The following is a 144179-nucleotide window of genomic DNA, read 5'->3' as shown; positions in this document are numbered from 1 at the left end:
CGATAATAAATATTTAAATATTGTTTGTATAAGTTTAATATTGTTTAAATATTTAATATTATTTGTGGTTACAAATTAATTCTATCTTGTCATTTTTTAGGCTAAGTATGAGCATGGAGGGAGAGAACTTAAAGAACATGCTCCCATAGGATCCTCCCCAACCAGAGCAACCTCCAATCCAAGAGGGCCCACAAGGTGCTTTTGTGCCTTAAAAGGCTAATTTAGCAGACCAACTAAATCACATCGAGGCTCAAGCTATCTTACAAGCACAAAGAGAGATGCTGGGTAGAGAGGGGCTAGGTATTTTTGCTGCTGGTCTAGTGGATGACGATACCATGTAAGGCAACCCGATCTCTCTTCGACAAGCACAAAGACTATGTCCATAAGAGTTCGTAAGAAACACCTTGTTTCTTTGTTCAAAAAGTGCTAGGAATAAATATGCACAGCCCAAGTTGTCAGACTTGCGGCATAAAACCCTAGCCCACATCCTTCTCCAACAATTCATAGAGGTGGAAGGAAGCATCCCCAACAACCAACAACAAATACCCATGTATTTCATTCAACATTTGTATGTCTACGATGTCTTGCATCGACGCATGGATTGGAATGACAAGCATCACTTGTCAGGAATAGGAAAGAGACGTCCTACAGAGCGCAAGCGAGCAAGGACAGAGAATAGAGAGCTCGTGTCTTAGAGACCTTGTGTTCTAAATCCCAGGCACACAGTGATCTTCTTAACTTGGCCACATCTGCCATACTTCTCCATCAACAAGGTGTTACTACTAAGGAGTTACAAGATCGTGTTGCATCACAAGCCAAAGAGCTTGAGGACCTGCAAGCACATGTACAGACATTGGAGTCTGAGCTTGCATGCTATAGACAATCCTTTGGAGATTTGGATGCAGCTGAGGATACCGATATTTTTTATTTTGAGGACCTCACTAATATAGATTCGCAGGGTGCAGGACCAAGCACTTAGGGAATGGTAGATGTGGATCCTACTGCATAATTATGTACATTGTAAACTTCATATATAACTTTATAATACTCTTCTTCTGCAGTGATGGTTCAAGTGATATAAGTTAAGTGATTCAAGTGGACTAAGTAATATAACTAACTTAAGTGATTTAAGTGGACTAAGTGATTTAAGTGGACTAAGTGACTTAAGTAGACTAGGTGATTTAAGAGGACTAAGTAATATAAGTAACTTAGGTGACTTAAGTGATTTAAGTGATCTAAGTGAACTAAGTGGTATACGTGATTTGACTTAAGTGATTTAAGTGGACTAAGTGATTTAAGTGATCTAAGTGAATTAAGTGGTATAAGTGATTTAAGTGGACTAAGTGATTTAAGTGGTATAAGTGATCTAAGTGGACTAGGTGATTTAAGTAACTTAAGTGATTTAAGTGGACTAAGTGATTTAAGTGAGCTAAGTGAATTAAGTGGTATAAGTGATTTAAGTGGACTCAGTGATTTAAGTGGTATAAGTGATCTAAGTGGACTAGGTGATTTAAGTGACTTAAGTGATTTAAGTGGACTAAGTGATTAAAGTGATCTAAGTGAACTAAGTGGTATAAGTGATTTAAGTGGTTTTCTATGGATCAGGTGGACTTGTAAAGTTAATGCAAAAATATTAAAATATATCAACGTGAATTAGTGCACATAATAGCTAGATCAACCCTTGAGACTTGAAAATATAAACTTCGATTGCGCATATTCAATTATTCTTTCCAACTTTCTGATGTTGCCTTGAAAGTATTTGCAAGTCACAAGGTTGTCTCTAACTATTATGTATACCAAAATCATCCACAATCTCAATAATTACAACACATCGCTTGTAGCCCACAAGGTTCTAGCTTTCAAGTACAAAAGGAGACGATATAGATACGAGCATATGCGCTCTTCCATCACTTGACATATTCTCCCATCCATCCCCTCGCATACAACATTATATCTGATATAATTAGAGCTTCATCCACTGCTTGTATTACCTATCATATTCTTCTATCACTCTATATTGCATTCAACACAGGTACAATATTGTCTATCTCTTCGACTTCACTGTTGTCACTGAGTAGCTCAAGCTCATCTTCCTCTTCGTTGAATGCACCCTCATCAACTAATTCTATAGACAATCATTGTCCAGCAATTCTCATTACAGTGGCTTCTCTTGTTGCCCTAGCTACCGCAACATTGAATCCTTTCAACAATCGTAGATTTCCAAAGCAAAATACCAAATCTATAGCTCTTGATGGCTTTAAGCGATTGCATCTCTTAGAATGAATAAAATCGTATGCAGTGCAATTTCGCTCACATGCACCCAATGATGCAACAATAGAGAGCACACGAGTTGCAACATGCTAAAACTCCAATGTCTCTCCACCATATTCCTTCCACCAAGTAGGTGCAATAGTTGTCTTAATAGCATCAAGATTCCAAGGATCTCCAAAAGAGCCTTTGCGATTCGTATACCTCACTCGTTGTTGCTGCTGGTAGGCCAGTTTTCCTTGATCTCCTGGAAGTAAGTTTTTACAAACCTCTCCAAAGTTACTTATGACTTCAGGATTCTGTGATTGAGCATGCATTTGATATTTTGGATGTACTGCAAATGCAGCTCCATGCAAAGGGGTGTGCATTTGCTTCCATCTCTTATTGGCTAAATATACCACTTGTTGCTGTTAGATATCAATGCTCCACTCTCGTGTAACTACGCGGGAACCAGCTAACTCTACTTGTAAGCCTCCATATGAGGAGAAGGCATTTGAGTAGCTCGGTTATCCGGTAGGTCCTGGTTTTGACACCAGATGGGGGCCATGTGTGGCCTGATGGCTGGACGGCTTCAGATAGAGTTGGCACACTACCAACTAGGCTACATGCAAGTGCAGGAAGGCATCCCTTGACTAATCGCACTGAGGGTAGACGGAGCATTTCTCGGGGCAGCCCACTCTCGGGTTTCGAGGCCCGTTTAGAGCCTTAGATGATGCCGGATGGCCGAACGGAAACGTAGGTCAGTTGCTCTATTTTGCACATCGGATCTATCATGTGGTCGGTGGCCTATTTCGGGACCGTTTTGGGCGGACTGGGTCGCGGTCAACCCCAGTCGACCGTTTTGGGTGGACTGGGTCGGTCACCCAATTGAGCCCATCTGACTATGACTGGTGGCTATATAAGAGCAAGCCTGTGAAGCCCATTTCATCACTGGCTATAGCAACCCTGATTCCTTAGCATCCAGCCTCTGCCCTCTACTGTTTCCAGCTTGCCATCGAAGCTTCTTTCACAGGAATGCACAGTTGGGAGGCAGCGCCATCTATTATATCAGTTCTACAGTAATCAAATTTTTGATTCTCCATACTATCTGTTTTCTCTCTTGTGTACGAGATCCTGTTATCTGTTGAGCACAGACATTGTATTATTTTCTTGCATGGTATTAGAGCTTGGACTCTAGCAAGAAGATTTGGTAGTGTGTTTCTGTTTGCAAGCAGATTGTAAGAGATGGCCCCGCCCACAAGGCTGCAAATCCCACCGTTCGGCAAAAGTGGAAAGTTGGATGGCTCTAACTATCCACTCTGGAAGTTCAAGATGAAGACCATCCTAAGCACATACGAGCTTTGGGATACTGCTACTAGGGTGGACGTGATGCCGGTTGCTAGACCGGATCCAGCCAATGCAGGACAACAGATAGTACCAACTGTGGATGAGATTCTCGTGTGGACAAGAAATGCAGATGCGCTGTGTTCTATTGTCTGCAGTGTAAGTGATTCCGTCATGGCGTTAATTCAGCATGTCACCACAGCGGAGGAGGCATCGACGGTGGTCTTGAAAAATCAATACGAGACCATGAATCAGACGGGATTCAAAATCTAGAGACTCAACTTGCGAACGAGAAGTTGTTTGAGTCTAAAGTGGCAGAGAAGTTTATCACCAGGGTGAAGAATCTGTGCAATCAGATGACTGCGATTGGCATCACCATCATCAGTGAGAATCTAGCACGAAGGTGCATACAGATTCTCCTACCAAAGTACGACGGTCTTGTTATGGTGCTAAATACGCAGAACAGAAATCCACCCCTCAACTTTGAGGATTTCAGTGTAATGCTTCTGGAGGAGGAGATGCGTCAAAAGATGAGGACTAGAGAAGATTTGGCTTTCTAGACCAGATCAAAGAAAGGTAAGGGTAAGGACTCTGGTAACCCATCTTCTTCTGATGATAAAAAGAGAAAGAAGAAGATCAAGTGCTTCTATTGCAACAAGGCAGGGCACAAGCAGAATGAGTGTCAAAAGAAGATTGCAGATGAGAAGAATGGAGTAAAGAAAGAGTCCAGCAACAGCACGCAGGCAGTACCAGTGGAGCTATTCATAGCAATTTAGGAGATTTGCACGAAGGCAATTCATGTACTTGTGGATGAATCGTGGATCATTGACAGTGGTGCATCACACCACATGACCAGTCGGAAGGATTGGAATACCTCTCTACAGCTGGTAGGGAATGACATCTTGGTAGCAGTCGACAATGATGCAAAATGTCCAGCAAAAGGAAAAGGTATGATTGCTCTCAAGTCAGATGGAGTTGTAAAACAGTTGTTCGATGTTCTTTATGTGCGAGATATCAAGAGGAACTTGTCCGTTTCTATGATCACGGATTGGGACCTCAAAGTTCACTTCGATAAGAATGGCGCACAGATTGTGGATCTTCAAGGGAAGGTCATTGGTAAAGGTACACATTGCAACAACATCTACGAACTCTCAACTTTCAGTGCTCGAGCTGATGTGAAGAACACTAAGCTATGGCATGAGAGGTTTGGTCATCTAAACCTTAGTTCTTTGAAGGAGATGCATAAAAGTGGAATGATTGCAGACCTACCGGAAATTTCAGATCCACCCGATGTATGTGAAGCTTGCATGATGGGCAAACAGCATCGGCATCCCTTTCCCAAAGAGGCTAGTAGGGCGAAGTCTCCTCTAGAGCTCGTTCACACGGACCTCTGCGGAAAGATGGAGATGGAAGCTTTGGGTGGTTCCTACTACTTCATGACGTTGATCGACGACTACAGTAGAAGGATATGGATATACTTCCTGAAGACTAAAGACGAGGCTTTTAGTAGGTTCAAGGAATGGCATGTAATGGTCGAGAAAGAATCGGGGAGGAAGGTGAAGAAGTTGAGATCAGATAGAGGTGGAGAGTTCACATCAACTGAATTCGAGAGTTACTGCGCAAGCCATGGAATCAAGAGGCAGAAACCCCCACCACATACATCATAGCAAAATGGAGTAGCAGAACGCAAGATGCGCGTCATCTGCGAAATGGGCCGAAGTATGATGAAAGGGAAAGATTTGCCAAAGACTTTCTAGGCTGAAGCATGTAACACAGAAATTTACATCTTGAATCCTAGCTACACGAGGCTGTGAATGGGATGACTCCACTGCAAGCCTTTTCTGGTAAGAAACCTTCAGCTGCACATTTCAGAGTTTTTGTATGTGATGGTTTTGTGCATGTCCCTGATGCTACCAAGACCAAATGGGAACCGAAGAGCCGGAAGTGTATTTTCTTGGGCTAAAGTGAAGAGGCAAAGGGTTACCGTCTCTATAACCCTGTTACCACAAAGGTAATTGTAAGTCGTGATGTGGTCTTCTCAGAAGAGCCACATCAATTAGAGGAGGATGCCTCCTTCCTAGACAACCAGGACCAGGATATCCATCTAGTACAACCACCAACAGCAGACCGAACTCCCCCAACGGTGCTTGGAAGGATTAAAGATAAAGAAGAGGAAGAAGAGCCTGCAAAACCACAACAGCAACGGCCATTCCCGAAGTGGGTAAAGTAGCTTTTGGATGGCAGAGAACCTCTAGCCATTCAGGAGGAACCATCCGAACACCACCGGTCCAAGAGATTAGAGGAGCAAAGAAGGGCGCAGGAACACTTGGTCAACTACGTGTTGATGACAAAGGTGATCCATGCTGAAGAACCCAAGTGTCTTGAAGAGGCACAGGGTGATGATAGGTGGATGGAGGCTATGCAGTCGGAATATGGCTCCATAATGAAGAACAACACTTGGGACCTTGTGGATCATCCACCAAAACGCAAGGTAATTGGCACCAAGTGGGTGTACAAGACCAAGTACAAGTCCGATGGCACGTTGGATAAGTACAAAGCTCAGCTCATGGCAAAAGGATTCGCACAAGTACATGGTTTTGATTATCAGGATACTTTTGCTCCCACAGCTCGACTAACCACAATTCGCAGTGTTTTGGCTTTAGCTGCCTAGGGAAGTTGGCCTGTGTTTCAGATGGATGTAAAATCTGCCTTTCTGAATAGGGATCTTAAGAAGGAGGTATACATGGAACAACCACTAGGTTTTGTGATCCCCGATTCAGAAGGTAAAGTCTGTAAACTGAAGAAGGCACTTTACGGGCTGAAACAAGCCCCACGAGCGTGGTTCCAGTGAATTGATGCCTACTTTCTACAAAACGGTTTCAGGAGGAGCCCATCAGATGCAAACTTGTATATCTTCAGAGAAGGAGGCAGGTGTATGATCGTGGTCCTTTGTGTGGACGACCTTGTCATAACAGGGAACCATGAAGAGAAGATCTTGCAGACGAAGCATTTGCTAGGAAGAGAGTTTGAAATGATAGACCTCAGACTGATGCATTTCTATTTAGGGATTGAATTTTGGCAGGAGCTGAAGATCTTCATTTCATAGCTGAAGTATGCTGGAGAGATACTGAAGGCATTTGGCATGGCTAAGTGCAAGACAGTTGGTACCCCTATGGAGGTTGACGTGAAGCTCTCAAACAAGGATTCATCACCATTGGTGGACGAAGTGAAGTACAGAAGACTTGTGAACAGTTTGATTTACTTGTGCAACACACGGCCGGACATCAGCTTTGCGACTGGTGTACTAAGCAGGTTTTCCAATAAGCCCCGAGAGAACCATTGGAGGGCAGGGATGCGGGTGCTGAAATACATCAAAGGCACACTTGATTATGGCATCACCTATACCAAGGGCAACATCTTGATCGGATTCTGACTCGGATTGGGCAGGCGACGTGGACAACAGGAGATTAGTGACAGGTTATTTTTTCTCACTTGGATTTGGAGTTGTCATGGGTCAGCAAGAAGCAACCCACAGTTGCTCTTTCTTCTACCGAAGCCGAGTACAAATCTGCATGCTTTGCTTCTTGCGAAGCAGTGTGGTTGAGGAGGATTTTGGGGGACATGGGTGTAGTGCAGAACAAGCCTATGCAGTTATCATGTGACAATCAGAGTTGCATGGCGATTGCAAAGAACCCATTGTTCCATGCTCGCACAAAACACATTGAGATTCAATATCACTTTGTACGCGAGCTCATCATGGATGGAGAGGTCAACTTGGTGTACTGTCCGACTATAGAGAATGTTGCGGACATCTTCACGAAGGCTCTTGGGAAGAGATTTGCTAGAGAGGCATCTTCATCGACTTGGCATTGAACCGAAAAAGTAAGTTCACTTGCAGGTGGACATTGAGGGGGGGTGTTAGATATCAATGCTCCACTCTCGTGTAACTACGCGGGAACTAGCTAACTCTACTTATAAGCCCCCCATATGAGGAGAAGGCATTTGAGTAGCTCGGTTATCTGATAGGTCCTGGTTTGGACACCAGATGGGGGCCATGTGTGGCCTGATGGCTGGACAGCTTCAGATAGAGTTGGCACACCGCCAACTAGGCTACATGCAAGTGCGGGAAGGCATCCCTTGACTGACCGCACTAAGGGTAGACGGAGCATTTCCCAAGGCAGCCCACTCTCGGGTTGCAGGGCCCGTTTGGAGCCTCAGATGATCCCGAATGGCCCTGTGCTGAATGGAGACCGTAGGATAGTTGCTCTATTTTACGCACCGGCTCTATCGTGTGGTCAGTGGCCTATTTTGAGACCGACCCCCAGTCGACCGTTTTGGGCAGACTGGGTCGGTCACCCAATTGAGCCCAATCGACTACGACTGGTGGCTATATAAGAGCAAGCCCGTGAAGCCCATTTCATCACTGGCTACAGCAACCCTAATTCCTTAGCATCCAGCCTCCACCCTCTACTGTTTCCAGCTTGCCATCGAAGCTTCTTTCACAGGACCGCACGGTTGGGAGGCAACGCCATCTATTGTATCAGTTCTACAGTAATCAAATTTTTGATTCTCCATACTATCTGTTTTCTCTCTTGTGTACGAGATCCTGTTATCTGTTGAGCATAGACGTTGTATTATTTTCTTACAGTTGCTTCTCCCTAGGGGCAAAGCGCACAAATTCTTTCACTTGTCGTATTGCTTCTGACATCTTCCAATATACTTTACCCATAACAAAGGCATCAGCATCAACCATCCTCAATACTATTACAAATGGCTCCACACCTTCTTTTATTCTTTCCACATATTCCCAGAATAGAGATGATTGTACAAGATGCACACATTTAGAGCATGGTATTGCATAATACGTCTTCTTGTCTAGCCAATTCGCCCATCGTCTATCAACAAGAGTCTCGACTAAAGCTTGATGCACTTCCAACAATCTAGCAAGGACTAGAAAAGAAGTGGCAAATCTAGTTTGACAAAATTGCCTGAGTTGCTTCACAGAGTGCTCTCTGAATATTGCATGCAAGTATTAATGACTCTTTATAAAACTCACTATGGCATTAGCATCTTACAATACTAGTTGCACAAATGGCAATTGTCCAATATACTTCAACAATAAGTTAAGAGTATGAGTGCCACATGGCACCCATGTTAGAGTGGGATACTTTGCTATGACCATCTCACCTGCGGTCTTGTAATTTGATGCATTATCTGTTACTAATGCAATAACATTCTCACTCCCACCAACTTTGCGAATTGATATTTCGTATATTTTTACAATATATGCCGAAGTCTTTTCTTTTAGAGACATATCAATACTCTCCAAAAACATAGTTCCCTTGGGAGAGTAATGCACATTACATTTATCAAGGGTCTAGCCTGCTTGCTAGTCCATCCATCAAACGCAAGAGTGCACCCATATGTAGGAATAAAGTCTAAAGCAATCTGCCACATGTTGTTTGACTCTATCAAGATGACTAAAATTATTTGAAAACTAATGAGAAACTAACACAATTTCACAACAATCTTACTGAATACATGTGCAACTCACTCACTTTGTCCTTCATCCTAAGAATAATATCTATCATTCATTTGTCAAACTATAAGATAAAAGAAAAAGATGACTCAAAGATGGACTCCAATAGCAAATAACGTTGAGTGATCGGAGAAGAGAGATTGAAAGATAACACTCAAAATTAAGCTAGGACAAGTATCATAGAGTCACTATACTTGTTACATCAAAGGTACTACAACTATTAGGATGAAAAAAACCCCAACAATACAATCATGCCCAAGGGAAAAAACACACGATTGGATGCATCATGCAATGATGCATCTTTAAAAAAACAAAATGCTCACAAAGTGAGAATCTTTTAAGATGAAATAACGAGTCATTGTAAACATCAAAAAGTGACATATCTAACCCTTAACAATGCATTTTTAATTTTAGATATGCATAAGTAGAGTCAACAAAATAGTGATCTATAGTATTGGATACTCTATGTTTATGCACAATATTTGATTTTTGTTCACTCTCTTGCAACAAAACTCTTATACATTGCTTTTACCAAATGTAAGTGTTATCTAACGCAATTCTTATTGCTCAAAAGAATTTAACTTTAACAATTTAACCAACCATATATTCTATCTTGCCTTGGGATAGCTTTCCAAAATTCAATAACATATCTTTCACCTTGTCAAAGTAAAGTCGTTACAAGTGCAATCTATAGTAGTGGGTATTTATGTTGTGCACACTATTTGATTTATTTTTTGGTCTTAGTCCTTAACCATAACATTTTAATACTTCTTCCTCTTGTGATAAAAACTCTTATATATTATTTTCTCTTAATGTGATTCACCTCTCTTGCTCAAAAGAATTTTGGAATCAATAATTTAACTAGTCGTATATTCTATCTTGCCTTGAGACATTTTTTCTAAAATTCCACAACACATCTTTCACCCATCATGTGCCACGTTCACTTTGCTTGCGACCACTGCCTTAGGTTTTGATAAATGCAAACGATCATCAAGACAAATGGATGATTGCTTTGTAGCACCTATGTGTGTTTTAGTGTTGTTTATTTCACTCAAAAAGATGTGTGTGCGCGTAAGTGCGTGTGTGGAGAGAGAGAGATCACTAAAAAAAGATGTGTGAGTGTGTGTGAGAGGGGGGGGGGACTAAAAACCGAAATAGGAGGAGGAATCCGACACTTTTGAAATGTAAGAATAAGAGCTGCCCTTGCAAGGCGGTGCTAAAAAAGATAATGCAAATCTAAAGTGTTGCCAATCAACAATAAGCAAAAAGTTTCACACTAAGATGCGAAAAGAGCATATGTATGAAAAACATTGGACGCTCCTCTGCTGTAGGTGAAAATTTTCACTCCATTCCCCTCTAGAGGGCAAGTAGTCTTGACCATGAGGAGAGTAGTAATCGAAAATCAAACGTGCCTTGATTTTTTGGAGCTGGCTACATATTTAGGACAAAAGGCATACGTTTCAGCTCTTCCAAGCATTCTAGTTCGCGCGATCCTTTATGACTTCGATATCAATTTCAGTGGGATCGGTGGCCTGCACCTCATAGTGAATTCCGTCAAGTTCTCTGCGGAATTTTTCCTTTGAGGTCGCATATAGAAACTTTGTGCGGATTCCAGACGTATCAGGAGACCTAACACATGCAGACAACATATTTAGATCGGTCGAAGACGATCACAAGCTGCTACCTTATTCGGAGGAGAGGAAGGTTCGGGCATACCAAGCAATGAAAAAGATTTTGCTCTTCTGGCAGTTATCCTCTGTGACGAAGTCGAAGTCATACACGGCATATCTGCACTCTTTTTCGGGAAGCGAGGCAGTGAAATCGTCGTAGCTTTCGGATGTCTCCCCAATCTTGTCCACTATAATCTGTTTTTTCTTTTCGTCAATCTTGAAAACTATATAGCGATGGCTCTTCTTCCTTTGGAGCTCCATGAAGGCCACCTTGCAGGCGTTGTCCACGCCCATCCCCGTCCTTGCGTTCGCCTAAGCAGAAACACGCAAAGCACAGCTCAATGGCAAGGCAATGAAAGGAGACTCTATCGCCCGCCCACAAAACAAGAGAACAGCTGACCCAACAGGGGATGAAGGATCAAAACCAAGCTACGGAATCGAGAAACAGCTCCAAATCGCTATTCACGAGCGCCCATGATCGTAAAACATCATAAAAAACCAGCGTTCGTCATCGGGAAAACCAGCGTAACAAAGCTGGCTGGTGTCGTGGAAACGATCTGATTTTGATGGGAAAAACAGCGTAACAAAGCTGGCATGATGCATGGAACCGATGGATGGATGAAGTGAAAGCAACGAGGGGAAGATGGAGGAGGAAGCTTACCATGAGGAAATGGAGAGGAAGGAGGGAGTGCAAGGGAGGCGAGAATTCGAGGGAAGTAGAGTTCACGAGTGGTGATACTACTTTTCCCGATGCCCACAACAACAGGCTGTCTATTCCGACCGCCCAGGTACGTTTTCCCGGTACCCCACGTTTCCCCCTTTACCTTTTCTTTTTTGAGCCCCTTTCATCAACAAAATTCGATCTCACCAACCTTAGCTTCTACGTCAATAATATTCTCCTCACACGATTCCCTCCAACACACCTCACCCGCTCCCCTCCTTCGCCTCCTCCTCTCCCTTCCCTATCGTACACCCTCCCCTTTCCGTTCAAATTTCGCACGCTCCCTCCACTACCGCACTCTCGCCATGATTCGATTCCTCAGTTGCATATCACGTACCTTTAATTTCACACCCATAGCTAACTCGATGGCCATTGCCTACTAGACTTGTAACACCTTCTTTCTTAGGCTTTTTCATTTCTATTCAATGGATTCTAGCACAAAGGCACACTGTTCAATCACACAAATTCCCATTACATTAAAGTGACAACTATTCCTCAATATATCCTCGCTTATCTTAACATGATGAACAAAAAAGTGCAAATCAATTCTACACTATTTACAACTCTTGTAAAGAATTCAAAGTCAATAATATATGATATTGAGAACCTTCCTCCTCTATACTTGATGTTCTCAATGTGCAACACTCAATAGCGCCAAGATTCTTTTTTGTATTTCCTTTCAAAGAAATGTATTTTTTAGATTACAAATCTTTCAACATAGCATATATTCTTTACATCTTTGGCATCATGGTTCATGAGATTGCCTCTCTTATAATGCTTCAAAAAATTCCATGGTATGCTTTACTCCATTGTTTGCTTGTAATGCAACATTATATTGTTCATTTTATGCATGACATGTATTGACTAGTCTGGTTATATAGCTTTATTAAGATCAGCTCTCAAAAGCATTTGATTAAATCATAGGATAGAATGGCGTTGAGCAAGAAGCACGGTCAATTTGCACAACCAAGAACAAGAAGATCTTAACATAAATTAATTGACTCTCTCTCTCTCTCTCTCTCTCTCTCTCTCTCTCTCACACACACACACACACACACACACGCATGCACGCACGCACGTGCATGCACACACAATAATATGCCAAAATACAATGAGTTGGCCAAATAAATTGGGTGTATGGAATGGTGTGTCTAATATTAAAAAGTGAGAGTGACTTAATGCCATGGATATAGTGGCATGTGCGCACACACACACACACATGCACGCGCATGCACACACTCAACATAATAGGCCACAAAACACAATTACATTTCCACTAAATAAATTATGTACACGATGGTGGGGTGTGTTTAATATTGAGTATTGAATGTGGATCAATGTCATGGACGATGTGATATAGACCTTGATTTGCATATCCCCAATCTATATACGAGAAAATAATTTAAGAAATCTAGCAAGCTATTTGATGTGATAAGGAGGTGAAAAGACTAGCAGTAATGGGCATAATATAAAATCAATATATACCATGGGATGCATTTTTTTTTAAAGAATTCACTCACCACACCTACCATCAAGGAATCGAATTAAGGGGCAATAAAGAGGGAGAATGGGGTGTATAGAGCGTTGACCCTTGGATCAACCTTTGCTTGGGTGTAGTCAATCACGAAACTATTTTTAGGGCCATTTTGGGACCATGACACGACACACTCCTCGGTGAGATTTTGAATTTTGTGTGGACCCGTGCTCTTACCAAAAATTTTCCCAACGTCATGATGTCGCATTGGCGAATAATGAGATGCAATCTATTGATTATCATGAATAGTGTAGAGCTCGACACACAGCAGCTCTGCATTATAGTGTGTGTGCATCTTTGCACTACTTTATGTAGCGTAGTCTTTGGCCTGACCACCTGTCATCAGGCAACCTTTTGCCATAGCTTTGCCATCTGTCACTGGGCAGCGTGCCCATGCAGATAATAAAAATTCAAGGTTGGCTTGGAGAGACCACCGCGGTGGTTCTTGGTGTAATAATGAGACACAATCTATCATTAAGAACACTGCTGCAGTGTGATCTCTGGCTTGATCACTTGTCATTGCCTAGCCTTTTGGAGCAACTTTGCCACCTACCACCGAGTAGCACGCCCATCCAGATCAGGAAAATTCAAGGTTTAACCACCGCACTAGTTCTTGGAGTTATGGATTCATTACCTATTTTTCTCGGGGGGGTCACTCATCATATATAACCCATCACGTGAGTTCAACAGAAGGATATTTTTAATTCCTAAATTTCTCAAAAATTAATATATATAAGGGAGCATTTAAAATTAAATGTAAAAAAATTTATAGATTTGTATAGAAAAAGGGTACGTTTTATTAAGGAAAAATTTACAGATAAGGGATTTTACAAATAGGCCTCGAACGCACGTGATATAGAGGGTTCATACATAGTGACCCCCCTGAGCTATTTTTACTTATTACAGGAGGAGATATATGACGACTACTGCACTAGCAAATAGAAGGAGATCTATGACAACCACCGCATTGGTTCTTGGAGTTATATATTAGTGCACCAAGGAAAATGTATTTCCTTGTGCAACCAAGGAAAATGCAATTGACAATATGGCCCTTGAGGGGTCCCCTTTAGGGACAAGGGCCATATCAGCATGCCATATCTATCCAATGGCATCCTAGAGATTATATAATGCATGTTGATATGGCCCTTGCAACTAGAGGGAACCCTTCAAGTGCCATATCATCAATTGCATTTTCTAAAAGTTTAATTGTATTTTTCTAGATGTGTCTCCATGCAACCACATTGGTGTGTTGTTAGAGCTATTTTAGCGCTATTTTGGTCCTAAACCAAGGAAATTTAGTCCTACTTCACTGATATTTTAGTCCTTGTTGCAATAAATCTTAAATGAGGGCAAAAGTATTATGAGCCACCGTGGTGATTGGAGGCCCAGTGGTGCCATCCAGATAATCAACTACAATTCATCGAGTAAAAATTGGGCAAAAGAGATTAATCTACATCTAATAGCAAGTTATATAAAAATTAACAACAACTTATACTGAGCAAACATTGAGCAGAAGATCTTACATTTATAAAAACTCAGCAATTGCTGAGAGTCTTAGAGGCCAAAACATTACATCTAGGAGACATCTAGCGACCATAACCACTGATCAGCAATGGCCATTGCTGAGTGGTTTATATAAAATTTAACAATAGTGCATAGTGAGAAGCTCAAATTGAACAGTGCGATCTTTGGCTTGACCACTTGTCATCGCCAAGTCTTTTGAAGCACCTTTGCACCTATCACCAGGTAGCACGCCCATCCAGATCAGGAAAATTCAAGGTTCGACCACCGCACTAGTTCTTGGAGTTATGGATCCATTACCTATTTTTACTTATTACAGCAGGAGATATATGATGACTACCGCATTGGCAAACAAAAGGAGATCTATGACAACCACCGCACTCGTTCTTGGAGTTATATATTAGTGCACCAAGGAAAATGTATTTCCTTGTGCAACCAAGGAAAATGCAATTAACGATATGGCCCTTGAGGGGTCCCCTTTAGGGACAAGGGCCATATCAACATGCCATATCTATCCAATGGCATCCTGGAGATTGTATAATGCATGCCGATATGGCCCTTGCAAATAGATGGGACCCTTCAAGGGCCATATCATCAATTGCATTTTCTGAAAGTTTAATTGTATTTTTCTATATGTGTCTCCATGCAACCACATTGTGTGTGGCCCACCCCCAACCCAGAATGTAAGACCTCATGGTGGGAAGTAAGCCCACCATGTGGAACTTACTCCCCACCTAGTAATTATAAGTGAATAAAAGTGGATCTGTATGATAAGTGTCAAAATGAAAAAATGGTGCCAATAGTAAATGCATAAACCACTTCTAAAAAATAGATATTAAAGTTAGTAAAAAACAAGGTAGATCACAAAAAGACTAGGGATCATCTATGCTACAAAATTATCCAATGGATGTAAATTAACTATATGGCACTAGCCCCCGAACAAAGACTAGTTTGGAAATCAAAGTGTGTGTTTAGATTAAAAAGTCCCATCAATAATTGGGCCATACAAGTAATTCCATCAATTGGATAAAAAGTTAAAAAAGAAAAACATAAGGAAAAAATATTTGAGACATCTAAGTTTAAAAATGCAACAACTAAAGTTTGTAAAATTTTTCACCAAAATTAATAATTTGTAATAATATTGAGTTTGACAAACACAATATTGAAAAAAGATGTCAAATCCTCAGGTAGTCCATGTTCCAAGGTCAGGGTCCACTTACCAACCACCATCCAAACAAACTAGGTGTTAGAACATCATAGTTATGTTTTGCATGGATAGGTAATGCACATTTTCTCCAGCTTGTTATCACTTTAACTAGGAATATAGACAACCATATGCATTCTTCAATAATTAAAAAACATTTAAGTCACAAGTGGAGTAAGGAGTGATTGAGTGCATGGGTTGAGAAGAGATTAGAGTAGATATGGGAGGATTAGTATACTTCATGTGTGGGGGTTTAAAAGAGTGTAAAGGGGAGATTTCATGGGGCATACATAAAAGAATAAGTCATAGTTGGGGAAGTGTGTGTGTGTGTGTGTGTGTGTGTGTGTAAAGAAATAAGTTCACCCAAAAAAAAAAAGTAAAGAAATAAGTGTCCGTGTATGAGATGCATTTACTAATCAAAATTATTACATGTGTGCATGCATGTGTGTGTGTGTATGTGTGTGTGTGTGTGAGAGAGAGAGAGAGAGGAGTGCTCAAAGGTATATTCCAAAACTATCATTCCAAAATGGTATTCAAGGACAAGTCAACCTAGCTTAATAGCTACATGCTACCTAAACCCAAAAGGGCTCCCCCAAGAAGCATGCCATCTTTTCTACTAATCATTGGAGCTATTATGTATCCCCCTTCCTATGAGTGCCTATCAAAGTTTTTGCCCTTTTTCTTAGGCTATACATAGGAAGGATCCTCCTTTGATTGATCCTCATTGTCCCCACTACCCCTACGATCACTGCTCTCCATGTTCAGAATAGTCATCTACATATGTGAAGGCCACCCTCAATTGTCTACAAATCACACAAAAGATATGTATTTAGAAGTTCTTATCTATCAAACATTGGTAGCTCTACCTCCAAAAGCTTTAGCACATTCTCAATGTGAATGCTTGGTTCAAGGATTTCTTACATCAAATATGATATTGGTGAATCTTCACCTCTCTCCCCTCTAACCTTTGCATGAGAGAAGTGGTACCATTGTCATAGCAAATTTTTTCTCCCCAAGGGTGCAATCTTAGCCTACCACATGCTTTTGTATACATAAAACATTAGATTCTAAGACACTAGAGATTGATATGTAAGGAAAAGAAAGTAGAGATAGATATGTAAGGAAAAAGAAGAAAATGTAAACTTTAAATAGGCCATGGATCTAACTTTTCCATCGAATCTAAAGTGGGATTGTCCCAACTTTTCTATGCAAGCCTTTACCTTCACTTTTGATTTGGTGCTTGTTGAGGGTTTTCTTCACTCATCCATGGCTATCTTTTAGTCAGTTCTTATAGCAATGAGTAGGCTTGACTACATGTGACTCTCCTGTTGCTTTAAATCAATTCCTTGGATGCTCAATGGAAAATCACACGTTGGAGGATACAATTCTTCTTTTCCCTTGGTGTATGACTTAGAATCCATCATGACTACTTTGAAATTAGCATAGCATAGTTCCCACATTCATGAAAGCACAACATTTCCATTTTTGTTCTTAATGATGTCTCCATCATTAATAGCTCATAGGGGTATCATCATCTTATGACGCCTGGCTAGTATTAAAACAATGTGAGCCAGAGGTGATAGTATGGTGATTGTGATGGCTCCTAAAGCCTAATTGCTATGATGCCTCGTGTGAGTATGATATTGAGACTTTATGGTCTCAAACTTCTCGTGCTCTAGCTCCATCATTCTCTTGCTCATGGAGATTGATCTTGTGAAGGAGTTTTCATATATAAAAAATGCTAGACCTTTTCTTTGCATGATTACTAGTCCACTAGATGAATGCTTACCAATGATCATTATTACTAGTATCGGTCCGACTAGCTGATGTCATATTGTATGTATTTTCTTCTAAAACAAAGACACTCCCATTGAGAAAAGTAGAGAAGTAACTTAAAAGCTAGAGGAGGGACTAAATTGTCTTCAGTTTCTTTTCATAGTATGAATAAAATTGGAGAGATGTAAGAGAGAAAGAGATATAATAGGGGAAAGAATGAGAAAGTGAGAAGGACATATTACACACACATACATACATACACACACACACAGATTAGAAAACAAATGGTAGGGGAGAGACTTAGAAGAAGAGGGAAAAAAGAGGAAAGGCAAGAGGAAGAGAGAAATAGAGGAAAAAATAGATTGGATTAGGGGTGATAAGAGGAGAATAAGATTTTAGAAAGAGAAACAGGGAGAGAAAGAGAGGAATAAAGAAGGAATAAAGAAGAGAAGGGGGAGAGACATTAGGGGAGAAATGGGGTCTCACAAGGGCCTCATAAGGAATGGATTAAGAAATAGATTAGTCCTAATGAAAGGGCCATGGTAGGGCCCAAAAAATCCTAACCCCCCCTCACCTAGGTGGGTTAAGCCCACAAGTGACCCCACCTCTTACACATCTTACACCTCTTACACAACTCTTACTCCTAGGTGGGAACCAGCAAATTCAAAATTCAAATTTTGAATTTTGAATCCCCCTCCCTCTCCTCACCCCCTCCTCCCTCCCTCCCTCCCTCCCCCTCCCCCCTCACTCCATCCTCCCCCTCCCTCCCTCTCCCTCCTCCATGCCTGCACCTCCTCCCCTCCCCCTTCATCCTCCCCCACGCCTGCTCCTCCTCCCTCTTGCTCCTTCCTCCTCCCTCCCTCCTCCTCCACACCTACTTCTCCTCACCCTCCACACTGGCTCTAAAACTCTAGAAATTACAGTGGTTGAAAAGGTACAAAATAGTGAAGGCCCAATCATGGAGCACAGTTCACCTAGTTACAGAGAGAAAAATTAGAAGGCACTAAGCTCGACCAACTAGCTTGGGTGCTGAGTTGACATACAGTAATAGATATGTTAGATAGAGATAACACACTTCTACTCAATTGTATAATTAGATGTAACTAGAGGATAAGTCCTAAGGAGTCTAGAAAAAGGTGGCTAGTCATAGAGATTCAAGCCTCAATTGAGGCTAAAGAAGGTGAGCTTGGAGAAAGTATGTTATGTGTGTGTGCAGCTACACCTTGTTGTACACAGATCTATCTTTCTATAATACAACATTGGTAGCTTATCAATCTAGCACTATGTTCTCTTTTTAATCAAGTATTCAATCACATGTCTTCATATAATCACACATCGTGTTGCCTAGCCTTGCTAGATTCTATGTTAGCATCTATCCCCAATCATCTCATCATACAAGCCTTGCACAGCAACCCAAGAACTACAAGAGGGAACATGTCAAGGAATGCAAGAGAGGGAAATTTTTGCACGAGATGGAATCTTCTGCAAGCCATGAACACACCAATCTAAGCTTAGGCACATGAGTTGTTAGTCAACTCGGGTGATAGGGGAAAAAAGTATCAACATTCTTGTTGCTAATGCCGAGTCGTTGCATAATGTTTGATTCAAAGAGCTAGTTGTAATGCATTGGGAAGAGCTTAACACAAAGAAATATTCTATCATTCACCTCTTGAGTACTGATTCCATTGTATCCTCCCTTTTCACTCCTTTCAAGCAATGCATTTACCTGCCTTGCATTCAATTCTGTGGCCCATTCTTTGCAACAAATAGCACTCGTTTCTATCGACTCTCACTTTACCTAGCCTTTCAAAGATTATATTCTACCTCACAACTCCTAGACTGAATGCGAAAAGCAATAACACACCCACTTTAAAAAAATATTAGCCTTAACCACAATTCAATGTTAAAAATGCATAAGTAATGTTTAAAGTAGAAGAAATTTCTTCATTAAGCATGCAATAAGTTTGACTGGAACGGAGATGTTGCCTAAAACAATCAATCCTCAATGGTAACTTCTCAAGCATTGGCTTTAGGTCTTGAGAAGTCCATTTTGTATTATTGTGATGTATGGCCTTGAGAGAAATGAGAAATTGAGGAAGATGACTTTATGGAAGCATAAAGGCATAAAATAATCTCACCAACACATTGCCCTCACAACTTCCCTTCAAGTATAGACAGCTCATGTGGTGGTTATGTAAGAGAATCTACTATAGACAAGGCCAAGAAGTACCTTCAAGGGATAGTAAACATCAAGAATGGGCAAAAGAACAAAGCACAAGAATAGAGAAGTAAGCCTAAAGCTGAGAATGGAGAAACATAAGCAAAAGGGAGTATTGATTCATAACCGAATTCAAAAAGGATATGGCTAAGAAGGGAAAAAAGAGAGCATTTATTCAAAAGGGAATTCAAAAAAGGCAAGAGGTCATAAATTGATAGAGTACCCCAAGATTTTGATTATGAATATACCTCAATTAGGGAAGGTACTAGAGCAAACCAATCTAAAGGGACACTATAGTCTCATATTACACCAAGCACTCTAAATGTTCCTCTTGTGCCAAGTAGAGAAAATATCCTGGTTCACCATGGAGTAGTTTCCCCCTCACCCAAGTGCAAAATGAGTGTTCAATTCAAGTTACAGACAACATCCCTTCAATGATTTTGTTGGATTATTTGCAACTATCATTAGATAATTACGTGGTACAATTTAAAGCCAACCAATACAAAAATGCCAAAAAATTTTGGCAAAATGCAAAGAGATAGCATTTACAAATTTAAATCAGTTGGGCAGTTTAGCACATCTTATTAGAGCCACAGTGCTAAACTATCTTTTAAATCAAGCTCATATGTTCTAGTGAAAATGGAGAATCTTAGGCTCAAAATCCGATGAGCTATGCATAATCTTATGCATTGTCTACTGTAAGCCATAAGCAAAATGGATAGAGAGCTATAGGACATAGAAAGATTGATAGTTAACATGTTCTCACCCCAATGTCCAACATGTGGTAGATTAATACAACAAAGAATGATGCATAATTAATTGTTAGCCATATGGTTCGCCATTTGGTCAATCCTTGACTCTCTTTATTAGTGTATACAATCTTCTCTTAGAATTACGCATCCATGTAGAAGCATTCACTATTCCAAATCACCCTTTAGTGTGAAAACACCCATTTAAGTAGAATCACTCATATAAATAGGCATACCCACTTGTGCAAAATCACCCATCTATGAAAAATTAGCTTCATTCTCATATGAGGTTCTGTGGATGCATTGGTCTATGTGGATGTACCATCTTGCACATAATTAGCCATGTGAGGAACATCAAACGTTATGGAAAATCATCCCCTTGTGTGGTATCCACATGTGCCATGAGAGTCACTATGAAAGCCTTTGATGGGGGACGACCATTTTTTGAGCAAAATCTTTCGAGCGTTTGAGCGAAGAAAAAAAAAAAGCTTCCAATGTCAAAATATGGCAAAAACGGATCGGAAGAAAACATAGTTTCACTTAGAAATATCCAAAGTATTATAGCAATGCCTATTTTATACACAAATCTTTACATGAATCTTTGGGAATGGTGAGTAACATAATGGGATGGCTTTTGAAGAAACCACATGCAGAGTAGACTTCTCTATGAAATACAAGTCTTTCTAGTGGTTTTTGGCTTCAGAGGCAATGAAGACTGCAATGCATGTGATCAATAGATCACCTAATAAGAGTTTGGACAGTGGCATTCCTAAAGAGGCATGGAGTGGCAAGAAGCCCTCTTACTCTTATTTTCATATATTTGGGTGTCAGGCATATGCACACTGTGCCAAAAGAGCTTCGGAAGAAGCTGGATCCTAAGTCTAGCAAATGCATCTTTCTAGGTTATGTTGAAAGTGGAGAGATGGGCTATCATCTTTGGGATGCAAATCATACGAAGCCATGATGTGGTCTTGAATGAGAAGAAGATGCATCCATGACGAATGTGAAAATGAGAAGAATCACTTTCCAGGATGTGAATCCACTTGCATATATTTATAGACAATAAGCTGTCCATGCGCCGAATGTGCAAGAAATGGTGCCACCAGGTACTCGCACAGGTACACAATCAAGGACAGATGATGGATCTTGGTGGAAATGATGAGCCAAATGTGGTTGATATGCAAGTGGGATAGCAAGTTGAAATGCCCTCAACTAGAATGTCTAGACCGTGTGATAGATAGGTTCCACGGGCAGACTATGTGATGCTTACTAATTACGGGGAGACTTCTTGCTACCTACAGAAAGGCTATGATGAGCGAGGATCAGCACAAGTGGGAGTATGCTATGTAATCAGAGATGAGTTCACTCATGAAGAATCTTGGGACTTGGTTTCTTTGCCACATGGAAAGAAAGCATTGCCATGTAAATGGGTCTACAAGATGAAGGTCACAGGTGATGATGTGACTAAGTACAAGGCTTGTTTGGTTGCTAAATGGTTCAAGTAAGAGAAGGGTATGGACTTTGATGAGATATTCTCTCCGATTGTGAAGATGACCACACTTAGATGTGTAATTAGACTTGTGGCAACATGGAATATGGAGCTTATGCAGATGGATAGTAAGACAGCTTTCTTGCATGGGAATCTACATGAGGAAATTTACATGGTGCAGCCGGAAGGCTTTGAAAAAAGGGCAAAGAACATTTGGTTTGCAAGCTGAAAAAAAAAGTCTCTATGGCCTTAAGCAAGCGCTTAGAGAATGGTATCAGAATTTTGATGCTGTCATTTGATCCCTGGGTTTCAGAAGAATTGAGATTGATCATTGCCTCTATACTAAAGGGCTAAGGATAATAGCCTGATACTCCTAGTACTTTATATGGATGATATGCTATTGGCTAACAAGAAAACTAATGAGCCGGATGTATTAAAGGCCAAGTTGCATGAGGCTTTGACATGAAGGATTTGGGAAGTGCAGGTCATATTCTTGGTATGCGCATCACGCTTGACTGAAGTAGAAAACTCCTTTGGCATTCACAAAAGGAGTATGTAACAAAAGTATTGCAGCGTTTCAATATGGAGGGGGAAGGCAGTAAGTACTTCATTGCCTCCATTGTTAAACTAAGTGAGGCAGATAGTCCCAAATCAGATGGGAGAGGGCCATGAAGGCCAAGGTTCCTTATGCATCAGCGGTTGAGAGTCTTATGTATGCTATGATAACTACTAGACCAAACATTGCATTTGCAATGGAAGTTATTAGCCGATATATGGCTAATCCAGAAAAGAGACATTAGGAGACAATAAAGTCATCATGAGGTGCATGAAGGGTACCAAGGAGATGTGTATTAAGAAGAGATGCATGCACTTGGGTACACAAATTCAAACTATGCAATTCATGTGGATAGCAGAAGATCCACTTTTGGTTGCGTTCACCTTTATAGGTGGTGCAGTGTCATGGATGTCTCACGCACAGAAGTGTGTTGCTTTGTCCACCACAAAGGCCGAGTATGTTGCAGCCACAAAGTGGTGCAAGGAGGCTATTTAGCTTGATCGGATAATTGGAGACTTGGGGATTCATGCAAGTGTACCGACATTGCATAGTGATTCCATGAGTGCTATTCAGTTGGCACGAAATCGGGTCTTTCATACAAACACCAAACACATTGAGATCAGGTACCATTTCATGAAGGAGGTACTTCAGGGCAAGCGCATAGAGCTTGTCAAGGTTCATACAGATGATAACCCTACAAATATGCTAACGAATAGTCTACCAAGTCCATAGTTTGAGTATTGTCGTATATTGATGGGCATTGGATAGTATGTCCACGAGTTGTTCTCCCTTAAAGGCACATTCGACTTCAAGTGGGAGATCGTGGGGGTTAAAGGCCACTGTGCCTTAACCCCGGTTATGTACAATACTCAAACATATATATCTATGGATGACATACAAGATTAGGGTGTTCTCCACCCACCAAAACTTGTGTGGCTCTCTTCTGACTCTCACTCTCTCGCTCACCCTCTTCCGTTCTGCTTCCATTGAGAGCACTCTCACCCCCTCCCTTAGCCATGCTACCATCCTCCATGTGAAGTCTCTCTACATCCAATGCACATAAGCCACAATCCTGAAGTCTACTATCCAAATCCTTTGTGAATCAATGGGGGATCATCTCTGATACTCCATCTACATAACAAAGGCATCTTCTATCTACTCGCATCTTCTCTAACCAAGGGACTGATGGGCAAACCCCCATGAGCCAGCAAGCAAAAGAAATAAGAAATCTTCCATGATCTCAAGCTAGTCTAGAGATGGGGCTCGAGGAACATCCTGCACCACCCAGTGGTGCTCCCTCAAGGGGTTCTAAGCTCCACTACCTCCAGCTGAATGCACCATCGACCGTATATGAGAAAAAGCGCAGTGCCCTACTCGAGCTAGCCAGAACCTTTCCCTAAGGCCCCACTAAATATTCCCGAGAGGCTTGGGCTCCTCGAGCTAGAGGCGCCAACTGCTCCCTCCGAAACTTAGAAGACTGTGTCTGGATCAATATGCCAATCCTTTTGGCACAAGCGGCCCACTATCATGATCTGCTGCCACTCAAAACCATACAAGGCAACCTCATCTCCATAGTCCCTCTTAGTCTCATCCTATAAGAGGGCTCTTGGCCCCACCCTATAGTAGAAGTTGCGATGGTAGGCGAAGGAACAGAATCTTACAAGCCATCCTATCCCACAAGAACTGACCAGATCAATAGCAAGGGGTCCATGGACCGTGCAACTTTCCCACCATGAAGTGGGAATTGTTACATCAATCTCTGCCAGCCAGATGCATTCCCCCCTCGGATGAGAGTGTGACTGCCTTTACATCTCGAGGGAGTTGTCTCCACCAAGCCCTGAAGGACTTGGCTAGACCACTATCCCAATGTGCCCAACCAATGTGCGTCCACTGCCCTAGCATATGCCCCTCCAAATCTCGGACATCAAGGTGCCACATGAGCGACTGCGACTCATACTCTTCCCCCAAGCCAAACACTAGCAAACCCTTAAAAGTCTGCTCATGAGGGGGAAGCCCTTCCTTGTGAGGGATGGCCTCTGAAAAAATCCGTCTGTCGGACTGCTCCTTTCACACTATCAACCTGTGCCAAGGGTGTTCCCAAGGGGCCCCCCGCTAGAGAAGAAGCTTCCAGGGCTCTGCATGTGGAGTGACACCTCGTATTACTAGCTTGCTTAAGAGGGCTCTACGTTGCATCTCCGAGTCAATGATACCTAATCATCCTCATGCATGTGACATGATTCACTGTCTTTCACACAACTCTGGCTTTGGTATTCCACGTGCCATGCAATTGTGCCATAAGAAAATTGTGAAGAAAGCGTTTAAGTAGCCCCATGCACTCCTAGAGAAAGCACCAGCAAGAGTGCTATGTACCAAGCTGTGGCAAGGATCTAGTTAACTTCCAGTGCTCTACCTATTAGGGAGAGTTTGGCCAAGCTTCAATATAGAAGCTTTCGTCGAACGCGCTCTCTACAGCCGAGACAATCTATTGCTCTGCCAAAATATCAAAGCCCACCTGGTAGCCAAAGGTATCTCGATGTATGCCCTCGCAGAATCCATCGAAAGCCAAAGGCAAACCCCCAATCAGGGACCCTTGGGCCTCCTCTATGCCTGTGAAGAAGCCAATAAAGGTGGTCCATTTGATCCAAGCCTTGGAGGCCTCACAATAAATGAACAAGGCCCTCCTGATCGTCTCAAGGTGGTTGTTGATCCCTCCACATACAAGGCCATATCATCTACAAACATTCCTCTCATTGAACCAAGAGCCGCATCCATGCGATGCCTATCGCCTGAGAGAGCAAAAAATAACCCAATGCCTTAAGCTATACAAGGAAGTGGGACTTCTCTCTGGCTCAATCCACTACCTCCCAAAAGGTTTAGATGTTGTCCAACATGCTGCGTTCCTCAAGAAAACATGTGTCATGAATGAAATCAAAAAGATGGGGCCTCAACTAAAATCTCAACACCTTGGCCAAGACCTTGTAAGCAGTATCCAGTAAAGTAAACGACCTCCATTAGTGAATGTCCAATCTATCCCCCCCCCGGGTGGGATCAAGCAAATCAAAACTTGACTTAAGGGCTAAGGAAGAGAGCCTGAGTCAAAAATCTCCTAGCAAACCATCCGAAGTGCGGTAACAATATGCTCCCCAAAACATCGAAACAAACTCATTAGCATGCTAGCATACAAACACCTTGATTGTGCATGTTATCTCAAAAAAAGCACATAAGAAAGAAGAAGACCAAAACCCAAGTACTTGACTTGCAAACATAGTCAAGTGAGAAATATCACCTCTACATGTCAGCCCGTCCAACCTACATCACTTGGTATCATCCATGGTGCTTACAAAGAACTAACCATGATGCTCACAATTAAAGTCAACATCTATCTATGCGCACAAAGGAGTTTAGGAAGATTTGCCCACCTTTGAGTCTACAAAGGCATGCTCAATGAAAGGGAGGGTGAAGTAAATTGATCAAGGAAGGACAAGGGATAGGTCATGATGAGACCATGCAATGGTCTTTCAATAGAACTTCCTACGTTATGCACATCTACAAATGAAGTCTTGCTAGATTCCCATCCCCTCCACCCTAACCACATCTTATAATTCACATAACCACCCCAAAATTATGATTCCCCTAATCCGCATAACTGGGATCTATTAAAAGTCTGAAACTTAAATTTTTGTTTAGCCCCCTTGATGCCCCAAAGACCACTTGAATTAAGGATTTGCTATAGTCTTCCTAGGTTTATAATGAAGCAAGCAAACTAAATTAGGTTTTAAGAAATAAATTTTAAATGAAGAAACTAGGAATGTGCAAGTCACTTCAAGTAGCACAATGAGCCCAAAAGGGAAAAGAAAAATATGATTTTTTTTGGCCTCATTCATTAGTTTAAAAAAGAGAGCACGATGAGATAAGGTTCAAGAGAACCTAATTCCCTTGCACATGGGATAGTATTAGGTTTCAATACAAAGAAATTCGAGGCTAAATAATCACATTTTCTTGACCAAATCTAAGGAATAAATCACATAAAGCTCTTCTGGAATGAGTGCATGAAAATTATTCTATCATTACAATAGCATGACGATTGATGTCATGTCCCATCACATTCATCTCAAGTTCCTTCTACTCAACCATGGTTAAGTACGTGAATCAAAAAAGACAAGTTAGTTGTGAAAATGCGCCCGCATGCACTTTTTTTTTGAAGTCAAAAAACTTTTCATTAAGAGAATAGTTGTCTCAAAGTGAGACACCTACCACTCATATGATTAAAAAGCTGAAAAGAAAACATATGATAGGTGCTCCCAATGAAGAATAGCTAGTATAGGAAAGATTAAAACAATGAAGTAACACTTCTAGCTAGGCCACAAGAAGATCTCCCATGAAATGCATGCCCTGAAGGGAGCAATGCTAGGACAGATGGAAGGAATTATAAATATCCTCAGTGGAATGTCCATAGATCTGAGTTACTAGAATGATACAAGGACCGCAGTGCCCAGTAACCACACTTTTTCATTTCGGTGAAGCTTCACACAGACAAGCACAAACTTACTTAATAAAGAGTAAAAACAAAAACCTTCCACGCACTCTCAATCTAAAGCTAAAATCAACATAAATAACCTTTGTTATCATTCTAATATTAACAAAATCTTAAAAATTAATAAATTTCATTGAATAGACTATAGGAATGATGTGGTACACCTTTCTCAAGCCACTTATGTTAAAACGCCAGTTCGTCTTGTCAATAGAAAAGGCCATATAATAGGACAACCAACTAAATTAAACTATCATGGAGCATTCATTATTTCTCCACCTCTAAAATTTCATTAACATAGGTTTCACATAACTTACACATTTCATTTTTGTAATCCTTGCAGGTATACAAGATTTGGGGTGGCATCATCGATGCTTGTCTTTGTATTTTGAAAGATAACTTTGATATACAATGGAAATGACCTTCAGTTGTTATTAAGGTCACCTGTCTCGCCATCATCACCCTGCTATCTATTTTATGTCCCATCTAAATATCCACATGGCATGGTGTGCTCCCCATAGGTCCTTAGGTTTGGCAAAGATGAGCAAGGATAGCGATGCACAATTGCAACACAGATGTACAAGAGAGAATCTCACATTGCTCATGGAGTTTGCCTACGACTCCAAAGGATCTGACTGTGCAATCCCAATCACCTCCCATTTGTAAGCCGGGGCGAAATTCAAAGCTGGAATACTAGTACATGCAATCTCAATACCTGCTTGAGGCATTGTAGAAGGAGAGCAAGTTGAAAGGGGGCAGGCTTTGTAGTTCCATGAGCATACAATTATTGCCAACTTGTTCTCCAAATCTCAGTAAGCTATAACAGTACAGTAGCATAACTATACCATACGTCGCTTCTATCCTCACACACTACTTTTTTCAGTATTACTACTGTGTCCCTACTAATCTCGCGCTTACTATGTTCAAATACTGGGGTGGATTGAATAACATATCTGCTTGAGTGAAGGTCTTTCTCAGAAAGCACCAAAAGGAACAATGAAGTCCTCTTGTTGAAAATATGGATCTGAGCTTAACCTTCCTACCTGGCGTAAAATTTTTCAAAATTATATATATTCTGACAAATGCCCCCAGAAGAGGGAAAAAGTATTCCTTTCCATACATTTCCGATTTGAAAATCTACAGACTTTATTAGCTGTGCAAACTCATGAATCGAGGCTTTACACGCCAGCCCAAGGAACTTATTTAAACAAATTTTAAAACCGCCCCAAAAAATTACCGATGTCTCTCTTCATCATCTGTAAAGGTATGGGCACCGACTGGATTCATGGGGAAAAACCCAATAGGTACACCTGGCCTGGGTGCAGGGAAGTCTGCTTGTCCATGCAAGGGGAAACCAAAATGTGCCCTTTCTAACAAATTTCTTCTACTCCAGTCATTTCGCCGATCAGATCCATCAGCAAGATTGAGACCCCAATCATCTCCACCCCATTTGTGTTTCCTATCAGCTTGCCCCCAGTTACCAATACCCGGCAAGGGCAAGCCTTCCCTAAAATCCTGACCTCGAATGCCATTTCCTGGTAAAAAACCAGTTTGTACCCTTTCTCTACCCACTCCAGCCAATCTATCCCTTCCATCCGAAGCTACAGCCTGAGCATCCCTTTTTCTACTGTACACATTGCTCTGGCTTGCTGCTTCTTCTACTCCTACAGTGTCTGTTCTTAGCCGTCGCTTCCACGCTTCTGCATCCCGACGACCCTTCTCAGAATCCCTAATTAATGCTTCTGCTCCAGTAGTATCAGAAAGTTTTGGCCTTCTGCCAGTGGCCCCATCATCCTGGTAGGATCCCCCAAGGTTGGAATCCGTGTCCCTTCCACTTGGCCCAGCCGCTCCGTTACTGTTCCATTCTGAAGAGGTTACCCCTCGATCTTGCTGCTCCTCTTCTTTCAACTTTTTATAAATGTCAGAAAGTCGTTCCCCAGACTGGGTTGAAAATTTCGCAACATAATTCCAGAGTCTGGTTTCTATCCCTGCAGCAGGCAAGTCAGGATTTTTAGGTAAGGTTAATTGATATGCACAAGGTATACAACTTAGACTGCATACAATTACACAGACTCCGGAAAGTATTCAATCCTTCACAGACAATACCATCAAAGAACACCACTAGCATATTACCATGGAAAGAATGCAAAAACTTTTCAACAACAATGAACATTTTCCAACTCACTAAATAGATTTTTGGCACCCTCATGATCATGCAGTATTAGCTCTATTTTCCTCCCCAGAAGTTTTAGGTACTTTTTCACCCGATAAAGCACCTGCACCAAACATATTCACCACACCATTAGCATAACAGTACCAGCAATACTACAGGTCGATTCTCTCTCTCTCTATCCATCCATCCATCCATCCATATATCAAACGCATGATTCCATGGTATCCTGCGTGCTACTGGCTGAGTTTGCAGCGAGGCTTACATACAGACATCTCATTCTAGATTATCACATACCTTCACATTGTTAAGATAAGAGCCCACACTAAGGGGGAGCTGCAGGACACGAGACCACATGAGAGTGTCCACATGGCCAACGAGCAGGCATCCCATCTAAGCTGCTATGCTTGCAACTTCAAAACACCACTTTGTCTCATGGCATCAGGAGCGCACACAAGTGACTAACTCTACACTAGTATTAGTTGAAAAGAACAAATATTTACAACCTCGTCATGACCATTTAGGTTCAGGGTTAAGGCATGAAACCCTCGTGCTTTTTTTGCGCTCTCAAGTGTCAGTGCATCTTAGCATTTGCACATAATGTTGAGATTGCTTCTCGACCACTTTCCTTAAGATTACTCTTGAAGTAAGCCTTCCCTAAGATGATGATTCTAGGGTTTCACGGACTGAGCAATACATTCCATTGCTCTCCTTTAATGCAAATGTCCTTTCTTTGAGTCAAACCAAGAGCTTGTCGGCTGAATTTGCAGCGAGGCTTACATACAAACATCTCATTCTAGATTATCACATACCTTCACATTGTTAAGATGAGGGCCAGAGACTTCTTTTCAAAGGAGAAGCCCACACTGAGGGGGAGCTGCAAGACACGAGACCTCCAAGCTGCTCTTCATATATGGCATCAGAAGCGCACACAAGTGACTAACTATACACTAGTATTAGTTGAAAAGAACAAATATTTACAACCTCCTCGTGACCATTTAGGTTGACCATTTAGGTTCAGGGTTAAGGCATGAAACCCTAAGTGCTTTTTTTGCTCTGAAGTGTTAGTGCATATTAACATTTGCACATAATGTTGAGATTGCTTCTCAACCACTTTCCTTAAGATTACTCTTGAAGTAAGCCTTCCCTAAGATGATGATTCTAGGGTTTCAAGGACTAATCATTACATTCCATTGCTCTCCTTTAATGCAAATGTCCTTTCTTTGAGTCAAACCAAGAGCCTGTCGGTGTTTCTCAAAAAGCTATTTGGCTTGGCCAGATATGAAATCAAAAATTTGCCAACTACACTTAATCCCTTGAAATTCCACCGAACAAGAAAAAGATATATACTTGGATTTTGAATTTTGCCTCAACAAGCGGTTCAAAAAGATGTTTCTTAGGGATTAATTTAACCAATCCTTTTTCCAACTAGCTCGCATTTGCTGAGATTGTCATGCAAAATTGACCAAATAAGGAGAAAGGACATCCCAATACTGGAGAAAAACTCTACAATGAGACCATCCCAGCTCGGAGACTTCCATTTGCCAATGACTTTAATGCATCTTTCAACTCGGCCGCTGAGAAAGGTGCCTCTATCTGCATGGCCTCCTTGTGATGGGAAATCAACATGCTGAGCTTCTTGTGATGGGACATAATTGGAAACACATGCTGAGCTTCTTGTGATGGGAAATCAACATGCTCAAACTGTCCAGCATAATGACTCTCACAGGCATGGGCTAGGTGTGCCTGAGATGTGGTCCAATTACCATTGGCATCTTTTACCCGACAAATATTTCCAGTTTCATTAATGATGCAAGATTTTGAAGAATTCTTAAGAGGAGCAGCCTTTATCCAAAATAGCTCTTTGCCTGTCCTTGGTTTCCCATTTCTGAATTTTCCTATGATCATTACATAAGAGATGCCTAGCCTAGCAAAGACGAGAATTCTTAGCAAAATATTTTATTTTTATTTTTGCAAAGAAGGAACCTTCTATTAATGCTTGAAAGACTTCATACAAAACAAGAGCCCCGAAGGTTCTAAATATGGAAAAAACTATGGAAAAAACTGGAAAAGGCTGAAAGGAGGAAAAAAACCGGCCTGTTCTAGAGAAACCCAGCTCACTGTCTAGGGGATCTCTGGGACTGAGGCTAAACAGCCAAGTGGAGGGACTATACAACCAACGAATCCCTCGCGGAGTGAATATGCAAAAACTCTTACAGGCCAAGCCTTGCAGAAACACTCCCACGCTCCCAGGTGAAGCGGAGGGTGTAGATGATGTCCTGCCAGATGGCGACCAAGGTAGTGGACGCTGGAACCCCATCACCAGACAACAGCGAGCAACCAAAATGTTCTACGTCGTGATACTGGCTACTACCACCCATACCATGTCCTCCGGAAAAGAATGAGGAGCGAGACTATCAGGAGGGACCGCCTCATGGAGCTCTATCCTCTAAATGCTCTAACCTTGTATCCGGTAAGCTGGGGAGACCTCATCAATCTAGAATGTGTGTCCTCCCTCAATCAACCAGGCCCCCATCCCCCAAGTATAGTCCCTCTGAAGGCTTTGCATCCGGATCATAATCTTGAGGACATCCATCCAAATCCTCGTTGCACTACGCTAGCTCCAGAGGCAGTGAGGGATCGTCTCCAAAAACCCAACAGAGCAACAATGATACTCCCCTCCACCCGCATCTGCTCCAACCATGGGTCAATGGGCAAGCCTCCATGGGAGGCCAGCCAGCAGAAGCAGGACATCTTCCTCGGCCACAAACTGGACCATAACCGTGTCCAAAACCTGGAACAGACCTCCTGGGGCACTCTCTAGGCCATCCAATGCCTCTCCCTCGAAGGGGTCCAAATCAAAGAGTCCATCTGAAGCCTCTTGCCAACCTGTGTGGTGTAGGAAAAAAAGGGCACCTCGTCCAACTGCTCGGTAAGGCCGCCCTTGGAGGACTAACTCTTTCGTATCCCACTAGACCTCTCTCACCCTCCTAAAGCCAGAGGCGCCATCTGGGGGCATCCTACTCTAGGATACTGAGAGGATCAATGTGCCACTCCTTCCCCAACCACTCTGATCATCTACCAGTGAATCCCATTCAAACTCCCCTCCATCTCGGAGTCTCTCTTAGTGAGTGCCTAGAGTAGGCATCTAGGTCCAACACGAAAAAAGCCGAGCTATTTGTTGCCTCGCTGCAACATCATCCTCAAGGGGACACCAATCCGAGAAAACTGACCCAACCATCTATTGTCCATCCACACGCAAAGTCCCTCCCACTAGGACTCAGGGATGGCTAGGTCAATCTCTCTCATCCGCTGCCCTGTCCCTCTTAAATGCGCTAAGGCGCCAAGCCTTCGCTTCTGCCTCCATGGATAATCTGCTCCATCTGTCAAAGGACCGGTCGGTCCACTGTCATCTTAGCAAGATATAAATCCCACCTTTCACTAGTCTCTATCAAAACCTAACAAATATCTTTAGCCTTCGCAACATCCTCCCTAAGATGATGCGAGTAATAAATGCAGCACATACCCATTCAATATTATTAGACTCTCTGACCGAATAGGTGCAATGCCGTTATAGGCCATGTGCTTGTACTCCTCACGCTACAAACAACCAGTATTTACAAGAAGCCGTTGATTGGGCAATATGCCGTGTTGTATTCATGAAAAGACAGCTTTGACCAAAGTGGAGAATGAACCAAGTGTGGATATGCATAATCCACCCACATATGCCAACTTTCGAGTAAAAGCATCATATCGATGCACATTAACCATATACCAACCATCAAAGTCTGCCCTATAAGATGACTATCCATTATGCCGAAAAGTATAACCACACATCAAAGAACGTCTTTCTTTCCATATATCTACAACATTCAAGTGCACTACTAGTTGAGTACATTGCTCATGCTAAGTGTGACAATCTCTCTCTCTCTCTCTCTCTCTCTCTCTCTCTCTCTCTAATCCATGTAACTTTATATTACAATAAGCTGTTCTTGAAAAAGGAACATGCAATTACATCAAAAATGCCATTATAAGACAAGCAAGCAGGAGAATCTATCTGACGAGCACACAGACAATCATAAAAGATTGTTGTAGTGAGATACGAAAAAAGTGAAACTTGGAGAAGGTGGGATCACTAAAGACTCGATGATTTCTGTCCTTGCATATAGTCAAAAGTCCCCAATAATGAACCCCCTCCCCCCCACACAGGACATTTAGTCGTAGTACATCTAGTTCACTTAGAACATTTTAGTCCTTACTCAACTAGTTGACTTTGGGACCATACTAGCCACTCTTGTATTTCTTCATTATCCATTTTGCAAGTACACTGAGTTGTTTGCTCCCTTGCATTCCAACTCAATTCCATTGCTTCCCGCACCCAACAGTGTTAGAAACATGGTGAAAAGGGGGGGGGGAGAGAGAGAGAGAGAGAGAGAGAGAGTAGGTTAGGGTGTGAGGAAATGATGCTCCATGAAAAAGACTTTCATTCATTCATCAAGTATATCATGACAAGTGAAGTACAAGCCTTCATATAGGCTACTCACACACTCTAGCACCTAGTGCATATGGGATAAGTCTCATGATGACACGTGGCACTCACACAAGACTCACACACATAACCTAGTACTAGATCACCTAGTACTACACACACATCAAATCACATCACCACACTCTTTGACTATGATATCTCCAACAAACAGTGGCATCAAAGCAAGATTTCTTACTCCTATCTGCCTCCTCCCGTGCTTCTTCTTCAATCCAACTCACTCCTCTCAAGGAGGTAAACGCCACGAGTGAAGACAAGAGCCAACCCAACCCATGCACAATGAAGCGGGGTAGGAGTTGTCATGTGCACGGATTGGTATCTGACGTGTACTGGTACACAGAACTAGCTCAGGTTAGCCTGGGAGGCTTAGAGCTAGGCAGGCTTGATTCTCGGGTTGAGTGGCAAGGGTACGAACTATTTATAGGTCTTCGCTATTTTTGGCGCCGGGGCCCGAGTCTATAAAAGAGGCCCAGGGGGTTCAATTCTCAGTGTGCAGTTGGGAGCAAGTCTCGTTCCCAGGTGCAAGGTCTGATCCTGGATTGTGTCGCGGACGCGCGCCTGCATCTTAGCGTAGCCCAAGGCCCAGTGGCAGATCCAGGGCTTCACAGCGCCACCTGGTGGTATGGGACACCAGGCTGGTTAGGATCTGATTGGGAGTTCGTGCCAGTAGCTCAGGTCGTGGCTCGGAGGGGACATCTTCTGATTCGGGATCACATCCCGTAGATGTCACGGTTGGGTGGTGAGCAGCCTGCTCAGTTCTGATGTTGTGTGTGGTTGTTTTGCAGATCAGGGGTTTCAGGAGTGCTGGGACGTGTCAGTTGGTATCAGAGCCAACTCCTGAGGTAGGAACTTCTGATGCGAGAATTTTGACGGATTTCTCTTCCAGGTATGCCCTAAATTTCGAAATTCCTTGCTGCGTTTTTGCTGGCTACCTGGGGTAGAAGGGGTGAAGAGATATCTGGAAAAGAAAGAAGAATAGGAGAGAGAGAGAATCGAGATTCCTGAAGGCCAGTGAGAGAAGTCTAGAGGAAGACGAGAAATAGAGCAGAAAAGTAGGAGAGATGTGCAGGAAAAAGACAGCAAGGGAGGCGGGGATGCAGAGCTTAGGAAGGGGCGGAGTAGACGAGGCAGTAGAGGCTTGACAGCCTGTGCAACAGGCTGTCCACAGCCAGCGCAATAGGCTGACTACATCCTGCGCAACAGGCTGCGAACAGCCTGCGCCTAGGGCTGCGTGCAGCCTGCGCAGGGGGAAGGTGCTTTCTTTCGAAAAAGCACCCCTCCAAAGCTGGAGGGGCTTGGCCTTTTTTGGAAGCTCAGCTTCCAAATAAGGCAGCCCTGCACCCTATATAGGTGGGGGCAGGGTGTTAGGCTACCCACAACCAGCCTCAGGTTTCGAGCCTCTACCTCGATTTCTGTGCCAGCCTTGTCCGTACGCTGCCTGCGTCAGCCTCGCCCTGCTCCGCGCAGACCCCTGCATCCGATCTTTGCTTGCGTCAGCCCTGCACAGTTTTCGAGGGCCCTGCAACAGCCGTACAACCTGTACGGACTGTTTCGCCAGCCCCTGTACCTGCTGCTAAGCCGAATTGTGACTGCGCCAGTACCTGCAGCAACCGTACGGCCTGCGTCAGCAGCCGTACAGGCCACGTCAGCAGCCGTACAGGCCACATCAGCAACCGTACAGGCCTGCGTCAGCAGACCGTACAGCTACTACTGCAGCACGCGCATCCGGCTTGCGGATTCGGGGAGGCTCCGGGACTCGTGGTCTTCCGATTGACCATATTTCAGCATCTCCTTCCGTCAGCTTCATTCGGGACGGTTTTCTTCTGCTCCATCCTCCTCTGTGCTTCGTTTCAGTCAGTTATTTCTCTCCGTTTGTAATCAAATCAGAATTCAGCCATGTCTGATGCTCAAAATCCCGAGTTCACCATGGGAGAGCAGGACTTAGATTACACTCCAGTGGGAGAGGATGATCAGGGTCTCTATGACGACCTGATAACTAAGAAAGCCTTCAGTGAGTTTACGACTGCTCTTGATGGCAAATTCGAGCAGGTCAATGCTAATCAATCGGGGTTGACACAGCAACTCCAGGGGATACAAGCAACTCTGACTCTTCTGGCTAGCACTGTACAGGCACTCACGCATGTGGATGCCATGGCTTCAGTGCTAGGCCCGAATATAACTCCGGATCCTTTTCCAGGTGACCAAAAATCAAGAACAAAGGAGGTAGTTGACACTTGGTTGCACAAGTGGCAGGTACACTTCCAATTTCACCCCTATCCAGATGAGAAAAAGATTCAGCTTGCAGCAGGGTTTATGTCAGGTAAAGCCTTGCTTTGGTGGAAAGAACTCCAGCCTAAGCCTGATACTTGGACAGATTTTGAGGGCATCTTCAGGAAGGAGTTCCTAAAGAAGGAAGATGACTACGATATCGTCGGCAAGCTCAAGGCCCTCGATATGTCAAAATTGAATTTGACCTTTGAAGTTTATCTTCAAAGATTTAGGGATCTGCAAACCAGGGCCACTAAAATGGATCCAGTAACCTTATTAGGTTTCTTCGTGGATGGTTTGCCAGACTCCTATAAGTTACAGATCAAGAACAACAAGTGCACAACGTTGCAGGAGGCCATGACATATGCGCGCATATATGATGATACCATGGCCGGTACCAAGGCAACCACAGTTACCGAAACGAGTGGAAAGAACAAACGCAAGTTCTTTCAGCATGCGACTGGTATTGGGGAGACGAAGTCTACAGACAACGCCTCCAGGAAAAGCTTAACTCCAGCAAAGAATGGTAAGGCCCGTTTCCTTCGCACTCTCAGGCTCAAGAAAGAAGGCCGATGTTTTTATTGCGAGGAGCAGGGCCACACAAAGAATGAGTGTCCTAAGCGGAAGAACCAAAAATTGGTGCTAGGACCGAAGCTCCAGGCGGGTCCACGTACCGCAGCCAAGGGAGCCAACCAAGTCACGATGACAAGTATTTCAGTAAATGTCATTACCTGCCCCCTTTCTTGTAATTGTACCTTTAATACTTCGTTGTTTGGTTCCCATGATCTTTTCCGAGTTTATGGAGAAGTTAGGGACCAACAGGTTCACATTCTCTTTGATCCGGGCAGCTCTCACAATTTTGTTAATTACAAATTTGTGCAGAAGATGGGGCTGTCCACAGTACCTAGCGACCACACCTACGAGGTGCAACTTTCAGCTGGGAAGCAGTTTTGGGATCGCAAGGTTGAAGCGCTTCCTATCCGGATTCAGGCCTACACGGGAGCTCTCACATGTTATGTTATGCATTTAGAGCATGTAGACTTGTTGATCGGGATAGAGTGGTTTAAAACCCACAATATTCAGATCGGATGGACGGAGCATACGCTTTCTTTTGTAGATAAGGACACCCAATTTTGTATTCAGTGTGATAAGATTCCCCCTTCTCAGGGACCTATTGTATCTGCGATGCAGCTTCGGAATATATTAAACGATTCTCATTATGATGTCTATCAGTGTGTTTTGATTCCACTTTCTTCATTTGTTGTTTCGGTAATTAACAAGAATGAATTAAGTGTGTTTGAACACCGGGAATTGAGAATGTTGTTAGATAATTTTTAGGACGTATTCCCAGCTCAACTGTCGGAAGGTTTACCTCCAGAACGGGGCAGTAGATCATCGCATAGACTTAGTCCCAGGGGCTCAACCTATCAGTGTACCACCTTATAGGATGAGCCAGGTAGAGGAGGATGAGTTAGCTATCCAGCTTCAGGATTACCTGAATATGGGCTATATCCGCCCAAGTAAATCGCCTTGGGGTGCACCTGTCCTCTTAAGAAAGAAGAAGGATTCTTCCTGGAGAATGTGTATAGATTATAAACGATTAAATAAAGTTACAATTAAGAACCGCTATCCTTTACCTCGTTCTGATGATTTGATAGACCGTTTGGCCGGAGCGAAGTATTTCACTAAGATTGATTTGCGTACGGGTTATCACCAAATCCGTATCTATGCTAAACACATAGATAGGACCGCATTCCGGACTAGGTATGGTCATTACGAGTTCCTCGTATTGCCTTTTGGTTTGACCAATGCTCCTGCTACTTTTCAGCAGATGATGAACGATTTGTTCAGGGATTTTCTGAGCAAATTTGTTGTAGTGTTCTTAGATGATATCTTGGTATATAGTAAAACGCTTGAGGATCATATAGGACACCTCCGGGTTGTCTTAAATGTTCTAAGACAGCATAAGCTTTATGCCAAGATGAGTAAATGTGACTTCTTTATGAAGGAGATCATTTACTTAGGACACAAGATTTCTTCTGAAGGTATTAGCATTGATCTGGATCGTATCCAGAAGGTTTTAGAATGGCCTATCCCTCAGACTCTGAAACAACTTCGTTCTTTCCTAGGATTTACGGTATTTCTTCGGAAGTCAGTGCGTGATTATTCACATATCACGGCACCCTTGACCAACATATTGAAAGGTCGTGGACGCAGGTCTACTCAGCCGATCCCTTGGAATGATGCAATGAACAAGGCTTTTGAAACCTTGAAGTTTTCTATCAAGGAAGCACCCGTCCTTGCATTACCCGATCCTACCCGGCCTTATGTTTTAGAGGCCGATGCGAGTGATTATGCGATTGGGGCAGCTCTATTCCAAGAGGGCAGACCTGTAGCTTTTGAGAGTAAGAAGCTAGACGACACCCAGTATCGTTGGCCCACACTTGAGAAGGAACTTTATGCTGTGGTGTATGCTCTCAAGGTTTGGAGACACTACTTGTATGGTTCAAAGTTCCTTGTATTGACGGATCACCAGTCAATTAAGTATGTGTGTGATAGATCCGAATTGAGAGGAAGGAAAGCTAGATGGGCAGAGCTAATGTAGGATTTTGATTTTGAAATACGTTATCGTAAGGGTTCGTTGAATAGTGTGACGAATGTCTTAAGTCGGGTTAAGTTTGTAAATGCTTTGTCATTTACGAAAATATCCTCAGACCTATTTCAATCCTTGAGAGGGCTATACGCAACTGATAGTCATTTCAGTTCTTATTGGCAGAGAGTCCAGGATGGGAGCTCCATGGTTGACCAGGACTCAGGGATTGTGCCACTTAGGATACAGGCGGCAGGAGGTCAGTGGATGATTAGGAACGGCTTGCTCTTCCAGAATGAAAAGATTTGTGTGCCTGATGTTCTGGACCTTAAATCCAAGATTCTCTGGGAGTGTCATGATGCTCCTAGTGCGGGACATCCAGGTATACATAGGACTCTGTCTCTTGTGAAGCATACCTTTTATTGGCCTAAGATGCGTGCATTTATTGAGAACTATGTAGTAGGTTGCCGGGTTTGTGAGGTTACTAAGGCTGAACGCCTTAGAAGCGCGGGCTTATTACAGCCATTACAGATTCCAGGTAATAAATGGGAAAGTATTTCCATGGATTTTATTACTGGTTTACCTCAAACGCGCAAGGGTCATGACTCTATTTGGGTCATAGTCGACCGTTTGACAAAAATGGCTAGATTCTTACCTACAAGAACAACTATTTCAGCTGTGCAGTTGGCTCACGAGTTTGTGGACCACTTGTTCAAGCTGTATGGTTTACCATCTGACATAGTCAGTGACAGGGACTCAAAGTTTACAAGTAACTTTTGGACACTTGTTTTTGAGAAGTTGGAAACTACTCTAAGTATGAGTTCCTCGGATCATGCACAATCCGATGGTAGTAAGAGAAGGTCAACCAGTTGGTTGAAGACATGCTTCGGGCATATGTATCTAAGAGACAGTCTTCATGGGAAGATTATCTACCCATGATTGAATTTGCTTACAACAGTGCAAAGCATTCTAGTACAGGTTACAGTCCTTTTATGCTTATGTACGGGTTTCAACCTAAGTCACCAGTCATGGTAGGATTAAAAGGGATTCAAAATGATGCTGCTAAGAACTTCTTGCAAGACATGCAGGAAATGTTGCAGTTTGCCAAGGAGTCTATTAGAAGTGCCCAAGATCGGGACAGATTTTATGCTAATAGACATCGTTCACCCAGAGAGTTCTCTGAAGGAACGATGGTATATTTGAGAATTCCTAAGGAATCCAAGAGCCTAAGTACTGGTTTGGTTCCGAAATTATCCCCCAGATACTGTGGCCCATTCAAGGTCATTAAAAGAATTGGACCAGTTGCATATCGACTAGAATTGCCTCCTGATGTTAAAATACATCCAGTCTTTCATGTCAGTAGACTGAAAGAAGTATTGGGTGCAGATGATCAACTTGTTTCTCCTCATGAGATTATAGAAGTTACAGATTTGACTTTTATTCCTCACGAACCTGAATCTATTCTTGAATTTCGTGACAGACAGATTCGAAATCGTACTATCACGAAATACAAGATCAAGTGGAAGGATCGTGTTGAGGAGGATGCAACATGGGAGACATTACAAAACCTCCAAAGAACATTTCCGGATTTCTTAGCGAACTCAGGAGTGAGTTCTTAGAAGAGGGGGAGTATGTCATGTGCACGGATTGGTATCTGACGTGTACTAGGTACACAGAACTAGCTCAGGTTAGCCTGGGGAGGCTTAGAGCTAGGCAGGCTTGATACTCGGGTTGAGTGGCAAGGGTACGAACTATTTATAGGTCTTCGCTATTTTTGGCACCGGGGCCCGAGTCTATAAAAGAGGCCCAGGGGGTTCAGTTCTCAGTGTGCAGTTGGGAACAAGTCTCGTTCCCAGGTGCAAGGTCTGATCCTGGATTGTGTCGCGGACGCGCGCCTGCATCTTAGCGTAGCCCAAGGCCCAGTGGCAGATCCAGGGCTTCACAGCGCCACCTGGTGGTATGGGACACCAGGCTGGTTAGGATCTGATTGGGAGTTCGTGCCAATAGCTCAGCTCGTGGCTCGGAGGGGACATCTTCTGATTCGGGATCACATCCCGTAGATGTCACGGTTGGGTGGTGAGCAGCCTGCTCAGTTCTGATGTTGTGTGTAGTTGTTTTGCAGATCAGGGGTTTCAGGAGTGCTGGGACGTGTCAGGAGTGGCTTCTGTTAGTATGCTTCAAGCATTAGTCTGAGGTTTGGGAGTTTTTGCAAAATAGCAATATAAGTACATTCTTGAGTTGAGCCGCCATTTCAAATGTGCAACTACTGTTCAAACTTTTGTTGGCTATGGCAAGCAATGGAAACCAGGTTTCCAGCAATAGTTACACCTCTTCTTCTTTTTGTTATCCCCTAAAGAGAGGGTTTACCACCTTGCCTTTCTTTGCCTTCGTTTTTATGCTAAGTAGCAAAGCTTGATCACTAGCCATAGAAGCATTGCGATTTGCACAACTTTGCTCCTCCTGAAGAAGAGCAGCAACCAGCTGGTCAAATGAGTAATGGTTGGCATTGCCACCTGCAACCAACCTCAATGCAGTAGCAAAGCCTTCATAAAAATCAGGCAACCCATCAAGGGTATTAGAAACAAGCTGAGAATCAGGCATAATCTCATCAATGTTGGGCAATTTCTCATTCAAATCCTTCACACTAGTGAGATAGGCATCCCATGTTACCACCTTCTTCAAGCTTCAAGTCTTTCAACTGCTTGTAGAGATGGGCAACCCTCGCCTCATTCCGCACTTGAAACAAAAACCTCAAAAACTGAGCAAATCAGCAAGAATGAGGGCACAAAAGGCTGCCAAACAACTTGTGAAAACTGTCAATGGCTGAGGGAATAGATTCCCAGCCTGTCTCTGATACCACTGTTGGCTATGGCAAGCAATGGAAACTCAAAAATGGAGGTGAGAAGGAGAAAAACGAGATGCTGTAACGAATTGCTGCAAAACTGAGAGTGGAGGCTCAAGAGAGAGCCAACATAACAAAACCCTAGGGCTAACTGTCCTAACTGGACTAAGTGTCTACTGACCTAGGTGGTACATGTACTAACTGTACCAATAGTCCTAACTGACTATAACTAGGCCTACAAGGCACATACCAAGGAATAAGTGACACCTATGGTTAGCCCATAGAATGGCCTACAACTTTCGCATGATGTTCCAACTCCCGCGAGCTCATCATTGTAGCTATTAACGGTCCTCTGTCTTTACCACCAACTATTACCGGCCCTCCGTATAGTTGCCCTACCATCTCCAGCTTGCATTCACAACCTGCACTTGGACCAGCACTCAAACTGTCTGTACTGCAACGGATTGCAATCCGTACAGCAGCACATTTGCAATCGATACATGCGTACAATAGCACATTTTTAGTCAGTAGATCAACGCATTTGCAGTCCATACAGCAACGGATTTACAGTCTGTACAACAATGCATTTGTCGTCCGTACATCTATACAACAGCTCATACGTGCATTCGTTCTCTCTAGCACTCAGGGCTATGCGATTTACCATCTTTGGGTAGATGCTCTCATGTGTGCAAACTATGTGCTGAATCAGGTGCCTACTCGGGCATTGAAGACAAGTACACCTTATGAAGCGTGGATAGGTCGTAACCCGGTGCTTTCTCACACGAGGGTGTTTGGATCTTTGGCATTTGCTCATCTTCCTTCTCAGCTGAGGCATAAATTGCAGGATACAGCTGTCAAATGCATCTTCCTAGCATACAACTCACAAAGCAAAAGTTTTAGGTTGTTCAGCCCCTAAAGGGAAGGTTATTGTCAGCATGTAGTGGGAGGTTATTGTCAGCAAGGATGTTAGTTTTGTTGAACAAGAGAGCCTAATGTGGATGCGTCATATATGCTTGATACCTTGATGCCACTCTTTCAATCTATTGCAGATTCAGAGCAGCTTTTGCAGGGTCAAACTCCACATGCTTCTAGCAGCTCTCAGTGCTCACCCTCCTCAGGTTCCACATGCTGAGTCTGATTTGCAGCCACATATTGATCAAGCAGTTGAAGAGAAAAGGGCTGTCATTAGACAGGAGAAAAGAGTTCCAAGATGGCTCTTGGATACTGTATGGCACAAAAAGTAAACTGAGCCCTTGGCTACCCATACCAAAGGTGGACAAAGACAAATGCACATGGGTTCGATATTGGGCACTCTCGACTCTAGAAAGACAGGAACCATACAGTCTTTGGAGAGTCTACTTCTTCCATGTTCTACTATTTCCGCATGTCACTCAGGCAATCACTTTATGATTGCCTGTCTACTCATCATATAGATTACACTGCTTACTTGCCTTATTGGGCACTCTCGACTCTGGAAAGATAGAAACCACAAAGTATTTGGAGAGCCTACTTCTTCCATGTTCTAATACTTCCACATGTCACTCAGGAAATCACTTTACGATTGCCTGTCTACTCGTCATATAGATTACACTGCTTACTTGCCTTATAAAGAAATCTTCAAATGGGCTCCACTTTGGGATCCAACTCTTGTAATATAAATACACAAAGATTTCACCCCAAAAAATGTGTGTGTGTGTGTGTGTGTGTTTGTGCGTGCGTGCGTGAGTAAGTGTGTGTGTGTTTAAGCTCAGGAAAAAGATTGAATATTGAAAACTAGCAATCTGACCATTGCATGTTCAACTTCGAATAGTGCAGTCCATCCTAGTGGCCTATATTCAATTCTATTTGCCTCTGCTCATGTTCACTAAAGCGGATCTGACCATTGCATGTTCAACTTCGAATAGTGCAGTCCATCCTAGTGGCCTATATTCAATTCTATTTGCCTCTGCTCATGTTCACTAAAGCGGATCTGGCTTCTTTCATGTCTGTAGTCATGGAAATCTTTTGGCGATTTAAGCATGGACGGAAAAGTCTAAGACTACTTTTCGTGCATCGACTATGTGCGAAGAGAGTGGGAGAGAGGGAAAGAGTCTCACTTGCGGCTTTCTCACATGCACAATGGGGAATACACACAAAGGTGGAGGCTGAAAACAGTTTTCCTCTTCTTAGTTGTGAAAGCCAAAAGAACTCAAGTACAAAGAAATAGAAGAACCCTATATGTGGGTCTCAAACCAAACTCAACTAACTAAGGTGGCATACTAACTGAGCCACAAACTAGAGTAGATAAGGATAGCTGTCATCCAGCTATTATTCGTAGGTGGTGTACCAACCGCATCTGTAGCTAACAAGTCGGTGACATAAATGCACAACGGTCACCCTGGCATATCGCGAGTGGAGATCGATATCTCAACACTCCCCCTCGAGCTCAATCCCAATTCCTGCACACCAAGCAGGTCTCTGAACTTGCGCAGCTTCTCTACACCCAATGCTTTTGTGAACATGTCAGCTACCTGATCCTCTGTGCTGACATAAACTAGATCAATAAGACCTAGTAAAATCTTCTCCCGCACATAGTGATAATGCACCTCAATGTGCTTTATTCTAGCATGATAGACTGAGTTATTTGCCAAGTGTATGCTGCTCATGTTGTCACAATAAATGACAACTGGCCCATCTGTAAACTGATGCATATCATGCAGTAGCTTATGCAACCAAGCCACCTCGCATGCAGCCATTGCTACACCCCTGTACTCAGCCTCTGTGCTCAACAAAGCAATTGTAGGCTGTTTCTTGCTGCTCCAAGTGACTGCAGCACTCCCAAAAGAGAACATATACCCACTGGTAGATCGTCTATCAGAAAGACTACCAGCCCAATCAGCATCAGTGTATCCATGAAACTGTATATGAACCCTAGCCTCATAAAATAGTCCATACTGCAATGTGAACTTCACATACCTGAGTATGCGTCTAGCCGCATCCAAATGTGGTTTCCTTGGAGCCTGCATAAACTGACTTACCAATCCAACAGCATAGCTTAAATCTGGCCTGGTAATAGTCATATAAATCAAACTTCCTACTATGCGTCTGTACATAGTAGGGTCTTCCAGAAGCTCACCTGCATCCTTGCTCAGCTTCACATTTTGCTCCAAAGAAGAAATAGGCTTACAGCCTGTCATCCCATATTTGGACAGCATGTCCAATCCATATTGCCTCTGCAAGAGCTGTATCCCACTTGGTAATCTAATCACCTCAATGCCCAAGAAATAACGCAGCTCTCCCAAATCCTTCATCTCAAACTTCTGCTTCAATAGCATTTTCACATGAAGGATATCTTCATCACTATCACCTGTGATGATCAAATCATCAACATAGATGACAAGCAGAATAATACCTTTATTTGTTTTTCTCACATAGAGTGAGAAATCTGCCTTGAAAATCTGAAAGCCAATAGTGACAAGATACTGTCCTATCTTGTCAGACCATGCTCTAGGTGCTTGCTTCAAGCCATACAAGGCTTTTCTCAACCTGCAAATAAACAGGATGAATAGCATGCACATAACCTACTGGTTGCTCCATAAAGACCTCTTCTTACAAATCACCATGCAAGAAGGCATTCTTTACATCCATCTGATGTAAAGACCATCCCTTTGATGCAACCATAGCAATGACTGCTCTTACAGTTGCCATCCTTGCAACCGGAGTGAATGTTTCTTCATAATCAATGCCGTATGTCTATGCATACCCCTTGATAACTAATATTGCCTTGTATCTGTTCACAGAACCATCTGCATTGTGCTTGATCTTATAAACCCACTTACAGCCAATTGCATTCTTATATTTAGGCAAAGGCACCAATTCCCATGTAGCATTTGCTTCCAAGGCCTCCATTTCTTCATCCATGGCTTTCTCCCATTTTTCATTTCCCATGGCTTGCTCAAAACAAGTGGATTCTGGTTCCTGTATCACTTTGACCATATAGGCATAGTGAATGACTGTAAATCCATCATATTTCAACCTATCCACAGGATACCTAACCCTGATAGACCTGCGCAAAATAGGCTCACTTTCAGGTGCTCTCAAAACATCCCTGGTCTTCCTTACTCCAGGTATAACAACAAAAAGAATACCCAACTCATCATCAATGCTCTGTTCTGAGCCACTGGATTCACCATCCACATAAGAGTGACCTGCATTCACATCAAACATGGGCTGATCTACCTTCTCTTTTTCTTTTCGTGATACCTGCGTACCACTATCTGCATTGCTGTGAGGAGATTCTCCTGATATCAATCTACCTGTCCATGGTGAAGTATGTGAATCACTGCTAGAGAACACTGCAGGTCCACTGATATTTTGTGATTGTTGCTGTGAATTTTGTGCAGCATTACCATTTTGTGCATCTACATCAATCATCACATTTACTGGTTTATACCAGCTGCTCATCTCATCAAAAACATCTTTGCTCACTGTGAACTTACGTGTAGAATAGTTATAGCATCTATACCCTTTTTACTGCAGAGAATAACCAATAAAGATGCACTTCTCAGCCTTTGGATCCAACTTAGACCTCAACTCATTTGGCACATAGACATAGGCAATGCAATCAAAAATTTTCAAATGAGAAATGTCTAGTTTCCTATCAGTATACATCTCCTTTGGCGTCATGCCATGTATTGCTGCAGTGGGAGTCCTGTTCATTATATAAACTGCTGTAGCAACTGCTTCAGCCCAATAATAATATGGTAGATCTTTTTCATTTAGCATGGCCCGAGATACCTCTCCAATATGCCTGTTTTTCCTTTCTGCAATTCCATTTTGCTGTGGGATATGACTGCATGAATATTGCTGCTTTATGCCATGCTCCTGCAGGAACCTTACAAACTCATTTGAGAGATACTCTCCCTCTCTATCTGACCTTAGGCATTTTATATGCAGGCCTGTTTCTTTTTCAACCATAGCTTTAAAAGCTTTGAAGTGCCCAAACACTTCACTTTTCTTTTTCATAAAATACACCCAAAGTTTTCTGCTGAAGTCATCAATAAATGTGACAAAATAGTGACACCCTCCAATGGATGCAGCTTTAGTAGTCCACACATCAGAGTGGATTAATTCCAATGGCTTTTTACTCTCTTGAACATGCCTAGGAAATGGTTTCCTTGCCTGTTTTCCAAATTGACAAGCTTCACAAACCTTATGCATTTCTGCAACCTTAAATTTAGACAATCCTACAACAATATTTTGAGCTTGCATTGATTTGAGTCGCTGTATATTAACATGACCAATGCGTTTATGCTAGATATCAATATCTGCAACGCCGGTCCCGTGTGAAACATTGTTGCACTCAATTCAGGCATGTCCGCATCCAATGTAAATATCCTGCCCTTCTTTCCTTTTGCTATCAAGCGACCGTTATTTTTCATATCCTCAGCAAAGCATCCATGAGGATTAAATCTGACCTGCAAGCCGTGCTCAACCATTTGACCAACAGAAACCAGGTTCTTGGTGATGTTCGGGACATAAAATACATGAGACAAGTATTTCTTTTTCCCATCCTGCATAGACAAAGGAATTTTACCAATCTACACAATAGGATGTGCAGTATCATCACCAGTCTCCACAAATCCTGATTTTTTTATTTTCCTTGCATCCTGTATCCACTCTGCATGACCTGTCATGTGGTTTGACGCACCTGAGTCAACATACCACACATCATTTCGATCTTCTGCACTTGTCATTCTGCTTTTTGTAGCAGTCTTTAGCCATATGTCCCATTTTTCCACAGTAGTAGCATTCAACATTGCTGTTTGCATTTTGGCATCTCTGCCATCCACCACGGCCTCTTTGGCTCCCCCTGCCTGTAGAGTTACCACGTCCTCCTGCATAAGACTGATTTTCTTGAGTTTGCTGCATATTCTGATTTCTATCACGGCATACAGATCGGCCTCCTCTACCTCGACCTCTGCCTCTACCTCTTCCAGCATTAGAGTAAAAGACAGTTTCTTTTGAAGTTCCGCTTGAAGAAGACGCACCCCCATTTCCCTGCTCTTCAAAAATTAGAAGAGCAAACAGCTCTTCAAAATCAGAAAATTTTTCACGGACGACAATGGATATCCGGAACTATGCATAATCCTTTCCTAGACCATTCAAGGTCACAGAAACTAGATCATCATCTTCCACTGGCGACCCAATGGAAGCAAGTGCATCTGCAATTTTCTTCACCTTCATGTGGTAGTCATTTATGCTCAAATTTTCTCTCTACACATTGTGCAACTCCTATTTGAGCTGCATTTTCCTGGGTTGCGTATTTGTGCTGTACATTTTTGCCAAAGTATCCCATGCCTCCTTTGACGTACTTGCATCCTGAATATGCACAATCAGAGTCCGAAATACTGATAGACAGCCAATACATAACTTTTCTGGCTCTCTCATGCCATCCTTTAAATGCCTGCATTTCCTGTTGATTGGGAACATTAGGAAGAACAGATTCTTCATTTTCTGTAATGAACTCCCAATAGCCTTTTCCCATAAGAAAATTCGTCATTCTAAACTTCCATGCCTGGAAGTTGTTCTTGTCAAGCTTTTCTGTGACAATCTGTGAGAGAGAATCAGATGCCATTACAGAACACTGCAAAATATTCTGTCACTGCAAAAAACACAGCTTTTGCCTCACACGGACAGATCTGCAAAACTGAAGAAAGTGGTATTTGACCACGCAGTCACTTCCTAGTGACAATTTTATATCCAACAAGCATGATTCTGCAACTCCCAATATCTCTGCACACAGGCATACGATGCAATTTCTGCGGCAACTTTTCACCGACCAACAGAGCAGTGGTCGCACAGCAAAAACATGACCTTTTTCCGAGTGCCTGCGAAGAACTTCTACCTTCAAAACGGGCTCCGAAATGGCCTCGAATCAGCATATACTGCGCTCTCGCCACACCGCAAAGGACGTCTCAATCTGAGACAGTGCACTCTTGCACTTCTGGCTGTGCTACCTGCAGAGATTTGCTCCCAAACTCGAAATAAGAAAGCAACACTGGTCCTCTTACCAGGACACCACAAACTTGGTTTACTTTCTTGAGCTCCTTACCACGAATAAGGCTCTGATACCATGTGAAGAGAGTGGGAGAGAGAGAAGGAGTCTCACTTGCGGCTTTCTCACATGCACAATGGGGGAATACACACAAAGGTGGAGGCTGAAAACAGTTTTCCTCTTCGTAGTTGTGAAAGCCAAAAGAACTCAAGTACAAAGAAATAGAAGAACCCTATATGTGGGTCTCAAACCAAACTCAACTAACTAAGGTGGCCTACTAATTGAGCCACAAACTAGAGTAGATAAGGATAGCTGTCATCCAGCTATTACTCGTGGGCAGTGTACCAACCGCATCTGTAGCTAACAAGTCGGTGACATAAATGCACAACGGTAACCCTGGCATATCGCGAGTGGAGCTCGATATCTCAACACTATGTTCACCAAAAATGCATGGAGGTCTTAATATCACTGATATCCGGGTGCACATCCTTGCTCAAAGGAAAAATGCTACTGCAATTTATGCGAGGTGATCAACCTTGGACTGTTAGGATTCGCTCTCTGTTACAACAAATCAATACTTCTGCCTTTGGTCACTGGCAACCCACGCAATGGGATTTCTTACTTGTTTGCTTTGGTGGTACATTGCATGGTTGCCCCTTGGTCTCTAGCTTGCTTCTTGATTGGAAGCACATCCTCTCCGACTTGAAATGACATGGCCGCGATTCTTTGATAGGAAATTCCTTTAGGACTGAAAGCATTCATTGGTCAAAAGTTGTTCACCTCCGCTAGCCTTCCAAGAACCTAGACGTTCCTACTTTATTACTTTCAAAGGAATTACTTATGTTGTGGATGTCATTCATAATGATGGAACAATTTTACATGTTTCTCTTGTAGCCACACGGTAATGGCTTGGGATCTCATTATCGTCCTCTCTGGCAAAAAAATACTTGTATGCTTTCACCTTTTGTCCCAATTCCTCCTTTGGATCTTCAAGATAGACTGGAGGATTGGATTTTGACTTCTCGCGAGTCCTCCTTGTTAGAATTATTATTATATTCTAGGCAATGGCCAATGTAATGTAATACGTACTTTTTTCTCATTGAGGTTTTTCCCCCTAACCACAGTCTAATCCCTAACTTTAGTTAGTGGATAAGATAGGGTTTTGTTGCTTAGCCAAAACCCCTCATCTCTCTTTTGTACTACACTTCCTTTCAATCCACATTTGAGTAGACTTACGTTCAGCTCACTCTCTTGCTCACTCTTGCTTTCTTTGTTCTCACATTTGGTATCAGAGCAGGTTCCTCCTGCTCTAGCTCCTGCTGCATATTGGCCTCCAGCTCTAGCCCATTCCGTACAGTCCGTTCGAATGTACAGATTCCATACCAGTTGCCTGCTCCATACCGCTGCACATGTGAACTGCATCAGCGTCAACCACTTCATTCCATACCTACGCGTCTGGCTGTACGTTTCGCCCGTACGCTCCCCCTCCCCGTTGTCCGTACAAGCGTACGGATCCGTACTCGCCAGTTTGCATCAGTCGTACTGTTTTTGTACGCCTAAGCCGTACTATTTTCGTACACCTGCGTCGCACTTTTCCATAGACCTACGCCATATAGTTTCGTACTTCGTACAGCAAGTCCCATGGGCCGTACAGTGTCCGTAACCTTGTACGGAATCCATACTGACAATTCCGTACTGTTGATTCTGTACAAGGTGAAAGCATCCGTCCTTTTTTGACAAGGTCCATTTGCAGATTCATTTGTGCATTGAGCCATTGTCTGGCATTTCCATGTAGCAGGTGAAAATTTGAGACTGTTTACAGGAGACTTGAAATTTGAGCGACATTTGCTCAATTTCACCCCAGAGTTTGGGGCTTGGTGGTTTTGCTTGCAATTTTTGCAGAGAAATTGAGGCTTTTGCAAGCAGAGTGCAAATTTTGCAACATTTGGGGCTTTCAGACTATTTGCCCTCTTTTGTATGCAATTTCTCACAAGAAATTAAAGCTTTTGCATTTGGGTTGCAATTTTGCAGTTGAAAGGTGGTTTGCAAGCAGTTTTGGACTCAGAGTGAGTCAATTTGCAGACTTTTGCCATTTTTTGCAGACTTTATTTGCAGATTTTTGGGCAATTAGCAGAGCATTGTGGTGCATTTCGAGCCTTTGATAGACTGTGACAGTATTTATCACTGTGGGCAGATTTTCTTTGGCAAATTTTACTTTATGCATTTTGCATCCCAGGAAGGGATTTTACTTGCTCAGTTTGCTGTATTTTTAAGTTTATCTGGCAAAAATGGCTTAGAATAACCCCAATGAGGTGTTTGGAGTCCTCACACAGGAGGATAAGTTGGATGGCACCAACTACTCCTTATGGTTCGCAACATCTTGGTTGGAAGACATCTTTGGGATTATGTCAATGGAGATGAAGCAAGGCCAGATTCTGTGGCTACACCTGTCACTCCTACAGCTGGAGACAAGGGTAGAGGTCAAAATGCAGCACAAGTAATTGGAGCTGCTGCTCTAGTGGCTCCCATAGCAGAGCAGAAAAGATGGGATTCTAGGGATGCACAAGCTCTATCAGTGATTTCTCTCTCTATCAAGAGGTTCATTATTCCTCACATTCGGTCATGCAAGACCTCAAAGGCAGCTTGGGAGATATTAAAGAGTATGTTTGCAGCAAGAAATGATGCCAAAGTTTCCTTCCTGAAGAGAGAGAGCTTTCTCATGCGCATATGGATGAGGGGGATTCCATGACTACTCGCCTCACAAAGCTTCGGGATTTGAGGGAGCAATTGCTGAATATTGAAGAAATTATTCCGGATTCAGAGATGATTACCACCACTCTGAATTCTCTTCTTGAGTCTTATCTTGGTTTCCACACCTTGCTGAATTTGTCATTGAGGGTGGGTAGCAATCCTCTATCTTTTCACGAGTTGGTAGGACTTCTATTGCAGGAAGAGCAGACACGAAGAAATATGGCAACACGGGCTGACGAGCATGCCATGCTTTCTAAGTTTAAGCCCAAGGAAAAAGGGATGCCAACGCAACATGGCAATCAGCCCGCACATCAGCATAAAGCTGATTTAGGATAGCCTTCTTATAAGGCTAAGGGTGATGTAGATAAACCTAAAAAGAAGGGCATTTGTCACTACTGCAAGAAGCCAAGTCATTATATTAGTGAATATAAGAAGCACATAGCTAAAGAAAAGAAAAGGGACTCATGTATGGTTGTGTCAGATGCATCAGCTCCTCATGCACATGATGGGAGAGATGTTACAGCCAACTTTGTGAAAGAGCACTATGCCTTTTTGTCTTGCATTTCAGATGTTTCAGTGGGTAGTTCAAATACTATAGCCACTATTGAGGATGATCCTTATGCTTTCTTGACTTGCAGTTATGATTCTTCAAATGATGCATGCTCTCTCAGTGTCAATGAGACACTGAATACTTGGTATTTTGATAGTGCTAGCGTTTTTGCATCTCTGCATCCTCCACCTACTAAAAAGAAGTGAGTTGTGCAAATAATTCTTCTTATTAAGTGTGTGGAGTGGGGAACATTATTCTCACATCCACTAAGGGCACAGATTTCAGAATTTTAGATGTTCTCTATGTGCCAGGTATAAAGAAGAATTTGCTTTCAGTGTCCTCTCTCAATAGAGGAGGATTTCAGGTTGTATTCGATGATGCTAAGTGTGCAGTCAAAGACAAAGAGAATGACTATGCTTTGATGTTGTCTAGCACTTTGTATCGAGGTCTTTTTCAGCTTGATATATATGAGAAAAGATCCTATTTTGCCCTTTCAGTGAGCACTCCCATTGCTGCGATGCAGAATGCGAAGTTATGGCATGCTAGGTATGGGCACATGAGCTATGGCAGCTTAATGACACTTCAGAAGCATGCTATGGTTGATGCATTGCCTCCTTTGGAATCACCTCCTCCTCATGCATGTGAAGTTGCATCCTTGGCAAAATGCACAGATTTCCTTTCAAGAAGCATGGTGCAGTGAGAGCTACACGAAAATTACAGCTCATTCACAATGATGTCTGCGGTCCCATGAGGACACCTACTTTTGGTGGCTATCTCTATTATGTAACATTCATAGATGACTATGCCAATTATACTTGAGTCTATGATCTGAAAAAAAAAATCAAATGTGTTTATGCATTTCAAACAGTTTGTGGCTATGATTGAGAATGACACAAGACTCAAGGTGCAGATACTTTGCACAGATAGAGGGGGGGAGTATATGTCTCATGAGTTTGAGGCATTTTTGAAGGAGAAAGGCATCACGCATCAGCGTACAATGAGGCTTACACCTCAACAAAATGGTAAAGCTGAGCGCAAGAATCGCACTCTTATGGAGGTGGATAGATGCATGCTTACCAGTAAAAAGTTGCCTCACAGGTTTTGGCTCGAAGGCCTCATGTGTGCAAACTATGTTTTGAATCGGGCTCCCACAAAGGCTTTGAAGACAATCACTCCCTATGAGGCATGGCATGGGAGAAAGCCTTCAGTGGATCACTTCAAAGTTTTTGGTTGTGTTGCATATGCCCACGTGCCTGTGGAGTTTCGACATAAGTTGTCAAATAAGGCACTTAATGCAATTTTGTTGGGTACAATGCACAAAGAAAAGACTATCATCTCTACAATCCTGCTTCTCGCAAGATTTTTGTGAGTACAGATGTTATATTATCAGAAAATTCAGCACATACACATGCTGAATTTACTATTCCAGCTTCTTCAAATGATGTTTTTGAAGGGATGCTTCCTATAGCATTTGGTACCCCACCTGAGGCTCATGCTGAAAATCAGAATTTACAGCAACCTCCTCCTCATCCACATGCCCCGATTCAGCCACCGGCTGATTTTGTACCTCTAGAGGCTGTGGATGAAATTGTCAAGCAAGATATTCAAAAGATACACGCAGCCAAAACAGTCCCGAATTCGTTGCTACAGACTCTCAAAGAGAGTGAGCTTGAGGCCCCATTACCTGGCAGAACTCGTAGTGCAGTAAGGCACACAGGGAGGACACTTCCAGTTGAGACAGCTTATGCAAGGACTCTTCTTGTTGACGAAGAACCTGACTCTTTTGAGAAGCAAAGGATAATGTGCATTGGATGCATGCCATGCACAATGAATTGCAGTCCATTGAGAAAAATCAGACTTGGGATGTTGTGGATTTGCCACCATGTAAGCATGCCATTGGTACCAAGTGGGTTTTCAAGGTGAAAAGGAAGCCAGATGGGTCCATTGACAGGTACAAGGCAAGGCTGGTTGCCAAAGGCTATGTACAGAAGAAGGGCATAGATTATGAGGAGACTTTTGCTCCTACATCCCGGATGACCACCATACGGTCAGTTATTGCTGCAAATTTTGCTTGGAATGTCCATCAGTTGGACATAAAAACAGCTTTCCTTAATGGGGACCTGCAGGAAGAGGTTTATGTCAAACAACCTCCTGGATTTGAACTTTCTGGCAATGCACTTCTGGTTTGCAAGCTTAACAAAGCTTTATATGGGCTGTAACAAGCCTCACGTGCATGGTATGCCAAGATTGTGTTGGGTGTTGAAAGCAATGGAAGCACAATGGAGAAAAACGAGATGCTATAATAGATTGCTGCAAAACTGAAGTGTGGAGGCTCAAGGGAGAGCCAACATAACAAAACCCTAGGGCTAACTGCCCTAACTGGACTAAGTGTCCTAACTGACCAAGATGGTATATAAACTAACTGTACCAATAGTCCTAACTGACTATAACTAGGCCTAGAAGGTAAACCTCAATGTGCTTTGTGCAAGCATGGAAAACTGGATTCCGTGTCACAGCCAAAGCACTCTGACTATCAGTGAAGATGATGCTAGGAGCAGTTTGACATGCACAAAGATCTGCCAAGTAGCTTCCAAATCCAAACACACTCCACTGTAGCTGTAAAAGCCGCTCTGTACTCAGCTTCACAGCTAGAAGTAGCAACTGTACTCTGCTTCTCGCTGAACCAAGAAACACATGAAGTACCAAGCATAAAACAGTTGCCACTATGTGACACGAGTGTCAGAACAACCGACCCAATCACTATCACTGAACCCATGCATGACAAGTGAAGTATCAGCCCCATAAAGAAGGCCTAAATGCTGAGTGCCTTAAAGGTATCTGAAAACACGCTTCACAGCATGCCAATGGTGCATAGATGGGCTGTGCATATATCTGCTCAACTGTGAGACAGCATACTATAGATCAGGTCTCATACGGCATAGGTAAATCAAACAACCAACTGCCTACTGATAGAGAATGACATCACATGTACCGCTGCCATCCTCAAAAGAGAAGTGAAAACCAGTTTCTAATGGTGTGGATACTGGCTTGCAATCCTCAAACTGAAAATGCCACAAAAGCTGTCCAATGTACTTGGATTGTGACATTAAAAAGCCCCCCTCACTGCTAGCAATTAAATGCCCAGATAGTAGTGCAGAAGACCAAGATCAGACATAGCAAATGTCTCCTGCAAATCAACTTTGAAATCTGCAATTTGTTGAGTGTGTGTCCCAATTACAAGCATGTCATCCACATAAAGGACTAAAATCAGCAAATCTATCCCACGCTTGCGGATGTAAAGGGTATCCTCTGTAGGGCTATTTTGAAAGCCAAGTGTGAGCAAATGAGAATAAATTCTCGAATACCAAGCCCGAGGTACCTGCTTCAATCCATAGAGGGCCTTTTTCAAGCGACATACCTTGCTTTCAAAACCTTCAACCTCAAAGCCAGGAGGTTGCAAACACCCATGAAGGAAACCCGTCTTAATATCAAGCTGATGTATCTGCCAATGAAAGTGGGCAGCAAAGGCAATAACAATGCGAATGGTAGTGATCCTGGAAGCGGGAGCAAAAGTCTTCTCAAAGTCAATGCCATGCTGCTGAGCATAGCCCTTAGCAACAAGACGGGCTTTGTAACGGTCCACTGAACCATTAGCTTTCCGTTTGATCTTGTAAACCCACTTAGTTCCAATGGCATTCTTGCCATAAGGCAAATCACACAACTCCCAAGTGTCATTCCGATGGATAGAATCCAATTCAGCTTGCATGGCCTTCATCCAACAATCATTCTAAGGCATCTTGATGACATAATGGCTCTTCATTTAAAAAAGTGGAAGCACTACTTATATGGTGCAAAATTTGAGATCATCTTTGATCACGAGAGCATTAAGTGGATTTGTAATCAGCCAGAGCTTAAAGGTAGAAAAACTAGATGGGCTGAGTTAATGCAAGAGTTTGATATACAATTGACATATAGGAAAGGGAAGTTCAATGTGGTAGCATACTCTCTTAGCCAAATGAAAATTGTTAATGAATTGAGTTTTACTCAATTTCAAAATGATTTCCTAGAGTCCTTATAGGGGAAATGTGAGCTTGATCCTCACTTCTCTGAAATATGGAAAGCAATTAAAAATAGGGATCCAACTAATCGAGAGGCTTTCACTGAGGAGTCGCATGGGAATAGCGACACACCACAGGTTGGTGATAAAGGACTCAAGTGGAAAAAATATACTATTGAAGATGGCTACCTACTCTACAAGGGTAGAGTATGTGTCCCGGATAATAATGACATTAGGCACCAAATCCTTTTTAAATGTCATGATAGTCCAAGACACTCGGGAATTCAAAAGACATATGTGCTTCTAAAAAGACAATTCTTTTGGCCTGAAATAGGTAAGGACGTCCAAGATTATGTATTGAAGTGCCAAAAATGCCAGGTCAATAAGGTTGAGCACCTTAAGGTAAGAGGTCTCCTACACCCATTGGAGATTCCATCTGGAAAATGGGAAAGCATCTCCATGGATTTTATTGTGGGATTACCTAGGACACAAAGGGGGCACAACTTTGTGTGGGTAATTGTGCTATAGCAACCAAAGCATAAGCAACAAAACTATCATGCTCTTTCCAGACAGCTACTCTCGTACGGGCTGGCAGAGGAGTGTCTTGTTTACTGTCTTTTAATGTGTCAAGGAGCCAAGGGGTTCCTTTTTAGGCTCCTGAATTTCTGCTCTTTCCTGGTCAAGAGCCCGGTGCAAATGATCCTGATCAATGATAGGCATAGCAGGCTGAATTTCGGCATGCACATGGGGCTGTAAATGATCAACAGATGAAGGAGGGACTACCTCAGATGGAACATCATTCCGAGCATTGGATGGAAACAAAGGCATCAAGCTGTCAAATATGTCTGGGGCATCAACAACCGGCTGTTTTTGACAGTCCAACAAAGGCATAGTGGAAGATTCATCAAACACATCCTGACTGACAAAAACACTTGCCCGTGCGGGGCTGATATAGCTTATAGCCCCTACTCTCTGAACTATACCCAAGAAAAATGCATTTAACAACTTTATCATCCAACTTAGTGCGTCTCTGTAAAGGCACATGAGCATAAGCTAAGCATCCAAAAGTCCTCAGGTAGGAAATGCGAGGCTTACGACCCATCCAAGCCTCATAAGGTGTGATAGTCTGCAATGCCTTTGTAGGACACCTATTCAAGATGTAATTTGCACACATGACCGCATCCAACCACAACTTATTAGGCAAATGTTTGCCTTTCAACATGCATCTGGCCATTTCCATCATCGATCTATTCTTCCGCTCAGCCACGGGATTCTGTTAAGGAGTATAAGGCACCGTGCATCGTTAATTAATGCCACGGGAAGCCAAAAAAACAGCTAACTCCTTCCACATGTATTCACCCCCCTATCTGTCTTAATGTGAGCAATGTGCAGCCCACTCTCATTCTCAGCCAAGGCAATAAAGTGCTTGAAGCATGAAGAAACATCAAACTTGGATTTCAATGCGAAAATCCAAGTGTACCTGGTGAAATCATCAATAAAAGTAACAAAATAGTGAAACCCCCCAAGAGCTGCAACCCTCATGGGTCCACAAACATCACTATGAACCAGATAAAGCTTACGTGAAGCACCAACTCTCCCATCCTTGGGAAACGCAGCACGGTGCATCTTACCAAGTAAGCATGGTTCACAAACATGTTTGGTAGGCATATGCATTTTGGGAAGATCCACAACCATATCTTTCTTATATACTCACCAGGGCTCCAAAATTTAGGTGTCCAAACCTCTCATGCCACAAATGGGTATTTGCCATGGTAGAATCAATAGCAAAGGCATGTGCATAGGCAAGTGCAGCATCATCATCTGAACATCTGTCATAAGCATTAAGTCTATAAGGACCGCTAGACAATGTGCCAATCAAAACCACGGTAGAGGCATGTGTAACATCATACACTGCACACCTCACACCATCAAAAATAACCTAAAAGCCACATGTAGCAATGGCTGAAATAGAAATGAGGTTCTTACGAATGCCTGGAACATAAAGCACATGCGCTAGGGTGACAATACCACCAGAGACAGAAGTAAGAGCAACTTGCCCAACACCTTTCACGGTATATGATGCATTTCGACACATGTGACACTGCCCCCCTTAGATGTAAGCTCCAATGAGCTGAATACCTTCCTGCATGAAGTGATGTGCTTGCTAGCACCACTATCAAAGAACTAGGCATCACGAACATCTGAAACTGCCATACAAGCATCATGAACATCAAGATTATACTGACATGTAACCAAGAAAGCCCAATGGTGGTCTTGTGCGAAATTAGCGGAATCATGTTGATCTTCTGCACTAGAAGAACCAAATACTGCAAGACTAGACTCTTTCTTTTTCTTTTCAGATGCTATGCGCTTCCTGCATTCAGAAATATCATACCCAAGTTTCCTGCAATAGTTACATCTCTTCTTGTTTTTGTGATCCCCTGAAGAAGAGGCACCATGTGAATGATCAGCATGGGAATGAGAGGGCTTTCTAGCTGAAACCTTGCCTTTACCTTTGTATTTATAATGGGCAGCAAATACTTGATCACTAGCCATAGTAGCATTGCCATTCACACGGCTTTGCTCCTCCTGAAGAAGAAGAGCAACAAGCTAGTCAAATGAGAAATGAGTGGCATCACTCCCTGCAACCAACCTCAATGTAGTAGCAAAGCCTTGATATGAATCAGGCAACCCGTCAAGGGTATTAGAAACCAATTGAGAATCAGGCATAATCTCATCAATGTTGGCCAACTGCTCTTTCAAATTCTTCACATTAGTGAGATAGGCATCCATGTTACCACCCTCATCAAGCTTTAGATCTTTCAACTACCTGCGGAGATAGGCAACCCTCGCCTCATTCCGCACCTGATACAAAGATGCAAGCTGATCCCATGCTTGCTTAGCTGTCTTGCAAGACTGAATATGAGGGATAATAACCCGTTTCTTTGAAAGAGCAATCAAGGTATGTACTTTGACATCACGACCATCCAACTGAATTTGCTCATGTTAAGGAGGCAAAACACCTGGAGCAGGGGGTGCAGGAGTCCTGGTTGTAGCAGTAGAACCATCACCTGAAGACCCATCATCTGAAGAAGCAGAGGCTGCAAGTGTACCACCAGTAACAGTGCGTGAAGGCCTGGCCTCAGAACCTCAAACAATATGCCATAGATTCTTGGCAACCAAAACATGTCCCATCATGTATGACCACATGGGGTAATTGGTTCCATCAAGCTTGTCATCGGCCCCAATCAACCCAAACAAATCATCTTTGCCACCAGACATGGTACTGAAATACAAGGCAAATGCACCAACTGGCAAAGCAAATGAGAGAAAGGCAACCTCTCAGAGTCAAGTGCCAAAAAACTGCCCAAGCTTCAAAGCTTATGTCTGCAAAAGACTCTGCTATCCCAAGGTGTACCTATTGCAAGAAAAATCCCCAAAGGCAACACGAGGCCTTCCAAGGCAACACGAGGCCTTTCCAAAATGCAAATGAAGCAAAAATTGGAAAAAGCCAATGCAACAACGGCTTACCTAATGATGAACAGCAATGACAAGCTCTGAAAGCGAGCAAATGAGGACTAGAAATGAGAATTACAGCAAAAGAAGTGCGCCCACGAGGAGGAGAGCACGTAGAAATGGAGAGAAAGAGATCCAATGGAGAGAAGCTCACAGCCCGAGGCAAAGGGATGCCAAATGAGGAGGGAAGGGCTCAAAGAGAAGTCTCTGGATCAACTCAGCAGCTCCAAATGGCTACAAACGACAACACGCAGCTCGAGGCAGTTCCAAAATGCTAACGCACAGCTAGAGGCAGCTCCGAAATGCTGGAAAATATGAGAAATGATTGGCGCGCACCCCGAGGCAGCCTGTACTGCAATGAATGTACTGACATTCTGACAAACCGGACAGAAGTATGGAATTTTCTTACAATAAAATTTCTAACAAATGTACGGATTTCCGTACAATTTCTGACACGTGTACGTATTTTTTTTAGTGGTTCGGAATTCGGTACAGATGCTGTAAATGCTCACGTATGGTCATTTTGTGCTGCAACAGGCTGGAAAATGCACCGAAAAATAGTTCCCTTCGCAATAGATGCTCCAAAGTGCGGTCTTCTCGCGACAAAATGAGGTTTTTCGTGACATAAGTACTTGGAAAGGTCTCAAACAACCAGCAAGACCAGCAAGAATGAGAGCTCCACAGGCTGCCAAACAGCTTGGGAAAGCTATCAATCGCTGAGGGAATGGATTCCCGACCTGCTCTGATACCACTGTTGGGTGTTGGAAGCAATGGAAGCTCAAAAATAGAAGCACAATGGAGAAAAACGAGATGCTATAATAGATTTCTGCAAAACTGAAGTGTGGAGGCTCAAGGGAGAGCCAACATAACAAAACCCTAGGGCTAACTCCCCTAACTGGACTAAGTGTCCTAACTAACCTAGATGGTACATAAACTAACTATACCAAGAAGTGCGCCCACGAGAAGGAGAGCACGTAGAAATGGAGAGAAAGAGATCCAATGGAGAGAAGCTCGCAGCCCGAGGCAAAGGGATGCCAAATGAGGAGGAAAGGGCTCAAAGAGAAGTCTCCGAATCAATTCAACAGCTCCAAATGGCTCCAAACGCCGGCACGCAGCTCGAGGCAGCTCCGAAATGCTGACACACAGCTCGCGACAGCTCTAAAATGCTGAAAAATCTGAGAAATTACTGGCGCACACCCCGAGGCAGCCCGTACTGCAGTGAATGTACTGAAATTCTGAAAACCGGACAGAAGTACGAAATTTTCTGACAGATGTATGGATTTTCATACAATTTTTGACAGATGTACGGATTTCCGTACAATTTCTGGTGCACGGTACAATTTCTCACGCGTGTACGGATTTCCGTACAATTTCTGACGCATATACAGGTTTTTTTTTAACAAGTTCGGAATTTCGTACAGATGCTGGAAATGCTCGCATGTGGTTTTTTGCTGCAGCAAGCTGGAAAATGCACCGAAAACCAGTTCCCTTCGCAAGAGTGCTCCAAAGTGCGGTCTTCTTGCGACAAAATGAGGTTTTTCGCGACAAAAGTCCTTGGAAAGGTCTCAGACACTCGTGGGAGTGTGAAAACCAGCAAGACCAACAAGAATGAGAGCTCCAGAGGCTGCCAAACTGCTTGGGAAAACTGTCAATGGCTGAGGGAATGGATTCCCGACCTGCTCTGATACCACTGTTGGGTGTTGGAAGCGATGGAAGCTCAAAAACGGAAGCACAATGGAGAAAAACGAGATGCTATAATAGATTGCTGCAAAACTGAAGTGTGGAGGCTCAAGGGAGAGCCAACATAACAAAACCCTAGGGCTAACTCCCCTAACTGGACAAAGTGTCCTTACTCACCTAGATGGTACATAAACTAACTGTACCAATAGTCCTAATTGACTATAACTAGGCCTACAAGGCTCATACCAAGGTATAATTGGCATCTATGAATAGCCCATGAGATAGCCTACAGATTGATGCATTCCTAGCAAGTAAGGGGTTACATAATAGTCCCACGGAAAGCACCCTCTACATCAAGAAGGATGGGGGGGGATATTTTGGTCATCATTCTTTATGTAGATGACATGCTGCTCACAAGGTCAAATGAGAAGATAATTGTAGATTTTAAAGCTGAGTTGAAAGCTGAATTTGACATTGACAGATATGGGCATGTTAAATTTTTATTTGGAGATCCAGTTTATACAAGACAAGCGTGGCATCGTTATGTCTCAATCCAAGTATGTGCAGAAGCTCTTGGATAGGCTCAACATGCATGATTGCCACTCCCATGGAGCTGGGGATGAAGCTTACTATGTATGATGCAAGTGAATCAGTGGATCACACTTTACAACCAAGCTATTGGATGCCTCATTTATTTGTGCAATACCAGGCCCGATATTCAGTATGCAGTATCTCAGGTGAGCAGATATATGTACAGCCCAAAGACAATACATTGGCAGGCTGTAAAACGCATCTTCCGTTATTTGCAAGGCACAGTGTCTTATGGCTTAATGTTTCCCAAGGGGGGTGACTTGCGGTCAGATTGGGCTGGAGACTATGATACTAGGCAGTCCACTAGTGGTAATTGTTTCTTTTTCGGCAAAGCTTGCATTTCTTGACTAAGCAAGAAGCGATCTACAACGGCTACTTCCTCATGTGAAGCTGAGTACAGGGCCGCTTTCACAGCGACAATTGAATGTGTTTGGCTGCAACGTTTGTTCGCTGATCTTCATCTCTTATTAGAGGGTCCTTTTTCAATTCTCACTGATAGTCAGAGTGCTATAGCAATGGCAAAGAATCATGTGTTTCATGCTCGCACAAAGCACATTGAGGTTCATTATCATTATGTCAAAGAGAAGTTGCATGCAAGGGCCCCTCATCTCTCTTTTGAACTACACTTCATCTCAGTCCACATTTGAGTAGACTTACGTTCAGCTCACTCTCTTGCTCACTCTTGCTCTCTTTGTTCTCACACTCCTTTCGTCCTTTGAGGCTACATCAGATTACAGTGCCTGCATTATATAGAATCCTTTTGCCTCGGCCTTGCGTTTCAGATAAGGCTAATTCGATTTGGTGAATGCACCGGCCACCTAAGTGGTGGAGAAACAGACTAAAGTTATATTGTTGGTATAAGAGGTCATCATATAATGGGTGATTTCCACACACACACACACTATTGGTTTAAAATATTTTTGGGCATATAAAGTTCCTCTTCGGCAACAGGACTTTTTTTGGAGAGTTCTGGGGGTTTTTCCATTTGGCCAACTATTGACACATAGACACATTGCTCCTGCTGTATGTCGCAAATGTTTGGCTTCTCTGAAGACTGTGCCTCATTTGTTTTGGTTTTTCTCGTCCTCCCGTGAGTTCTTGGATTTTCTTCGACCGCAGTTGAGAACGAGATTCTGAACTCCTGCTTTTGGAAAATTCTTCTGGCTCTTTGGTTTTCATCCGCGCACTCACGAGTCTTTGTTTGGGTTCGTTATTGGGCACTTTGAACTTTGTGGATAAACAGGAATTGTAAAGTCTTTGGTGATCCAACATTTTCTTTATTTGCTTTCTTCAAGCGTTCTCTGCATCAATCTTTTTTTGACTGCTTGCAGACTCGCTACATCGATCATGATGTATATTTAGCATATATAGAGATTTTCAGCTGATGTAATCCTCGCTTTGAGGTGGCTTTTCTTGTAATATAAACAATCATGGCTTTCACTATAATAAAAAATGTGTGTGTGTGTGTGTGTGTGTGTGTGTGTGTGTGTAATCATGACTTTGTCCTATAGAAAGGCCTATGGAACATTCCCTAGCGCTCACACACACACACACACACACACACACACCTGTCCTCGTGCACACATGTCATCCCCCCAAACCCCTAGTTACCAAAGAATGGGAATGTTCTGGAAACATCTGATGCCGAAACAAGAACGTCTCGGGTTGGGAGAATATGGACCCGGAATGGGAACACCACATCATACAACAAGCCATCAAATCACATGGAAATATACCATACTCTGGGCAAAAAAAATGTTTTTGCACATCTCTACACTTTCCAGAATATGAAAAGGGACGAGAGAAGGGGGCTGAGAGAGAGAAAAAAAAGAGAGAAATTTTATTAGAGTCTTCGGAAGACCGATGGGTCTATGAGGCTGAAAGAAGATACAAATCACAGTAAGGGTGGAGCTACTGAAACGAGCATCATCACCCGTGCTGAATCCTAAGTCTGATCATACATAATCAAATACATCTGGATGTAACAATGAAAAGAAAAGGACTGGAGCGAAGCGGAATCCTCTGTATGTCATGTCCCCCTGGCTGGTGCATAGCCGGTGATGGGACGCTGGTGCCCATCAAGGGGTGCTGTGTGTCTCGGTCTCCTGGACGAAGCTTGATGCAAGACCAGAGCCACCGTGAGCTAGAAAGGGCTGAGAGGAGGGTACAGCTGAGAAAAAATTCAAACAAGAGTAGGCAACAACAAACAGTGCCTAACAGCACCGTTTTGGCATTTTCTCCCAAAGCCTGCGGGTGACGGCAGACAGCAAAGCCCAGATTGCTGCCAGCATTCCTTAGAGGTGAATGTTGTTACCTCGTAAGTATGCACTCCAGTCCCACCTACAGGTGCAGTGCATGCAGACAGACAAACAGAGAGACAGACAGAGAGGACAGAACACACACACACACACACACAGAGCATGCGATGTTGCCAATCTATCTCATGGTTTGCAGCAGACTGAATTTCAAATGCACTGACCTCATCTTTGGGTAGATCCGAACTAGTCCTCTGAAGCTTTTCTAGTCGTTTCAGTGTATGCATTTGATCTTGCATATTTGTCTCACACCACTCTCGCCACCGCTCTTCTCTAGCCTCTTGGTCTATCTTCTCTTTATAGCGGGGCTCTTCTGTATCTGATATTTCACCCTCCTCTTTTGTAGAAGCCTCTGTTTTTTGGCGCTTGGCTGGTTGATCCCGGTTGGAAACCTGAGTAGATATACTTTTCTTGAATTTTTGACGACTTGGCTTTGCACGCCTTTCTGCTAAATCCAAACGTGAAGACTTTGCATTCTCCTCTCGTTCATGCTTATGTGCAGATCTGTCTTTTAGAGGCCTTGCCACAACAACTGATCTACTTGTTACTTTTTCTGATCCCAGTTCCTGCAATTTTAGAATAGAACATTAGTCCTCAGCAAAATGTATGTGCCACAACAAGGGATTAAAAGCCTTGCCAAATATTAGATTCCCCATCTTGACAAGAAAACAAACCATTGAAGCAGGAAACACGAAGGGAAAATACAGAAGGGCAAGGAGAGTGCATGTGCAGGGGTGCATTTTTTTGTGGGTGGGTGGTGGTAGCAGTGGCAGTGGTTGGGGAGGATGTTGCAATCTGGTTTCCATGCAAGCAGCTTTCATAGATTCTTATTATATCAATCATCAGGATTGATATATTCAATGATTCCCACATGGAACACACCACATCATCACATGTCATTTTATAAAATCATGAGCTCTTCCAGGCTTCATGAGTTCAACTGTCAGCAATCAGCAATCTAGCATACCTCATACTTTCGTATCGGACTAACTTAAGCAGCCATAAAAGTTTCAGCAAGTAAAAATTCAAGGTGAACTACAAAGAACCCCACCCTTTCAGCATGATGTGCAGCACCTATGTCGCCACATATTTATGGGAATTGCAGACTCTAGACACCTAAACAGATGCTCAGATCGAAACCCACAGTCAACAATGGTAACCAGTCAGCACAGATTGAATCAGTTTTGAATGGGGGAAATATATACTTTACGCAATAATGCATTCACTCGAGCGTCCAAATTTGGGGCTCTTGGTAAATATGTTTCACCAGCAGGAACACCAGCCGGAGCTATCTTGTGGGAAAGCCCAAGCCTAGCATCATTTCTAATCTTCTCCCAGCTTCCATATCCATGATAATATACACCAAGCAGAATCCTTGAATCGTCAACTGTAAAGAACAGAACACTGTTTAAACAAAACCAGAAGCTTGAAGCAGAATACTTGGAATAGAGACAACTATGACTATTTAAACACAGATCAAAGAATGCAAAAAAAAGCACCTTGCGTCCACCCACACAATTTCGACCATGATGGATTTTTGGGATGTGTCTTCAATCTAAAGTGAGCAACAGCATCTGGGTATCTGTTTACACGCTTGGACAAAAAGGTAAGTTCCTTGATCCTTTCGAGGGTCTCTTGTGCCTTTACACCTACGCCAAAAAAATCTAAGATGGCCCCCTGAGAGTCAAAATTCCAAACACGAAAAGTCAGGTACAATAAACCTCAACTAAAGATGATCAGGGTATTTGACGAAATATAAGCATGATGCAAGAGGTAGAGCTACTAGTAGCACAACCTTGCCATCAGGACTTGAGTTCTTGATAGCGTCCTCACAACCTTTTACAAGATCCTCCCAAAGTTGTACTTGTGCACGTGCATTAGAACCTTCAAGAATTCCTCCCACCTCTGTAGTTATCATCTCAATCCGGCTTTTGTCACCAAATTTTTTTACCTGTGAGTTAAGCTCCATCAGTGCTTCCCTTTGATATCAACATTTGAAATTAGGGTGTCACAAATCCCATTATGACCTAGCAGTCCTGGTAATAGGAAGCTATGCCCTATTTAGGAAATTTACTCTAGAGTCTGCCAGCACACTAATTTCAAACTAGAAGATCAATTTGAGCATCAGCAGGAAAACTCTATCGTAATATTTTACCAAACTTGACTTGCTGCCACCCTAAGTTCAGATGCCTTTAATGAGACAGGCATTTCCTGTTTACAAATAAATTCAGATGCTTTTAACAAGACAGGCATTTCCTGTTCTGCTTCATCTTCTCCAGTCAGAAAAAAAGAGTTACCATAGGCTGTCCTATTGCCTTTCCGAGAAGTTTATATAGCATAAGCCACGCATCGTCAATGATCATCTTCACACTACATAGGTTCTTACAGAAAGTTAGTCAAGCATTGAATCTTGCATCAAAAAAGCACCTTGACAGGAGAGGCATTTCACCAGACAGAAGATCACAACGTGAATAAGGATGATGTATCCCCTCCTCTTCCTCTCCCAACAGGAAGGTCATGTAACATAGCCTGACTGAGGAGCAGATACCTGATGTGATAATTATGGGAACCTACGTCTTCACTTGGCCAGCTGTCTATGGATCTTACACATGGGCACCGCCATGCATATGTGTTTGCACCATATCACAGTAGGTGCTCGTGCCATGTGATGACAAGTGCTAGTGATCACAAAAGGAAAATAGCATGAGAGGAAAACCAAAGTACTGGGGTCTAATGATGAGTCCATCCTCCCGATACTCTCAAGAAATGATCGCGGTAGGACTGGATCTTGGTGGGGAACCTCTGGTCCCCTCTCCAAGTCCGAGATATATAGAGAGGAGATCTAACCGTATGGCATAGTTGATCTCATCACCAGGAAGCGACTTGGGTGGTGTGTCCATGATGTACTGGGAGGCAACCGGTCCATCTGCATACATAGCCGACAAACTATGTGGAGACACTTACATACCACGTATCAACCATGCTCTCTGCTAGTTGTATGGAAGACTCTAGTGTCAACCTCGGTAGTCTCATGTGAAGACTTTGTGGAGGTAAGTCACTGTTTGGAAGATGGCATCGACTTGGAGAGGTGTCGAGGCGAACTATTCATGTACTATCTGATGTGGGACTGATGGGCCTACTCTACTGGAACCCATAATCACATGTAGCCACTCAAATCTCTTCCACTCAGTTGCCGAGAGATCACTCCCCTAGAAAGGTGCCTCACGAGGGTGTCGAAAAGCTAACCCTTCGTCACAAAAAAGTGAGCCTAAAAGCACTTCCTATCTAGTCAAGCCATAGTTCAAACTTCAAAGAAACATTTCAATACTCAGAAACGTGAAACGATTCAAAACATTTCAAAAAAGTAGGGAGAGTTTCGAAAATTCAGTGTGGATTTTTGGGTATGCCCTACATACGTAATAGTATCCTAAAACTATGCAAAACAGGCTGAAAAGTCAAAAAATGACTTCTACAATGCCTATAATGCCCAATGTATTTGGAAGTAGACTCTTAGGATGTTACTAGATAGTAGTTAAGACATCTAAAGTATGTGAGCTTTGGACTTACAAAATCAGTAATATAGAGATAAGAATCTTTCAATTTCACTGGTAATGAAATGTTTGGAACGTTTCATTTCCAATGAAACATGGTTCATTGTGTGGACATCAAACTTCCTTTGGATATGCTCATAGTTGCTGCAATAGAGTAATGTGTGAGGTTCGTTCTCCACCCTTATTCTTGAATATATAGCTGTACATCCTCTCTTATCCATGGGCGTTCTAGGTTGATTCACAACAAATCTAAAAGATGAAGCACATGCAATACAAAAGTAGTATGGACATTGAGCAATGAATACTGACCCATCAAGTACAAAAAATATTCAACGCCCAACTTCTCATTTGAAACTCAAATACAACAGTTTGGATAAGAGCGATTAGATGCATCATGACTCTAGTGGGGGCATTTCATCCTTTAGAAGAGTAAAGTGCACAAGACTTCACATGACAAGCCTAGACTCTTCGGATGTTACTAGATAGTAGTTAAGACATCTAAAGTATGTCAGCTTTAAACTTACAAAATCAGTAATATAGAGATAAGAATCTTTCAATTTCACTCGTAATGAAATGTTTGGAACGTTTCATTTCCAATGAAACATGGTTCATTGTGTGGACATCAAACTTCCTTTGGATGTGCTCATAGTTGCTGCAATAGAGTAATGTGTGAGGTTCGTTCTCCACCCTTATTCTTGAATATATAGCTGTACATCCTCTCTTATCCATGGGCGTTCTAGGTTGATTCACAACAAATCTAAAAGATGAAGCACATGCAATACAAAAGTAGTATGGACATTGAGCAATGAATACTGACCCATCAAGTACAAAAAATATCCAACGCCCAACTTCTCATTTGAAACTCAAATACAACAGTTTGGATAAGAGCGATTAGATGCATCATGACTCTAGTGGGGGCATTTCATCCTTTAGAAGAGTAAAGTGCACAAGACTTCACATGACAAGCCTAGGCTAGGAAGCTTAAGACAAACGTAGACGATATAGACTAGACAAGACTTGAGACTCAACCTTTTAGATCTACCACATTATAATCTCCATTCTTCTATAATTGTTTTTAAAAAGTGCCTAAGCTCCTGCCATTTAGATGTTTTGGTTGTGCAAAAATCAAATCATCTTAGAAAAGTCAGTTCATCATGCCAATCAAATACTTTGTGATACACTAGTTGAGCACTATAAATAGCGAGTGTGCATTTATTGATTCTTTTGTTTCCATACTCTAGGACTCTCTGTGTAGAAGCAGCCCACTTGCTTGGTTGTCAGAGTGTTGTGTGCTTGTAATCTATGTCATTTGTTTCTAGATATGTGCTTTTGCGGTATTAGCGGACATGCAAAATTCACCTTGTCAAGTTTTGGTCCATGTTGTGGCTTGTTGGTATTGCGATAGATTCTATCTTAAGTGGTGCGTTGCCCTATCAGATAGATTGTCTAAGCATTTTTTGGGTCGGATGCTCATTTGGGAGAGCCTAAAATGAAATAGTTAGTCTTCACAATCAAGTGTAGCTTGAATGAAGCGATTGTGGAATACTTTTTTATTAGTCTTCTTCTTTAATGCTAGCCTTTCTCATGCCTGAGTCTATCGTTCTTCTGCGGAGTGCCAACAGAAAGTCGGTACAAAGACCTTTGTATAAATAGATGCTCAAGTATTCCTGGGTGTGTAGATTCGTATGTGTGAGAGCATATGCTTATACTATGGTCTACGCCCACTTTTTGGCAATAATGACGTGAGTGGAGATATCATAGTAGCTAGTCCCCGCTATGCGTAATGGAGTTTATGGTTTTCAAATCTTATGAGTGACTATCATGAGATTGAAATTGCAATATGTGTTTTTTTTTAGAGGATGAGTTTGGGCATGTTCCTGAATTCGTCTAGATATATGTCATTTGTTTGCCATATCTTGTATATTTCAGAAGACCAAAACAGCAAATGCAATAAAATCCAATACATTGAGCTAACAGTAAAAGTGAGAGACTAACTACTTGCCATTGGGTAAAGTGAAAACCAAAGTACAAAGTACAACACGGTTGAGGCTTAGGCTCATGTGCTGAAGTGTGACATCACTTTCTAACATCATCATATAAATAAAAATTCTGAACTGTAATTCAGATGTATGCAACTGATTTGCGTTTGGATGCATCCCTTTATGTAAATTGAGGATCAAAGAAAGCAGAGCTTTCGACAAGGGGGTCCTTGATGTAGTGCTATTGGCATGTGGCCTAACTAGCTCAGTTATCCTTGGCTATGGCGATTGCTATCTCCTATATCTATTAGTAAACTCCTTCTCGTGACACTCTTATGGGCTCTAGGTGCTACCAATGTTGGAGATGCATGCCTGTAAACACTTCTAGTCACACTACCAATGTTGGAGATGCATGCATGTAAACCCTTCTAGTCATACTAGTGGTGATGACGGTGGAGATATCAGCCGCGCGTGTATGTGAGGGTGTTTGCGTGCGTGCTTGCGTGTACGTATACATATACTTATATGTATGTATGTATGAGACCTGAAAATGGTATGCGCTTTGGTCAATGAGGTAATATGTATGTGTAGATGCACTCATTTGTATTGGTCCATGAAATCTACTGAGTGTTCTATGTTGTGTTGTCCTTTGAAACAAGGAAGGAATACACATGGCAGTGATGAAGCCATAATTTATCCCCTTAATAAGGAGATAGAAGGTAATAAGTATCCCTTTAATTTATTGGTCAGCAGCTGTCATGGTAGTGGCTGCATCATCTTTTCGTTTTTAGCAAGCAATATTTGCTTATATGCTTGGTCAATGTGCTGCTTGTAGTAGCTGAAACTTGTACATTATTGAGTGTTGAAATCATGTGCTAGCTTCTAGACGAGATGACGAATCAAACCTCAAGAAATGGCTGTGTGCAACCATACTGCTGAAGAAGAACCTCAAAAGAAGAGACTACACCATTTGCACATTGATTTGGAAGAACAATATGCACCACTACAGAAAAGAGGAAAGGGTCCGTTTGTAAATGCTGAGCGAAAAAAAAACATGAGAAGAGCAAGCTCCCATCATATCGACTTATGGTGCAACGGACAGACTTCCCCAAAATGCCCATTGAGACATTCGAGCCTCTTGATGTAGCTACTCATCTACATCTTTCTAAATTTCATTTTAATTCAGAGGTGGCGTTCAGGCTATTATCAGCAAGCTATGCTTGTGCATTTCTTGGACTTAATCAGCACTTACATCGCCTGGGTCATGAAGACTAGAAAATAACTTTTCAAGTGACCCAACAGCATCGCACACCACTCGTAATCCTAGACACTAGCAATCTCTAGGGTTGTTCACACATCATTTGGCATATGTTGTTGCTGTTGTAATGCTATTTTTGAGACCATAGGTTGAAGTCATCTTCGAGTGGACGTTAACACAATCATCATCGTCAACCCCCCCCCTTCTCTCTCTCTCTCTCTCTCTCTCTCTCTCTCTCTCTCTCTCTCTCTCTCGGGATGGGACTACCCTCATGAGTATGAGGGCGACCTTGAAAGGAACCTGGATTTATTTGGATGACGACCTCACTCTCCTGCAGCAAGAGCACTGGACGGAAGGAATAGTGCATGTAATGGAAGAACACTGGAGGGAAGGAATAGTGCATGTAATGGCAGCAAGGGAAGCAGGGAAATGGGCTGCTATACGGATGGCACGAGACAAAGTAGGAAGGAAGAGAAGGAGTTATGACAGTGTCGGACCCATGGGATCTCCCTCCCTCCCTCCCTCCCTCTCTCTCAGTACTGTTAGCATAGACTAGTACTCAGTAGTACTCAGCAAGGGTCCTAGCGTACCCTTTGCTTCAGCCCACTGAGGCTTGTATGACTTCGCTTTTCTGTGCACTTTGTCCCATAGGCCCACGAGGTCTCCCGTGGACGTTCGGAAGGCCTTCGACACTGTCCCATGCTCCTGTATGATCAGAAGGTGACTTGCAGCCTCCTACCCTCTACAATCTTTTGAATTTGAATCCCAAGCAAATTGGCAAATGTTGGTAAAATCAGGAAGCTTAAAAAGGATTCATTGGAAGTTTTGAAGCTAGTGAAACAAGTGCTATCGATGTGGTTTCCTCACTTTTCGTTGTTTTCAGTTTCCTAGTTTGTACCGTAGGTGGGTCTCCAAAGGCCCCCCCTCCCCTCCCTCCGGCCAAACAGGTGGTGGACATTGAGGCAAAAAACAAAATTAATAAAGTAGATATTTATGCTGAAGTAAAGAGCAGAAAGCCATAGTACAGAATAAGAGGATCCTACGCATTGGGCAGCTGCATTAATGACAAGCAGGGGTACACAAAAGATGAAAAAATCACATGCCTTCAAGAAGGAGATAGGAAATACCACAAGTTGAATGGGATGAAAATGATATCAGTTGTATCATTCAAAAGGGAACACAAGTGCAGGTTTTGTTTCAGAGAAAAGGGCATGAAGAGTTAAGATTCTCAGAAAAACAAATACGCTGAAGGGTACAAGGGTATGGATATCTAAGGAGCTCACTCCGACACAGCTCAAACAAAGGAATATTGAGCTCACTGCGTGAAGGATGCACTTTAAAGCGGGAAAATGTGCAGGATGAACAAGCATTAATCAGGGAATTCGAATCTAAACTCAAAGAGACATAGTCTTACACTCATGTACTGAAGGCCACTTTTATTATAGGACTAGAACATAGATGTGTGTTATAATAATCTGGAGCTGAGATGCCACGTGCATTCCTCGACTCTCTAACACTCATAGATGTAGTAGTTACTATCTTTTGTTGTGTTATTTTCCTCGTAGCCCATGAGGCCTCTCTCTCTCTCTCTCTCTCTCTCTCTCTCTCTCTCTCTCTTACACACACACAAAGGCAACAGCAGTGCTGCATTCTCTGATCCTTTATATACAAGTAAAGAGGCAGCCACGTACTCTCGGCTAAATCCTGCAGATGTGATATCAGCCGAGGGCGCACCTCAAGTTCATATACCTAGATGAGTCCAAGAACATGCCCAAACTCATCCTCTAAAACACAACATATTGCAGTTTCAATCTCATGATAGTCACTCATAAGGTTGAAAACCATAAACTCCATCACGCATAGCAAGGACTAGCTACTATGGCATCCCCACTGACATCATCAGCGCCCAACCGTGGGTGTAGACCATAGTATAAACATATGCTCTCACACATACAAATCCACACACCCACACATACTTGAGCATCCCATTATACAAAGTCTTCCTACTGAGTTTCTGTCGGCACTCCGGAGTGATTTGTATTGGTTCTCATTGTTCTGAGTGATAGGACAAACAGCTAGATTCCCCATCTGGCATTTCATGCATTGTCTCACAAATTTTGATGGTGCTACTAAGCCTTTGTGTGGGCTATGATAAAGGAAGAGGAACAAGGAGGGGGTGTGCAGGTAACGGTTCAAACATACAGGCAAAAAAAGAGGCAATGAAAACTTACAAAACATGAAAGCATTTATGCAATGAGAACTTACAGCTCTAACGAATGCATTTGCATCCTTCTTTGAAAGGCTAACACCTTGCCATTCCGACACACGGGCATTTGCCCCCTCTAGCTTAGGAGCAGGTACAGGAATTCCTTCTGACGCTTTAGCGGAGCGTTTTGCCACACGTTCTTTCCCATCTCCAACTCCCTTTCTCCTCTTGGAAGGTCTTTCTGAATGACGACCTTCTGCATAACTCTTAAGGTTCCTTGCTGCACGAGGTGCAAGAGATTCCTGCTAGTCCAGAATATCAGATGTGTCAAAAGTTCTCTTACTACTGATGCTTACGATCATCACAACATGAAACCACAATATATAATCAGTACCTTCTTCACTGGACAGTAGAAGGAACATGCACACAAAATCACCACCAAGATAAGCAAGAACGAAAGAATACCATCTCATTCAAAATGGCACAGAAATCATACATGAAGGAGGTATTCCTCCAATCAAGGTCCACATTTGAATCCGTAACTTGATCTAAAACAACAGGCATGAAGCCCACATGTACATTATCTTGCTCAGAAAATAGCATGGCACTGTAACAAAGAGAATTCCTATGGCCTAAGACATGAATACATCATAGTTCTGTTAACACAGAACTCAAAGAAGACATCACATTGAATCCAGGGTAGTGCTTTTCCAATCAAAGTTCTCTCCCAACAGCACAATCACAAGATTAAACACATCATATACATTTGAGATGCTAGACATGTGATGATCATGAGTCTTTTGTGCATGACTGCAATCCATTATTCTTTATGAGTGATGAACCAATTCATTCTCACTACCTACCTCACTAGAAATATGCAAATTCACACTTACCACTGGCAAAACTTGCCATATGGTCATCATCAGTTGCTCCACCCTCAATGATGGGTTCAACGAGAGGGGGCCGGGCATTGTGCACAAGGCATTAAAGATTAAGGGAAAGGAAAGATGGTGACAGCCTGCCATAAAAATGACAAGGACAAATTTTCATCTACCTTAATATTATTCTGCTACAGTGAAATTCACTTACGTCTGCTGGTGAAATTGCCTCAGGTTGAATTAGACGACTCCAAAATGTCGCATCGTCTTCTGTATTGCTGAAATTGGCAACCTACATACATGCAAGCAGTCCAAGTTATCACATAATTTCAGATTAGTTTTCAAGGTACTAACAGAACTTCTCATTCATACTTTGTCAAAGAAACAAAATCAAGATGGCATAAGATCTCTCGTCACTCAGCATTTCTGGAATTGCTCAAGGCATGGATTGACCCTGCCTAGGTTTGACCAGTCAGTCCCTTTTGTACGGCCATTTCAAACTAACTCTTTTATTTTAGACAAAAATGTACTTTCGGTATTTAAGACAAAGGAATGTCAACCCAAATTATGTTTTGCTTCAGCAGCATAGGCAGAAACTTATACAACAGACCAGTTGTTTTTCCATGCCTGCACCTACTCACACCAACCGCTCATTCATAAAAAGATACGTATTTAAAGAGAGAATGAAAATAGATATCTCTTCGCCATGTTGCAAACGATTAAACCGCCATACATATCATAAGAGCAATCTCCAGAGCAAAGTAGGCACAAACGTTCAGAACTAATCATAGTACAACTAAGCACGAGCATGTTTTTCTGAGATGCTAACGGTCTATGACAAGTATTATATATCTTTTCCCAAGCACAACTTCTTTAATAAAATATAAGTCCTTTCCAATTAGGTTAATAAAACATTCCCTGCCAATCCAAAACCCTTATGTACAAAATCTATTCTGCTTCCATACAAACAGAAAGCTACATATGCATTGTTCTGACCAAGTATATCAAAAACGTAAAAAGCATACCTTGAAAGCACTGAGCAATTCTTTTGCTTCTTCCTCTTCATCACCACCTTTGGACTCCACTTTCTCAGCTCTTGCAAGAATCTCATCAATGTCCATGTTCTCTAATTTGCTCTTTGCCTCCTCCTCATTCTTTTCATTTTTAAATAGTTCTTCCGCACCGAAACGCAAAATTGCGGCAAGCTCATTCTGTACAGATAAAATATGACAAAAATGCCCATTATTTTCTTGGACCAGAAAAACATAAAGATTCAAAGAAATGCTGTGTTTATGCATGTGAGAAGCTCCGGGAAGGTCAAGCCAACCTCAACAGGTCTACTCTGAGGCATTTTTTAGTTTCCTTGTTAAAGTGAGAATGCCTAAATTGATTTAGTATTGCAGACCAATGGAAATTGACAGACAGAGAGAGACTGCACACCAAGTACTATAAATTCCTGGTCCCAATCAAAAGGCATCTCCTAATTATTTTACTTATTTGAAAGCTCCATGCTATGTTGCAAGCATATCTTTTCATTTTGGATTGCAGCTTTGGGTATGCATAGGATCATCAAAAGTAAAATCAAAAATAACAACTGGGAGCTTCAGAGCCCACTTTCGCCAGGTCTTTCCTTTCGTACTCTTTCTGGAACTCATGTGGTCTTGACTTGTTTGTTGCTTTGGTGTCATCCCCCCCCCTCCCCACACACACACATTTTTTTTGTCAAATCCATGTACACACCCACACAAACACACACTTTTTTTTTGGGTGAAATCCACACACTCACACGTGTGTGTGTGTGTGTGTGTGTGTGTGTGTGTGTGTGTGTGTCTCTCTCTCTCTCTCTCTCTCTCTCTCTCGGAAACTGTCCACATGGCTGTTCGTCTTCGGATAGTGCAGTCCATCATTATGGCATATGTTCAGTTTCACTTGCCTTTAATTCCGTGGTCTTTTACAAATATTGAGAAATTCATTTCGAGGGCTATGGAATGTGTTTGGCACACCAAAACTGATCCGGCTTCTTAAGTACAATTATGTTTGTTTGCCGAAAATGCATGGGGGTTTAAATATTCTGAACATTCACATTCACGGAATAGCTCGCAAGGGGCATCTTGACAAACCTCTTCCTTGGTGGAAGGTTTGTCTTGCACGTATTTGGAACAGTAAGCTCCCTCTCAATCAGAGACTTTTCTTATGGCGCTGTTTGGTGGGAGCACTTCCAGTTGGCTCTTATCTGAGGGAGACAGTTCCGCATTTGCTTTGGACTTGCCCGGTTGCTCATGCTTTTCTTTCTAGATTGGGGACTTAACTTCGTGCTCACTTTCCTAGCATCTCTTTCAGCTGGCAGTTCTGGTTGTTTGGGAGATATGCCTCTACGTCAGACTATGTTCAGTTCTTCAGTTGGTGTAGTTATTGGGCACTGTGGCCTTTATATCATGCACATAATACTTACATGCATGATGCATGGACACTCTTGTGGATATTTATCACTTCTTCCACCGCTGCATCGCTCTCTCAGGATGTGCATTTCGAGGTTGGTCTTCCTTCCGACCAGCTGGATGTGTTCTTTCACTGTTTTTATTTTGGTTGTATTACCTGCTCCTTACTGGAGTACTTTTTGCTGTCCTTTTGATCTTATTCTACTTTGAGTAGTAGCTGTTTCTCTTTGAGACAGCTATGAATGTACTTACTTTTTAATGACAGTTTTAAGAGAGAGAAGAAGAAGAAGAAGAAGAATATATTATCGTCCTCTGAAGACCAAAACCGGCCTATGGGACCTGAGCAATACAATATCACAAGTACACAGAGAGAGAGAGAGAGAGTGTGTGTGTGTGTGTGCGCGCGCGCGTGTGGATGGCTTTTAAATCAACGCAGAAATGTAATCATAAAACAGCGAGGGGTGAAGGAGAGACGGAGCTAACACCCATCTCCACACTATCTTCATTTCCTCCTCCCCAAAAACCAGTCACTCCCCTTGTACGATTCCCCCGTTCCTTCTCTTTCCTCCAGCCTTCCTCCTCTCTCTAGGACACTCCCCTGCCACTTATTCACTCATCGCTTCTTTTTCCTATTTACACCAGATCTTAACTCTCCAACCACTTAACCACCCCCCCCCCCAACCCCTTCCCCTTTCCTCCCATGGGAAGATACCCACCAAACACACTTCTAATTACGGTCCACGGAGGTGTGGGTCTAAGGGAGCCCCCCACCCCCCCCCCCGCGCGGCCCACAACAAAACAGGAAGGGCCTCCCGCACCAGTGTCACAAAAACCCACTTAAGACCCCATATGGCCATGGAAATCCCCCCCCCAAGCAGCTGTGCAAACTTGAAAGGCTTCTCTTTTTGTGCCCTCGGATCTATGTAAAAGCCTGTATGTTGAACAGCCTCCTCCTTTTAAAGCGGCTTTTCTGCATATATTTCTTGAGCACAATCCATTCAAAAACCAGAATCCTTTGTAATTCTGCCTGAACATAGCCACTTTCATGCTTGGTTGCATCATCCAAGTAAATCCTTCAAGAAACCCATCATCCAAAAGAAATTCAAAATCACCGTGTGTAGCCTCCTTTTGCGCTCAAGAACCAGGTACACCATGAGTTGATATGCCTCCCCTACTATCTACAAGTGTTTCTTCCTTTATTCTAGAGGTCGCATCCAATGCATGCACCATATCAAGAGACGCCTTCAATTTGTTCTCATAATATACAAGGAAGCCCTCATAAGAACATGCTCTATCCTCCATCTCTGCAACTGAGGAGTGAAATGGTGAAGCAGAGCCTAGAGAGACCATAACCATCTGCAAGACTTTATATTTTACAATTTACTATCCTTCCCTCAGCTGCTAGTCCTTTGCAAGTTACAAGCACAAGACCACCGCATTCACCTCCTCGTACAGAGTTGCCAAACCTGGGAAATCTACGGTAGGGAAATAATGGTCTACCTAATTAGCTTTGAGGCTGTGTACTCAACTAACAAAAATCTGTCCAGGGTTAATGGAGTGAAGTGGGCTAATTGCACATGTTTTCATAGCACTGCTCATGTGGTACTGGCAAACACTCAATGGATTGACTTATCAAAATTCAGTAAGCATTCAACAGATCAGAATAAAGGTATACACCAGTAAATATACAAATTTGCTACACAAGGAACTAATCAAAACTCCTGCAGTCTGCATACCTTGTCAAACAACGATGTCCCCTTCTTAGTCTCTTTTTTCTCTAATCTCCCTTGAGCATTCAACTTCTGGATCACCAAATGGTCAAGAACCTGCACAAAAGATTCAATCTCGAGTCTTTAGGTGGAAATTGAAATCACCCTTTGCTTCTCTGTTATTCTTCAAGCAAAGTTCAAAATTTTACACAGGTTACACGGTAAATCTTCCAACTGTCCATCATTCAGAGTTTCTCACCATCTTTTTCTTAGCACGCTCGAGTATGTCTTCTTCAACACTCTTGCTCGTCACAAACCTGTAGATATTGACTACTTCTTGCTGACCTATTCGATGAGCTCGGCTCATTGCCTATATAAGAAACCATCAAATTGGGCAAATGAGCAGAACTTTTATATCAAATTTCCAAATCTGAGCATAGCACACCTAGGGGAAAAGAATATACAAGACATGATCTTCAAGGTCCTGATACTAGACATTCTTCATGAATCGAGACTATACATGATTCACACAGCTACTCGCTTGACCTAAGCACTTAAAAACTCTCTGATCTAACTGCCTTAACATCCAGCAGCAAAGCATGAAAACAAATCTGGGCAAAGGACAAACAGAACCCGGACAGGCGGGCAATCATAGGAGAGGATATGCAACAGAAAGTAAAGGGCCACCGGGTGAATATGTAAGTAAAACATGCAGACCTAAACCTGTCATTTGGAGCCACTCAAAACCTCACACCAAGGATTGGTGGAAAGTCTATCACACTTACCTGCAAGTCATTCTGGGGATTCCAGTCAGAATCAAAGATTATAACAGTATCAGCCGTTGCGAGATTTATCCCCAAGCCACCAGCCCTGGTTGACAGAAGAAAGCAGAAATCGTCACTTCCAGGTGCATTAAAATGTTCCATTGCTTGATGCCGCAAATCTGCCCGCGTACTGCCATCCAGTCGTTGAAACTGAAAGCCTCTCAGGCTCAAATAATCGGCTAAAATATCCAGCATTTTAACCATCTGAATTACAACAAGATATCTAGTGAGATCGCGCAAAAGATTTCATAGCAGAGCATCCATTCACAAAAAATAAAACCTTGAAAAAGTTGCACTCAGAATTCGCAACAATATTCACACCTCAAGATTGTTACAAGAGAGATAACCTGTGAGAAGATAAGCACGCGATGTCCAGTTTCCCTGAGCCTTGACAGTAGCTTGTCAAGTATCACTAATTTTCCACTGCTTAGCACCAAGCGCTGGACCTTGCTATGGTCATTCATTGTTGCATCCCCTCCATAACCATGATCAGCACTTTCAAAAAGGAAAGGGTGGTTGCAACATTTCTTCAGCTCAACAACAATGTTTAAGAGAGAAACCTGCAAGATGTACCACTCTATTTTATTTTTAAAGAAAGTAAACCCTTGTGGCATGAGCAGCCAAAATGCAGAAAATATTGTGTTATACACATAGCAAAGTTCCCAAAAACCCCTTGCGCTTCCACTAATACAGCAGAAGCATATATCTAGATGAATCGAGGAACATGCCCAAACTCATTCTCTGAAAATACAACAAACAGCGCAGTTTCACGCATGACAGTCACCCATAAGGTCGAAAACAATAAACTCCATCACGCATAGCAGGACTAGCTACTGTGACATACCCACTGACATCATCAACACCCAACAGTGGGTGTAGACCATGCTATAAACAAACATGGTGTAAAGAATTATGGCCTTATCAGTCCAATTCCTTCAGATTCATTCTATTAATTATCACACATTTAAAACCTTAAGTTCACTTTGTTTTTTGCTCTATGGGTGTCAGAGGGAGGCCAATGTTCTCTCTAATTCTTTGCTTGATAGATAGGAACTGTTCCATAATCTACTGTACTATGATTATATGTGGCAGCATAATGAAGATGACCAATCCAGCTGATTACACTTCTAATGGATTTATGCCCTAGCGAGATGGAGAAAATCAACATCTTTCATCAAGCAAGAGATTCCAAATGTGGGGAAACATGGCTTATGGATTTTTCAAGCACTGCCACACCCCATGGAACCTGTCTAGATGGAATCCAGGAACCTGCCCAAACTCATCCTCTAGAAGCAGAACACGTATTCTCATGACAGTATGGGATTGAGACTCCAACCCAGTTTATCACTACCAACGACCGTTTCCTAGCATGCAGGCCTCACATGTCGATATTACGACATGCATGGCTGATTGCTGGGAAATTTATCACTCAACCTGATAATAAAATGCCATGATTGAGCTACTCCTAATGTTTTTCAAGAACCGACTACAGCATAGGCTTTGGCAAAACTAAACTCTCTGCCTCTATTGACCAAGAATGTCATCTCATAAGAATTCCACACAGATTGAAGAACTGCTGAGACATGACTAGACTCATCATTCAAAAGCAAAGATTATAAAAGCAAGTCAGCCAATCCGGCAAGATACAACCGTATATTTTGTGAAAGTTGAAATGTGCACCCATGCATAAAATCGACATGACTACATTGCATTACGTCTGCCATTAGAAATGTCGAGTCAAGAACACACACCTGGTTTCCACGGACACCTTTGTTCAGGTCTTGGAAATTTCTCTCAAGGATCCATTTATAATACCTTCATAAGACAACAGTGCCCCATTTAATGCACAACTTCCTCTATGCAACAGAAGGCATAAAAAGCAGTGCAAATTTGAAGTTCATGCCTATTTTAAACACTGCCCAAAAAAGTTAAAAAAAACCAAAACAATAACTTAACAAGATCACCTCCTCTGCCTTCATCACCAAAGTACAGTGTTTTCCAGACATATCAAAGTCATGAAACAGGCATACATATTAACCGCAGTTCAAGTGTTTGAAGATCTTAACTGTTTTTGCAGAGGGGACATTTCAACACGCAGAATACGCTCTATCTTTGGAGGTAAGGATTTTTCTACATCCTTGATAACCCTTCGCAAAAGATGGGGGCGGAGCTCCTTATGCAAGTTTGCAAGCTGCCAAAAGCAGAAAACTGGTGCTCAGAAACCTTCAAACTCCTTTTACATACATCCCAATCAACACCAGCACAGAATTAATGGAAGGCTCATTATGTAAGTCAACACCTTTTGCTGCAAAAGAACAGCTACAGAATATTTTCATACTTACCTCAACTTCATTGAAAGAATTCAGATTTTTATATCTTTCGACAAACTCATCCCTGTTCTTGAACTTTTCAGTATCAAGAAAATGCAAGAGAGCCCTAAATGGGAAAAATAAGGAATCAGCCTCCAAAGAGTACAATCAAGTTCCTTGGAAAAAAAAGGACAACATAAATAAATTTGCATAAGATCAATAGAGTCTCAATCATCTCAACGGGAAAAAGACTAACCAAAGTTCCTCGACGCTGTTCTGCAAAGGTGTGCCAGTGATAAGAAGTTTGTTTTTTGTGCTGAACTCCTGCATCATTCATCGGGTAAGCTCGAAGACACACAAAAAAAAGTCACTCTGTATAGCAACTTTTAGAGAAAAATCCTTATCATCACATTTTCAACAAATTGAAAGAAAAAACGACCCTCGAAGCACATGACTTACAGACAGTGTTGTGTAGAGAGATGCTTCACTATTTTTCAACCGATGTGCCTCATCAACCATCAAATAGATCCACTTTATCTTCGACAAAACAATTTTGTCTTTCAATACGACCTCATATGTAGTCAATAAAGCATTTAACTTGATTGGGCGGCCGCTTTTCTTCTGTGTATAAAACTCAAAATTCTGGCATACCTGCTCAATCATGTTAAGCATGTTATTGGCAACAGTATGCATGAAAGTCATATACAAACCATAAACCCAATATTTACAGAAATGCATGCATTTAATGAATGGTCATCATTGTCACACATAGAGGCAAGAAAGAGTCTGCAAACTCAATGGCCTGAGCCATAGTAATTCAAGAAGAACAGTCTCATTTATGCAAATATACAGACCAAGAGTGAAACATGTTCTATAGAGAATCAGGCGAATTTCAAGCAAATAACTACCATCAGTAATAGTATTTCTGTGGAGTAAGCGCGTATACCAATTTTCCAGTAAGATCTACAAGTGCAGAGAAGGCCAGCTGTGCACAGTACTTAAAACATAGTTCTACATTCTGCATAATGTTCCAAATATACGATATACCAGTGACTACCTCCCATAAATACCTCACGACTGGCACGATTGCCAACGTACACCACAACATTCATGTCTGGCAGCCATTTTCGAAACTCTTTTGCCCAATTAGTGATAGTGGAGAGGGGAACAACTACAAGAAAAGGACCAGGAATTTGTTGGGCATTCTGCAATACAATAACTTTGATATCAGGTCCCTGTCATTCCTGAAGCTGTATCCAATTGCAAAAAAGAAAGAACTATGAAAATCCCCAAATAATAAAACTACCACCTAAAAAAGCACGGCATTTCAAATCCATGCAACTCCAAATATTGATTGTAAAACCAACAGACGTCCCGTGAACTCAAGCCAATCAGAGCAACCACACCTTAAACCAATGCCTTACTATACAGACACAGGGCCCTGTGGCAGTATATATGAAAACGGACTAAATCTTTTCCGTTCCAAGAATACTCTTTCTTGAAGACTGTAAGACAGAATCTTACACACAAAATTAATCTCAGGAGTCAGAGAAACCAACATTCCATCCCAGAGATTCATTCTTCTTTACAAAATTCTCTCTTAAACATTTCAGAGCATAATTTCACTGTGAAAAACCCACATAAATAGCAAAATCAAGTTAATCAAACGACAATTTTATTAATTACCTGCAGAAACCCAAGCATCGAAACTGACTGGACAGTTTTTCCAAGCCCCATTTCATCAGCAAGTATCACATTGGTATCATTTTTCCAGCTGGTACATCCCAAGCAAACAGTAGATATTAAGCACAGATTACAAAGACAAAAAGGCTCCTATTTTGGGGACTACAAGCTTAAGGCCTGAAATCCCTAATAAGAGGCATAACATGGGGGACACAAAAGACCTGTTCATCAGAAAGTTTAATCCTTCAAGTTGATAATCTCGCAATTTGCCACCTTTCAACCACTCAGGTTGCTCCTCAAACTTCCGCAAAGTTGCTGCACACACTTATCAGCTTCAATGTAATGGCATAAGATTAACAGTCAATACATGGCGCATTAAAAAAAGAGAAAATACCTTTCCCTTTTTTCCTTTGAGAATCTACCAACTTCCCCTGAACACTCATTGCAACTTCACGGGCCTGTAAATATTACAAACCACAATAGGAGAAATTTTCAAATCCTTATCAAGAATTAAGATATCAAAGTAGCACATCAAGATCTATTTCATTCATATTTAGCCACTGGGCATCCAGATAGTGTACAAGTGAGGGGAAGCACATCACTGTTTGCAACTAAAGAGATCACAGCATAAGAAAAGGCAACCCTCTGATAGCAGACAGAGAGTGCATATATACCTTGTACTCGTCTATTGCATCTTGAGCAAACGATATGTCAATATCCTTCTCCCTGTAGGGATAAAGTCAAAATCGTAAACCTTTAATCAGACCACAATCCTTGGGGGGAAATTACAGAGTACTGTTTCAGTTACACGATTTTAATGAAAACTGAGAAAGGGTCAGAGGGAAATATGGCCCAGAATTTAGATACAACAGTCTGATCGAGCTACCTTTTAACTTCATGTACATTGTGCATATAATCTTTTGCAACATGCCATATAAATTCCTGCAACTCCACTGCGACCTTGCATGCATGCATTCATGTACGTGTATATGCACGTGTGTGCATGCAAGGCACTACCATGCGAAAAAAGGACAGGTAAAACATCCGATCTGCGATGTCTATTTTTAGACCCTTGCACCTGAACAACTTTTCAGCCTAGTCTTTGCCCAAGCAATCCCCAAGATGAGCACAAAAATGTATCCATCTATTTATTATTCATAAGTCTGCCTGTCAATTACATCGTTTGTGTTTACAAATTAAAAATATATGTATTTAACATACATGGCAACGTGGTAAGAGGAGTAAGAGGTGCAAATGTATGAGACACTAAATTCTTATTTTTAGAGGTGTAGCACGGGCTGGGCTGTACAGGCAAAAAGCCCAAGTCTGAACATAGACGTTATGTCAGCTAGTGTGATCTGAGCATCTGTCCTCTGTCGAATGTACCACGTCTTGGTCTCGAGGTCTCTACCTCGTCTGCTATCTGTGATTACGGGGGCAATATGCTCTGCCTGGAAGAACTCCATGGTCACACTCTGAGATGAGTCTGGTAAGGCCTCCCGCTCTTGTCTTTGCGATTTGATGAGACACTCTCTATATCAGATCGCCTGGCGAGGCACCTCTCGTCTGGCTATGAAAGAAGTCTGGAAAGGGGCCCAAACCCGTCCCTGAAGAGGCAGTGGTATCGTCCGTGGATCTCGTAGTAGACTAGGCAACGGAAGGCGAAGTGCTCCTCTGACTCGATCTCACAATAGCGTGCAGATACAACTCTCCCTAGGGTTCCCCTCCGCTTGTCAACTCTCGATACGGAGCCGGTGTGATGAAACATGGAGCTGCCCAATGACAATCCTGAGCGAGTGTGGTAGGTGGATTTGAGTGTACCCCGGCAGGTCAATGAAACCCTCCTCAAAGGCCACTCAAGCGAGAGAGAGAGAGAGAGAGAGAGAGAGAGAGAGAGAGAGAGAGAGATTTTATTAGAGTCTTCGGAAGACTGATGGGTCTATGAGACTGAAAGAAAACCTGATACAAATCACAGTAAGGGTGGAGCTACTGAAACGAGCATCATCACCCATGCTGAATCCTAAGTGGGAAACATCACTTCACGGTTGCATACTACTACTATATATATACTTTCAATATATCCAATTTTACAAATTAAATTTTAATAAATCAAGCGAAAGAACAAACAAAAGAAGGGAGTCTTTAAGCAAATTTAAACAAAATTATGAGTAAATGAGAAAAATAAAAATAAAAATAACACAGTAAGTAGAGCTACACTTATTTTTTCATCAATGCCCAAAGCATAGGATGTGATCCTACTTTTGAAAGACTTAGGAATATCTCGAGTAAAGCCAATGCTTACTATGCTTTCAAAACCCAACATGAACAACAAAAACTTCAAAAGAAAAAAGGAAGAAACAAAGCAAAAAATAATAAAAAGACATATGAGCGAGTGAGCGAGCGAGCGAGAGAGAGAGAGAGAGACTTAAATTAGGTTAATATCAAAAACAAAAGAAACACTAATGCTAACACGAGGAAACAAAGATAAACCAACACACACATTAAAAAACAAGTGAGTACAAGTACTCGTGAGCATTGCCTTAAGTTCAGCCAGATGCAAACAATTGTCAAGACAAATGGATGATGCAACCGCTTGCAAATGCAAAAAGATTTGCAATGTGTGTGTGTGTGTGTGTGTGTGTGTGTGTGTGTGTGAGAGAGAGAGAGAGAGAGTTCTTAAAAAAAGAAAGTGTGTGTGAGTGAGTGTGTGTGTGTGTGTGAGAGAGAGAGAGAGAGAACCAAAATAGAAGGGGGCCACTTGGCAACAAAGTGTGTGGGACACTTTTTAACAAAACTATGAGTGTGTGGGCAGTGCTAACAAAAGAAACACCAAGGCAAACACGAAGAGACAGTCACTATCATTATTTTAATTAGTTGATTATTTAATTATTTATTTTAAATTGAAAACAATAATAATAAGGGGGTGGGAAAAAACCAAAACTAAACAGGTACCTAAGAGCACATGACCTCTAAAAAGAAACAAACTTAAGAACTAAAACAAAAATGGGCTTTGAAGCTCCCCACTTTGGGTCTTCAAGGATTCTAAACATTCTCCAAAGCGGAAATTGCAAAGATACAATTACTAAGTTTAGAAATAAAGGCACTCTTACTTGTGGAAAGACGAGACTCTATATTTAGCCATGTTAGAGATGTGAGTCAATGTGAGGCATTTGTATGATATTCAACACAGTTACTCGGGTAGTTGTCATTTAGCATAGATATCAACCTCTAAACCTAAAGAAGATTGAGTAATGCTAAGATTTGATCGTACAATTAAGTCCACAAAACGCTCAAGGATAAACTTCTTCACCGAAAGAATTTTGATCTTTGTACATAAAATCTATAACATTTGGAACGTCTCGGACAAATAGTATCTACAAATCTCCCAACCTAACTAAGTTTATGAAGAATGATTGGAAAAGTCTCACAAGAGATCAATCGTTGCATAAACTCAAATTCATAAGTAAAAAGCTGGGAGTTTGCCAAGAAAACAGCACAATTAGTGCCCATCAGAATACAAATGCTTGGTTGAAATAAAGAGTCTCCTAGAGTTATGAATACGATACTTAGCATGCATTCCTATGCGACTGTGCATAAGTACTATGAATACGATAGTAGCATGTATAACTTGGGTGGTATGAATAGGACTAAGAGAGTGAGAACTACAAAAATATTCACTTCTGAGACATCTTATCTAGAAAATAATCCTTCCAAAATTAGTCGTAGCTAGTTCGCATCTACTTCAAGCATTTTTTAAAACAAAAGGTACCACATGCATGTCTCATTTATTGGCACTTTTTCACCATATATTATGCATGCTCTTCTATGACTTACAAGTTATGATAGTACCTTATCTAGGTCTAACCATAAAAACGGCCTTGAAATCTCCTACAAGCAAGAAGCAAGGAAGATATTGGCAAGCTAAAAGTAAAACTCGCGTTTTACAAGCCTAGTCATGCCCACTTTCAGCACTACATCAAGGAACTAAAAATTTGGGAGCTCATTGCCTCTGTCGGTTTAAATGGTACCAAGAAGGATACACAATGTTCGTATGCAAGAGTCCAAGTATGGAAAAAGTTTTTTAAGTAAAACTAAAATTTGACCTTGACAGTGAATGTTGAAAGGGAGAAGAGAACCGACATAAACAATCACTCTTTTTTTTTCAATATGTACTTGACTCTCTTGAATTATGAGACTTCGATTGTATAACAAATGCAAAGCCGTTTGTGGAAAATAGGTTTAAAGATATGAACCCCTCAATATCGCAATAGGTTTAAAGATATGAACCCCCCAATATCGCTTGAACCACATACGCATCAAATTTAGCAAGGACCTTTTCGAAGAAATGTAGAAATACCATGTTGATTCCGAATATGAAAGGCCTTTCCATTTCACCAGGTACTCTTGAAATTCCTCCCCATTATCATTCCTTGAGGTTCTATCAGCAAAAACTCTTTCCACCTACAAGTGTAAAGGTTTAGAATGTCGTAAAATAGCATCCCCAGTTAAAATCTAGTGAACCAGTATTTACCCTAAAAACCAATGAGCTAATTGTCACCAAGCACTATGCAAAGAATTTGAAAAAAGACATTGGATGATCAAAAGTAAGATCGGTAATAACATGCCTCAATCTACCTTTCCATAGATTTTTCTCTTACCTAAAACTTTGAAACAAATTCAGGCAAGGCCATCTATAAATGTTCAGCATGTGATGAAATTAAGTAGCAGTAAAAAGTTCACACCTTGAGAATCAATGATCCATGACTAAAGAACACGAAATTGCAACCAAAGAGACATTAAGAGCATTTAGGGACAGCAGTTGAAGTAAAATTTAAAATTAAAATATTGTAATAAAAAAGTCAATCACAAATTTAGCAAGACAAAACTTGAATGTGAAAGCCACATGTCTATGGAACCCCTTTACTTGCAAATAAGGTTTGCTAAACCCATAGGAGATTATCTACCATACGACATCAAGAGAGAACTACTACTTCAAAATTGACTTTTCGCATGCACAAAACAAGTCATCTATCAAGTTCGAATTTAATGCAAAACATAGAACAACCATGTGAACTTTATCAAATGTACCAAATCTCTTTTGACCAATCACACACAAAGCATTTTAAGTGTTCTTGGAACATTTCTAGCCATAATGTCATAATTGAAATAATAGTTACTTGAAATTAGCCAACAATGACACACCTGTCGATATTGCTTTAATAAATCAAGCTCCATTTCCTTGCTAACATCATGCACTTCTGCCTGCAAGACCATAGCGTGAAAATCAAAATCATGGGAATATTGGAAACCCAACTCTCTACATGGTAATTTCACAATATTCAACAAAATTAAACACCCACTAGTGACCAAGAAACAAGATTGACAATAAGAGATTGAACACTAACTTTCTCAAAACCTACCCTTATGCTACATACAAGGCATCCTTGTTGAAGCTATCAAAGCGCACACAATTGCCACAAAAACCTTGTGAAGAGCTGATTTTGTTTAAAAGATGCAAAGCAACTATTACCGTCTGACAATCGCAATCATACTAACATACCATCAATAATTTAGATGAATCAAAGACAATGTGCCAAGCTCCTCACGTTTTTAAAAATAACAAATAGAATTTTTCACATTATGATGGTTACCCAAAAGGTTACAACCTATCCACTCACACCACAAACTGTCTATGATGATATCTGCACCTCGTGTCTTCCACATATGACACACTTGGGATGTCTCCCAATTCTACAATGTCAACAATAAGATTGTTTCTCTGGGTTCATGTTAGTACCAAATCTATGTGTTATTAGCACCAGCACTTTGTCCATTGTCCCTAGGAGTTGGACACTAGCGAGTTGGCACGTACATGATTTCCACAATCGGGATCGCCAACAACTACAGCGCTGAACTTACCGCAAGAGTTGCAAAGAGCCCTTTTGAGCATTTAATGGGTATTCTTACGCTAACAACCTGGAGTCTGAAAAGGACAAGGAGGGCCCTTCGTTGTCATGCCTTCCTCGAAGCAAACTATCTTCACCATCAAGGGCCAAGACCCTTATCGAGGGACGAGTTCCCCAAGGTACCAAAGAGTCGGTTTCTCCTTCAAGAAACGCCGTCACGATGGTCTCTTGAACAATAAAGCAACTCTTAACTAGGCGAATCGGCCATTCACAAGAGGGATTCAATCAATACTCTACCTGGCACGAGAATGTTAGACCACTTTCCCATAGTATTGCATCTGGAACAACCACGATAGGGGCTCAAGTGAGGAATCCACATGCATTGTTTAGAGGTCCAATAAGCCATCGCACAGATTTGGCGGGTGGAGATCACCCCCCCTCCCCTTCAAACATGGATGGGCTAGCTAGATGAACAATGCTATCCAGCAAAGCAACTTGGAGCTACAATCCATCGCATTGCAACACAATTTCACCAAGAGAGAGAGAGAGAGAGAGAGAGAGAGAGAGAGAGGACGAGGGAAGAGGGGGGGGGGGGGGGTCCAAGACAGACCTTAGCCTCTGCTGGGAGATTTCAGAAAGCACGAGCCAACCTCTTGAAGGCTAACAGACAGATATGAGAGCGCCATACTACAAGCCATGGAGATAACAGCACTCAAAGTACTCGTATCACTTCTCCAATGTGAGTTGGGTGCCAACAAGGAGACAAATGACACGGCAGCTCTTTCAAACCACGGACCCCGCATTGGCAAGGTCCCATCTCCAACGATTAGGAGACAAGGGAGGCCGAATTCACTAAAACCCACAAGATATCTTCGAGTTGAGTACCTCCTTTTATCGATAGCTCTTTCAAGCAAAGAGGGAGATCCTTGAGATGCAATCTACCAAAGAAGTCTGGGCCCACAACCCTTATATGGTCACCTTGGGCATTATGGCACATTTGGAAGCCCTCAAGGGTCTTTCTACACAAAATGCCTGCGGAAGGATGGTTTATCCCCGATATTCTTTCGCTACTTCTAGGATCACATTAGCACTCCCCTACACTTTTGTCTCGGGGCTGCTCCCCAGTCCTTGCTAGCTAGACGCTAGATTTGCCTAATCCTGAAAGCGACAAATCGAGCTAACATATGCCACTAATGCTCGATCACATTCACAAGCTTGGCTTTTAGGACCAAGGGTGAGAGGGATTTGTGCACTTTACACAAACACAAGCAACCTCAACCAGATTCACAAAGCGCGTGAAGGGGGGGGGGGCACTCTGGGGAGGCCTTCTCACTCTCACGCTGAGTGTGACAAGGCTGCCCTGAGACAAACATACACAAAAAGAGAGAGATGTTTGTATTGTTCATGTACAACTCCCAAGTACCATTTGGTGATGACAACGAAGTTTAAAGAAGTGTCATCAGCCATTCCTTTTCTTGTCATACACATAGCTGAACAAATATATACCTAGATGAATCCAGGAACATTCCCAAACTCATCCTCTAAAAACACAACAAAGTGCAGTTTCAATCTCACGATAGTCACTCATAAGATTGAAAACCATAACTCCATCACGCATAGCAGGAACTAGCTACTATGACATCCCCACTGACATCATCAGCGCCCAACAGTGGGTGTAGACCATAGTATAAAAGTATGCTCTCACACATACAAATCCACACACCCACACATACTTGAGCATCCATTTATACAAAACCTTCAATTTGACACTATTGAAAAACAAAATAACCTTGGAAAAAACTATACATGGGCTTTGTCTAATAATGAAAAACTATACATGGGCTTTGTCTAATAATGTAGTGCTTCATAAGACTAGAATGGAAAAGAAGAAAACTGGGAACAAAGAGAATAAGGAAGAAGGAAGGCAAGTAATGAGAGGGGGCAACAGGGGGAGAGAGAGAGAGCGAGAAAGAGAGAGAGAGAGAGAGAGAGAGAGAGAGAGAGAGAGAGAGAGGAATTGATAAAGTAAGAAAAGAAATTGTAGACATGTCTTAAAGTAGGTATTTCAATGCACTCTTAAATATTACATCAAACTTGTATCTATAACAACATATGACCACGAGCACGAATGTTAGTCTTCAAGACTTAGAAACTGTTACCTCTTCACGAGAAAGCGCTTGCCTCTTGCTCCTGTCTTCCTCAATCTTCTTCGTATAATTTATTACCTTTTTGAACCCACTCAACTGCAAAATGGACGCGATCTAGTCAATTACACGCTTTTGGAAATTTATTATTTCACTCAACTGTGCAACAAACAAAAACCTCTCCCTACCCCTCCCCCTCCCCTCTCTCCACATTATCCATGACTACAAGGTTAGCAACCATCACGAGGGAGCATGACTAACAAGGAATTAACATGCAAGACCAGTACAAACAGCCAAAAGACTTGGAAGGTGGAAGGATCCAATACGTTGGAACAATTGTGGCTGACATATGGTTCAACATTTATCAAATCCAAGAAAGATGCAAATCATAGAGGCAGAGAATTTATGCCTGAAGAACAAGCAGCATCCATGTCTGCAAAGTTAGCCGCCCTCACAAGCACCAAGGAATTAACAAGCATAATCCATGACTGTGAAGTTAGTTGCCGGCCTTAGCAACAAGGAATTAACAAGCCAGCCCCGCACAAAAGAATGGATAAATTGGAATAAGCAGCTCTAATATGTTGCAACAGAGTGATAGAAGCACATGTGACTGATCAACTGTGGAAGCCTTTCAAATTCACATGGAGGAAATTCAACGAAAGAGTCGAATCACGTAGTGTAAAATCTTAAAGTTATTTATATTGGAGTACATATACCTTCAAAGGACTAGAATGTATCTAATCTTATAGATACCTTTGTAAGACTAGAATATATCCAATCGTACAAATTTAGATTTTTTGTTGTTCTACAGTCCAAAAACCTACACAGAAAATAAAAGAGAAAATGAAAGAGAAGAAAAAAGAGGTAACAAAATCTTTTGAAAAACAAAAGGAAGACATACTTAACAAGCAAAGCAACACTTATGTCGTCATCGGTGCCCAAGCATAAGCAGCTATACTAGGTTTCTAAAGACCCACGGAGTCTCTTGGGAAAACCCAGTGCTTACTAAAACAAATAAGCAAAAAGAGAACGAAAACAAGAAATAAAGAACAGAAGAAGATATTTAAAACATAAAAAACTAAATGAACCCCTTACACTTATGTACTGCTTCATACAAAGATGCAAATTTACATTCCTAACTTAGAAAGCACATGCATAGTCAATCAAACTCTCTTTTGAAACTAAAAGAAAAACGAGCTATTCAGCTCCCCGCTTTTTGTTTTCAGCTTATGTTCAATCATTCTAAACATGTAGTGGTACAAAGGCAAGAAAATCTATGAAATTGGGAAGAAATGACTCCATATTTTGCCAAATCAGAGATGTTTGAGTCAATGTGAGGCTTTTTTATAATGTGTAAATCAGTATATTCAGGTTGTTCACGTTAATCATATAGATCAACCTCTAATCCTAAAGTAGATTGAGAAAGTCAAGATCTAAGAAAACACAAGAATCCCCTTTTGAAGTGCAATTCAGTTCACAAGAGTCACGAGGATAGATTCCTTATCCAAAAGCACAAGCATCTTTGTACATAAAGTCTTGAAAGTCAAGAACATCTCGTACAAATAAATCATCTATAAACACCGAGCTTGGCTAAGCTTATGTAAAATGATAGGGCAGATATGGATAGAAATAAGACGTTGCATAAACTTAAATTCATAAGTGAAAAGATAAACATTTGCTAAAAAGACAGCACGATGAGTGCCCATAGGGATTCCTATAATTTGTTGAAACAAAGAATCACCTATTGCGATGTAAATATTATCTAAAAGAAAATCTATCCAAGAGCAAACAATTTCAACATTTACTACCTTTGTGTATCTTTCTTTTGAGAATCAATGTCATGATCTTTAATATTTAGACACAAGAAGTCAAAACATAAAGCTGTTTTCTCAACTTTTAGCACTTTGCATATGTCTTTGTCAAATCTTAGCTTAAAAACTTCAGCCATTAGCTTTTTGATTCTAACCTTCAAATCTTTCAGCTCGATCCTTGTATAAAGCGTAGTAAAATCATAGGTTTGAAGGAGAATAGGAGACTCTTTTTCCTGAATGCTTCGAGAGGAATTTAAAAACTTTACAATAGGAATCACTCTACAGAGTCACTTAAAATCCAGCTTGAATGCGAGGAGACATCTGCCTCGTTTAACAAGTCCCTCCAAAGTTCATGGACACTAGGCAACATGGCTTTGAAGCAGTACCATAGCCACTTAGAGACATCTGTCAAAGTAGTCTCACAAGCAGTTGAGTTTTGTGAAACTTCCAAGCAGCACAAAGAAAAGGGATACTTGGATTGCAAACAAACCTTGAGGACTTGCAGAAACTCAGGTGTTTTGAGATCACATCCTTTTGAGAAACTAAGGCAGGGGGTGTAAGTTTTGGTAGACGAGTTCACTTCTCTCAAAAGACATTCTAAGTAAAACTTTTTTGCAAATAAAAACAAAGTTATTGGAACATTTGTCCATATAAGAAATGACAAATTTCCTAAGAAATTTTTAAGTAGAGTTTCATCTTCTTTTGAAAAAAGGTTACTTTGCTTAGAGCAATTAACGGAGGGGACTTCTAGTTTCCAAGCAACTTTTTTCAAAATCTTCCCTTTCCATTCTGATAAGGTATTTTGAACTCCTAAACTTTCTTCTATTCGCAAAGCAAACTTTTGAGATTCCCTTATCAATAGCTTTTAAAAGGCAAGACTCTTTAAAAGAGTACATATATCGAGATGAATCCAGGAACATTCCCAAACTCATCCTCTAAAAACACAACATAGTGCACTTTCAATCTCACGAGAGTCACTCATAAGATTGAAAACCATAAACTCCATCACGCATAGCAAGGACTAGCTACTATGACATCCCCACTGACATCATCAGCGCCCAATAGTGGGTGTAGACCATAGTATAAAAGTATGCTCTCACACATACAAATCCACACACCCACACATACTTGAGCATCCATTTATACAAAGTCTTCGTACTGAGTTTCTGTCGGCACTCCAGAGGTGAAGGGCAAACTCAGCCATGACGAAGGCTAGCACTAAAGGAGAAGGCTAATCAAAAAGTAGTACAAATCTCTTCATTCAAGCTGCAACTACTTGTGAAGTCTAAACGATTTCATTTTAGTCTCTCCCAAACGAGCATCTAAATCTAAATCTAGCTGATAGGGCAACGCACCATTTAAGATAGAAAGAATCATCGCAATACCAGCAGGCCTTTCATAAAAGAGTACAATCTAAATTTCGTGCCTTTCATAAAAGGGTCTCTTAAGTTACTAGAAAGCAAACTTGAAGTATCAGCTGTGACTACATGTCCTAAATCAGCAATAAAGCTTTTGAATCTCTTACTTTTACAAGAACAAGGTTCTCTAAGGATAGAAGATTTTGAATGATCTAAAAGCCTTTTACCTATCTCTCCATATATATACCTTTGTAAGACCAATCGTACAAGTTCAGATTTGTGTTCCAAAAAAGTTAAACAGTTAATCACCACTTGGACAAAAATTCAGAGAACTTGCATGTCCGCTAAGGTGATAGAAAAATATACCTTTGTAAGACTAGAATATATCCAATCGAACAAATTCAGATTTTTGTTCTAGAGTCCGAAATTTGAAGAAGATTTTAGTGTTGGGGCTTATGCCTTTTGTCCTAAAGTTTTTACATACTTCCATAGTTACGACTAGATGCTTCCAAATTCTCCATAGTTGAAAAGTATACCTTTGTAAGACTAGAATATATCCAATCTTACGAATTGAATTTTTTTTTAAACATGTGAAAAAACAAAGGAAAGAAGGGAATTTGTAATTTACTTTAAACAAAGGTATACGTAAATAAGAAAAATAAAATAAAGATAACCTAGTAAGCAAAGTTGTGGTTATGTTCTCATTACCAAACCATAAATCGTCATCTGGGTTTTAAAACATTTTATTTCAGTATCATATATATTTTTCACATGTATGGATTCAGTGTGAGCATGTGTGTGACGACGGGCTACGATTTAAATCAGCAACCTTGATATAGTAACTAGTGTCACCTTTCCATTGTAACAATCCATCATCATCTAATGATGTTAGTTAGGTCAACCTATTGCACATGGTACATATTCCCAATATTGGAATTACTAAGACATGCCTAAATTGGTATCACTTTCTACCCAGTCATGTATTAATTTACCGTTCTAGATCCAAAACAAGTTGAAAAGTGGGAGGACAAAGATGCGCAAACCTTGCAATGATCATAGTGACTATAAGGGATTCCAACAACTCCACACATCAAAAATACGGATGTCTGGTGAAGCATGGACCATTCTAAAAGATCTATATGAATAATGAGACGAACAATTCATCACGGATCCTATCCCTCCAAGAATGGAGGAAGGGGATATCAAGTACATGACGAAGGCGAATGTGGTAAAGGATCAGCTGGCAACAGTCGACAACAACGAGGACTTAAGCCAACCAGCAATTATGTGGTTCTTGGGATACTTCCAAGAAGTCGTTACCATGACATCACGAGAGAAGACCAGCCATGGGGTCGGTAGCTCAATATTGAAGATATTGGTTGTTGCCAACAAGTATCAACATTAGCACTCAGCAAACAGTTCTTTGTTGTCGGTGTACTCTGCCAAATTATCTTTCAAATCCAGAGAGACTCACTGGATCGAGGATGCTTGGTACTTCAGGGATACTAGCACATATAGGATCACTTACAACACCAATGTGGAGCTCAGAGGATTTTATGACTCTGATTGGCCAGGTGGAGTACAAGGCTACTTGTATTGCAACTTGCGAGACGCATGAACTACGCGTTCCAATGAAAGAATGCCTGTAACTTTTTATGCACACAACAGAGAGAGAGAGAGAGAGACACACACACACACACACACACAGAGATTGATTGTGATTGTTTGTTTGTTTGTGTGTGTGTGTATGTGTGTGTGTGAGAGAGAGAGAGAGATTGATTGTGATTGTGTGTGTGTGTGTGTGTGTGTGTGTGTGTGTGTGTGTGTGTTCATTATGCAACAAGGGGTTTTTTTCAGGTAATCATGACTGATGAAGAGCATAAACAGATTTTGTTCGAGCATTCTCCTCTCTTTTATGGACAACAAATTGTCCATGTGTTGCCTTGGTCCCCTACCAAGGATTATTAGGCTTTTATTCGACACAGCGGTCCTGTATGGGTAGAAGTGGTCAATTTTCCCCAATGCTTGTCTTCTCTTCTACCAAAAATTGCAGCTTCCATTGGTAAGGTGGTTTGTCCACCGAGACCAAATGGCAATTCAAACTGATTTTGTGTTTTGTGGGACATTGATAATCCAACTCCAAAATCTTATTCTGTTACACTCAATAATGTTTCGATGGGCAGTGTCTTTTATAAGTTGAGATGGGGTTTATTTGCAGATGCATGCTTTGAATGTAAGAAATTTGGACACCTCGGTTCCCAATGCCCTTTACGTGTTCCCAAAATGCCATTGGAGGCTGAATCTCTCCCGCTTCAGAATAAGAATTCTAATGCCTCTTCTGTGATGAAGAATAAGAGCATTCGACAGCTTTTTGTTGAAAAAGAAAAAGGCAAAACGCAGGTTGCATCGAATGGTAATACTCCTAAATCTGTGCCCTTTCCATCTCAACCTCAGGTGGGGGGAAAAAGTTTGACTGAAGCATGGCAAACTCCTAGAAAAGTTATCTCGCCTAGGAGACCTTTGCCTTCCAGGACTTGGAAAAGTGCATCTTCCAAGGAAAAAACTCCTGAAGAGAATTTTGGAATTGGTATTACTTGGGCTGCTATGACTGTGAATCGTACTCTATTTCCAAAAGAGGAAGTTGCTGCCCTCTTGTCTTCTCCTCAAGCTGATTCTTCCTCTCAAGGGAGAGGCCCAAGTGTTGAGGTGGAAATGCAATCATAGACAGTTTTTAAGTTGCTATACATACTTGTCTTATATCTGTAAATATGCTTGATCATACCAAACATGTTACTCTCAATGTACAGGGTATGTGTGATGGTAGAAAATGAAAATATGTGTGGATGTAACCAACACATGTATGCGGGTCAGACTAGACACTTTGCTGGTTATTACATTTTTTATGCTGGGAAACACTCTTTCTCGGGGGTAGCATTCTTGGTAAAGCATGATCTTCAGCCGCTTGTGGCCCTTGGGCCTCAATGATCATCAAGGCAGATGGATTATCATACAATGCCTCATTCAAGGAGAGAGTTTTGAATTTGCCTTAGTTTATGCTCCGCAATCTTCACGCAATAGGGATTTGATTTGGGATGCTATGCAAACTTATCCATGGAGACACTATGCTTTCATCTGTAGTGACTTCAATAACGCTCCACAACCGGGAGATAATACCTCAGATAACACTCATATGTTAGCCTCTGAAAAGCAAGCATGGTCTCAATTTTTGCTTCAGCTTAGTTTGGTTGAGCTCTGGAAGGAATTACAACCCATGCTGCCGAGCTACACCTTGTAGCATAATGCCCAATCTTCTTATCAGGCACGCTTGGATAGACGGTATCAAGTTGATCCGCAGCATTGTGATAATTTTACTGGTAAACTTTGGATTGGTCATGCCTTCACACATTCGGATCATGCGCCTCGTTGGTTAAGGCTCTCCCTACATGCTTTTCCAGATGACAGATTGCCTTGCAAAAGGCTACTACTCATAAATAATAGTTATTTGGAGCATGTTGATTCTAAAGCAATGGTTTGTGATGTCATTCAGCCACTTTCTCATCAGACACATATAGATCTTGATTATGCATGGATGGCTTTTATTGCCAGAATGCAAGCTGCTATTCGAGATTATGGCAAATCTCATAAAGCAATACAGGAGACTCTTGCTCATGCCAAATACGCTTGCCAGGATTTGACAGAGCTTGGTCATCTTCGGCCTTTGTCTTCAGAAGAAAAATGTTGCTATGCCAAGATAGATTTTGTCTCCAATATAATGATAAAAGAAAGCTCATTAAATGGTAAACACACCCTTGACAGAAAGCTTTTGTTGATAAAAGCTTGCATTACAAGCGACAAGCAGGAAATATTTGCCAGATACGGATGCCTCATGGTGCCTGGTCTTCATCTCGCTCAGAACTTGCTGCTGCCTGAGTAGTGCAACACTTCTCCTTTAATTTTGGGCATGGGCATGTGAATCCTCCTCCTCCTCAGATTGTGTCTGCACGGTAACTTCTATTACAGCATGTCCAACCTATTCTTTCAGCTACACAAGCTTTGGAACTCAAAAGCCCCTTCACAGAAGGTGAATTGTCTGATGCAGTTAAATCCTATGGTAGATGGAAATCTCTAGGATGGGATGGTCTCACTCTTGAATTTTTCTTGCCTTTTTGGGATCTTCTGAAATCTACTCTGCTGTGCATGGTTAATTCAGCTTGGGAAAATCAGCACATGCCAAAGTCGTGGAAAAAAAGACTTGTGACCTTCCTAAGAATCAATTATGTGATTCACTCTCTGATTAGAGACCAATCACACTTATGCCGGTCATTTACAAAATCATAGCCAAAATGCTTACAGACCGTATCAACGGTTATTGGCATGAGAGGCTACATCCTTCTCAGCAGAGTGATTGGGTGCTTGCCAAGCTCAAAAAAAAGCTTGAATATTGGAAACTAGCAACCTGGTCATTGCATATTCGACTTCAAATAGTGCGGTCCATTCTAGTGGCCTATATTCAATTTTATTTGCTTCTGATCATGTTCACCAAAGTGGATCTTTCTTCTTTCATGTCTGTAATCATGGAACTCTTTTGGCGATCCAAGCATGGCAAGATTGCTTTCAGTGCATCGAATATGTTCACCAAAAATGCATGGAGGTCTTAATATCATTGATATCCAGGTGCACATCCTTACTCACAAAGGAAAAATGCTGCTGCAATTTATGCAAGGAGATCAGCCTTGCGTTGTTGTGATTCGTTCTCTGTTACAACAAATCAATACTTCTGCCTTTGGCCACTGGCAACCCACTCACTGGGATTCCTTACTTGGTTGCTTTGATGGCACATTGCATGGTTGCCCTTTCGGTCTCTAGCTTGCTTCTTGCTTGGAAGCACACGTCCTTTCTCGCTTGGAATGGCATGGCCGCGATTCTTTGATGGGAAATTCCTTGGAGGCTGAAAGCATTCATTGGTCAAAAGCATTTCAACCTCCGTTGGCTTTACAGGAACCTAGACGTTCCTAGAATCAATTCTGTTGCGGATGTCATTCATGATGATGGAACTATTTTACCTTTTCCTCTCGCAGCCACACGGTATTGCTTGGGATCTCATTATCGTCCTCTATGGCAAAAAATTACTTGTATGCTTTCACCTTTTGTCCCAATTCCTCCTTTGGAACTTCAAGATAGGCTGGAGGATTGGATTTTGACTTCCCGCAAGTCCTCCTTTCGTCCTTTGAGGCTACATCAGATTACAGTGCCTGCATTATATAAAAATATTTTACCTCAACCTTGGGTTCCAGATAAGGCTAATTCTATTTGGCGAATGCATCAGCCAACTAAGTGGTGGAGAAAGAGACTAAGGCAACTTTGTGCATATAAAGTTCCTATTCGGCAATGGGTCTTTTTTTGGAGAGTTCTTCTAGGGGTTCTTCCATCTGGCCAACTGTTGGCACGTAGATAGATTACTCCTGCTGTTTGTTGCAGATGTCTGACATCTCAAGAGATTGTGCTTCATTTGTTCTGATTTTGCTCGTCCTCCCGTGAGTTCCTGGATTTTCTTCAACAGCGGTTGAGAACGAGATTCCCGACTCCTGCTTTTGGGAAATTCTTCTAGCTCTTTGGGTTTCATCCACGCTCTTTGGGTTTCATCCGCGCACTCATAAAGTTGATCTTTTCTTTGTTTGGGTTCGTTATTGCGCACTTCGGACTTTATGGATACACAGGAATTGTAAAGTCTTTGGTGATCCAACATTTTCTTTGTTCGCTTTCTTCAAGCGTTCTCTGCAGCAATCCTTTTTTGACTGTTTGTAGACTCGCTACATAGATCATGATGTATACTTAGCTTATACAGAGATTTTCAGTTGATGTAACTTATAGCTCCTCGCTTTAAGGTGGCTTTTCTTGTAATATAAACAATCATGGCTCACACTATTTTAAAAAAAGTGTGTGTCAGTGAGAGAGGGCATTTTATACCCCTCCCCCTCCCCCCCCCCCCTCTCTCTCTCTCTCTCTCTCTCTCTCACACACAAACACACATCTATCTATCAGCAGAATAGGGTGCAGGCTCATCTTTAGGGCTGCGGTAGGCTGTGCAGAGGCTGCAGACAGAGGCGGCAAAAACATGACCGCTGCAGGACAGCAGCAAGTACAGCCAGGACCAGTTTATAGGTGTGGCAGAGAAGCACACATAGTCCGCTGCTGGACAGACCCAGTCAGTCTGTGATTGGCCAGGTCAGCCTGCTTGTCCGCCTGTTTCAGTCGGCTGGTCTGTGCGGACCTTCTAGGGCCTCCACTCCTATATAAGGGGAGGCTATCCCACTCAAGGCACGCCGATGCAGAAACACCAGTTCCTTATCTCACTGAAGGCACGCAGTTGCAGAAAGAGTAGCCATCATCCTTGTCTGATGTTCTCAGATTTTGAGCAGTCTTCTCTGACTATCTTGTGCCCAGCAGTTCGGGAACTGGGAATGGGTAACCACAGGCAAAGAACACGAATAGAGGGTGGCACCGGATAGCGAAAAGCATGAGGCATAAGAAGGCCCAGCCCATCTTGAAGAGATGCATCATTCGAGTGATACGGTGAGACCCTAAGTGAACCAGTCAGCGTCTTTAGACCAAGGCACACCAAGAAACTGGAAGCCAGAGTAACAACCTGAGAGCCCTCATATGAGGAGGAAATAGGGTTCAGTGAACCTAGATATGTGTAGACAGCAGAACAGGGTGCAGGCTGACCTTCAGGGCTGTGCCAGGCTGTGTAGAGGCTGGAGACACGTGGCAGTGCTGCAATACAAGCAGTACTATTTAAAGACATGGCAGAGCAGCAGACATAGTCAGCTGCAGCCGGGGTTTTACTGACCAGATGGGCCTGCTGGTCAGGTGTTTCAGTCGGCTGGTCTCTGGAGGTCTTGCAGGGCCTCCACTCTTATATAAGAGGAGGCTATTGCACCAGTCTCCTATCCCACTGAAGCCCTTCTACTGAAGGCACGCAGGAGTAGAGATACTGGCCATCTTCCTTGTCTATACTTCTCTCACTATTCCAGCAGTTGACTGGATGTCTGTGGCTTCTTCCTGAAGCATTTTGCCACTATTGTGGTTGCTACTTCTGGAAGTATATGTGCTGCTCTATCTCTCTGTTCATTTACAGTTTGTGGATTCAGGAATCTTTGTGCATCATGAAGTGTTTAGAAAGAGTTTCCTAGATTATCAGCTGTGTTAGAGATTCAAGCATTTAGGCCTCTATTTCTAACAGTAATTACATATTCATTCCCACTACCACCTTAACCAACCCCTTCTACTCTGTATTAACATCATCTCTATTTTTCTTCTGTTATATGGATCCATTTAATGATTTAGATCTTATATGATCAGTTTCTCTTTCAATTTTTATAATGTTATTTCATCTTCTGTTATTGCTTTTTCTCACACTGCTCTTTGTAACAAAGGAGGAGTTAAAAGAAATATAGGAAGTCTAGCTTACGACAAGACTACAGCATGGAAAACATACCAGCAATAACTGAAATTTTCATACCATTAGAGACACACAAGCACGAAGGCAATGTCAATCAAGAAATAGACAGGTAACTCTAAAATGTCAACCAGGAATAAGAAGGAATACAGCAAGGAAGGGTTGCCATCAGCTGCGTCATTTCCATTTTCAAATTCTCACACTCAACCTTAAGTGCGGATAGTTCCATCTTGGATTGACAAACAGTTAAGGCATACTTTGCCTCTTCTGGCCTGGATCAAAGCATTAAATGCATCGGCATCTTTGTTCTCCCACACTTAAAGCTTCACTGGCCATATGGGCCAGAAACAGCCAACTTGGGCTGACCAGATGTCAACAGTTGCCCTACCACCTGATTGGGTCATGAAGGTTGACTATAGAAGGCAGCATCAGGCCATTCATGCCAAGAAAAATCATGACAGCTCTTCCATACAATCCAGGAACAAAACAATACGGGAGTATCCTATCAGATGGTAAATGTCGTGATTTTTCTAAAACCAATGACAAATAAAAACAACAGAATATGCAACAGCCAAACCTGGCTAATTCAGTGTGTATTCAACCTATGGCACTATATGGGGCTACCTGAAGAGGCCAAGGCAGCCTGAGCCCATTATATTTATCTCACCAATAACTCATGCCAAGGCTTTACCCTTTTATGCCCAGTTTAATCCAAGCACGCACATCTGGTATATCAGCTGATCTTCAAACCATATCTTATTTTGCATAACAATTCCATCATAGAGATAGTCACAAGCACCAAAAATACCCAGTTTAATCGAAACACGAACATCTGGTATTCTTGCATAACAATTCCGTCGTAGAGATGGTCACAAGCACCAAAATTACCCACATAAAAGCCATACCTGAGAAAGTTCTGAAAGTGTTTGCCACTGACAGTGCAAATAGGACTGACCCTTCCATTTTATGTAAAATTCCTGGTCTTCCCACTTCAGCTCTGCAAAAGGATCAGTATCCAACACACATGGTTCAGCCTGTCCGCTTTCTTCCAACTCGGCACGAGCTGTTCCTTTCGGTTGATGCCACAAAACCCTTTCTATTGCATCTCCATCCTCTTCTTCAGCCTCTTCAATCAAACCCTGCATATGCTCAAGTACTTAGTTCTCTCTCTCTCTCTCTCTCTCCTCTCTCTCTCTCTCTCTCTCTAATCATACCTGACTATGCCCCCTGAAAAGGTCAAGATGCAAGAATTCCAGTTGTCCCTACTATGCACTCTACAAACCCAATGGTTGACAGCAGAAAAGAGGACCAAGCTAGAATACTATCAAGATCAAATAAATCCTTTATGCTGGTCATCTTTCATGACACCAGATACATCAGTACTAGCCACCCTGATGTCCTGATGATGATGATGAGATTGATATATAGTTGACCACCGACATGACTGTGTTGTACTTAGGACTTAGTACTACTATTCTGCATTTTTTTCTTTTTGCATTGGTGTGGATTCTCGTTTAGTAGCTCCACCACTACAGCTCATTTGTACCAAGTTTTTCAGAGTCTCATAGACCCATCGGTCTTCTGAAGACTTTAATAAACTCTCTCTCTCTCTCTCTCTCTCTCTCTCTCTCTCTCTTTGATATGCTGAAATCAGAGAATGAACAACTCAAAAAGGAAATGGCAGCTTTGCAAACAACAGTACAAGGGAAACATGCTGAGTTCACACAACAACTCACAGAGGGGACAGCAGATATGCTTGATGGAAAGATGTACTGAAGAAAGACACAACACCAAAGAAAAGGGAGATCATTTCTAAAACAATTGAGGAAGAAAAACGACAGGACAGCAAGAGTCTAAATGCGCTGGTCAGAGGCCTAACAGTTGGAGATAGCCCCATGGCAGACACCAAAATCCTCTTTGACAAAATGGGAATAAACCTCACTTGTGAATCAGCCTGGAAAGTGGGTAAAACAGATGCACCAACGAGGCCTTTGGTGGTAAAGCTGTGAACAGCCACAGATAGATCCACCATTATGAGTACACGGGCAGCATTGAAGGGGACCAGGATCTTTCTAGATGAGGATCTCACACTCCTACAACAGGAACACAGAAGGGAAGGGATGGTACGTGTGATGGCTGCAAGGCAAGAGGGGAAATGGGCAGTTTACAGAGATGGTAGGGTGATCATTCGTGAGAGGGTAGAAAAAGAAGCACGAGATGCACCAGGAGGAGAAGGGGACAGCAGCAAATGACGGTGTCTGAACGATGTGGTGAGAATGCAAAACAAATCGAGGATGGCAGTGCGGAATTGTAATGGCACCCTCAATTCCCTCCTCTCTTTGTGCTTTCATGTGTTTCAGTATAGAAGATTACATCTCTATTATGGTATGTCTCCAAGAACCCCCTGGGTCGGACCCCCAGAAACATCATCCTATGCATGAGAGATCACAACTGATGGGCACAGCCCATATGAGACTATTCATGATGATATCACGGAGTTCTCCACGCATGGGGACACTCTCCTCCTCAGTGACTTCAATGCACAAACTGGAAACAAACAGGTGGGCCTATTAGATTTCGATGAGGATTCCCTCATAGTACCGGAGATGGATGCGATAGAGCTGGGGATCATGAGGCAGTCGGCAGATGCAGAAGCACCAGTGACAGCATATGGGAGACATTTAATCGAGCTGGGAGCCATACATGACTTGATCATATATAGTGGTCTTCGTAGATGGCCTCACCTGTTTCCCACATGGAGGGGGAAGTGGCAGGGTAGACTACCTGCTCGGCCCACTAGCATTGGCCCCACGGATACATGATTTTATGGTGCCACCTCCTCCACTTGGAGCTGACCACTCATATCTCACTTTTTGCATATCAGTGGCCACGCCAGCCATGAGGAGGGCCCCTCCACCACTCGCTCGTGTCCAGATTCATTTTGACCGTGCTCTTGACCCGGTGTACGTGAGCCACTTGGCTTCCGAGCTTCCAATACTACTTGAGGATGGGATGGACCTCGCACATGCATCAGACACTCTCACATTGGTGATACAGGATGTTGCCGCCAAATCCTTTCCCACGACACGATCTGCACGTGTTCCAGATCGGAAGATGCCCCAAAATCCATGGTTTGATGATGAGTGCAGAAAGATAAGAGCCCACCTTACACGTGAGATAGCATTGGGACATTTGACTCTGCCAGAGGCACATCAGATATCACGCCGACTGACACAACGTAAGAAGCGGGCTTTCCTCATGCGCAGGATGGACGAGGTGATCAATTCCTTTTGCGGAGATCCTACCACTGGATGGGGACTCCTATCAAAAGGGAGGTCACCCATTCCCATCACAGATCCCACAGTCTCGCACACATATGCATGCTCCCTATATGATGTCCCAGGCCAGGCACCACTTGATATGTCCTCTATGCCCAAGCCCACCACATGCCATTTGTTTACTCCGCAGAATGTACGAGCTTCCCTTCTCCGGCTTCATAACCAACGATCACCAGATCATGAGGGACTACGCACTGAGCATTTTGCGCATGGGCAAGAGATCATGACCCCGATATTAGCACAGCTGTTCAATCATGCTGTATGCCATGGCTTCCCACCTACCTGGAGCACTACCACCATAGTACCGATACACAAGGAAGGCGATCCTATGCACACTGGGAACTTTTGTACTCTTATGATTGGCCATACTTTGGCTCAGATATATGGGTCGATACTAGAGAGGGAGATCAACAGTCACACAGAGGGCCACAGAGAGTGGGCACTTGGGCAGGCAGGATTTCGGAGACAGCACTCCACCCTGGATCATATTTTCACTCTGAGGGCTACTATTGAGGAGGCGAAGTCGAAGCATCAAAAGTCTACACTTGCTTTGTAGACTTTTGTAAGGCATTTGACACTGTCCCACGCTCTCGACTGATTAGGAGATTATAGGAACTACAGCTCCCAGCCATCATGATTTGCAAGGTCATGAGTTTATATGAGTCTGTCAGAGGGAGGATACGCACCCCAGGAGGCTTATCAGACTGGATTGAGAGCACCATCGGAGTAAAGCAAGGCTGCCCCCTGTCACCAACTCTCTTCGGGCTCTATATCGACGAGATCACTTCTTTCGTCGATCGATTAGGCAGAGAGGGTTCGCTCCTAGCTGACATGATGGTGTAGATACTGTTGTATGCTGATGACATAGTCCTCATATCATCCTCCGCAGAGGGACTGCAAAAACATCTAGAGGCTTTGGAGATGTTTTGCAAAGAGAGAGACCTGACAGTTAACCTTGGGAAGACCAAGGTTATGATATTCAACACCTCGCGAGCAATAGTGTCTTGTCACCGTAGTTTCACATACCGGGGCAAGCCTGTGGAGATAGTGCAGTCCTACACATATTTGGGGATAGTGTTCACTAGACCAAGTTTCACGATGATCCATGCAAGTACAACACGACGCACACGAGGACGGGGTGCTCTAGCCCGACTAGAGAGGCGATGCTTCACGGCACACTTCCAAGACCCCCCGACGAAGGGCTGGTTCTTTGACACACTGGCGAGACCGACTGCCATGTTCGCAGCACCTTTCTGGGAGAATGACATTTGAGCGACGGAATGGAAGAAATTTGAGAGATTACAAGTGACCATGGGATCCAGGATGATTCGGAGTAAACCCTCAGTCCCTCATCAGATTATACGGGTAGAGTTCGCCATGACCCCCCTCCACGTTGATGCCATCTTCCAGACAGTGACGTTTCTCCACACAGTTTGGTCCTTACCCTAGTGGAGACTACCGAGACTAGCATTAGAGTACTCCAGGCAATAGCGGAGAGTGGTGTCGATACAGCATGGTATGCCCGCGTATCCACATGGTTTGGTAGCCACAGCATTCAGATGGACAGACTTCCTCCCTTTCAGTACAGCCTTGACGCACCACCCGAGATGATCCCACGAGATGAGATCAACCGTATCATACGGTTGGACCTTCTCCAGCTCCATACATCTAGGGCTTGGGGGGGAGAGGAGCTCTCCACCAAGATCCAGTTCTACCATGATCACTTTCTGAGGATCTCAAAGCACGGTCTTGTTATCAGACCTCAGTATCTTGAGGATAGGAGAGTCTCACAAGCGCTGAGGATCTCCAACTCTACCTGCTTGAGATGCGCCGACAAAGAGACACGCTGTTGCGACAAGCCAGAGAGCAACATGGGCCGATGCCACAGGTCACCATCAACAGATCACAGACTTGTGTCACGGGTTTCTATGCCTCTGAGTCAGGTGCCACAAGGGAGAGAAGCTTGATGAGATGAGAGCATCATGGATCAGCGGTAGGGGTGCACGAGGGACACACACTCCACATGCGACGCGGAGAGAGCCCAGAGTACGTACAATCGAGGTCCGGTCTACCTCATCCCTTCTCAGAGGCTACCACCAGAGAGGAGGCATCACCCTTGACATAGCACGCCGGATCCAGAGATCGAGGAGACCACGCCCTCCCCCACGTCGCGAGACAGCTCGACAGACACAGATACAAGAGCTTCTCACATCTCATCAGAGTGCCAATAGGTTACTTGGACATATGGAACCTGAGCATGTACTAGGAGTGCTAGCCCTGAGCGCTTGACACGCTCCTGTTACTCTGCTACTCTAGTATTTTGTTCACTAGCTGAGCATGTTAGTGTTTTAGCTTTTGTTTTCAATCAGTTTTTTCAGCTTTAGTTCTTAGCAAGGGTCTTACTGAACCCTTTGCTTCAGCCCTCAGTGGCTTGTATGAGGTACTTCTTGGATTCGCACTTTGTCTCATAGGCCCGCAAGGCCTCTTGCAGACGTTAATATATCTTTCTTTCTTTCTTTTCTCTCTCATGGACTTAGGACTTAGTACTGCCATTCTGCATTTTTGCATTGGTATGGATGCTCGTTTAGTAGCTCCACTACCACAACTTGTTGTATCAGGATTTTCACAGTCTCATAGACCCATCGGTCTTCTGAAGACTTTAATAAAATCTCTCTCTCTCTCTCTCTCTCTCTCTCTCTCTCTCTCTCTCTCTCTCTCAGACTTTAATAAAATCTCTCTCTCTCTCTCTCTCTCCCTCTCTCTCATGGACGCAGCCACAGTAGTCATGGACACAGCCATCAAGTCTTTCCCCACGGCTTGATCTGTACATGCTTCACTGGGGAAGATGCCACGGAATCCTTGGTATGACGATGAATGCAAAGAGATGAGAGCTCACCTCACACGTGAGTGAGCCCTTAGCCACTTGACATCACTCCGTACTATGACCACTTTCTAAGAGTATCAGAGGATGGGCTCATCATCAAACCTCAGTATCTCGAGGACAAAGGAATCTCACACGCACTGAGGATTGCCATCGGACAGATGCAAGTCTTGTCCCATCAGCTGAGGATCGAGACAGAGAGAGCGGCACGCATACCCAGAGAGCAGCGGACTTGTAGGTTGTGCACGATGGGGGCGGTCGAGATAGAGGAGCACTTTCTATGTGTCTGCCCGCTACCACTGCCTTTTTCAGGAGGGGCACGGCTTTGGCCCACCCTCACAACTGATCCACTTCCACGACCAGGTTCGTATTGGGCTCTACCTGATGGAGGTGCGACAACACAAAGAGACACTACTACGACATATCGGAGAGCAGCAAGATGGGACCACCGCACCACAGGGTACGGAGGTAGACCAAGCGTAAAGACAGGTCACGGATTTCTATGCATTTGACTCAGCTCCAGGGCACTCTGGGATAGAGGAGGAGGAGCTAGCCAACATGAGAGATATATGGATCAATGGAGAGAGCCGACACAGCACTGCTAGGAGATCGAGGAGACCACGCCCTCCACCACCAAGGGAGACATCCCAACAGATGCAGATACATGAGCTCTTTGCATCGCATCAGAGAGCCACCATGGAGCCTAGATACGTGGAGCCGCTTCATGCACTTCATGCCACGCTCATGCTATTTTGCTCCTGTTTTGCTATTTTGTACTAGTATAGCATTTTAGTACTCAGCAAGGGCCTTAGTGAGCCCTTTGCCCCGGCCCACAGTAGTTTGTATGAGTTACTTGATTCCGTACTTTGTCCCATAGGCCCGTGAGGCCTCCTGCAAACGTTAATATATCTTTCTCTCTCTCTCTCTCTCTCTCTCTCTCATCAACTCAACTCGATGGAAAGTTATGGTATACAGAAATACGACGGAGAAGACATATCAATATTCAGAAGACAGCTAATCTGCAAAATCAGAGCTAGTTCACACGATCTCGAGATGGAAAGGGGTAGGTGGGCAAGACCCAGGATCTCCAGAGAGAAACGGACATGCAAATTCTGCCCAACAGGGGAGGTAGAAAATGGGCAGCACGTACTCCTTACATGTAGAGCTTATGCTCACATCAGAGAAGGATATGAGGACAGCAAAGACAGTTTGAAAAATCTGCTGGAGCGGCCAGCCAAAAAGCTAGGGAGTTACTTGAAGGAGGTTTTGGAACATCGTAACAAATAATTGGGATTCGCACACGAGCTAGCCCACCAGTGAAAGGTTGTAATATTTACTTTCAGTGGATGTAAGGGGTCACTGTTAGTTAACAGTGATCGCCAGTTCCATAGATCCTGAAGGGATGTAAGGGGTCACTCTTACATGACAGTGATCGCCAGTCCCATAGATCCTGAAGGATCTCACAATGAACATTCGCACTACCTAATGGAGTCTCTTGAGAGCCTCAAAGAGTGAGCTTTTCTGAGTTTCTGAGTTTTGAGTCTTTGAGATGATTAGCTTAGCTTAGCACTCAGCAAGGGCCTTAGCCCGCCCTTTGCTTCAGCCCACAGTGGCTTGTATGAGTTATTCTACTGATTGTACTCTCTCTCTCTCTCTCTCTCTCTCTCTCTCTCTCTCTCTCTCTCTCTCTCAGACTCCACCACTCAGGTCTTTCTTCTACTCCACTCCTTTGCCTCTCTCTCTTCAGCCCTTCACCGCTCGGGTCTTTCTTCTACTCCACTCCCACTCGGCCCTTCGCCGCCGTACAGACCCATCACCTAGCCATTCAGACCTCTGTTCTTCCACTCTAACTCGTTGCACGGCTTCTGCTCCGACATGTCGCATAGTTCAGACCAGACTAGGGGACCTTCCCTCCATGCTCACCAGATTAGGGGCATGACCGATGGGAGTGACAGTGGCATTTGTTTGTCCCGGGGTCATAGCTAGGAAACCACAGCAGACCTCACATACGACAGCCGTCGACCTCTATCACAGGCATTATGCCACCACAGCCTCTCTCTCTCTCTCTCTCTCTCTCTCTCTAGGTGACCATGGGATCTAGGATGATTCGGAGCAAGCACTCGGTCCCACATGAGATAGTACAGGCAGAGTTCGCCATGACACCACTACGAATTGGCGCCATCATTCAAACAGTGACTTTCATTCATAGAGTCTGGGACTTACCTCATTGGAGACTACCCAAGCTGGCTCTGGAGTCATCTAGACGACGAGCAGTCAATTTTTGGTTGGTCACTGCCTGACATTTGCTGTCATTTTTGGACAGCCAGCTCATTTTGCAGTGAAAGCCTTGAGGCTACTCTTGAGCACGTATTGTTCCTTCAGGGATTTATTTTTGCAATGGGAAGCAACAATTGGATGGGTATGTTCTTCGCTAAGGACAAGCTCGATGGACCCAATTACCCCATGTGGTCATACTGTTGGCTGCCACATGGCAACCCAAGCAAGCGCCGGGTGCGGGGGGTCCAATCCCCGTCCCATAGCCAAGCAAGCCTCTCCCACATCCACCCAAAAGAGCCGGCTAGAATGTGAGAGAGGGGCTATCAACTTCATTATATACCAAGTACCACAGGGGAATCCCATGCTTATGGGATAGTCATGTACACATGTCCATTGCGCATCAAGGGCCTTCTTGCCCCCTTTTAATTTCCATACAACCAAGGTACCATGAGAGGGTTAGGACCACATCAAGGCCCTTTATAGGCCAATATTGCTAACACCCCCCCTTGGGCCTAACCCACGAATCGAATCAAATCAAGAACTGCCAGTCACCAACAAATGTTGTCCACCCACACAGGGCCCAAACAGCCAATCATGAGGTCGCCCACACAAAGAGCCCTCCTATCAAGTAACTGCAGCCTGCATGATACATGCATTGAGGGTCTTTGCAAGCTGAACTTTTGTCCAAGCTGCCTTTAATACTTTTGATCTATAGTATGCACGGGGTGTTGAAAGACCAACATCTTTCTGGCCCATGTTGGTATTTGCACCTGCATATGCGATCATTTGTTCATTGCTTGTAGACCCTCCTATCTCCAACTTGAAGCATGTTGTTGTAAGAGACTCAACCTCTTCTTGTATAAAGGAAGTCCCTTCTCACATAGGCCACACATTCAAGATAATATCCAATGTAGGAGTGATGTTGGAGGCATTACACATGCTTTTTCCAATTGCCCACCTCGACACTTAACCCGACTCCCTTGATTTTGATGTAGATTTGCCCAAAACGCATCTGCTACCTTTCGCTCCACCACCCTTTTCCCATCTTGGTGAGCGAAAATTGTGAGGTGGTGTTTATTCCTTCGAGAACCTCCTTCTGGCCACACACACACACAATCTATTAATGTCCACAAGAGGATATCAAGGTTGCCCCGAAGTTATAGAGCAGCAGTAACTCGCATATATGAGAAGGTAAGATGTCAACCCAAGGCATCCAAGGATTGAAACGACCCTTCTTCAATGAGATGGGGGTGAAAGAGGGTTCACTCTCTTGCACGTTGTTTGGGCTTTGCATACATGGGCTGGAAACAATGGTTATGACCTTCGCCCAAGAAGGCATCAATGGACCCCACGTAGGACACTACACATTCTTACTGCTCATGTTTGCAGACAACATAATGCTCTTTGTGTATGGCCAAGAGGACTTGGGGGAAACAAAGGCTATGATTGCCAACACAATTCGGCCTAAAGAGCTGCCACACACCACTTACCTTAGGAAAGGCACTGAAGTGGTTAAACACTTCAGCTACTTGGGCATTGAAATTCCCACGAATTACCAATGGCACAACTGCTCTAAACCAAGACTCATGCTCGCTGGACCAACTAATATGCTATTAAAAACAAATGCAAACAAGGAAACACCCGCATATGGCACCTTAAATCATATTTATTCAGGCGGAAGCCGCGTGAGTCTTCCTCTATGGAGTAGAGGTATGGGGGAGGAAATCTCCACTACCAATTAGAATGACATGTAAGAAAATCCAAATGACTTTTCTAAGGGAACATACTGGGATCAAGACAACTACTGCTTGACTAGGAATAGGCTGTTGGAGTTTTCTTTTGTTAAAGAGTGGCACCTTATCTTTTAGGATAGGCAATGCAAATCCATAAGTAATGCATAGAACAAAGAAGGAGAAAGAAATTAAAAGGCACTCGGATTTGGATATCAGAAGAGCGCACTCCAAATCAGCTTAAACAAAGAGCTACACAACTTACCAAAGTAAAGGAAGCCAAAAAGGAGGGTAAAGAGGCTGTTTGCAGAGAAGACAAAGAGCTTATCAAGTTATCAGGGAATTCAAATCGAAGCCTAAGGACTCTCAGTCTTAAACTAATAATGAGAGCCACATTATGTTAGCATTAGAAAATAGTTACGCACTAAAATAACGGAGGAAATGCCATGGATATGCTTCATACACTCCCATTTTGGGGATTTGATGTACAAGCTACTCAGTGGAAATCACCGGTCTTTCTATTAACATCCCAGACTCCTTCAAAGGCAAAGGCAGGTATGATTAGGACAAGGTCATTGTTATAGGGCCTATACCATTGCCTATTCGCTCAAAAATTATGTAACTTTCTATCTACGCATCGAATCGAAAAGCCGTTTTTTGCATTGCAATGGTAATTTTGCGTTCTAATTGCAAATGGGAAAGAAATTTGTATATCCTCACTCAGCAAGGAGAAATTTACAGAATTCATAGCAAAATTCTAAACTCGCTAAACTCTGTATCTCTCCCATCCCACCCTCCGTCTCTATGTGCTCTCGCCTATTGCCTTCAACCTCTTCCCCTATCGTATCATGAGATATTGCACTCCTTGAATCCTTCCTCCCCTTCATCCCTCGTTGCCTCCCTGTTAGAAATGACCCAACAGAGGGTACACACAGCGGAAGACTTATAGTAATGCCCAGGAGCTCACACAGTGTGGTGTGGGGTGTGGAATCACAAACTTCTTTACTTAATGTGCGTCACATATGTCATAGATTGCAGACTCATCAATAGACAATGAACCAGCCAGATAGAGAAACCACCAAAATATATTTCCGTCCAAAACTATGGACACAATACAAAAGATATAGATCCAGAGTCCCACCAATGGTGTGGTCCTCTGATCTTACCACAAGGTCCTTCTCAATTATCTCTAGACTCGAGCCCGCATGCTCCACCTCGAGCATCTGTAGACTTTTCGTCCAGTGTGTTCTTCTCCACCTTACTACCTGTGAATCAGCCTAGGTAAGCAGCCCCTGCCAAGCTTTGTCTGCAGAGACAGGTCCCTGTTCCACTGCTCCAACCTGCTTGTGAATGGCTGCTCTAGAAGGTATGATGATCTCAGCACCTTGCTACCCTAGAAGACAGCCAAGGTCCAGCCTCTCCCTAGAGCTAAGTCTGCAGCACCTGTTGCACTCTCTCACCTCCTGTAGATAGGCCCAGAGAGTAGGCTTCCTGAAGCTCCTTTCTGCCCTGGAACTGCTGGCTGCTGGATGTTGAATGCCATACCAAAGGGCTCCTTTTATAGGCCCCAAAGGGGCTCAAAACTGACCGACTTGAAGGGGCTTCCTGGCCGACTTTGTCTGTCCATCAACTGACCCCACAGCTCCCCATTTATGGGGCTGTGGGCTGGCCAACTTTGATTGGCCAGCCGACCAGCCTGCTAGCCCTATATGAAGGGCAGGGTACTGCCTTATTTGCTTATGCAGGGGGCATTCCACTAGCCAGCCCATAACCAGGCCTGTCTGGCTGGCTACACCCAATCCAATCAGCCTATCTACACAGGCCGACCCTGCTGCTGCACACCTGCCTTCATTGCGCCATATCCAAAGCATGTTGCAGGCCATGTGCCTGCCCACAAACCTCGCTCAATAGCTCTCCATGTAGGCTTATGTACCTCGGGGTACCCCGCCAACCATGAATGCTCCAGATCTGTCCCAGATCCACACATCCAGGTAATCTCTCTTTGGGCACATCCTGCCCTAGGTCTCCCTCCCCCATGCTCTCCTCATTTGGGGGCTTACAGATGGGGAGGTGACCTTTCCAACACTCCCCTTCATCCGTCACTGCCTACCTCGCTGCCTTCAGCCTCCTCCCCTTCATCCCTCGCTGCCTCCCTCGCATTCTCGCTGCCTTCCGCCTCCCCTTCATCCCTCGTTGCCTCCCCTTCATCCCTCGCTGCCTCCCCGTCATACTCGCTGCCTACCTCGGTAAGTTGCACTTTCCTAATAATTGAGAATAATCTGCGGAAGATTGTTCAACCGGAGGCCACAAAGAGCAACAGATGCCAGTAAGAGAAGAGGAAAGACGGGAAGCCCAAAAAACGAAGATAGCACACCAGCGGCTTCCGTGTGTCATGCGAGGAGGGAAGCAAGGCAAGGTGGTGTGGATGAGGAAGACGTGAAGGAAGGGTGGTGGAGAGAGACGCAAAGAAAGGAGGTGGAATGCGATCGCAAGCTGAGATGAGGCGCACACGAAGAGCAAGCTGCGAAGGAAGAAGAGGTTGTTTATCCCAAAATTCTGGAAGCCATGTTGCAGCGACACGTGGCATTTATACTTTATACCTCTCCCACCCCCTTCTCCCCCTCCCCATGGCCAAGGATGGCCTAATTGAATTTTTTCTCTCATAGCCCCCCTATTCGCTCACAAATATCTTGACATGAGTCGGATCATTGACTACCTTGCGCCTGCCCAGTTTGAATTATGCATAGATAAGTTGAAACAGATGGCAAGGGAAGATCCTTAGCAAAAAAGGATATCTAAGCACTTGATTGTGCAAACAGCCATCACACTCCTATACAGTGGATGATTCTGTTGCCCTTTTTGTTCCCTGCCCCCCGCAGCTCTTGGAATGATGCAGGGAAAATGACGCACACTTTCAGGTATTTCTGTCAACACATTGGGCTCACACTGTTTGTGGACAAGACAAAGGTAATGCTTTTCAAACCCAGAAAGACACCTGAGCAGCTCTCTTTCAACAAGGGCACCCAAGTGGAGATTATAGATACCTTCAAGCACCATGTAGGAGTATAAACTGCGGCCAGATATGCTGATATCCACAATCTCAGCACTGATTGTAAAACTCCATGTCATTCTGAACTTAAACCTAAACTGATTCTTTTGCACTATCTCAAGTTGGCTCTCCCTGAATCACCTCACATTGTATTCGTCACTGATTTCACCCAATCACATATGCTTCATGAGCCCAATCAGACACTTTGATTAAGATATGCTTGGTGAGCCCATTTATCCGAGTCTACAGATTACCCTAAGCAATTAATCGCCTCATCCTTTTGTGAGTCGTGACATTGCCCGAAAACATGGGTCTTCCAGGAGTATCTGAAGAGGACTTTAACTCCAAACCTCCCCATCTGTAAGCAGAGGCCTCAGTCACCATTCACGTTCATTGGTACACAGGAACATCGGTCTTTCAGGTGATATCATGCCCCCTCTCAGGAATGGGATCTTTGTTATACTAGTGTTGTCTTTAAGAGACTTGGTCAAAACATTATCTGATAAGAGCCCGCCCCCCCCACCCCAACACACACACACGTACACCAAAAAAAGAAGAGAAAATAAGCTACCACAACTACCTCACATGAGAAACTTCCAAACAATGTGTTTCATTCTAGCATTTTTTATTAAATACCTTAGCCTGCTTCTTGGCTTTCTGCACTGCCTCATCATCACTCTCCTCTGCTTCTGCATAAGACTTTCTTGGAACAGATCTGCTCGAGGTACGAGTCTCCCTTGAAGGGAGTTCTTTGTCCTTCCTCTTGGCAGGTGCAGCTACTTGCCGGATTCCTTTCCCTTTGAATTTTCTTTTTGACCCTTGAAAATATTCATCCACACTTTCCTCATCCGAATCCCGCACTGACACTTCAGCTTCTTCATCATCATCCTCATCATCATCAGGAAAGAACCTTGCCCTTTTGGAACGCAGAGTCCTATTAACATTCTGGCTACTAGAATCCCTACGAGGCCTAGTCTGCCTCCGACTGGTTCTGCTCTTGAACAACGCGTAATCATCATCACTTCCATCTGATAGCTGCAGACTATCATCTCCCTCATCTTCACTGAGTTCACCTTCACTTTCTTCATAATCCACATCAACCTGCCATACATCCATGTGCAAGCAAAGTATAAAATTAACCATAAATCTTTTCCTCATTGCAACAAGGTCCTTGCCCCATGGGGTAGCTAAAATGAATGTTTATTTTAATTTTATGGGAAATTGGAAGGGGTTTGACAAGTGGGTGTAAATGCACACCAGCCTTGCAAGTTGTAGGATATGATGTGCAATTACTTTCTAGTGGATTTGTGTAGCCTTTGCATACCAAACCTTCTGCACAAGAAACTGACTCATTAAAACAGGACAGCACATTCACGATTCCTTCATGCAGTAAATACCTTCCGTGAGCGACGTGTAGCTGTACCGAAGGAGCTATCCCGAGGGTTGAAATCTTCATCTGCAGGATCGTCCTCTGAAATTTCAACATGAGATAAGGCTCATAAGTAAGATGCAGAGTCAATGGCCACTCCTGGAAGGAAACAAGGTGTAACCAGGGCTCTGCAAAGACTCATTGAATATGTTCAATTAGACTTGTTTCAGACCACAGCGCATCCATTCTTATACTCTCATAAAAACCAGGCCATGTAATTACCTTCCTCCTCTTCTATATCCTCCTCCTCGTCATAAACATCGTCCTCAACCGGTGGTTGTGCAAGCTTGGGCCTCAGACCAGATTCCTTGTTCAGATTTGTCCTAACACCCAGTCCAGACCTTTTGTTCTTTCCCTTGACTGACCTGGAGAAGACGGATGGCCTTTTGAATTTGCTATCATAAGCAGCCTCATAATCATCTTCTTCCCAATCCCTACTCTCCTCTGCTCCATTCTGTTCTAGCTTGTAATCTTCATCTTCTGCATCTTTTCCATTGTCATCGTCCACTGTTTCCTTCTCTGACAAGCTGTCTTTGTCCTCATCCACATATGACAGACCTCTCCCTGAGCGGGACAAATCATACCTGGCAGTTTGTTCCTCGACCCCAAAGTCAGAGTCTGAACCCCTGAGGTCATCTGCTTGAATAGGCCCATGTATAGTCTGGTGGTGTACATGATTGGAGAAGGGATACTTGACTACCGGGTCAGTGTTTCGAGGTACAAAGTCATTATCCTCTTTCCCATAATCGCTGCTATAACTACCTTCCCCCTCACTTCCAGCAGCATATCTTTGCCCGGCCCCACCTGCACTTTCCCTGAAAATGTGTTCATTTGAGCTGCACGCTAACCCATCTACTCTCTCTTCTGCATTTCCAACTTTGGCAACATGGGGATTGCCTCTTGCATTCGCCAAACTATCTTCTTCATCACCAGAGCTCTCGTCTTCATAGAAAGCCATCAATGCCACTGCAAGTCTCCAATTGCGAAAGTGTAACTCGCCCCTCCACTTTCCAATACACAGGCTCCCTCAAAGCAGTTAGCCCCGTGCTGCCAACGAAAGCCTGCCAATACCTAAATAAAAACCCCGTCAGTGTCAGTCCTCGTCTGAGATGAAAAACAAAGCACCAAAAGCCATTGTGCATTAATCGAGAGAGCTTGGAAAACGTTTGTTTAAGTAAAGGATGGGGTAGGTTGCCCGTGGGAAAACTCAATCGGTGGACTTGACAATAATCTATTTCCATTGGCAGGTGGCAATCGAAAGATTGCGTCCAGAAGCTTTCAAGTCAATGAAACGACACCATCATACCGTCTTTCACAATGATTGGCCTTATGAGTCAGAAACTAAGGATAGAAAAGCCGGCTCACTGAGACTGGCCCCGCACCTCCCTTACGCCCTACTCTTAAATTGGGTGAACATTATACAACAAACTCGCACTCTTTGTCTTAGGGTGGTGCTGCAGGCAATCACAAAAGATGCTGCAAATCTCTCTAATTTACAAAGGCACCGAATGAATTCGACCAATCCCAAAGAGGCCGCAATATTATCGAATCATGGGACACAGCTACTCGATGGTGGCAATGCCGAGTACCGTTGCACCAGCTAATGCTCTTACATGTTAAAAAAGCAAGGTTGGTTTCATTTGTGGTATACACAGTTGTCCGAAGAATAGAACCGACCATGGGTCCAGAACATCCGATGATCATTCCGGTACTCAAAGAAGAAGAGGGATTTTACGCATTGCGCACGTGTCATCTTTAGTAAGCGGGTTGAATCATGCATACCAATACCTTATATTTCTGTACGGTCACAGCGATCTTTGAAAATTCAAAAAATCACGTCGCTGACACGAGCTCCGGCACCTACACCAAAGCTACTGGGATCGAAGAGCCTTGCTCGCAGAACGGTACCAGGAGGATAAATCCAATCAGGGAGAAAATTTCATCGGGATTGCCACAATGCCAGGGCAAGAGACCAGGCGAGGCAACCTGGAAGGGCAGGGCAGACCGAGGAAAACGAGCGATCAAAAGAAAGCGGGAGGTGAGGGGAGGGGAGGGGGAAGCAGCGAAAGATTCGCCAGAGAGAGAGGGGCGATGGGGGAGGGATTGAAGAAGGGGCGGATCGAGCGAAATGGAGCCGAAAAAAGGGAAAGGGGGGATGCAAAAGGGGAGGGGGGGACTTACCGGAGGGAGGAGGAATTCGATGGAGCGAAGAGGGGGGAAGGGGGGGGCGGGGGGGGCAAATCTGGGAGGGAGGGAGGGAGGGAGGATGGGGAGGGGAGATGGAGGAAGAGGATCTGGAAGGGAAGGGAAGGGAAGGGAGGGAAGCAAGGATGGAGGAGGAAGAGGAAGAAGGTCTGCAGAGGTTGGCTATGGCGGAGGCCTGTTCAGAAATACTGGCTATGGCGAAGGTCAGTGCAGAGGTTTGGCTATGGCGGAGGTCTGTGCAGAGGCCCTTGGCTATGGTGGTCGCTGAGCTCGCCAACATATACATACAGAATACACAACATATCACACACATACACCACCAGATAGAAGGCCGGAGACGACGCCCATTATCACCCTTAATACCCCCCTTAACCCTTCATTACCCCCCTTTCCCCCTCCTTAACCCTTCCACGTCACCCAATCCCTTCCACCCCTTGGTTAATTTCCGGCCTTTGCCCTAACCCCCTTGCTTCCTTATTTTGCACCGTTGGTTCTACTCCACTCACCTCCCCACAAAGAATTGCTAAGCCACCTTACATTAATGGGAGAGTGATTAATGGGAATTTCGATTAGTCTAGTAGGGGTATATATTGGGTTTTGTATTTTCTTCCCACATCATAATCTTAGTAGTCCCTAAGCCACCTTATATTAATGGTACATACACCCTCCTCTCCACACTGAGAGAGAGCCACCTCTTTGTCTTGCTCTCCAAGCAAGACTAGATCAACAAGCCCACTTTATGACCCATTATCGAAGCAACGAAGATTGTGGGTTTAACCGATTTCAAGTTAGTGAGCTTTTTTCATCCATCGCCTCTTGTACATTACAATCTTGCACCTCTACGAGGTTTAGGGCCCTTGTGAGTGCTTAGCATATAGTGGTATAACCACATTGTTGTTGTGGAGATAGATTGATTTTATTACTTTCCAAGCAAAAGAATCTCAATTCAACTACTGTGAATAAGCAATTCTAAATGTTAGTCAAGTGACCCCCTTGACCATTACCCCTAGAAGGAGAAAAATATAACTTCATACCTTGAAGATGAAGACCAAAATATGGGTCTCACCTAAATATTAATCTTGGTATTTAAAGAAGTAAGTCGAGTAATGAAGATAAGGGAGAAGAGTTATTTAGAGGGGTAAGAGGATTACATTAAAAATATCAAAAATAAGGCTCCAGACTAGGGGAGGTTGTTGACTAAACACAAAAGGCAAGAGGGTTATAACTAACCAATCAAGCAAGAACTTATAAAAACCTATTTGAATAAGGTGGGGTTTGGATGACATGGCAACAAGTCATTGGAGAGTTAGGGGTGATGTGGGGGTTAAGCAAAGCAAGGGATTTTTACAAAAAGCAATTAAGGGGAAGCCTAAGGCGAGAACCAAATGGAGCATGGACAACTTCACAAAGAAGGCTAAGGAGTGGATCTTCTTTGAAAAATGAACCAAATGAATTATTGAGCAAAATATACTGACCTGAGCCATGAGCTCATTCAAAATAAGTATCAAAGTCCCTCCTTGTGACGAGACAAAGTTAGGGTATAGATAGAGTTGATGAAAATGTTGGATTATGGGTTTCATGGGGATAAAGAAGAGTTATTGTTTGTTATCCTTGTAGATGCCTTTAGAAGCATCCAATGTTTGAATCAACACTTGTGTGAAGAATCGTCTCTGCATTGGTCATCAAGGTTCCTTTTCTTCACATCTTAGTATGGCACCTTTTGCTTGCCTTCTTTGGACTAATTGGCTTGGTTATGTATTTTGAGTGGATGTTCATAAGTCTCATTCATGAAGCGATGAGGATTTGAAGCATGCCTTAAGACTGAACAAAAAGTGAATTTAGGTTTGGGATTTGTGGGACGGAGGGCCTCCCAGCTTGGAATGAAGTTTTGTCCCTTCAATTAAAATTCTAGCTCAACCATTTTGATGTTCGGTTTCGGACAGGGACTGGCTTTCTTGGTCAGACAATCTAACTGTCTATGTGAGTTTCAAAAGTTGGGCACCAAAAGACTCCTTTGCGTTTCATCCTCTTAACATAGCTAGAATTGCTAAATGAAAGATGGCTGGGCAGGATGGCCAAAAGGTGTAGAAGAGAAGGTTTAGCAAAATCTGGAACCCAAACTTGCCAAAAAAGCAGTCTTGTCTACTTTGGCTCATTCTACACAAAGCGGTGTGGACTTAAACTAGAGCAACATCTTTATGTAAAGGCTCAACCTTTGCTAGTGTTGCCTTAGATACCATGAGGATGTCTCCCATATCTTCCTCAAATGTAGGTCCTCTGAGACTGTTTAGGACAAAGCCAGACTACTCTATGGCTTCTTCCCCTTGAATTACACCTTCATTGTTCTTGGCAACCCTCCTCCTAGATTTCAGCGAAATCGGTAGGTTTTTAGGCCTTTGGTTTATTTGGCTACAAAGAACTTCTCTTATTTTTTAAGGAAAAGCTTTTAATGATATAGAGCCCACAATTCAAGGGTTGATGCATACAGGTCTGCAAGTTTTACATTGATGAAGCAAATGCCCTCATTGACAAGATTAGAGCAATTAATCTCAAGAAAGATGTTGCCTTGGCTTGTGAACATTTGGTTATCACCCCCCCCCCCAGGTCTAGAGCTTGCTATTGGATATTCACGTTGCTATTGGCCCCCCAGGTTGAAGCAAAGAAAGGATGAGGTTTGTACATTGATCATGGGCACTATGTTATTCTCAACTTCCGTATCCCTTGTTGTCTCCTGGTTGCTTCTCTTATGGCTACACTAGTTTCTCTAGCTTTTTTTTGCTCCTTTTATGGGAGAGGATGTATATGGTGGACTCTTTTTGTTTTAGTAATATAATATAACCCTCATTCCTTAGCCGAAAAAAAAACAATTAATAGCAAATTTGTCAATGTATTCAACTTGCAATTGGCAAGGTTCTTCAATATTAGGTCTAAGAGGAGTATAATAGATATCCTAAGGCATGTGGAAATTGCTAGAAATTGAAAAATATGGTGGGGAGGCATGGCAAGTGAATTAAGAGTGCATCACTAGTTTGATAACTTAAGGTTGTTCGATTTAATATTGTATGAAGTCAAGAGGAAAACACCCTAAATAGAGAAACATGCCTCTCACCCCATGTGGCAATGCTTATTTCAAATATTTGTCCATCCCAAATCCTAGGTTCTATACTATTTTCCAAAAAGTAGATTCTTTCAAGGTGTGGTCCTTGACATGTAAAGACTTGGATGCCCACATGCTTTTGGAAGAGGTTGGGGTTGTGAAGGTAATGGTTTTAAAGGCATACACGTGTGATGGTGCTTGCACAATCTATCCTAGCTTGATCCAAGCCTACACCCCAAAACTTGAATAGGTGTATCATTTACAAAAAAGATGCTAAGCCATTTCTTATGTATTTATTTATTGTTATTATCTTTGAAGGCATGGCTTGTGCTTGAAAATCATAAGTACATAAAATGTCAAGGAGATAGAGTTTCCATGTATATTAGGGTGGGAGGTGAAGATCTCGACTTAAAGGAAGTCAAAGCATGCATCACCACCAGTTTCATGTTTGTTAGCATAAAAAATGAGACTAAATAGGAAGCCTTCCTTTTTGCCAACACGTGAGGGAACCACCACTTATAAACGATGACCAACTTGTGAAAATGCAACTCAAGCGAAAAAAGAGTAGTTTTACCACCATAGTTTAGTCTCGCCTCTTTGATGAGCCATTGAGCAAGAAGTAAATGCGAACGAACCCTCATGGGTGGATGGAAGAGTCCCAACGATGCCTCAGGAAGATGTTGACATGGCTACGTCGGGATAGCTTTGATCCATACTTTTTTCCCTAATCAAAGCTCCAAGTTTGGATGAGTGGTAAACCGTGGTATGACCCCCTTCAAGTCGAAGGGTTTGGACAAAGGAATCTAGCCACCACAGAACTTCATGATGATAAAAATTGTACACCAGTAACAAGGGGATTGGAACACATAGCCGAATAACCATCAAAATAATCCAACCAGGACCAACAGATTAGCAACACCCATAGCAATCTGCAATTTTTGACCCAAGCAGCACCTCAAGGGATAGCTGGAACAATCACGCTCAAGGAAGTGCTAGAATGAGTTGACCAAAGGCATAAAGCCAGATAACAACAATTTCAAATAAACTGATTACCTAGAGGTTCAGGAGGACCAAGCAGAGGACCGAACCCACTTTGAGAATTCAATTTGGACAACCAAAATATAACGATCTCAATAAAATTGATAAATCAAAGAAATCGGTAAGTAAACCAAACCCTCAATCAAATCCAATCATCTAATTGAATCTGCTAAGTCAACTAAATGCAACAACATAGTTAAATCCGATAAGTCTAAGAAATCAAGTAAGTCAACGAAATCCATAAGTACAAGTGAAATTTGGTCATCTAATGATGTCCGGGAAGCCAATCGTATCCAAATATAAAATCTAATCTAACAACTCAACCAAATCCCTAGTAAAGCAACCAACTTCAAAAGGAATATTGAATCCAATAGGCCCAATAGTGCCACCAGTTCCACCAACCAATCCAATGAATCTGAACATAGCCCATCTTCTGAAGTGTAAGTTTGCTAAGTTTAAGGGTCGCAAGAAGGAAGCCGATAGTCATGTGGTGTAGTTTGAAACCCGATGGTGGCAGGTGAGTGGTTTCAATACTATGTTTGGAGATACAAAAAAAAATGTAGCAATTTGTGGGCACTTTGAGTGGCAGGCCATGCGCTGTTTTAGCCCATATGGACTAGCCCAAGTTACTTACTAAAGATCTCATTCCTTCACCAGTTCCATAAGCAAAAAGCTCCAAATGACATTTGTAGGAAGTTATGAGAGTTGAGCTAGAAAATTTGATGGTGGAGTCTTACATGCAGAAGTTTCAAAATCTCAACGCATGGTTAGATGTGGTTGAAAGACCCACAACTGAGACATTGATAGAATACTTTTGTAAGGGTTCACGGAAAGAAATCCATAGTGTAATGAGCATATTGGAAATCCATGGCCAAAATGGTTTCAATGACTTGGTAGATGTTTCGAAAAGAGTAGAAAGGTTTGGATCGATCAAAAGTAGATCCAAGGAGGATGACTCTAATAATGGGTTAGACTCGGATACTGATGAATCCGATAGTGATATAGATGAAGATATGGAATCAGATAGTGAAGAATCCCATAGCGATTCCAAGGATGAAGATAATAAATCAAAGAAAATGAGAAAACACAAGAAGTGAAAATCAACCAAGAAAGAGTCGAAGAAATCTAAAAAGGACAAGAAGAAAATGAAGAAGAAGATCAGTGAAATGGAGAAATTACTGGAAGAGAAACTAAAAAGTTTGAGAGTGATCAAGTTAGTGTCCCAAATAAGGTGTGCAATTTGCACAAGAAACCATCAAATGAAGGTGTGCTACTATAATCCTAATGCCCGAATGAATCTGGCGCAGCAAGTACCCCAATCACCCGCAAACAAGTGCCAATCAAGTGGCGATTGATCTAGTGGTAGCACAAAACATGGCATAGATTCAACAAACGTGGAATTAGAGAAATAACTAAATTAGAGAGGAAATTGGAATCTACGAATGACATGAGGCCAAAAATTTGGCGTGGATAAATACTGTAAGTACTATAAAAAAATGGGTACCATCAAGGTTGCCCATTGTGGTGCAAACATAGAATAGAACATGGACTAGAAATTATGCATTGGCCACCGAGGCATGGACCACCTTAACAGGAGTAGCCATCAGCACAAACCGATGCAGTGTTGATTGAAGAATGGGGGGACAATTTAGGCCTCGTGAGTTTATTCCACCAAGTAACTTGTATGACGATGCACCAAATGTATATCAACCTAAACCCGAGGATGTTGACTATATGGTAATAGTAGTGAAGGTGCGATACCATGGCCAAAGTCTGGTGGGGGTATTGTTAGACAAGGGTTTTAGGATAAACATCCTACCTCAGTATATGTTCAAAAGATTAGGACTTTCCACTTTGGAGCTTGCCCCATTTCAAGTCTCCATGGTGGATCATAGAAGGATCCAACCGATAGGCATCATACATAACATATGCAGGGAATGGCATTCCGTACCAATTTTGTGGTTCTTTAGATGGAGGAGGAAGATGTGCGATACCCGATGCTCTTGGGTAGGCCGTGGCTCAAATCCGCTAGAGTATAACAGGACTAGGGTTCCTCAACTGTTACAGTAAGAAGCGGCAAAAAGAAGCTAAAGATGCAGATGATTCCAAATATGGTCTTGAACAAAAGAGAACTACCGATTATGGCACAAGGCGTGAACATGGGCACAAAACGTGATGATTATGAGGAAAAGAAGTTCTTAGATGCCAACTCGTCGATGGTTCCATTTTTTGAGATAGATGTGGCAGAAGTGTTCCGGCAGCTCATTTGGAGGAAAAAACCCACTATTGTTGTTGATGTAGTGGAAGATTCGGTGCCAAATGACCTAGCCAATCCGGATGACATCCAACCCACCATTTTGGATCTAGAACCAGATGAGGGGGAAATTGCACTATATCAAAATTGCGGAGAAGAGTTGATCTTGAAGGCTGAATCGGCTTATGAGGAGCAGATGGGGAGGACATGCCGCGTCAAAGAAGATGACTTGGAGGAATTCAATTTGGGAACACATGACAATCCAAAAACAATGAAGATTAGTTGGTCGAGCTATTACATGAGCACAAATATATTTTTGCATGGGAATACATGGATGTGAAAGGAGTGGATCCAACTTCGTGTGTTCACTAGATCAATTTGAAGAAGGATGCCAAGCTCAATGTTGCTCTCTCTTTCTCTTCTCTCCCCCACTTGTTTCCTTGTTCAACAGTAGTATTAGAGCCTAACCGCTTTAGCTTGACTATAGGAGCCACGCGACATGATTTTCTTCAATCTGATGGCACAGTTTTTCTCAGAATGTTCTCCCTAATTGTTTCGACTACTTAATCACAAGATGATGAGTTGGACAATGAGGAATAGAGATGGTGACGGTGATTTGGATTAATCTAAGTATCGAATAGTTGCCAAAGGCCATGGGACATATTGTAAAGTAATGAATATCAAGCCATGGGCTAATCTATTTTATAAATTGTGGACGCGGGCATATTAAGCCTTGTGATATTTTGAGCTCATGGAGCTATGTTGAGCAATCTCTCTTATTGTAGACAAGGGATGCTTTTGGATGTACTATTATTGGCTCTTTGCTTTTTGGAAATTACAATTATAAATACTCTAGATGGGAAGCAAGAGCCACCATCTAGGGGGGCAGATTGGACCCCATGCAATGTCGCTCTCTCTTTCTCTTCTCTACCCCACTTGTTTCCTTTTTCTTGGTTTCTATGGTTTTGTTAAATCATGAATTTATGATCATGTCTAATTTTAATTTTCATAACAGTTATTTAGTGATTAGTACAACAAGGTTGAGAATACATGAAATTTGGAAGGCTCGAGTGGGAGCCACAGCTTAACCTAGTAGAAATATCATGGCCCTTGGTATTGCCCAAAACATCGAAGAGATCAAGAACATAGAAGACTCTCCATGTGAAGGCATGCTCAAGCCGCTTTTTTTGACATTCCAATAATAACCCCCTTGCCCCTCCCCTTTTCTTGCTAAAGCATTACCACTCATTCCATAGAGTTTTATAAAAAAAGGCGATAACCAACACTACAACCCTGTTGAGAGTTCACGCTCAACATCATGTGATCACGTGTGAATAGCACCATCATGTGATCATATGTGCATAGCACTAACCTTATAGAGTGCTATAAAGGAAAGGGTTAGATCCCCTAACCCTAGCCCTAAATGGGTTTGTATATGTTCTATTTTTTCAACTAAATCTAGTGTATAGTTAGTCATTTGTGGTGTGCTCTCTAGTTGTGCCCTCTCTCCTCATCTCCACTCTTCTCCTCTCCCCTCTTCATATTTTGTCATGGTATCAGAGCTCCCTTGCCTTCCGCTGAGGCATTGCAATCCGTATGCGAGAGTATGAGAGAGAGTTTTCCATGAGAGAGTGAAAGCCCTTGCTTCCGTCAAGGCAACAAGCCCTCCCCTTTGAGGCACCTTCATTCTATCTCTAGTTCTTCTTGTAGAGCTTCTTCTCTTCTCCGATTTGAGTCAAAAAGCTCTCCATTCTGCTTCTTGGAACTCAAGTTATGCTCATTTTACTATTGGTGTCTTCTCTTAAGTTTTGAGTGAGGTCCTGTGATTCCACTTCTTGTTCATTCTGTGTTCATTTTATGGGCTTGTAAGGTTCAATGTTCTAAGGTTTTGAGACAAAGGTGCACGAGAAAGAGAGAGAAGTTCCTACATCAACACAAGGCAGACTAGAACGATGGCAGTCAGACCCTTCAGCACATCAACGGAATCCTGACTTCATGGGAATCGCAACAAAGGTCTTCAACCAACAACACCCCAACGTCAATGCATAGCAGCAACAGCCCCAACTAAGTGAATTCACAAGCAGGTCAATGATGCTCGGTGCCTTCATTGCTCCAACAAACGAAGCCCACACTTTCGTGCCATAACCTGCATTGTCAACAATCAACTTCACCCGCGGGATTCCCTTGAGCCCTGCATCGTCAACAGTCAGCTTCAGCAGCGATAAGAAAAACATCGAGGTGATTTTGGAGAAGAGTGGTCGTGAAAGAACCAGCGCCAGCTGCCCTCAATACAACGAACAATGACCCACAGCTCCATCGATGGATTTGACACAGGCATCGAGCTGCCATCTACTCCTCAAACAGTAGCGTAGGTAAAAAAACCTAACAGCACCTCCATAAACCGGCTCCTCACACATCATAGACAAGAAAGAGCAATCTCGCCAATGCTGACTTGGACCTCGCACACATCAATCGTTTGACTCTAGTGACTCGAGCTGCCAAGTGCTCTAATGCTCCCAGTGACCCGCGAAGCCACTGCCAATGATCTCTGGCTATTAGGAATGATAGCACGTAAAGACTCCAACGAATAGCTCCGCCTCCCAACGACAGACAAAATCAAAATCCTTGTCAGAATCTTCAGTAGATTTTGGTCTAACCCCCACAACTAGCACTCATGGAATCACTATGCAATGTCGGTACACCTATATGAATCCCCAAATCTCCCACTAGCCGATCAAGCCATATAGCCTCCTTTCAGCCCTCTGTGGTTGCAACATACTCAGCGTATGTGGTAGACAAAGCAACACACTTCTGTGTGCGAGACATCCACGACACTGCACCACCTGCAAAGGTGAACACATAACCAGAAGTGGATCTCCTACTATCCACATGCCTTGCATAGTCTGAATCTCTGTACCCAAGTACACGCATGTCTCCTCTACCAAAGCAGATGCACATCTCCTTGGTACCCTTCATCTACCTCATGATGCACTTAACTGCCTCCCAATGCCTCTTTCCTGGATTAGCCATATACCGGCTAACAACTCCCACTGCAAATGCAATGTCTGGTCTAGTAGCTATCATAGCATACATAAGACTCCCAACTACTGATGCATAAGGAAACTTGGCCATCATGTCCCTTTCCTCATCTGATTTGGGACTATCTGTATGACTCACTTTCACATATGGAGGCAATGGAGTACTCACTGCCTTCCCCCCCTCCATATTGAAACGCTACAATACTTTTGTAACATACTCTTTTTGTGAAAGCCAAAGGAGTTTCCTACTCCGATCACACGTGATGCGTATACCAAGAATATGACCTGCAAGTCCCAAATCCTTCATATCAAAGGCCTCATGCAACTTGGCCTTTAATGCATCTAGCTCATAAGTATTCTTGCTAGCCAATAGCATATCATTCACATATAGTGCCAAGATTATCAGGCTATTATCCTTAGCCCTTTTAGTGTAGAGGCAGTGATCAATTTCACTCCTTCTAAAACCCTAGGACCAAATGAAAGAATCAAACTTTTGATACCATTCTCTAGGCGCTTGCTTAAGACCATAGAGACTCTTCTTCAGCTTGCAAACTAAATGCTCTTTGCCCTTTTCTTCAAAGCCTTTCGGCTGCACTGTGTAAATTTCCTCATGCAAATCCCCATGCAAGAAAGCTGTCTTGACATCCATCTGCATAAGCTCCATATCCTCTGATGCCACTAGTCCAAGCATGCATCTAAGTGTGGTCATCTTCACAACCGGAGAGAATATCTCATCAAAGTCCACACCCTTCTCTTGCTTGAACCCTTTAGCGACCAAACAGGCCTTGTACCTAGGCACATCATCACATTTGACCTTCATTTTGTAGACCCATTTACATGGCAATGCTTTCTTTCCATGTGGCAAAGAAACCAAGTCCCAAGTCTTATTCTTCATAAGTGAACTCATCTCTAATTACATAGCATACTCCCACTTGCATTGATCCTCGCGCATCATAGCTTCTCTATAGCAAGAAGGCTCCCCGCAATCAGTAAGCATCACATAGTCTACCCCTAGAACAAACCTATCAAGCGGTCTAGACACTCTAAATGATCTTCTCAAGGGCATTTTAGCTTGCTGTCCCACCTGCATATCAGCCACATTTGGCTCATCATTTCCACCAATAGATGAGCCATCATCTACCCTTGATTGTATACCTATGGGAGTACTTGGTGGTACCATTTCTTACACATTTGGTGCATGGACAGCTTGTTGTCTATCAACATATGCAGGTGGATTCACATCCTGGAAAGTGATTCTCCTTATTTCCACATCCCTCATGGGTGCCTTATGCATCTTCTTCTCATTGAAGACTACATCATGGCTGCATATGAGAACGTCATTGTCACTATCATGTGTGACTGCATTGATCTCCTCGATCTTCACTTTTCCTTTGTCCTCCCTTGGACTCTCGTCCTTTTGATTTGCATCCCAATTTGCATTCTTTTTCTTATCCTTTTGCTCTCTTTTCAGCTGTAGCAATCCTTTTTCATATGGCCCTTCTTGCCACAGTGGTAACACTCAATGTTCCGTGCCTTGGATTTGCTACGAGACTTCCCTCTTTCTTGGGACTTCCCCCTGAATTGTGATCTGCCCCTTTGCGCATTTAAGGCTGCATCCTGCTTGTTGCCGTCCATAGACTTCCATCTAATCTCCTCAGCCAACAAGCTACCCACAACATCATCAAATTTTAGTACTCCACCAGGTGCAGAGTTACTGACAGCTGTACAGAAGGTATCCCATGAGGATGGCAATGAACATAAGAGAAATATTGCCTTAGTCTCTGCATCAAAATTCATCTTCTGAGCCTGAAGTTGATTGAAAATAATATTGAATTCAATCAAGTGAGAAGCAATGGAGACCCCTTCCTTCATCTGCAGCTCAAACGACCTCTTCATGAGGTAAACTTTACTAGAGGCAGTTTCCTTTTCATAAGTGGCACACAGTTTCTTCCACAAATCTTCCGTAGTCTACTCATTTACTACTATAAAATAAACTGACTCTGCAAGATGAAGTCTAATAGTAGATTTTGCTAACGCATCCAACTCATTCCAATCATCCTCAGACATATTTGCAGGCTTAGCTTCAATCCTTGCCAAGGGTTTAATCTGCTTCTTTTGAATAAGCACATCCCTTATTTGTTCTTTCCACAAAGAAAAGTTTGTCCCATCAAACTTTTTAATGCTAAAAAACTCCTTTTCAGACATGGAAGAGGATGCCATGATGCAAATGAAGCAAAAATCCCAAATGCTAGTGCTTACAAGAGAGAATCACACCAAATACCAGGTGCACCCAAATGTGTATGCCACAATAGAGTGAAATATCACCAAAACTCATATCTCAAAGCATCTGACTCATGTGGATATACTATGCATCCATATGAGCAAATCTGGCCCAAAAGAAAATGCCAACTGCAATGGCAATCCAAAATGCCAATAAGTGCCAAATAACTCAAGCATAAACACCGTCCATTGGCATATGCATTAATAATATCTCATCCAAGAGAGCATAGCACTATCAGTGCATCATCTGCAATGTATCAGAGCTGTCCCTCAGCATAAAATAGCATTTATGTGCAAAGCGTCCATAAAAATAGCATCCCACAAGGCAATTTGGGCCTATCAGTGCATCCAATAAGGACCACAATGCATCCATATGGCCTATAAATCATCCACTACAACCCAATGCACACCACGAATGAGCGCACACTACTCAAACTGCAACCAGAGTAATCTGCATAAGGTATGCTCAAGAAATCATGGTCCCACGGTAATGACCGCTAGTGAAAATAGAACTTGAGATGCCGCAAAACATGGGCGCCATTGCATAATCGGACTCAGCAAGAAAATCTGCAAATATCTCTCTTTTGCCGGAACTCCAAAATCCCAACTGATGAGTGAGAAATGGGAGTCAACATTTATCCACTGCCATGTGGCATAAATCTAAGGTTTCAAAACCTTAGAATGAAAAATGCATAACAGAGAGACGAAATCGAATACACAAAGATGTATGACTCTGAAAATCCTCCACCGAATCGCACAAGAACTGGTAGCTAGGGGTTTTTGGGTGTCCGGAATGCAATGGGACAGACGGTTTTGGAAACCGTGGTCTCAATCACTGGGTCCAACACACAGACTGAAAGACGTTTTTGGAAACAGAGCTGTTTGTAAACTCTATCGGAGTGTGAATGATGAGCAACATAGAAGTTTTAGGACCTCCTGAGTCCACCGAAACTGACAGATTTGCAAATGGTTGCTCCAAACTTGAGTTCCAATACCCGGGTAGAAAAACGTAGAAACTCACACAGTGAGTCAGAAATCCAATGAAATGATCCCAGATTTAAGAATGAAGGTGTTTCCAAGCTCCTGAAGTGAAGTGGATACCAAAAGCAAGCGCAATAGTTGCCTCTACAAATCAATACGGAGTCTCTGTCATCGAACGGAAGAGGGAAAAGCTCAAAAAACGACTTTTTCTTTGAAAACACTTAACAGGCTCTCAAAACCACTTCGCAAAACCAAAGTGACTTTTCCAAAGGTTCCTCCAAGGTCTCTGCACACTCGGATGCAAGTAAAGTCACCCACAAAGCTTCCCATAGAGCTTCTCCTTCCTCCCACAGAGCTGCTGAGCTTCTAGGCATTGACTCACGCTCAGCTAGGTCACCCGAGCTCTGATACCAGTTGAGAGTGCTCTCAACGGAAGCAAGAACAGAAGAGGGAGAGAGAAACAGAGAGCCACACAAGTTTTGGTGGGTCCAGAACCACCCTAATCTTCTTTTTCATTCATTTATATATGTGTTTGAGTATTGTACATAACCAGGGTAAAGGCACAATGACCTTTAACCCCCACATAGAGGATACTAACATTTTAAGCTCTTCGAATCATTACTCATACCTAGATGTGGGGGAACTCGTTTTTCAAGGGGAGGCAATGGAGAGATAATGGGATAATTTCCCTTTCCCCATCCACATTCTAGACAAAATCAAGAAGATATAAATAGTCTAAGCAATTTATATCATTACGTAGATCTATATATGGTGATATGGATCATTGCCCCCATCCATCCACATCTGTAACCTCTCCCTTGCACAAACTTTTCCCTCATTGTTCCATCAATTTCACACTCCCTACACTGATTTGTGCCCCTCTCCTTCCTCTTAGCTTTTTTGTTCCACCTTTCTTCCCTTTCTCTTCCCCCATCTTCCTTAATCTCCCCTCTTGGATCTTAACTATTCATTATGGGCCTCTTTCTCTTCCCTTCCTTGTTTCTTAAATCCTTCTTGGTTTCTAGAAATTCCTTTTGGGTCTCTTTCTCTTTCCCCCTTCTTTCATAGGATCTTCTTAGTTTCTACCGATTCATTTTGGGCCTCTTTTTTGCTACCTTAGGTATGTGCTCCACGTAGGTCTCTATGGCCTAAAATAGCATATTAATGGTAGTATTTTCCCATTTGCCTTTTGGCTTATACATTAGGATTAGGGATTTTTTGATAGTATTCTTCTTCTTGGATTAGTTGCAAAACAAAACTAAGTTTTTGTCCTCTTACTTGGGAGACCCTCTCTTAGTCCTCTTTTTTTGAGGTTATGGTCAAGGGCAAGGTTCCAATCTTGATTGGACAATCAATACAATTAAGTGCTCTAAGTATGTCCAAGTCATTCTTCCACACTTTGCACTACTTCTTAGTGGGATTTTTTCCACAGTGATCATATCAATTCCCATATTATATTTTCTTGATAGGTATTCATAGAGGGCATTTCTTCATTAGGTTTGGGATTCTAGAAGTTGTATAATCATGACGAGTTTTTCTCAACGATGTCTTGACTATGTTGAGCTATCCTAGCATGACATATTGCACATTCTGCTTGATCAGATAATAGGCATACTTGTCTTTCTTATCCCATTTTGCCTGAGCTCGGGCAATGGCATGATCTGCTACTGGTGGGAAAATTGTTTGTGTAGCTGTAGATGCTGTTATTGGTGCTGTGACAACAGATGGAGTAGAGCCACAGGATCCGCCAATGGTCTAGGTGTAGACCCATCATCCCATTTGTCCTAAAGTACAAGAATGGTCTCCATTTGGTTTTTCCATGTACCGTAATTGGGGTTGTCTAACTTAGCAGATGCCTTCAGATTGAGGTTGCTAGTCGACATGGTGCAAGAAATATACTCAAAAGTATTGTGAAAATATCTGTATGAATCAATTGCAAATACATTGGCTATGCCAAGTGAAATCTCCAAACCGTTGGTGAAGATAGAACTGCAATATATAAAATCTGACCTGTATTACAAGGCTTGTGGCAATGATGCCAGGAATAGCCAAGAGGTCATGCTTTTTGGCTCACAAACCCTTCAAACCTTTCACAAAATACTCTTAAAAAAACATCCATCAACTATGCACAATTCTTGCATGTTCCAATTGATTCACTAGATGAACAAATGCATGTAGTTGAATATCTAGAATGCTTGTTGGAAATGATTTTTCAATCAAACATACTACTTCAATGCCATCACTTCTCATTGGCTTTATTGATGAATTTGCAATCTGCTTTGACAATATCCTCAAAAAATACCCTCAACTTATTATAACTACAAGTATGCACATGGAAGAAAACGAATGCAATTCAATGGATCGTGATTTTGGCATGCATAACTCACAAGAGACTATAGTTTGTTGATGGTACTCTTGAATTCCTCTATTATGCAACCCTAAAGTGCTATTGAAAGTAAAAACTATTTCAAAGACAATGTATTAATATGCCCAATGTCACGAGAACTTGCTCTACCTCTTTTCTAGAATTTAAGACCATGTTATCATTTGGGAGAAATGTACAAAGCTACTCATGCAAAAATGCAAATGTTAGTTTGGGTCTATGTTCAAACAAATATCATAATACAATACAGCAAGTTTCCTTACCAAAAAAGAGAGGTGACTCTTATGTCATACCATGCATAGTTAACAGTTAGATTCAATATGAGATGGGATGTGTTAGTTCCTGTGGATAACATTGTATTTGGTTCATATCTTAATCAAGTCTCCTCAAGACTCATGGGAACTGGTTCTAACATTATATGTGCCTCATCTCTTAATTAATCCTCCTTAGGACTCATGTTGTTCATCTCCTAGAGATCCTCTTCTTCATGTTCGTTTCTTGGATTTGGATCAAAATATGCATACACCATGTCATGCATTGCATCTTGCTCATGGTCATTCAAATATCAAAAGTCACAAATGGTGGATGATTTAGGCAAGTGTGAACCCTCATGCTCATACCTACTCATTGTTTTGCACATATGCTTGTGGGATGAAATGTCCATCGTGTGGGGGTTAAAGGTCACTGTGCCTTTACTTCGGTTATGTACAATACTCAAACACATATATAAATGAATGAAAAAGAAGATTAGGGTGTTCCGCACCCACCAAAAACTTGTGTGGCTCTCTGTTTCTCTCTCTCCCTCTTCCGTCTTGCTTTCATTGAGAGTACTCTCAATTGGTATCAGAGCCCGAGTAATCTAGCTGAGCGTGTGTGAATGCCTGGAAGCTCAGCAACTCTGTGGGAGGAAGGAGAAGCTTTGTGGGAAGCTTTGTAAGTGACTTTACTTGCATCCGAGTGTGCAAAGACCTTGAAGGAATCTTTGGAAAAGTCACTTTGGTTTTGTGAAGTCGTTTTGAGAGCCTATTAAGTGTTTTCAAAGAAAAAGTCATTTTTTTAAAAGCTTTTTCCTATTTCGTTCGATGATAAAGACTCCATATTGACTTGTAGAGGCAACCATTGCCTGCTTTTGGTGTCCATTTCACTTCAAGAGCTTGGAAACACCTTCATTCTTGAATTTGGGATCATTTCATTGGATTTCTGACTCACTCTGTTAGTTTCAACGTTTTTCTGCCTAGGTGTTGGAACTCAAGTTTGGAGCAAGTAAAAGATTTCCCTTACAAATAATTTGACTACCTCAAGACCACCATCAATCTTTTTCATGGGAAAGAAATGGGTCCTTTTGATCAAACAATCAACAACAACAAGAATAGTGTCGTACACCCCTAGTATTAGGCAACTTAGTAGATTCCCACTTTCGAAGAGGAATATCTAGGGGTTCCATTAGACTTGGCATTCTATGTTGTTCAAATTTGACTCGTTGATAATGTAAAAATCCTGTAACATAACAACGGACATCATTCTTCAAATTAGGCCAAAACAAAGACTTTCTATCCTTGCTATACATTTTGTTATACTCTGCATGTCCAAATAATGGTGCATCATGACATTCATGCAAAATTTTAGCCTTAAAAGAAGATTGTTCAGGCACACAAAGTTTATTATTACAATACAAATTCCCATTTACTAATTGAAATCTTCCCTCAACTCTCTTAGGAAGATTCTTGGCAAGTTTATCGATGATAGTAACATAAAAAGGATCTTGTTCAATCCTAGCCTTAATGCTTTTCATTAAATCAGAACGAATAATGGTTAGGGCATTCACAAGAGGATGTCTACTCAAAAGCATCAGCCACCTTATTTTCTTTGCCCTTAATGTAGTTAATCTGAAAATCATATTCGGAAAGAAGATCCATCCATTATCTCTGCCTAGTGTTAAACAAGGGTTGAGTAAGGATATATTTCAAACTTTGATGATTTATTCGAATTTCAAACTTTACACCAAATGTCTCCAATGTTTCAATGCATGAACAATAGCAAGCAATTCACGATCATGAGTGGGATATTTCTCTTCACGTTTTCTAAGTTTTCTAGAATCGTACTCCACTACTCTGCCATCTTGAGAAAGAAGACACCCACATTGTGTCCCACTTGCATCACAAGTCATAATAAAAGGTTTTCCCAGCTCAGATATCTTCAAGATGAAATTTTTTAGCACTTTTGTCTTTAATGTATCAAAAGCTTCTTGACATTTATCATTCCAAATAGATTTGTTATCTTGCTTCGTCAAGCCTGTCAAAGGGGATGCTATTTTAGAGAAATCCTTGATTTGTTTTCTCTCATACTGTGCCAAACCAATAAAACTCCTCCATCTCTCATTGTTTTAAGTCTTCACCATTCCTAAACCACTTTTGCTTTATCAAGATCTATATGGATGCCTTATTTGGAATAACTCTCCCCAAATAGACAATTTTATCTTTAGCAAATAAAAATCTACTCCTTTTTCCATATAATTTATGATCCCTTAATTTTTCAATTGTTTTCCTAAGATGCATCTCATGTTCTTTTAGGTCCTTTGAATATACCATAATATCATCTAGGAAGACCAAAATATATCCTCTAAAAATTCATGAAACATATCATTCATCAGACGACACATAAAAGTGGTAGGTGCATTGGTGAGTCCCAAGGCAAGAATTGTGAATTCATAATGTCCATATCGAGTTCTAAAAATAATCTTTGGGATGTCCTGTTTCTTGATATGTATTTGATGATATCCAGATCTTAAATCAATCTTGGAGAAGATAGTATTTCCACTCAATTGAGACAACAACTCATCTATGTGAGGTAGAGGATATTTATTCTTGATGGTTTATCTATTTAATCCTTTATAGTCAATGCATAACCGGTATGTTCCATCCTTTTCTTTTCGAATAAAACTGGAGCACCCCAAGGAGAAATGCTAGGCCAAATAAATCCCTTTTTCTGTAAATCCTCTAATTGAATTTTCAATTCCTTCAATTCATCCACATAAATGAATCTCCCAAAGGTGTCAACCATATGCTGGACTGTTGTTGCATGCAGGCAGTTGATGTGAGATGAGCATTGTATGGTTATGATAGATGGAAGATGAATCTCACTCTCACTCTCACTCGCACTCTCTCTCTCTCTCCATCTCAGGGCTCTTGTGGCGAATGTTTCTTCTCCCCTCCCTCTTTCTAGGACCTCTGCCCCCCACTATTCTGGTCAGAGCTTCTTGGACATGTTGCCTTGCTTCCTCTGTGTATTCTGAATTTTTGACTTAATAGATCGTTGAATTTGATTTCAACCTCTTCTGTAAAGTTGTAGATCTCAATCTTAGCTTTCCAACAAAAAAAGAGCGCCTCAAGATGAGTTCTAGATCAAAAGTTATAATAAAAATAGTGACTATTGTTTTTGTCCTGGGAAATTGCGACCTGCTTTTCCCCACTTTTAGCTGCTTTTCCCACTTTAACCTGATTTTCTTGCCCTTCACGCCTATCTTGCCTCATTCTTGGATTATTTGAATCATAGTAATACACTTTAGCTCCTTTCAAACAAATCACTCCTTCCCAAGGCTAATTCCTTCATCTAGGCCCTCCTTTAGGATTTGCAAAGGTGGACCTTCCTTTAAACCTACAAAGCCTTCACACAACTCCTATCCATATATATATATATATACATATATATATGTATGTATGTATGTATGTATGTAGGTAGGTATGTATGTATGTATATATATGTATGTATGTATATATATATATGTATGTATGTATGTATATGTATATATATGTATGTATATATATATATATATATATATGTATGTATGTATATATGTATGTATATATGTATATATGTATGTATGTATGTATATATGTATGTGTATATATATATGTATATATGTATGTATATATATATATATATAAAATTAAATATCAAATCACTTGTTAGTATTTTCAATCCCAAAAATGGACATGAAAGTAAATTCCACAAACGACTACTAATAGAACTTAAAAATTTTTTAGACAAAAATATTAAGCATCACTATACATTTGCACTTCTTTCATGCATGCATTCCATCTATAGTTTAGGGCATTTTTAATCTTGGGCGTATAGTCTAAGGTGTATAAAATGTAGTCTATGGCATACATAGTCTAGGGCTCATATATAATATGATCATATGTCATGGTATGCCATTACAAGGACATATGATCATATAGTATAAAAACATGTCTTGGAATGCCTCCTTTTTTTTGGTTGGTTTTTTAAAAATCAAGAGCAAGATTTGTTATTAAGAGGGCATCTATTAGGGCCAACAACCTATGGCCAATGCTATTTTTATAACAAAATTCACCCAGTAATCAAAATTCAGTTCATCAAACATACAACTCACATAGACTATCTTCTTTCCCAACAATTACCACACTCACATCCTGCATAAAGTTTTTCACATGATCTAGACTATATATGCTCTAGACTATTTTTTAATCATCTTGCAGATTCTATATGCCCTAGACTAATGAGGACTTGGATTGCTCGTGTCGATAGGACTACTCATGCATGTGTGAGGTGAGATGTGCTTTGAGCTTCGCTCCAGGGCATGTAGTGAAAAGAAGGAGAGATGATTGTGGTGGTGAGGAGCTTTTAAGGGACTTGATATCGGACAAGAAGGGGTCTGGAGAGTTGGGATGTGGAGAGGAAGCTAGACAGGGAGGATTTGCTGTTCCTACAGAACCCCCTCGAGAGACGAACGAGGTTTAGGGGCAACTAGATTCAGAGAGTGATTGATTAGGGGGAAATGGAGTAAAGGGAGTTGGAGTCATATGCACAAAAGGTTGCAAAATATTTCGGGGAGGATTTTTGAAGATCTTTGATGAAGAAGCTTAGAAGTTGGTGCAGCTAGATGTTCACCATTGTACACAGGAGTCAGAAAGAAAAGATTGGAGAGAATTTGGAAAGAAAAATTTGGGGCTCTGTCAGGTATCAGAATGAAAAGATTGGAGAGAATTTGGAAAGAAAAATTTGGGGCTCTGTCAGGTATCGATTGAGCAGGTTAAGATTGAGTTGGAGAGGCTTCATTGAGGTGGAGTGTACCTTTTTTTCACACGACAAGTGCCGGCAAGAAAGGAACTTCAGTAATTTTTGGAATCCAAATGTGACCTTCCTGCATGTGGATACTAACAAAGCTCCTTGGAGGGTTTTTTGTTGTTAGGTGTGTTCCAGAATCAGTCAACAATAGTCGGGCGATCCTTTTGGTTTAATGGTGTGACGGCGCTGGTCTCCAATGTTTAGCATTATGAATGTTAGGAGTTTCCAAACCTCTCCCCATGGCTTGAGGAGTTCCTGGAATGGATTGCATGCACTTTGGGATGGGTCTTGCTTATCCTGGGTATCGCAAAGATCGATTTTGGCCCTAAACGTGCGTGGAATCTCTGGGATAGAGCAATGGACGTCCCAAACTCTATGGAAATCAAACTGGCAGAGGGTGTTGTGCATTTTTAGCAGGTCCAATTTGGACGGTTTTTGGACGTATGCTTCGTTTGCAAAAAGAGCTGGTCATTTTGATAGGGTGTGTCCACAAAAAAATGGACGACGGAGTTTCTCGACCTAAGTGAAGCAAGGAGAATATCAAGACGGAGAAACAAAAGATTTCTAGCATGTTAAAAACTTTGATAGTAGCTGATCTGCCTTCGAAGGAGATTGAAGCAGAGACGGTCGATGTTGAGCAAGAATGGACGCTGGTAAAAAAGAAGAACAAGAAAGAAGGTTCGGAGAAAGCGTTATCGACGGCATGTTAGGTTCTAGGTTTCCCAAGGCCAGATTGAGGTTTATAAAGGGTGGTTTATGCAGAGGATGCTACTGTATCGTCGAAGATGGAAGGGGAAATTGAAGATATTGCTTTGATCATGGATATAGCTGGGGGATGATGAAAAGGCGATCGTTTACTGCCAAAGAGATTACCAGTTGCTGATTCTGCCTATTCATATTAGATAGAAACCTGATGAGATACTTCCGGAAGCTAACCAAAAGAAAATAGATCTGGACGATGATTTCGCCAGGAGGCCTTTCCAACTCTGGGAATCAAACGTTGTGGGTGGAACGAATTACAAAACGTGGTAAGGAAAATCATGATTGCAGAGCAGTAAGGTTAGGGGGAGGAGTGGTTCAGGTAGTATAGGAGCTGCTTTCGAATCCATTTCTCTGGGCACCTGGAATGTGAGAGGCTCTTGTAGTAGAGAGAAACTAGGGGCTTGTCAGAGTTTGCTGAGGCGTCCATAATCCTTCTTCAAGAAGTGTAAATCTGGAGAGTCAAATTATTTGTAGCTAATGTTGAAATCTTTAGATTATTTGGTGTGGGTGAATCCTCCTTTGAGAGGTAGAGGGGGTACTGCCATAGCGGTTAGGAACTCATCGAGGAGTATGGAGCTTTTCAGAGATTGTGAAGCTTGGTTCTTGGTAGTGGAGGTTGTATGTAGGAATTTGGTGTTTAGAGTTTTGTGTGTTTATGGCCCAAATGGGTTGAAGGAGAGAAGCTTGTGTTGGGAGAATGTTTGGCAGAGTCTTAAGGGTTCCAACTAGATCCTAGCTGGGGATTGGAATAAGACAGTGAATGTAGATGACTGCTCCCACAGAAAACAACTAGTTTCTGTGGCAAAAAGAGAAATCTGGGAGTCATTGTGTTTGGATTGGGATTTGATTGATGGTGCTGAGATTGATCCAGACACCGGTCCTTGATGTGGAGTAATAAGAGGTTGGGCTCTAAATTTAGGAAGCTTTGGCATGTGCTTTACAAGACGACCCAACTGATCAATCAAGCTTGTGGTGGAAACTGATCATGCTTTAAGAGAATGGCACAACTGGCCAAGGCATAACATGCTAGATCCTAAGCAGACTATTATGGCTAAAGGTGGTAGACATCCCATCACATATATTTTTTGAAGGAACATAGTGGTAGGGAGAGAAGCAAGCTAGGAACGGAAAGGAAAGAGAGCAAACATAATAAAATGGAAAGGAAATGAAAGCAATGAACAAGTACTCACATATAGACCAAACTAGCTTGTACTTGAATGAGTTGATAATAATGCCTTTATAGGATAGGCACATACACACTAAGTACAAAATGTATGTGGGATAACTCCCAATATGACATGTGGCACTCCTAGAAACCTAGTACTATAAAACTCACACTAGGACTCACTAGAACACACCAAAATTGACCGAACTTGACTCCATTTCCTAACACCCCCATGGAGGATAAGTTGAGTGACTACTGGAATGTAACTAAGAATAGAACATGACAATGCCGGTCATCGTACTGTGCAATGACAATCTAGAACTAGACATGGCTCCCGTGCTAACTCAGAGGCAAGTGAGCATGGCTCAGAGGTTAGTGAGCATGGTATAGACCCTAGCATGGCTCAGAGGCTCATCATGCATGGATGCATGACCAACTCAAAGGTCTAGGAGACCAATGCACCAACATCCTGGAACTCACATGCCAGGCCTGATAAATAGACCTATCAAAGCCAATACATGGCTCTCCCTATCATCAAGAAGTCGGCACTATTCGGTACACGTTCACATATTGCATATGCAAATTCTCAAGTGTCACAACATATCTAGAATCCTAGCTTAATACATTGGCAAGCAATCAAGAAATTGTCCATTATCCTCTCTACACTAAGTTGTGGGTATCACAGATACTTCCAAGTCTAACTTATCTCTTACTAAATGGTGTTTCTTCAATTCTTACCATGAAAATGCATGCATCAGGAAGTTCATCTGGTATTCTTGTTGGAGCTTCTCTTGATAGCAACCTGCTCAGGTAATCGGCAATTGCATGTTGCTTTCCATGCCTATGCACAATGCTATAGTCAAATTCCTGCAACAAGAGCATCCATATGGCCAATCTTCATGTTAATTGCGGTTTATTCACTAAGTAAATGAGAGCTTGATGATCGACATGAAACAATACATCCCCTCCTGGCTCCAGGGACTAATGAGGGACATGGTGCCACACACCATAGAAATTCCATACATCATTTTAGGAGGACTATCCAAGGCACAAAACCTTTTATTGACTCAACACACATGATTTATTGCATTCATTTTTAGGAAACACCCCCAAGGTAGAGTACCCAAGTACAACATGCTTAGAAAACAAATGGATCATCATCTCCATTGTCCTTTGGAGGGAGAGAGAGATGTCGGATTTGAGCAGTGAGAGCATGAATTTGTGTCAGAGGGTTGTCATCTTCATCATCACTATTGGTGACTGTAACCCAACTGGCATGGTCCTTAGTTTGTTGTTTGGCAAGCTTTTGGTAGCATCTGTCCTCTATATGACCAAGCTTGTTACAATAGGTGCACTTGAGAGGCTTGAATGACTTTGTCTTTCCATGTGCTGGTGGAGGCAAGGGCTATGTTTCCATTGGTTGGTGGAGGTAAGAGCCTCTGTAGTACCTAATGAATAGATTGGAGATTCTTTGTTTTGACGATTTGTTTCAAGAAGAAGACTCATGCATGCATGCACATGCACGTGGCGCACACACACACACACGCATTGAAATAAATTATTAGTATTTCTTGTCAATGTCGTGGCACTAGACTCTCTCTCTACGTTCCTTTGTCACATTCCCCTTGAAATAGATTAGTTTTTCTTTTAATCGATATTATGCTCTCTCTCTTTCTGTCTGTCTGTCTCTCTCTTTGTCACATTCCCATTGAAGTTTTTTTCCTTGTCATTGTTATTGCACTATGACTCTCTCTCTCTCTCTCTCTCTCTCTCTCTCTCTCTCTCACCTTTCCATTGAAATAAATTATTAGTTATTCTTGTTATTGTTATTGCTTTAACTCTGTGTGTGTGTGTGTGTGTGTGTGTCTCTCTCTCTCTCTCTCTCTCATTTCACGAAAAAAATTCTCTCTCTACATCACATCCCATAAAAATAAATTATTTAGCCTTCTTTGTCAGTGTTATTGCACTATGGTATTCTCTTAGTCCCTACCCATCCATGTCTTTGCCGTGTCTTCCAAACACATGATTATATTAAGTCTGACCTTCACATTTAAGGATTGGCATGAATCTTGTCCATATCTTGAAAATAAGCCACTCAAAAATATTTTTTTCACGTGAAATTGAAACTTGAGATAACTTATAATGAAGCAAGCTTTAGACATGAACGAGTGTGGAATAGACTAGAAATTAAAACTTAAGAGAACTCTTGTATCCATGTGATGGGTTGACCTTTGTGGGGAGTCACGTTTGTGGTGCCAAGATCCTATATTTTAAGGCTAAGATGATGTTTCAAGTGTTTGGCCCATAAGCGGGGTGGGGGTGGGGGGGTTTGAATATGGGTTGTGTGGTACAAACCCCTTCACAAGGCATAAGGATATATATGTACAAGTAATAAGATAAGGAATAATGCCTCAAGCACGCACTGTATGCCACATGGATGAAGGAAAGACTAATCCCATAAGCATGGGGTGGTAGGGTATAGTTAAAAGTACATGTGAAGCCTCTCTCATAATCTTGCCGACATTTTTGGAGAGTAATAAAGGCAATGTGGCTAGGAGAAAGGGGGATTGGGACCCCCCTCTACTTGGCATTATTTATCAATGTGTGGCCAATAATACTTTAAAAATGACCTTTTAATTGGCACCAAATCTCAAATATGAGCATGCGATGAAAAAGATCTTGAAATTTTGAGTAATTTTCCTTTTTGAACTGCCTCAATCCGAGTTATGCAACAAAAGTTATGCCCCTTCGAAGTTTTGGCTCTAGAGCGGAGTAGACTCGCAAAAAAAGAAAAAAGAAAAAGAAGAAGGCCACGTGGCATTCCAAATTGAAACGTGCATTCTTTCAGGTGGCCTAGTAAGCATACACCTTTGTAGCATGTGGTCTCTACATAGCTTATATAATTGACTTGCAATCAACTTGAAAGGTGTGGGTTAGATGATTCTTTTCTACTTTGCAAGGGTGACAACCTTGGTCCACACAAACTCGTAGCTTGCATGTCTCTATTTTTGGCACGATGCTAAGTTTGAAATAATCTATTGGGTAAATCAAGCTTGTTTGCTCTATTCTATGAATGTCACCTACTCCTTCTTGCAGAAGTTAGGGTTCATTCAATATGGTCCCTTGCTCATTGGGTCTGATCTAGGTACAAGTTTCACACCTCTCTTTGACTTTTTTTGAGCCATTTCAAACATGGGGTCTAGAGTTTGTGGGGCCATTCAAGCTAGTCGCAAAACACATTGGGAACAAATACATTTTGGTAGCCATGGATAATGTCGCTAAGTGGGTAGAGGCACAAGCTCTATGCGATAATTCATCTAACAGTAGAATAAAGTTATTGTTCTGTAATATTATTATGCACTTCAGATGTCCGATAGAGTTAGTATTGGATCAAGGAGGACACTTTCTAAATAAACCATTAAAAGACTGACAGAAGTTCATATGATTGTTCACAAAATTGCATCAACTTACCACCCACAAGAAACCAGACAGGTAGGAAGTTCTAATAAAATCATCATTAAGGGAGAATTGGGGTCTCAAAAGGGCCTCATAAGGAATGGATTAAGAAATGGATTAGTCCTAATGAAAGGGCCAAGGTAGGTCCCAAAAAGTCCTAACCCCCCCTCACCTAGGTGGGTTAAG

The 144179-nt window shown here is 42.4% G+C and overlaps 2 protein-coding genes across 3 annotated transcripts; both read right to left on the bottom strand.

The window, feature by feature from the left end:
- Positions 1-10372: 10372 nt before the first annotated feature.
- On the bottom strand, positions 10373-11567 carry LOC147893932 (actin-depolymerizing factor 11-like). Its single transcript, XM_087385802.1, has 3 exons — positions 11462-11567; positions 10847-11112; positions 10373-10759 (listed from the first exon to the last, which is right to left on the bottom strand). Exons 1-3 carry the CDS (start codon positions 11462-11464, stop codon positions 10609-10611), a joined length of 420 nt encoding a protein of 139 aa, XP_087241928.1. The 5' UTR covers positions 11465-11567; the 3' UTR covers positions 10373-10608.
- A 15729-nt stretch (positions 11568-27296) lies between these two features.
- Positions 27297-118469, bottom strand: LOC147893931 (protein CHROMATIN REMODELING 5-like). 2 transcript variants are annotated; one of them, XM_087386480.1, is made up of 31 exons: positions 118410-118469; positions 116451-117289; positions 116197-116270; positions 115436-115900; positions 102430-102663; positions 90912-90995; positions 88049-88108; positions 87204-87307; positions 83521-83572; positions 83241-83304; positions 83068-83161; positions 82850-82937; positions 82234-82368; positions 81623-81814; positions 81420-81487; positions 81197-81290; positions 80921-81045; positions 80606-80669; positions 79202-79414; positions 78816-79058; positions 78290-78400; positions 78058-78147; positions 74909-75094; positions 74095-74175; positions 73065-73307; positions 65807-65962; positions 65511-65688; positions 65217-65398; positions 64176-64577; positions 29285-29375; positions 27297-29087 (listed from the first exon to the last, which is right to left on the bottom strand). In XM_087386480.1, the coding sequence occupies exons 2-31, from the start codon at positions 117184-117186 to the stop codon at positions 28333-28335; spliced, it is 5664 nt and encodes a 1887-aa protein (XP_087242606.1). In that variant the 5' UTR covers positions 117187-117289; positions 118410-118469; the 3' UTR covers positions 27297-28332. The 2 variants fall into 2 exon arrangements, with proteins under 2 accessions (XP_087242606.1, XP_087242605.1); XM_087386479.1 differs by having other exon boundaries at positions 116451-117299; positions 118410-118444.
- Between the last annotated feature and the right edge of the window lie 25710 nt (positions 118470-144179).

The sequence above is a fragment of the Dipteris shenzhenensis genome, chromosome 15 (genome assembly GCF_047967505.1).
Source record: "Dipteris shenzhenensis isolate YYH24624 ecotype China chromosome 15, Dip_SZ_1.0, whole genome shotgun sequence".
Classification (NCBI taxonomy): Eukaryota; Viridiplantae; Streptophyta; class Polypodiopsida; order Gleicheniales; family Dipteridaceae; genus Dipteris; species Dipteris shenzhenensis.
The sequence above is the reverse complement of the archived record's forward strand: the minus strand, read 5'-3'. Positions and strand labels throughout refer to the sequence as shown.

Coding starts and splice junctions, on each gene's coding strand:
- LOC147893931 (XM_087386480.1), bottom strand. CDS start 117,186: ATGGCTTTCTATGAAGACGAGAGCTCTGGTGATGAAGAAGATAGTTTG. Junction 83,305..83,520: donor ATGCAATAGACGAGTACAAG/GTATATATGCAC, acceptor TAATATTTACAG/GCCCGTGAAGTTGCAATGAG. Junction 81,046..81,196: donor ATTCTTTCAATGAAGTTGAG/GTAAGTATGAAA, acceptor TGCTTTTGGCAG/CTTGCAAACTTGCATAAGGA.
- LOC147893932 (XM_087385802.1), bottom strand. Junction 10,760..10,846: donor AAAATCTTTTTCATTGCTTG/GTATGCCCGAAC, acceptor TGCATGTGTTAG/GTCTCCTGATACGTCTGGAA.